Below are 133,737 nucleotides of genomic sequence, written 5' to 3'. Positions count from 1 at the left end.
CCTTTTGGAGTGGTAAAAATGCTCAATTTTCAACTTTTAGGGTGGTTCAGGAATAAAATCACATCTAATAAGTCTCAAGGTGTCAAAAGTTCGAAACCAAAATCTTTTCTTTTTTTTTAAAAAAAATTCAAGAAAAACCATAAATTTTAAAGTAAAAAAGTTTTTACCTAATAAAATTGTTTTAGTTTTTTTTTTATTATTATTGGATAAAAAAAAGCTTGAAAATGTAGTATACAAGGTATTTAAGTACAAATATTTTGGATAAAAAATAATAACTATACCTAATTAAGTATTAAGTACTAATTGTAAAATATATTACTATGATTACAGGAATATAAGTATAGATAAGTATAATATCATATATATTAGGTATAAAATTAAAGTACACTAAAAAAAATATTTTTGAACACAATAACGTTATGTATATTAAGTTATTACAATAATAACTTAGAAAATTTCATTAAATTGTATATTCATTTTGTTGTAAAATATTATTTTATCTTCTTGATACTTAAAATTGTAAAAACAAACGGTTTAAATAATTGAGTCATATAAAATCATTACATTCCAAAATTGTAAGATATTTTAAACTAAATTTTTTGAAGTATTTTACTGATCCAAAAATTAAACATAGAAAAACTACATTGATTTAAACCAAATTTGAAATCAATATTTGAATACATAGACAATTTTTTGGTTGTTTAAGTTAAGAGTTTAAGACTCTTGACTTATTAGTATTATCTATGAAATATCAAGGTTGAAAGCCTCCCAAAAAAATCTAGTAAAAAAATTCTTTTAAAGAGTATAGATTTTCTATGTATTACATAGTATTAATTATAGTATTAAAAATTGTCATCGAAAATAATACTATTAAGTTTTCGAAGTCAGAAGAATATAAATTTCTATCATTATTTGTTATAATATTCATTGATTTTAATACATTTTTAGTTTCATCCGTACCAAGTTATCTTAGAAGTTATAAAGAATAATCATGGTTAACGTTTTATTTGATTATAACGTTTTTGATAACGATAATTAAAATTTCACTGTCTTCAAATTCAAAATAAATAATATTTTGTAACATTTTCAATAAAATCAGAGATGTTTAAAAAATTAATTAAGCACCAAAAATATGAAGATGAACTTCAAAATCTATGAAAAACTATCAGAAATTTTCATTTTTTGATTAGCTTTTATGATTTTGTTTGTAAAATATTACAAAAATTTTTTAAAAGATATTGATCTAACTTTTAATCCATTTTTCACTATGTTCAAACTCTTATAAAAAAAAAACAGTCCTAATCAAATTCAGCCAGTCTGTTAAATGAATTTTATGAAATATTTAGTTGTTTTTCATTTTTTTTTTATGTTTTGCCGGTGTGAGTACTGTTTTGTGATCTTTCGGAAAAAAAAATATTATAATTGACATTAATATATTTAAAAAATACCATAATTTTTTTTCCGCTGTTTTTATTTTCAACTACGACAGTTAGATGCTTTCTACAGGTATATAATACGGTATGAATGTTAAAACGTCAAGTCGATACAGGCATGTTCGTGATCGATGTCGTAAAAATGCTAAAAACCGGTTGTGAACACAAAATTTAAAATTGGCCGGACAAAAAATATTGCAAAACCCATGTCAAATTTTCCTGCAAAGAGATGCCGGTGCCAATTTAAAGCACCGCGTGTGTTTAGTTTTTACTCCTAAGCGACGTTTACAGAAATATAATATAATATATGCAATTTATTTTATAATGTCGCGCGAGTGCAGAGTTCTTTATTAAAGATTGGTACGAAACATGTTTTTTTCAGCATTAATTTACAGACTTGTAGACGCGGTTTATTATCTGTATACAATCGCGAGTATAACCCCTCTCGCAGAATCCTGTTTTGTGAATCGAGAAAATCAGAGATTCAGGATTTAATCAGCAACGGAAACAGCCATGAATAATAAATGATAATCATAAAAAATATGTATGCATAATGTGTTTAATGTTTTTATTGGTTCTTAAGATACAACCCTTGACTTGTTATAGTTTGCAATAACAAAAATATAACGGTTATTTATTATTTTATTTATTTTTTTTTAATTGGATATAATATTATACGATTACGATAATAATATAGTCGTTCTACTATCGAAAACAAGGACATATTCTAATATAAATAATATTATATTCGTTTTCAACATCATATTAGTCAAAATTAGTCACAGTAAATGTCCCTCTGTAATAAAGAAATGAAAAAAAAAAATTCAATCAAAATGTTTAATGATACTTATATATGAGGTGAAGGAGCAATATTATATTTAATTTACAAGCTTAAAAATTAATACTATATGCTATTTTCTTTCTATATTTTGAAACTCAGTATAATTCAAATATTATCTCGATTACTATTACTAACTATAATTAACCAATGCTATATTAGTTAATCTATACTTGAGTGTTTTTCCAGTCATTTGCCTGTCCCTATAAGTTAAAGGCTAAATATGATGGAGGCATAGATGAGTATAAAATAAAATCCGTTTACCACATGGAATAAATTGAAGCCGTACACAGGGTTGTAAGGTGTATTATATTTAAATGATTTATTAAGTACCATACATAAAAACTAATAAACTGTTATAATACCATATTCATAAACAAAAAATAAAAATAATTAAAGTATATAATATACCTACTATGATATATTGATATTAAATATTATTAATTCATTTTTTATGACATATTATATTATATTTTTATAAATTTACTAAGATTTAAAAGTATATTATTATGATTGATGGACAAAGCAATTAAAAAATTATTAATAATTATAGTATAATAATATAATGTAATAATTATTTATTAAATCTTAAATTTAAAAAAATAACTATATAAATTTATAAATATAGTATCGGATACAACACATATTAGTCGATAAAAATTTAAATTTTTAAATTGTGTCCTTTAGATGTGCTATTAAATATTAACTCCACTCATCTCTTCAGTTATAACTATCTTTTTAAACCTTGAATTTTTTTTTATATAAGAAGAGTAAGGTCAGATTATTCCTATCCAGAGTTCTTCTTTATTTTTTGGATATATGTATTTAGTTTGTAATTATCTTTTTCAATTTCAGCACTAAATATGTAAATAATTTTTATTTACTATTCAAGTATTTTATATATTTTTATTATATAAATGTGAAAAAAGAAAACTTATTTAAAACAAATATAATATTAATATTTTATATTTTGTGTTTATATGCTATTTACGTGCAATGTATTTAAATTTTGTATTTTTAATAAAGAATTCATCTGAGTATAAATAATGTGTACCTACTTTTAATTTTTTTACATAAATCTATCAAATTTCTTTAAAATCTAAGAAATTATTTATTCATTACAAGTTTGTGCTCCCTTAGTCAAGTTAAATGAGTGTATTCAATGGCTTCATTCATACTCGTTCCAACAAAAGCGAAACTTTCTGACCATAATCTCAAAAATTTGACTTTGAGAAAGAAAACCATTGATTTGTTAAAATGACTTAAATTTATATTTATAATTTTTAATAAATTACTATTCATATTAATAACTTAAAATTGATTAAAATGATACATAATCAGTATGTATATTAAACATAATTTAGAGTAAGTACATTGTTGAAGATGCTTTACTTAGTAAAATAATTAAATATATATATTATATAATATACATTATACATATAACTATGTCCATTATTTATACTTAAAATATTAATTAATGCGTATCGTCTTAAAAGTCCAGTGATGTACGTAGAATTTTTCAAAGGTGTTAACAAAGGCGAAGGGTAAAATTAATTGAATCAAATATTCAAAAAGTTATAATTTTTAAACACATTTTATTGTAATGACTATTAATATTTATGGTTTATGGTAAATTCAATTAAAATATTTGCACATTTGTTATTTCATAATTATATAAAGTTTGATTATTAAAGAACATTATTGATAGAATAATATTATATATTCTTCTGTTGTAGACTCATAAATGAAATTCAGTCTTCCAATTGTCCTTGTAAATTATAATTGTAGAAGTTTATTTAGTTTTTACGTGGAAATACCAAGGTAGGTACATGTTTAATGCAATACCCATCATATGCAGGTAAACGATAATGTAAATAATACGATAATGGCATATGATAAGGTATAAGACTGCAGCATAACATGTGAAATAAAATGATAATTTACATTAAAATGAAGCTATGAATGAAGGGTGGGATAAGGTTGAGTTAGGTCCTTAAGATCCCCTCATCTACATGTATACGCCACAGGATAAATAAAAAAAAAAAATTGTATTGGTATACTTATTGTATAACTGGCCACCGCGCACCGGACGACGGTCAACAATTTATTACCTTGCCAAACAACTTTTGTACTTTAGCACAAAGTAAATTTGTAACATAATATTTTATCATTTTTCTTCAGATTAAATAAAAGTTGATAAACTCTATAATTGTTGGTAGGTAGTTAGTTACGGTCTCTGTGTACTCATACTAGTCATATTACGTTAAAATGAATGCTAGTATTATAAACCTTCGTATAGGTATTATATGGATAATATATATATATGAATAAATGGAATTTATTATTACGATTTAATCATAAATGGATACTGGATAATTTATCATCGCAAGTTGTTAGACCAAAATGTACATTTCAGTTACGTGTTGTAACTTTGCAAATTTTACCTCAATAATATTTCACATTCAATTTTAATGTTAGCTACATCTAAGTGTGTATATAGTTTTAAACATACAAAACAATATTTATATTTTAACTGTAATATAATATTACAAATTTTAATGTGACGATTACTTACAGGCTAGCAGGCTGTAGCATGCGATTACATAAGAATTAAATAGGTATGTAAAACCGTGCGTCATTTTTCAAAAGTGTAAAAAAATATGGAGGAAAAGATAATGTATTTTTTAACATTATATTAATTTTCATAACTATTATTCATTACTAATATTAATACTATATTAAAGTCAAGAGTACCATAGATCTTTGCAATGTTAATAATGATTATTAACTTTAAAGATCAAGGGCTACAATGAGTAACAGTCACTGACTAGGACATAATACACTAATGTGTTCGTATATTATATTATGGTCACTGGTCAATATTTACATTAAATTAAAATAGCGCAAATTACCATTCTATTATATTAATTATATAGTAAATACATATCACATTAATTGGTACTTGAAAATGATTTTACTTCAGTAGTTCAGTCGAGAAAAAACAATTTGGAACTACTGTCTTAGTTGGAGTAGATAAATTGCATAGCTCAAAAAAGTCATAGTTATATACTATGTAAATAGTATATATTGTATAATTGTATAATTTTATATATTTGAAATATATGTAAATTGTGGCCTGAGATATTCCGATTTCCGGTCGACTGTAAAATTTAAAAATAAGTATTAACACTATCTTTAATATTGATTAACGCGATGTATTGCTCAGTTAAAACTTGTAAATATTTTTTGAAATTGAATAACAAAATATTTGTATGGATAGTTTTAAAGATCACAATCATTTAAACATTTCAGAACCAATCATAAACTGACAGAAACTTCACAGCAATTTAAAAAGAAAATCCTTAAACGTAATTTACGTAGAATAAAAATTATTTAGGTAGGCATTTACAAAAGTATACTCGGACTGCGCAATTTACATAAACAATTTGAAATGGGACGCAATTCACCGACTTTGGACCCATCTTAGTACCCGACCGTATTATAACCTGCAAACTTATAAAAACGATTCAATCGTATTATGGTAATATTAGCAATAATAATATAGCTCTGGGCACGAAACATAAAAAACTAATCGAATCGATTGCTGTGAATTAATATCAAATTATTATTATGTTCCTATTGTGGCGTTTGCTGGCGGTGCTACGAACTTTAAATCGTAACTAGTAATATTATTATGGTATTTTTTTCTCGATTATTCGTCAACAATGGAATAACACTGCGCGTGCGCCAATACATAACAGACGACAGTGTTCTTTTTTTTTTTTGATTGTCAGTACAACAGGTATATAATATACCTGTAGTATTATATTCAACAGATATCAATATCGCGGTACACATAATATTTTATATTGTACCGAAATAATGAGTTAAGTGACCGATTCGCGCCGTTAGTCATCGTAGGTATAAAACATCGTGTATCACACCATAGCCTACTCGCTGTTGGTACTCAGCTGTGGCAAGGCGTAATGCACCTAAAATAAATCGTGAAAATTTAAAAAGTACCTAGAGTGGCGGTGAATTACCTTGAGCTTGAAATATTATAACGTGAAAACACGACGTCGGTTCATCGCGGTTCAAATGGCTCTACATTATGATATTATTCAGGCGTATTCTGCGCCTGTACCGATACCTTATAATAATATATGAATCCAAATTAATAATAATAATAGGTAGTACGTATGATATTATTATATTAACGGCAGCGCCTGTTTGTACAGTAAGTACACCCGCAGGCCACATACCGGTATATGTGTAATGTTGCAATTATTTATATTATATTATTATTGTTATATGTCAAATTGAGCGTCATGGTTATATAACTGGCTGCGTTTCCGACACTCAAGTCAAACGTGCAAATCATAATATTTCAGCCCCGAGCCGCGTACGATATATCGAATTATAATTTAGAATCATAATATAAGACAAAGTGGGTGTTCGGATAACAACGAACTCCATCCACAAGTTCGCAAATCTCCTTTCCTCCGAATCGGTCAGCGGAATAATTAGCGAGTTTAACGTATAAGATAAAATATTACATAATACGTGCACACTGCACACTGACCTCGAGTTTATACTTACAAAAATTGTTCGTGTAATTGTGGTAATTTTAGAGCTGACATAAGCGCCATAACATATTATATGATGATATATTATTATAACTAGGTAGCTGGTATTATATCTCGACTTCGTCAGGATAAAAATTAACAAACATGAAATATACGGTGCTGTACCTACCTCACTTTATGAATTATTTTAAACGAGATGGTTAATGTACTCGAATAATAACAGTATTTGGTATATTGTGGTTCAAACTGTTCTCTAAACTTTGGCGGTATTTCTAATCTCTGAAAACTTCGTCAAAATCGGTAGAGTAGTTTTTGAGTCTATAAAAGCTGCAAATAAGTATATTGAGGATATTGATTTTTTTTTGTACATTTGAATAACAAATAGTATATTAAACATTATTTTATTTGAAATAAAATTTAAACCAGTGATTTATGGTGGTATGTGGTATATAGTGTGGTGAGTCATCTATATAATTTTTTTTTTAAGTTTTTATATTTGTGTTACAGTTGATGACCCATAAGCAATAAACATAAAATGATTTAATATTCGTGAGGTAAAGTTTACGAATGAGCCAGTTGTGTAATTATTGCGGTAGGGGGGGGGGGTCGTATCATCCAAGACTTTCAAATTTAACTGGTTAGTTATATTTCTAATTAATTAAGGATTCAAATGATTTGACTGTTAAAATAATTTTTTTTAGCAAAATTAAAAATTATCTATAATATTAAAGTATAATAATTTATATAGGTACGATTTTTAAAATGTTATCGGTTTCAATATGGGTTTATACATTAGGTATTTATAACCAAAGATATGACAGATATATAATATAATCTTAAAATACAATTAATGGTTTACTATAATATTTCAACAATGTTTCTTGATAAAATAATATTATATCGTACAGATCCTATTTCATTATTATTATTATTATTATTATTATCATCATTAACTTAAAGTACTCGCGGCGGCGATACACTAACGTATTTTATCCTCGTATACGGTCACAATCGTTTATTTTCCACCGCACGTAACCGGTCGAATGGCTGGACCGGTTACCCGGACAAACGGAGTCGGACCGCAACGGATAAAGGACTTGGTAGCCGATAACCCCTTCCGCGAGGGGGTCTCGCTGGGGGGCACCGCCGTGCGTTGTACCCTCTCTCACTCCTCTCCGGCACGCCGCCCGCCATCGCATCGTATCTGTTGTTTAGCGTATTATTTTCATTCCCTTCCTTTTTGTCCGTTGTTATTTTCCCATTATTCTTCGCCGACCGCATCTTTTTTCTCCGTCTTCTTAAGTGCTTCCTCTCCCGCACTCCGTTTTCCCGACATGCACGCGTACTGCGACTATTTAAGATCAAAACGTCCGTCACACGGTACACAAATTGGACAGCAGTGGCTTGAAAGAGACGCTTGCTTGCAGTTTGTACTTTTGAAAACGTACTACGTACAAATCGCCGTCCGTCTTGAGCCCATCACGTTATTATTATCATCATGAAGGTAAGGTTATTGAACGCGCCACTAAATTTTAATAATAAATTAATGTAATGCAGCGATTAGATGAAATAGGCATCGAGCAAAAATAATTTTCAAGTTTAGCCGAATTACTACGTATATTATTTGAACGTGCGCGTTGTTTCTGTCATACAAACGTAAAACATATCAAATTTGAATGCAGAAAAATTAATTTTGTGTGAAACATTAGATTGAATTGAACTGTTATTAAACTTACAAACATTGTCTGTATTCTCTCTTATGATTTTACATTGTTTAATTTTTAAACTTAAACGATATGAGTATGTACAACATTAAAACGATAATAAATTCTTAAAAAAATACTCATAATAAGTAGTAACTTACTTAAAAATTAAAATTTCGTAAAAAAAGCTAACGAGCAAACACGATCAAATCACAAACAATTTATTCTGTTGAACACAAATTTTTATGTTGTACGTTAAGACGGAACAATATATGTAGGTTGTACGTCTTCTTAATAAAAATACTTGTCGAAACGGTGTAGTTTATAATATAACTAGAAGAAATAACAAATAATAACTCAAAAAATTAATTAATGCATGATGTTATATAATAAATTTCAAGTACATGAAATCAAATTTTTGTTTTGCTCTTTTCTATACGATTTCTAAAAAAAATAGTAATACACGGTTTATAATCTCATTTTTTATTTAACCCGGTTGTATAAATACACGTACAATACGGATAAAGTGACTAAATAATTACATAGATTAACTGACAAATATTTTTCTCTCATTTGCAGGTCTCTTACACAACCACCGTCCTGTTGTTAGCCGTCGTGGCAGCCGCTACGTCGACGGAAGTCCAAAAGTCCACCGCCGCTGCCGCTCCGTCGCCAGTACAATCACCAACGCCTTTCCCTGGCCAAGGAAGCGTTCCGTACCCGGCACAGAGCTATCAATTCACGTCTGACTACTCCGGACAGTTGGCTAAATCTTCGTTCGGACCTAAGGCCGCCTTACCATCGTCTGCTTTCGGTAAGTCAACATCGCACAAAAGCCAATATTTATTATTGTTATAATCTGCACGCCGTAACCAAATCAACGTAAGTTTCAATTTGGCGTGTTTAACTTAAATATTAAAGTGAAGTCACCTATTATCTATAAGCTCAAAGATAGAAACATTATCGTTGTTTACAATATTTTAATTTTTAAGTTAGTCATGAGTTTGAAAATATTAATATTTAAAAGAACACAGATGAAGTTCTTACCCCTAATTTTTACTTTAATTTATACCTAAGATAAACACACGAAATTAAAACTGCCGAACGTATATTTGGTGTGATATGCGTTAGATGCAACATACGCGTTTAAGACGTCCCCTTAAACAGCGATGAAACAAACATTCGTAATTATTAATCACTATTATATTTTATTTCATCGACATGAATACATGACGTACTTATATAATTTTTGAGGATAAAACAGTAATTTGTATTAAAATTTCATTATTTATTGGTATATAACGAGTCCAGTTCGCATATATTACATAATATATAACCATTGAAAAAAAAATATTATGTATTTTGTACTGATCTCGCCTCTACGTTTTTTAGCCGCTTACCAACCGCACCAGCAACAACAGCACTACAATTTTGGCCCATACCAACAGTACTATCCGGCTTCCGGATACCCCGCCGCCGGACCGTACCCGTCCGCGTACTCTACACAACCGTTGGCCGGCGCCGCTTACCCGACTCCGTACTCGGCTTACCCGTACCCGGCTCAACCGTACCACGGTAGCTCTTACTCGCCCAATCCGGCTGCCTTCCCGTCGTACTACGGAGGTCAATTCGGCGTCCCGTCCGCCGCTCAATACAACGGTCACTACTCGGCTGCCGCTCCATACAACGGTCACTACTCGGCCGCCTCGCCGACCGTCACTCCGTACTCATCGCTGCCTTCCGCTTACCAACAACAATCGCTACAGCACTCGCCGTCGTTCTATAACAGCGGTGCAGCCGGCCAACAGTACGGCCAGTCCCAACAGTACCTCTCCCAACAGCAGTACCCGTCCCAACAGTACCAATCTTTCTACGCAAACTCGCCGGCCGCCCCCGCCGCCGCCGCCACCACCTCTGATTCGGCCAAATCCTCAACTGAGAGGAAATAAAAACGATTATGATCATCATCACGGATACCCTGCCACAAGATTTTTGACTTATTATTTCACTACTTAGGATATATACGTGTATATTATATTATTATTTATTCTGCTTCACTTATTGCCATATTATATGATCAAATTAAGCATAATAATATACTTAACGTAATTATAAAAACTGTTTTATAGTCATTGTTATAATATTATAATACTGGTTCTGTACGGCATAGCTTGTCATTGCGATTTACTTCTCAAACTCAGTTAAATGTAAAGTGCAACGATTGTTTGTGCACAGTTATTTGCATTGTTTTGACCAAACATAAAATACGAAACTAAAATTATATTCAATCACAAAAACTAGTTTGTTTTCTACGGACTAACAACAACAATAATTTACGAATAAAAAAAATATATAGTTTTTTCGTGAGCCAACTTATTAATTTATGCATATGACACTCGGCATGAGATATTATTATAGAATTAATAGGTTGGTATGTGGATAGAATATAGGATAAAATAAAACAGAATAATAAACTAAATAAAACAAATGGATTAGAAAATGATAATAGGACATGTTCTTCAAACAAAGCTGTTAGAGTCAATATCAAGTTCCTCTGGCCATTTGATCACTATTGGTCCACAGACACGCAGTATTGCTACCCTTCCTTCAAATATTGTTCTTTGGCACTCCTCATTGATATGGCTTGTAGTCTGTGTGACTCAACGATACTAATAATATTTATGTGTTGAACGGTAAAAAGTAAGTAATAAAAAAGTAATTTATGGCACCATTGGCGTATTTACGGGGGGGTCCATGGGGTCCAGACCCCCCCCCCCCTTGGCTCCATAAATACGTATCTAAATGTCTAATTTATATAATATATCATTATATTCTGTGCAATTATAGTTAAAATATTAAATTTTAAGCAAAGAAAATATAATAATACTTAAAGAATACTATGTGTGTATGAGTTATTTAAACATTTTAAAACCATATTTTAAATCATAATTAGTGTGAAAATAAGCATTATAAACTTTTTTATTCTGCTGATTATCAACTCAGTTATTTATCTCACACATTTGAAAAATTTTAAATTTAATAATTTTACTCAATCACCAACTTAATGTTATATTAACCTAACAACTAATTTAATTATTTATTAAATATTTAATTTAACAAACTCGTGGTTGCTTATTAATATACTGCTGATCTTACATGTAGCAAAAAAACTTTTCGTCAGCGAAAAAAATCTTCAAGTCAGCAAGTGGAAATTCATATTCAATTCATTGTAGTCATTTTGGTATTTTACATATTTATAAAAAATTTAAAAAACATAACTATTGTTAAAATAATAAAATTCTTAAATACGATTGAATGTGATATCAATAAAATTATCGTATTTTTTACTAACAAGTTTTGGCCATTCAATACCTAATAATATTAAAATTAAATTCAAACTAATTATTTAATGTATCATGGTTCATATAAGAAAAAAATAATATACTCAAATAATAAGTTTAAAATAAAAATAATATACTTTAAATATATGAAGATTACCATCTGTCTTTTTAACTTGGATTTTAACCTAACCTGCGTTGTTTCGGTCACACAAACGTAAAACACATCAAATTTAAATTCAATTTAATTTTGTGTTAAAAATTAGAATAAATCGAGCTGTTATCTATATTCTAGTGGTATAGTGATATAGTGGCTAAATAATTATATCAACTGACAATACTTGTCCTCTTATTTGCAAATAACTTCCAAAATTCCATCATAATAATGACATTAACAATAGTAACAAATAATCGGCCTGCAGTGAAAGAAACGTCTACTTTTGGTAATAAGTCAACATCACACAAAAGACAATATTTATCATTGCTACTATTGTTCATGACACTATTAGAAAGACAAAAACTCAAAAATTTGGTTACACATAGTCACATAAGAATTAAAACAAAAATATTGCTAATATAATAATATTTCTTTCAGTGTGACAGAATAATATCAAGTAGTAGTATAGTGTTATATACTATTGTTTATCCGAGAATGAACTTAAGTACTACTTATACAGATATATTTTGTTATTTTTAATGAAAAATATATATATGTAAATTTCGAGTAAAGTTAACAATAAATAATTTAAATCTTATTGGCTGCAATAAAATTCAATAATAATTATAGATATAGTCCAATAATAATAGGTTACTTTCTTATTCTAATTACTTTCATTATTATTTATATTAACTTAAAATTTGAATTCTGGAAATTATAAACTATAGATTAGCTCAATTAAGCATATTGTTAAAAAAAAATAACTAGCATACAGGTGGTATGTATAGCTCCACAGACCGATCATATAATATTCTTAATGTTATTATCTCGATAATTAAACAACACCGACAAACATAAATAGATAAAATAAATTTAATAACTATTGTCAACGGACAACGAAACAACAGTATAATATCATTGAAAATAACTTGGATTTTGTGCTTATCTCTACGTAGAATAATATCATATTACAATGTTTTCATTTAATTGGAATTAACAGAACAGAACTATTATACATTGCTGTTTGAAATTATTTACATATAAAATAAAGTCTCATTGCGTATTGCATTTGTTAAAGCTCAATCATCGCAGTCAACATAATATCATAAATAATTTACTATAATATCAATATAAATCTGCACAGTTTCTAATAAATTGTTAATTAAAACACATGCATGATATGCAAAAAAATATATATATAATATGCACACTGTGTTTTTATACATATAATAGGTACCTACCTACAATATTATCAGTAGAACATAAAATCATTCGGTTGCACATTATGTAATATAATATGAATAAATATGATCAGTAATCATAGATTTTTCTATCACTTCACTATTCAAATCAAAATTAAATCTAAAGTCGTTTTAAAATTCTATGCATGATATCAGGATATATTTTTTTTCATCAATTATTTTTTTATATTCAAACCTAAATTAAAAAAAAAATGTATATAATATAAGCCCAAATAAAAGTATGTATTAAACGTCTTGTCGTTAAGTTGTTTACTATAAGTATAATAGTTTACATTTTATACATACAATCAATAGACATTAATAAATAATAATACGTCGTACATGGATAGTATTTACACCACTTTTCTTCTTTCACGTTGCCCCCGAAAGCATGTATTTTCCAATTTCCTAAACAAAAAAATAAAAATAAAACCACGTACAAAATTATTCGTGAAAAAAATTAAAAGCCAATTGTTGAACATTGCAGACCCGATGTCGACGTCGGTGGTGGCGGAAAGTCATCGATCCGTCGGAGGTCTTCGACCCTCCAACGCCACTGCCGCCGGCATCTAATCGTAACATGTATCCATATGTCATGTAACATATAGATATACAGATATACAGATATACAGATACAGATATATATTGGTACCTAGATCGGATTTATCATTTTATATACATTATTGTTACATACAAAGATATTACACTATTGGTAATCGTATCGATTCCGACATCATCGTAGCAAACTTGATGAGCCAGCTTGTAACTACTACTAGATGTAACAAAAACGGACCATATCATCGTAATTGAAAGGACCCTATACCGATAAATAATAATATACATATTATATATTTTTTGTGTGTAGATGGCCACTAGGTCTAATTGGAAGACCAATCCCCGAAAGAGAGAAATTTAGAGAAAAAAAATATTATATCTATTCTATAATATGTATAATATTTAACTATATTTTATAGTAACTATAATAAATCAAAATTTTTCATTTCGTAATTATGTTAATTTTATGAAATAGGAAAAAAATTACAATATCTATGGGAACCGAGAAAAAAATTCATTATGAATATTTTTCTCATAAAATGAACACGATAATTTAATATCGTATAATTATTATTATGTATTCATCATTTGGCTATCCATTCTAAAATACAAATATCAATGGATGTATATTATATATGCATTTGTTGACACAGAAAATTATTAATATGTTTATTATTTTATACGTATTTTGATATTATATACATTTTAAGTTTTTTTTTTAAATTTCTTTCTATTATGATATAGAAATAATAAATTTACTATGATTTTGTAAACAACTATAGAATTTTTTAATTTTTTTATTTTTTAGTACAATTATTTATTATTTAACATAAATATAAACAAAATAAAAATCATATTTAAAAGACCAGAGCTATTAGGATTTATAGATCAACTTTTTGGACTCTCTTAGTGGTAAATATACATTAATAAAGCGATGAATGTATTAGATATGTTTATTATTATTTTTTATAGTTTCTATCATCAAGACATCAAAATTTGCAGCAGTTAAAATCCTTCAATTTGCAACTTTGAGTGTGGTTTCTGGTAGAAAATTAAATCTAGTTGGTATCTATGAATAAGGGAGATAAAAGTAAAAAATTCAGAAATAATTGAGAAAAACTCAATTTTCTAGTTTTTGAGAAAATCGCTTTTGTTTTCGATTACTTCGGTATATTATAAGGATGGACTCCATCCCGTACGTATGTATAGATCAACTTCTTTATTATACTGTGCATATAGGCACGCGGGCTTTGATCAACTCGCAAAAGGATCGAGTTCGGAGTCGTGTGTATATACGTGCGAGCACTTACGAAACGAAACGATTTTGCGTGCATGCGACCGTGCTGGATGACCGCCGGCCGAGGAAGACGACGACGATGGCGAGACAACCGGTCCGCTGGACGTCTGCAGCTGTGCGCTTGGCCTTGATCTTGGCAACGGAGGAGACGGGTAAGACTGGTCACGACAACGAAGGCAGCCAGACGGAAAAGGTCATGAGCGACGACCACTACGTATGTAATAACATTATCTAGAATATAATTATTGTATGAAATACACGCGTGTCCAGTGGACAAAGGATAGCCACAGTCCTGCACAGTCCGGTCGCGACAGGATCGACGTGATTAAGAAATGATCGATCAAATCGATTGTATAGTGCACGCTAACGATACATCATGGAGACGGCTATAGATGTCACATAACAGTGGACTGTGAGTCCATCGATTTTTATGATCCAAAACCAAATCCTAAACATCGGTTGAAAAACGAAGCTACAACCTACCATCCGCCGAGTTTTAGAGAGTTTAAACTTGTAGAGAAAATGGTTGAGTGTTTTTCGTGTTTAAGTACAATGAAAACACACTAATTTTTATATTGCAATAAAACGATTACTTTTAATTAAAAATTTAGTAATGTTTTCATTGGTTTTTGTTTTTATTCTATTTCCTTTGGATAAACATTGATACCTATGTTGCATTTTTAAAATTTTTTCAATTTCTAATGTAGTCACTTTCCAAAAATAATAATTTTCAATTAATGACCACTGATTGGCAGCACTACTAGCAACAATTCATCAAAATTAAGTGAAAATTCTATGTCTTTGTATCATAAGAAAATAATAATACATTGAAAAATACGATCTCGATACAGTGTTTCTCATGCGGTTTGGGACAAGAATCATATACATTTTCAAAATTTTCTCACGTGATATAATTTGATTTTAATACAGTAGTCCAATGATCAGTGCCATAGATTCAATGTACTACAAAAACCATAACATGTTTTAACATAAATTCAACTTGTGTAAATATGTGATAAAAATTATACAAAATAAATTAAAAAAAAAAAATATATATATTTATATGTATAAATATATTCTAGATTACAACTAATAAAAAAACTAGTTATAAATGCACCAATAAATAATATAAATACGATATTTAAAATGTATAAAAACGAATGTACCTACCTATAATATATCATTGTGAAAAAAATACATACGTTTAATGGTTATCGCTCTGCTGTACATTAGGCTATGTTGAGTGGGTCACTATGTGAGTGTTTTAAATTTGAATTCAAAGATTGTATCATTGTATACCATTGTATACGAGAAATGATTTTGAGCAGAGACTACAGTCTATATCACTAAGCATATCTCATGATAAATTTTTTTAGTGAAATTATTAAAGTCATTTATTTGATTTTTAGTACAATGATAGGTTGATATAAAATTCTAGGAACTATCATATTATTAGTACTTAATTATTCTGATTATATTTATTTATACCATATTACATCAATTTCGATAATTTAAAATATAATAACGTAATATTTCTGAACATAAAGTAAAAATAGGTTTCATATCGTTCATAGGAAATAACTATCTTACAAAAAATTCAAAAATGTCATAACCTATAATAAAATTAATAATTATATAACATACATAAAAGTTTTAAGTTTCAACTAACATTTTTAAGTTATAATAAAATAATCAACTACGATATTTATCGATTTGATCGTATAAATAAGTAATTCCGTTCAAATTTGTATTTAAAATGTCTATACAAAATAATTGTCTATGAATATTTTTTAGATTTGGTAATTTCAGAAACTACTTATGAAGAGAAAAACCATTGTACCATTGATAAAACAACAAATATTTTTATTTGTTTCTTATAGAAAAATAATTTGTACATTGTTGAGATTTTGACAAATTTTGTCAAAATTTTAATTTTAAACACTATTATAAAAAAGTATTATGCTTATAATACTGTAATAATAATACTTCAAATTTGAAAAAAATATCATAATATAATCCCGTACTTAGAATAAGAATAGCTTGTATTAAATTTATTTCTAGCTTATTTTAAATTCAGAATGCAACAATTAATTTATAATATATAAAATCATAAATTAGCTCATAAAATTTTAAAATATTGGAGTGTGCGGACGCAAACATTATGGGTTCACTATATAAAATCTACAAAATAAAGTTGTAGTGACATCAGGGGGACATAAATCACTTAGGTTAGGTAAGTAAAATATTAATTTTACACTCGATTGTTCCTAAAATGAAAACATCAGATTACTCAATACATTTTTTAAATCCACAGACTGAAGTTCGTATATCTATATTATGTTGGACGTTAAGAATCGTAAAACAAGACTCTCTTTTTACTCGTAATCGGTGTCTAGAAATTGTTTGAATTTAATTTTAGTACCTACTATAAAGTATAAAGTATAATAGTATATACTTTATAGAAGCTACAACTTCGATTCATTTTACCTTTAAAGGTGTAACTAAAAAATAAAACTTTGTTTTTCAAGTCGTCGTGGTATTGTGAGAATACCAATACATATTGAACGTACAATGATTAATAGCCAACATAGGGCAATATTCTATTTTAGTATACGAATAAACAAGATTTTCAATATTAATTCAAAGAATACATTATCATTATAAATTTACTTTAATATGACAAAAACTCGAGGCATCAAAAGGCATTAAAAAATTATCGCATGGACATCAATAAACCATGAAGTTGGCAGTGTATACGTAACATAAGATACGATAAAATACGTTCGAAGGACCCGTATTTTCATGAATATATTTTTTCACTTGGGATAACTAGTTTTTTACAAATAAAAATTTAGATTTTAAATGTTGTAACTATTTAAATGTGGGTATAGCGCTATAGAAGAATTGTCTATACTTCTATGTTTTTTCTACTCAAATTCATTGAAATTAAACTAAAAACAATGTATTATGCGTATCGTATAGATTATAGCTTCATTAAAATAAAATAAAAAATAATAATATCTATAAATAAATGTGTTTTCATTTTTATTCAAAAAAAATATATTGACTGATTAGCATACTGTCGTCATTCAAATTAAATAAACGATATAATCTATAATTCTATACATATTACCAATGTTTTATTAAATATAATTCAGTTAAATTATTAACTTCTTACTATGATTCCTGAGCATAACTACACGTGTATTAAGTTACTATAATAACTAAAATCGTATATTAATTATTTTTACTTATTTACTATTCTAATAAATTATTTCTTATAATTCTAATATAACCTGGTGAAACCAAATGATCAGAGACGTCCACCTATACTTATAGCTATACATGATATTATATTTAAATATTTTAAGGACTGAAATGTACTACTATTTATTATATTTGAGAAAATTAAAGAATAGATTAGATATATTTCTATATAGGTTATATCAAATACTAAAATTAATTTGTTCTGTTCGGTGATTTTTAGATATTGGATAGAATTTAATTATAGAATTATACCAAAAATAAATTGATAGCTATTTTAAATAATAATAATTGTTCAAATTACTTTTTTTTAGAAATGATGAAATGATCTATCTTGAACAAAAAAGCATTGATTAGATAATCAATAATTTACTATTACTTTCAACCTTCGGCAATAAATTAAGTCCTTGACAATTAAAATACTAATATTAAAAGACCCCCCACAGGAAGTTATAATATATACTATGCATTATTACAGTTGTAGAAACAATTATTGAAACCCATCGATTATTATCTTAATTCATAGTATCATCAGTAGCATTTCATTTGTAAGAAAAAATTGTTAGATTATTTTAAATTTGTAAATTGACTCAAATGAAATTAACAAGTTAAAAAATACAATTATCGGTTTTCAAGTAAAATAGAATTGATTTGCATCAAAAAATTATTCGAAAGTAAACTTATTGCTAAGTCTATCGAATCCTTGTTTTAAACAAACGTAAATTTTATTAAAAGTAAAAAGAGTATTTATTTGAATACATAAAACTTAAAATATCATTAAACTAAAGTTGTTTTGTCTTTATCTTTTAAGTACCTGCGTTACATTACACATCAAAACTCTTAAGCTCAAGTTTAACTTCGTTAAGTAATTTAAAAATAAAAGCAAATTGACCTGTTATACCTTAATAGTAAAAATATCGTCATTGAATATTATTTTTTTTTAAGATTTTGAACGGAGTAATGAATGTATTTATTTTATAATGATGTGTGTTTTTTTTTTATTTATTTTTTTTTTATGTATGGAACAGTAAAAATGCTTCGATTTTTAAACTCAGCCCCATTTCTGTTAGGAAAATGAATCTAGTTGGTACTTTAGGGGGTCAAAAGTAACAGAAAACAGGAATATTTACGCAAAACTAGTATTTGACAAAATCAATAATTTTATTTTACTGTTACTCAAAAAATAAAAACTATAAATACTTGAAATTTTCACCAAATGTTTATGTTAGTGTTATCTATATACAGTTAAATTTTCAAAAATGAACTTTTTGACTTTTTTTGAATTATTTATAGACCACAGAAATTTTCGATTTTTATGAGAATTTTCATTTGAAGTGTCGATAAAAAAATGTTGGATGACCAAAAAAACTTGAAAATTTAATACAAGGTTCCTTATGAGTTGTTTTTAATGTAGTTCAAAAAATTTGTGTTTATATCTAAGAATAAAAAATGCAATTCGAAGTTTTCCATGAGATTTCCTTCAAGTAGCTATAGAGAGAACTCGAAGTATCATTATAGGAAAAATTTTATATTATTATTATTTATTATAATAAATTAAATATAATATGTATAGGCAAATTATTGACACTCATATTTAAACAATATCTCAGCAGAATTAAATAAACCTTAAATAATTAAAACCTATCACAATAACGAATTTGGGGCAGTTGACGAAATTAAATAGCTAATAAAGATTATAATATTTATTTTTTTATATTATATAGTTATAAACCGTTTTGTTCATTAATAGTTAAAATTAACTAGACTAAAATTCATGATATATCATGTAGTTGTGATGTTCATACTTTATGTTTAATTAAGTAATTTGCAAAACATTAATTTAATTTCAGTGTCTGAATTGATATGTTATAACTCGTTGGATTCTAAAATTGATAATGCCGTACTTATAAATTATGTATTTAAAAGTTTTAGCTACAGTAAAACTTTGCCAACAAAACATGTTCATATCAAACATATACCATATAATATATGATTTATAAAATTTGTTCATTAAAATAAATACTTGTATTTTAAAATATAATATAGTAAATGATACTCCTTTTTCCATACAATTCGTTAAATTAATTCGTTAATAGTATTGTACATATTTGAAGGTTTTATTGTTATACATGTAGTATTGTAGACATTAGAATAATATACTTCTAATTAAAACTAAGTACACTAACATTATTCATAAAAATTATATTTATTTTTATTTTTGTTAATTAATTCTTAGTGTTGTAGGAATCCCATTATTAAGAAGAGCGTATTAGAAATTAAAATGTAAAAAAATATTTTTAAAAAATTGAATTTTATTTTATCTGTAATTTATGTAAGTTACCTTCATTAAATCCTTAGTAAAATATTACTGTCATACTTTATTATAAAACTGACTCATACAGCATATTAAAGAGACTCTATCATGTAGGTCACTCGTCAGTTATTTGAAATTTCTTACTCCAGAATAGTAGCTTATAATTTTAAACAAAATTAAATTTATCAAAACATGTATCTGCAATATTCAATAATTAATATAATATGATTATTATACACGTTAGTACTGATACGACTGTACAAATATGTTAACAATGTTACTGTTATTTATTTATTATTGCTGTGTCTAGCATTCTAGCAATATGCATTATTAATTGATAATTAATTTGAAAGTTAATCAAACATCCTAACATAAAATTAATTTTAATAATTAATGCAATACTGTATTATACGAGATAGATATTAGTAAATAATAAATAAATTCAACAGATGTATTAAATATATAATAATATAATATTATTTATCTTTAGAGTGATTTTTAAATCGAAAAAATCATTATTTCAATCAGAAAACCAGAGCATTTTATTTCAGAAAAAAATTGTAAACAATTTATAATTTGAAAATGTTAAATGTTTCATGTGCCCATGTTAAAATAAATATAGTATACATAATATTGATTCAAACAAGAAGTACAATCAAACAAATGAAACAATGACATAAAAATGTCGCTAAAAAAAAAAAATAAATTTGTGTGAGTCAACAATAGATAACAAGGGTAATATATTTTAAAAAATCGTGATTTTAAAATTTTTTAAATGTATACATTAAAAAAAAAATATATAAATATATATCTTAAGTCTACACTAAATTGTTTTAAAAAACAACGTGATTAGTGTGCGATATAGCAGTATTATAATTACTGTTATTAAAATTATTATTATTATTATTATTATCATAGCACCAAATGATTCAACTGTAATAACTTCTATAGTTATAGTTTTTGCATTATTATAAAAATTACTACGATAAAAATATTCGATAATATAACACCAATATATAATTTTAACTACACTAAATTAAGTAGGCTACAAAACGATATATTTAACAGAAATAATATCGTGTACAAATAATAATTATTGTATAGTATTAAAATAAGTAGTAAATATTATGTATTAAAAGTATGTGTCGAAACAGATTTCGAGAATTCGGTTAGCCGAGTTTTGGTTAATTAAGTTGATTACACATTGTATAATACAATATTTGTGTAAGATATAAACTTACTAGCCCACCTTATTTAATTAATGATTAAAATGTATAAGGTAAGACGTTTCACAGCACTGTGCTCGATTTTTATACTGAAAATAAAATCTTAATAACATTAAGCGACAATTCACTGTAAGTGCCTTGTATAGAATTCTATCTTCTAAGATAAAATAGGTAATATTGTATCTGTTGAAGGACTTCAGGGATAGGGACGGTATAGATAAGGCCATAAATTTACAGTATGTACCTAAAGGGAGAAAAATATAAGGTTGTTATTATAATGTAATAATATAATATTTATATTAACATTTTAACAAGACCTGACTAGTTAATCACAAAAAAAATCATAATAATACTTTTGAGTAATAAATTAACAAGGGTGGTTATGTAACTTAAATGCTGGTATAACTTAATCAAAATTACATTCAAATAAACATAATTTATATATTTATATAAATATATAGTTATAGTTATAATATTCAAACGCTGAGGGGTTAGTGAACTACATAAGTTGTATTATTATTATTATTTTTTTTTTTAACAATTTTAAGTATTTACGTTATCTATGCATAATAATTGTTTTGTTAGTTTTATGTATAAATAAATATAAATCTATCTATTAATATTATGTGGGTTTACGTTTACATCAATATAAATATATATATTTATCAATATCTAATACATTTCTATATAGTGATACGATATACTTTAGAAACGTTAAGGCACACGTGTCAATACATTAAAAACGTACGAATAAATAAACAAATAAATAAATAACGCGGATCCGGTGCCAGAGGTCGGACATAAAATTATTAAACGAACGAATATTTCCGTCACTGCGTCGTCATCGAGAGGTGCGGTGATGGGTTATAGGTGCCTCGCGTAAGCCGTAAAGACGATAGATTTTTTTATTGACGATTTATTATTTTCTTGTGTGTATTATATAATATAGTAACGTTAAGACAGCGATAATAAACATAACGTATAGTCATACGATGGAGTGCGGGGATGGTGGTGGTTGTGTTGATTAAGTGCAGCCGTGTTTACATGAGCTTCTGCTTGGCGCATTCCGGGCAAATGATGTCTTCGGCGTCGGTGATAAAGCCCCTGCCGACCAGCGAGGTCTTGCAAGAGGCGCAAATGAAACAATCGTTGTGCCAGTGACGATCTTCGAATGAGATGAATCTAGTGCCGCCGATTCCTGTGGGGCAAAACGTGCATGAGATACAATATTATCATAATAACATTATCAATTATGTTTTTATATAATACTATATCGTGTTTTCGGAAAGTATACCGACGGTAAATTAAACGGGTGCAATATATAATATCATACTAATATAATAAGTGTTCGTTAGTAAGTGATCAATATAGACAGAAATAGTGAATTACGCCAACGAGAGCTTGAGTCCTATATTTTTTAACAGACTAGCGTTGCCCGTCCTTTCCACCAACCACGACTAATCAGATGGTTTAAAAATACTCTCATGCGATTTATTATTGGTTGATAACATTATAGTTTTGTTTAAATTTTTATATGATTTCTTTATATCTTAATCTGCATTATATGATCATTATATAATCTGCAATTGTTTTTACAAATAACGAGGACCTTATCTTTGTTTTTAATCTTTGCATGGTTGCAAACAATTTATTATCGTCTATACTTAATATTATATAGAAGTATAATATAAGTATTGTTTTACATATCTTTGCTTATACCTACGCTATTTTTGTATATTAATTATTTCTTGTGAGAAAAAAAAGAGAGGAGTCAAAAATATTTGTATATTTTTCTCCTATATTGCTTGGAACCATCATCTCAAAATACGTGACACAAGTTTCAATGGTTGCTTACCTGTAATTGGTTTTACACATGAAGTACATCTTTTGGCGAACAACTCTCCGAAACAATCTCCACAGTATGGTTTTTCGTCTCTGGACGTGAAACGCTGTCCAGCCAACGATGTGCTGCAATGGCTACATGTGAAGCATTCCCTGTGCCAAGGTTCGTTTTTATATGTAACGCCACCACTAGTAATAATCTGTAAAAACACAAATAACAGTGAAGTAGGTAATAAAAATATTATTACTGTAAAGAAACACACCCTATTTTAAAAGGATTTATAGAGGAAATTTTAATTAAATTTTAAAATTTTAAAATGTTCATCCACCAATTTTATTACTAGAATATAATAACTAATAAGCCAATGTTTTTTCCCCTCGATAGAAACATTAAAAACTACAATACAGTAATAATTAACGAAACAGTAAATATTTCAGGAAGAACTACTAAACCGATGTCAGAATAAAATAAAAATAAATTAAATGCATTCGCGTGCTGGTTTTTCAACATAATAGTAGATCTCGTGGTTGTCTTTAATATTTTTTTACACACAAATTTGAGTATAAAGTTATATCTATACTCGTATTACTTTAATTTAGTTTTTTTTTTTAATAAAATAAAATATAAGTCAATCGAGTCAATATAATTAATTTTACTACGTATCTTTCATTTTTTCTCACAATCGTTCGTTTTTAAGAGTAATAAAACAGAATATTTTTTGTTCAGTCAATAAACAACGCTACGTCATGGTTTGCTATATAGCCACAAATATAGTCAATCGTATTTTTTCGATACAATCCAGTGGTTTGGTACTTACTGGGATGGTAACAAATAAAAAATAAATAAATAGTAAGAAAAATTGAAAAACGCGAGAATTCATTAAGTCATAATGCAAGACTAGTGCCTTCCTATAAAGAAAAGAAAAAATATATTTTTACACTTAATTTATACGTATTCAAATTATTTTAGAATATTATACTTTATTATGTGACGGTTTTTGTGATATACAATCGAAATAAATTATAGTCGGGTCATAATATATTGATGTACATATGAACAAATAGGTTTTACATTGTGCATATTTTAGTATGATTGGAAAAAATGAATTTTTGGGCAAGTCCCTTTGTAGTACAAAGATCTTTCCTTCAATATAATTTGTTATTGTATCACACAGTACCTTGTCACACTTAACGCATCGAGTCGAGAACTTTTCTTCGTAGCAAGTGGCGCAGTAAACTTCCTGGTCCCTAGGTATAAAGCTCTTAGTGCCAATAGCCGACTTGCACACAACACAGCTGAAACATTTCTCGTGCCACTGTCTGGTCTTGTACTCCATCTTTTTTGTTCCTGAGGATAGAAAAAAATAATGCACATGAATAAAAATAAAATTTTTTTGACAAAACGTCAAAGACATTATTATATTATATCATAATAATATATTAAATCATATACGCCCTATTTTTAAAACCAGATTATTACCAAATAGCTAATATTACTGATATTACTATAAAGCAGGGGTCGCCAACCTTTTCAAACAAGTGAGCTATATTTGAAATTTTTAGTCCCAGGTGATCGACATCTAGGATAATTTAGTTTTATGAGCAATTTTATTTGGATTCATTTTATTTGTTGTAAATTCTAAATAAATTTGGAACGTAATAACGAAAATATACGGAACATATACGCGTTGCACACGTCTTGCACAAGACGACTAATTGACAGTCGAGTTATAACTAACAATAATTCTGACCATTTATTGTAGCCGAGGCATTTATTTTCAAATAAAAAAAAAAATTCTGACTATTACCGATTGACCGATAATGGTAAATTCCTAGAATACAATTTAGCAATCCACATTATCCGATTATTTATTACGCGATCGACCGATAATGGTAAAATTAATTTTTATAACGATCGACCTATATTCATAGAAAGATCGACCAGTCGATCGCGATCGACTGGTTGGCGACCCCTGCTATAAAGTATAACATAAGTCCCATTACACTGACAAAATTTTAACGGGATGCTATGTGTGCCGTTAATACAAGTAAATCCGTTTCTTAGCTGCGATTTATCTTATTTTTATTTTAAAATTACATGAAAAATTAATTGTTAGCGAGACTATTTTAAAAATAAATAAATTCATTAAACTTGAGGATAAAATATTATTTTAATTAAAAAAAATTTGTCTAACTCACGCGCACCATATAATTTAAAATATTTTTGTGATTTACATAATTGCATTTAACATTTAATGAATCAATTACAGAAAGTATCTTAATTTTATTTTAAAAATTATGATAAATTATCTAGCCTTGATAATATGGAAATATATAATGTTTTTTTTTATATACATAATATTTTGGACTGTATAGTCAAATTGATGAGTGATTTAAAAAAAAAACTCTGATTAATAAGGTATTTTTATATCGTAAGAAAAAATTCTAAAATCTTAAATAAAATTGATTTTATTATTTATCACAAAACAAATTTTGAATCAATGTTATTCGTTTGTTTGAAATAAATATAGTGCTTAATGCATATTATGCTTTACTCTCAATCCTGGTATAATAATGCATACCTATTGTTTAAGTTATTATGATACATCATATAGATCCTTCCTCCCCCTCCATGTAGATTGATCATGTTTATTATAACTACTTAATTTGTATATTGTATGCAATATTTTACGGCTGGTGAAAAAAAAAATCAATCCTTAAGATAGCGTTTAACGAGAATCGCCCACTACCAGGCTTGTTTTATAATCGTACTTGCAGCACCGCTGTTCGCGAAAACCCACGCAACGATGACGCTTAAACCAACAGGACGTGGAAACAATTCCGATTCGCGCTGTCGAAATTTTTTTTTCTTCCGCGGGTCCTTCGCTCCCACGGTGTCGCGGAGTGAAATGAATGGAGCGTATGTTATGCGATTGTCGTCCCACGGTCTGATAGATAGGTAATATATTTTTTTCACCAGTTATACTTCACCGATTAACACGACTTATTCTTCTGCACCACGGGACGACCACTAAACGTGATCTTGAATCCGTATACACGTAAATAGCAAAATACAATATTGAATACAGAGAGCAAATATCCTTCTTTAATTTCATCCCTCCCTCCCTCCCTCCACATGCCTCGAAGAAAATAATAGGCAACAAAAAATATTTACAACACTTGTTAAGATTTTATTATTATTATCAACATATTTTACACGAAAAACATATTATATATTTTTATTTTTTTATCAAAGTATCAATAAAGTATATCCACTATATTCACCGGATCGGGGTAAGGCACACTAAGATATTCTATGAAAATAAGTACCCAAGACGAAGAAGATCTAACTTATGAATTTATTGAAGAGGTAATCGATTTATGTAAAAGAAAAGAAAAATTGTCGTATAATTTGATTTAATAAATATTTTTAAAATACATATGTTTTTTTTAGTTTGTAAAAATAAAATAAATAATATGATAGGTATCAAATGTGAAATGCATATGTACTGAATTAATTTTATCAAATAATAATAATAATAATATACTTGAGGTTACTAAAATGTATGACAAGTGAAAACATGAGAGCTTCTTCTTTGAAATATTGTCCTGATTCTATACTACACGTAACAATACGCATAATGCATAATTTATAATTGATTTGCATATCAAATAAAATTGTTAAAACAACCACATCGCCTCAAATCTTTTACTTGTACGAGACTTTTTATCTTTCTTTCTCCTTCGCTCTCACTAAATAATCGCCTACAGGCCGTCATTGTAAACTAAATAATATTCAAACCCACGAATAGGTCAATCAATTAAGTCGCAATCATAGTTGTTACTCATCTCGACAGTAGTACACAGTCGTAAATGTTGCACTCTTCAATATTTTACCATCTCAGCCCACTTTTCAATACTTTTTTTTCCATCTTAGCCGCGACTGTTACCATTGTCAATTTCGCGATCTATAAAACTACCGAGTGTCGCGTCGGGCATGCACAATCATAATAATTGTTACGATTCACGGAAGGTCACAACAGTGTGCATATATGGACTAGTGTTTTTTTTCTTATTAATTTTCGAGCCTTTTCGACGAGAGTGAGAAAAACGTTATAATAATAACAGCAACATTCAGAACTATAAACTGATCAATATATAGTTAATATCTATATCTGCAGTTATTGTCGTCGTTTAGTACCAGTTATTTCCTTTTAGCAACATCTACGGGATCTAATTTCGCTGACTCGACCTTAGAGTTATGTTAAAATGCGGATCAAGGCCGTTGATAAAATATATATATCCTATACGGTCTGGCGAGCTTAACGAAGTACAAACATACGGAATGATCAGTTAAGTGTATTTATTGTCCCCCGGATATTATATACGATAATGATGGTCGCTGCGATTGTTACGTTTTTTCGACGGATATATGTAACGTAGGTACGAACGGAGACAATGGTAAGGACGCAAATTACGCCCACGGGACCAAAGACTCGCCGTTGAATCGAGATATTGAAAATCTGCAAGCCAAGGTTTTACGATCGTCATCTAAAAGGAAATTCAGTCGATTACAGTTGAAAATCGACACTCCTATATGGAGACGATTAATGTCTAAAATTAATTTGAGAAATGTTTTTTTTTATAAATAACGATCGAAATCACCGATGGAGCGGTTTAAGCAGCATTTTGTTTTCAAAAAAAAAATGTTTTATATAGGTATATTATATATACATACAACGCAAGTCGCAAATTATAATATACAATTTATATTCTAAGTATCCAACAGCAAAATATATACTATTATAGATTAATAATAAATAGGTAGAGTAACATAAAAATAACAATACATAATAATAGTCAATACCTAAAGTATAATTCTCATATTTTCTTATTATTATCTATACCTAACTACATTTAATATATTATTATACCCAGTGTATTTTTTTATACACGAAATCGCAATTATTGTTTAGAAACACATAGTGAAAAAGTAAAACAATTTTTTTATCTGGTTAAATCAGGTTGGTTTTAGTTTAATAATGATTATAAATACTACCTATTAAATACAAACAAAAATATACCTTCACTAATACCATAAGTTTCATATATTTAATGGCACATTAAACATTTCAGTCATTCGATATTTTTTTACTCATAAAAATATAATTTCTTAACGGTAATTTTCTGGTAGATTATGAAACCACCTATACATGGACATAGCTATAAAAACTTAATTTTAAGTTAGTGCCTAATAATACTAAAACTGATACAACTTTGAACGAAATTATAAAAAAAACAGTTACAGGCTACAGCTACGATTTACCAAAATGCAATGTTATACATTTTGAAATAGAAACCAACAATGTTAATTTTATAATTTGATGCAAAGTTTTATTTTTAAAATCTTTACATATATATAACAATAAATATCTATAAATGTAATAACTTTTATTTAAAAGAATTTAAAGTTTCGAAAAGTAAACTTAGTATATTACAAAATTAATGAGTTACTCTCGCTCCTTTAGTACTTTATAAAAGTTGTTGTATATCACATTATCACCACACCGTTTCTCAGTATTTTTAAATATAATAAAAATTAAATGTGTATTTAAAATTTAAATGAACATATACTACAAAACTTACAAGTTGATTTTGTACATTAAAAAAAAATACATATTATAATTTCAGTTTTGATAACTCGGAAAAAAGCACAAATGTCAATGAACGTTATAGTATTTATTTTAGTAAATAGAATCGTACATTTAAAGAGAGATTTACAGAATATAAATTGCATTATACTCGTATATTTTAAAATATTATTAGGTACCCAATCATGTAAAGCAAACAGATGGTTAAGACTATTTTAACCACCATATATGGTGATTTTCATACGTCATATTATAATAAGACACAAAAATAAATAATATTTTAGAGAGTTAAATATTAGTCATCGAAAGAGTATGTATTTATTAATCATGCAATATATAGCATAAAATTTATGGCCAAAAATAAAAATAATAATAATTTGTGTCAGGGATTAAAAATATAGCATCTCGATAATCCTGCTATACACTTTCTAACATGCTGCAGATTTTTCAACCAATTTAGTAAAAAAAAAATAAGACGATGAGAATAAATTATATTAAAAAAATAAAGGTAAAAAAAGCTATCTCGTAGTCGTGACACCAAAGGTCGTCAAGATCAGTTTTTGTTGGACTATCGATGACGGGGTAGCGAGAAGCTGCGTACGGGTTAATAGTGGAACGAGTAGGTATTTATATAGTGGTTCTACCTGGAGGGGTGGCTTTGGGGTCTCCCAATCTGCAGTCCCGTTTCAACGAGCATTCGAACGCCTTGTTTTTCGTTATAGACGCGGGACTCATCAGATATTCCGGTAGAAATGACGACAGAATGGCCACATCGTCGTCGCCCGGATCCTTTTTGGGAGTGCTGGTCTTCAGCGTGATGTTACCGAACTTGCTGGTCATTACGTCCACAGACATGTTTGCACTTGTACTGAACCAAAAGCGCGTGACAAACGACGACGGGCACCGAGTCCGGACGTAATAATATACTTGGTGTACCTATCTGTCCCCCCTCGAGCTCGCGCGCCCCACCGCCGATAGGATACCGGACGACCTTTCCGACCTGCCCACGGTATAAGTATACTATTATATTGATATAGGTACTACACCTCCGACCATAGCACGAAGATAATGATATTATTATTATTGTGTTATTATAATATTGGTATTGCCATCATCAGATATCGTTTTCAGTTGTGGGGTGGAGAGAGGGAGCGATCAAAAACCCATAAAGGATAAAAATTCGTATACGTCGGAACCAGGAACAGTGGTCGACATTATTAGAGGCGGTTCTACCTATAATATGACCAGAAATTAGTTACCATTCATCATGGTATATTATAACAATAAGTAGAGCCGTAGGACGTGATACCCGTATATTTTACTACCTCATTATACCTACCCAACGAGCATTATAGTACAATTTAACGTGAAATTAACATTGTGGCACCCAAGTTAATGTTTAGAAGTTAAACGCCCATCACCAAAATACGAAGATGAGGACATTTTCGAGGTAATGTCATTTAAAGCTTGAAAATATTGAACTAACGAAGAATTAACAATAGTTTAATATAATATATCAAACTATTGTGATCATAATATGATTAATAATACGGCATAAATTATATAAAAATAAATGTTTCTTTTGATCTTTGTCCTCTATAGACTCAAAAACTATAAGTTTTCAGTTACAGTTATAACAATATATTCTTTAAGATACGAGAGGGGGAAAAGTATAACTTTTTTTTACAACCTTATCACTATAGGGTGGCTAACACATAAAATATGTTTCTGCTTATAAATTCAAATTTATATATATTTTTCCGTTAATTAAAGATAGTAAAATAGTTATTATAATTGAATATGATTATCTATATCTATGTATAAATAAAAAATGAATGAGTAATATTACACCTTATCAGTATTTTGTAATAGATACAAAATAAAATATTTTATGAGTTTTTAATACCAACCAATATATAATATATTATAACATATCGTGTTCTTTTTTTCTACAAAAAATGTCTCTATCTCAAAATTATATGCATATGTTGTGGAATTTACTATATTACCCGTTGGATTAACGGAAACAATAAATTACACTGGAATAATCAAGCCGTATTAAGTAAAATGCGCCGGAATATCGCCCGTGATCACAACAACGACATACGTATAATAAATATTATGTACCTAAGACGGACGTCAAACCGCGTGGACTTATCATTTCGACCTTGGACACACGCGACTTATCGAGAAGAAAATACATAAAACGTTAATGATGCAGCAATATTGGACGATGATGTCACCTGCACCATTACAGTGCATATACAATATAAGAATGGTGTTTTTTTAATCAACGTACAGTGCCGTGTGTCGACGTGTATTTTTTCACTCTCTCAACGAATGCGGATCGAAAAACGTAGACAAACACAGCTCCCACTTGTGTTTTTTTTTAACGATTTGCTGTTGTTAGTTTCATGATTTTCTGTTGGCGCATCACTGCCGTTAGGACGTTGAAAAAGAGAGCATATAATAATTTTGAATTTTATTCGGTCTAAGGGGATAATTGTGTGAAATCTCGATAGTGGTACAAGATAAACACAAATTCGATATACGAAGAGAAAGTTTTGAAAGATATATTTACTGAACATCATTTTAATTTTTAAAAACGTGTAATGGACAATAGCACAGTGAAAATGCCACATTAAGTCTAAAATATAAAAAATAAATGTCTCATTTAACACACTGTAGAACATATAGTTTGAACATGAAGCGGTTTAACAGTATAAAAAATAATAATCGAAAGCACAAAAGCATATTGCCGTGAATTTGCATTTATCATCTAATCGAATAAGACACATGTCAAAAAGGATATGTTTCTAAAACGGTAAACATATCTGAACCACGGATGATTAGCACACTAGATTTTGAAATAATAGTATACAGCTTACACTATAATAAGACAAGTGTTGTGTGTGCAATAACGAAATAACAATATATATAAATTGATTTAAATAAATCAACATAATAATATAACCTAAGAGATTATTTATGAGTAATAATAGTAAAATATTATACTAACTAATATTTTTATAAAAAAAATTAACAAGAATCTACAATACGAGTATAATATGAAAGTAATAATCATGACAACAAAAATTAAGATAGACAAACACAGTGGGTAATATAAGGTTCTACAAGGTATTTTATACATAATATAAGAAAACTTGAACTACACGATTTCTGCAAAAAATGGTCAACAAAGTTTTGGAAAACATTCAATAGATTTCAATGGATTATTTATCAATTAGATCAATATATTATTTTGTTGTTCAAGAATTAATGAGGCAATGTGTGTTGAATGAAACATATCTTTTCATGTATAATACAAGGGATGGCTTGAGGAATACGATTGTATTAAAATATCTCGCGAGTATGCGCTTTTTCAAGTTATAAGCCAAAAAATTATAGTAGATATAATTATAATTGACAGCAAAATACAACTAAACATCATAACCACCCTGTGTCCAAATACAGCTTATACGCTGACTAAATATTTGGAATGAAAAATGTGGAAAACATTCAATATTATATATAATTTACTAGTGATTTTGAACATAGATTTAGTTAATCCAGTGCATTGTTTTTTTTTAATTAATTTTCATTTTAATATTACTATCTATTATAATGAGCCGATTAAAATGTTAAATACGATTTAGTGATAATATATTTTACGTATTTGACCTAGTCCCAACTTTGGAATTATTTTCATTTTAATAAAATACATTACCTGCACGGAATATATCTCCACAACCATCGCATCTAGCAGCAAATTGAGTATCGTAGCAGTTTCCGCAATAGATTTTTTCTACTTTTGATCCAAATTGTTTGTCCACCAACGATACGCGACATTTGCTGCACAAGAAACAAGCTTCGTGCCAATGTTTATCCTTGTACGACAAATCCTGAAAAAATACCGTAATATATAGTATTGTTATAGGTTATGTTATAGAGTTAATTATAGAGTTAACTTATGAAGCAAATTGATTCGCGAACGTACTTTAGAGTCGATCCCGATGGTCTTGTCACATTCGTCGCAAGGATTGGCGAATACAGATTCATAGCATTTGATGCAATATGGATGATCGTCTCTAAGCACATACCTCTGTCCTGTCAACGATTCATCACATTGCCAGCAACAGAAATGACCAGAATGCCAGTCCTTGTTCATAGCCTTGGTGTATTCTCCACTGAAAATTAACTAAAAAAAAAAAAACATAAATTTTATAATTTACAAAGAACAATTTAATATTAAGTCATGACTTTTTAAACAATTATCTATTCAATTATGCGAATTCGTGTATTTGTTTTTCATTAAAATGAATGCCACAATACATCAATATTCACACAAACGTATTATGTTTTATAAGAACCATCGGTTTCAAAAGGGAGTTTTTTTTTTTTAAATTAAAGATATCGTAAAAATATTTTTTATTTAAGACGCAATGATTTAACCATATAATATATATCAACACAATGTTTAACACAGATATATAATTTACCAGTTTGTCGTTTAATGAATTACTAGTGTTTAGTAGACCAAAATAATTTTTATATGATTAAAAATACTTTTTCGAGGATTTAATGTAATGGAATTTATTGAAGTATTTAAAATAGTATTCTAAAAATGATTTTTTCAAGCCTTAACACAATTGAATAAACATGCATCACGTTTGTTTAAATAAAATAATAAAATAAACTATAATTGAACTCTACGGTCTTTTAAAATTTTTAAAGAAATTTGTAACCCTCACGGGGTGTATTATGTTGTTTCATTTATTGGTTTTGTCGATTTCACCTAATCTTTTCGATAACTTTGAATTGAAGTTAATGAAGTCGTCGCACTTTCAATTCTTTTTTAGAGCTTTTTAGAAAATGTCAAAAGTTGAACAATTTGCTAAAAAAAAATAATCAAACCAACTAATAGGTATAGGCACCACGCCCGCGTAAAATGTTGTCTTTTCACGCGATCGTAGTATTACTCATACATTGGTCGAATCGTATGACCTTTAAATTCAAATGCGACAGTATCATCGAGGTCGTGGAGTTCAAAGAATCAATTTTTATTTTCTTATAAATCGTCAAAATAACCTATGTTGTCATAAACTAAATATGATACATTGATACTATAAACCTAAATCTAAAAACATTCTAACTACCCTCAATGACTCAATCCCGAGTGTTCTCTACCATTAGACTGGGTGTACAGATAACATACTTTCCCTCATTATTTTGTTTAATCAACAATAATAATATATATATTAATAAAAACGTTTTTTATCATTATACTAAGGCTGTTAAAATATATTTAATATATTAATATTATTAATATTGGCTAAATAGTGAATTACTAATTAAAAAATGAATCTATGTAATTACTAGGTGTCATAACTTTTTAATGTTATGAGGTTCCCTTATACACGTTATAGACGTCTGGAGTTGAATTTACAATAAAAATAAAATTCAACATGTAAAATCTATTTTCTCTTATTTGACTCAAAGTAAATGTTGTTTTAACAACAAGTAAATTATAAACTGACATCATCATTTCAAAGACTTTTATAAAATAATTTAACATAAGGATTTTTTTTACTATTTTAACTACACATTATTGAGTTATTAATTTAATTCAGTCAAACACTAATGTTAGCTTAGCTGTTCTAAGTACAAGACTTAAAATTTAAATTTAGTTACAATTTTTGTGAAAGTTAAATTAACAGATTTCTATGTTTGCAATATCAAAAATAATATTACAAGGCACTATCTGAAATAATTTATTAATCTTTTGATTACGTTTCTATTTTTTTTTTTAGTTCAGAAATACAATAAACCTGAATAGTAATATATTTAAAATGTATTAATCAAAATGTATTCAAATATTTACACATTGAATATAAATTGATAAATAATTATATTTAGTTCAAAAATCTATAAAGAATATATTTTTACTTACAAAACATCAAGATCTTCTCTAAAAATCGATATTTTTAACGGTTTTATTGAATATCACTTAAAATTTTTAAAAAATAACTTAAGTCGTGTTCTATTTGGGTACAATTTTAATGTTATAGAGGCACTACATAAAGCGTTTTAACCTTTTTTTCTACCAGAAAAAATGTTTTCCCAAGAATAAAAATTAGACATTCTTGTACAGCCATTCATTCTTTGTAACACTCAGAATCTAAAAAATCTATTACAAACTCATCGATCTTTAGGATGAAGAAAGCCAATTTTTATTCATAATTTTAATAAAACACTACAAGCAAATAAATAATATTTACCGTGTAACTTCAATGCATTGGTATTACCATATTTTTTTAAATTTTAAAATGGATTTTACCAAAGAAAGTAAATGCAGAAAAGCTATAACTAGAAAAGACAATGTATTGCTAATCAGTATTTAATCCACGTTTATTTGACCTTTACTGGAACATATCAGTAACTGATGAGTTTTAAATATGTGGTCAGTATAAATCTCATTTTTAAAAATAATCAGGAATGGCAATATACATAGAACATTTTCTATACAACTCAGACGTTATTCTGATTTTAATTCTTTTAAACGAAAAATTCTGTCGTATTGTGTTATGCATTTTTATATTACTTTTTACGATCGTGCGGAATATTAATAGCTAATTCCTATGCACCGTTTAATGCATCACGGTCTATTTCGAATATGAAATTCATGGACCGAAACCATTTTATATTTAAACAGAAAGCGTATATAATAAATGAAGAGAAAAATGTGAAAAAATGTATCTACTTTCCGTCAGCTTTACTACCGTCTTGTACAAGAGTGAATAACCCTTTAATAGTTTAATATATAGTCATCGGACTCACTAACATAAATTGCGACTAATACAGATGGCGAAAAAAACTATATATTTTATGTATATTGAAAATACATTATACTTAAATTCGGATACTTAATGATTTATTTTTTTTTTCACTAAAATTAATTAATAATTTATAAATACCATATAAAAATTGATGAATTGTTATGTTTTTCATAACTATATACACATTTGACGTTTTATATTAATTACTAAATAGGTAAATGTTATATGTATTTATAATTAACCGCAATAAAAGTTCCCATAAAAAGTAGCCGATAATAATATTGTTTGTGTCATTTGAAGTCATTTGTAAATCTGTTTAACTTGACTGTGTTTACAACTTGACATAAAAAAATTACGACTACCACAAGAAAACGATAATTATATACTAAATTATATACCTACGATTTTCAAAATTGGAGTGCAAATGTTTAAACAAGTTGTCAAATACTAATTTATTACAAAAATTGTTCTGACCTAATAAATTAATCTTGTTAAGGCACTAAATACTGATTTTCAACTTAGAAATGAATAAATTATTATCATATTTATATTCAAATCTCAATGAAAAATGTAAGTTAGAAATTAATTTTTAAATGCTTTAGAAATGAATGAATCTATTCAAATCTATTAAGTAGACCAACTTTATCCAATTCAACAATAATAATATGTAATATACTTAATATTTTATTGTCATGTAATTACATGCACAAAAACCGATGGAATAAAAAATTAATATTTTAATCAAGATGTAATATTGTTATAAAAGCGCTACTCATAAAAACGCCATAATTCAAATAATAAAGTAAATCGTTACGCGTAATACATAAAATAAATTAACAGAAGAATATCTAAAAAATATTATTATTTTAAAGTTATTAATGAAATATCATTAAAATACTTATATATTATACATATATATATATAAACATACTATAGTATGGTAATAATCAAAACAATTTTAGAACAAATTTAAATTACACGATACCTACTATTTTAATTAACCATGAATAAAGTTGAATCGTAAAAATTTGAAGTAATAAAAATTAATTTTTTGCGTGATAAACAAACTTGATTACTCGTGTTTGAATGAAACTAACTGTTATTAACTGTAATTATTACAAAAATCGCCTAATTAGTTTAAAGAAACAATAATCTATACTCGGACATCGTATTTTTATACAATATTTAGGAAAGACTACGTATGTATATTGTGATGTGACGTTTGGGTAAATATTTGTCAAATTAAAAAAAAAAAAAAAAAAAAAAAAAAAAAAAAAAAATAAAAAATAATTCTAAAACATTTCAACTAACGCTTTTAAATCAATTGAATAAGAAAAACAATTTATGAAGGTAATAGAATTTATTATTCTATCAAACACGTATAAAACTAATTTTATTATGTATGTTTAATTATTATACATAATTTAACTGGTTTCAAAAAAAAAAAACATTTTTAGAAAAAAGAGGTAGGTAATTCATATATGTATGGGATAAATAGTTGATTATTCAATACTATTACTAATTAATTTCAACTATTGATATAGGTAATTATATTATAATCAATTATAATTTGTCTAACGGATATTATTTACTATGTAACGTATTTATCATTAACGCATAAATTAATTATTATTAATTACACCTTGATTTATCTGATGTATTATCTTTTATTACAATATACATGACGATTTTTCTCAAATTTTTGTAGTAAAAATATTACCATTTAGTCGTTGTAACGATTATAACCGGCAAAAAATAAAAATTTTCAAAACTACGATAAAGTTTCTTTATCATAATAATATTATTAAAAGAAATTAGTTTATAATTCAAAATTATTATAAATCATACGTTTGTGTAATAACGAGTTATATTATAATAACAATAAGTTATCAATAATTTTTCTTACCAATAATATATTATCTAGACAAGAGGTATTTTCCGTTTGAACTTAAAAGAACAATGTAAAATGTTACGATAAACAAAATATCTAATAACATTTTTGCAAAAATGTAATAAAAGCATAAATTTATTAAGTTATGTTTTTTGTAATAGATGAATAAAAATTGTTTTTTTTTTTTTTAATTAGATTAAGGGATTCTCGGAAAATACCTCTTGTCATCGTGACCATTTTCTGATGGATACACGTTTTCTTTATCCAATTCTGTGATAGTAACTTCGCCTTGATCATTGCTCTCTCTCCTCTTATTTGACGAAGTAGTTTTTTTGCTTTTCCTGACTTTTCTCTCGGTAGTTGTGAACTGATATTCTACGTCAGCCATTTTAATGAAGTTTTCGAATTATAATTTTTAAATCGAAGTAAACAATTAAACGAAAACGTTTAAAACGAGACGAACTTGCAAATAAACTAAAAGATTAAGATCAAAAGAAAATGCGAGTTTCCCAATACGTCTAGGCTGTAGCAATCACACGTTCAGACTGCGAATATAGCGTTTCGGTTGGGACGGCGTGTGCAGTACACTGTCCTCTACGGTGGGAGAATGTTTCCACCCGAAAATCTATTTTTAAATAAAATCCAAATGAAAACTTCGGACAGGAAGTGTGGTTTATGACATTAATCTTACTAGATGATGTGTATCCCTCGTAGAATATCATAGAATAAAAATATTATCTCCCGATCAGAAACAAAAAAATCGTCTACTTCACATTTATAGCTAAAGCATAAATTAATCAGAAAGATGATTTTGTGATAAAAAATACAAAAATTAATACATCAGAATAATATGTAATTTATCAAAATTATCGTTATTAACACGAGTAAATAGGATGATAGAATAAAATACAATTACCTATAAAAATTAAATTTGATGGACGTTAACATGATTTTATTGATAAGCACAATAATACTAAGCACAGGGTTAAAATATAGGTACTTCAAAACCTAACTATAATTTTAAGAAGATAGGTTTGGTTAAAAAATATAAAGTGTATCACCAAACACGACAAGATTAGAACTCGTGCTTATTCTTTTAGAAATTGTCTAAACAATTATTGATACTTTAGTATATGTAATGAATAATGATACTCATATTAATATACTACAAAACACGAGTATACGAATTCGAAAAAAAAATATAATTCATATTTCTTATATCATACAAAAACATTTTGATATAATCAAAATGCAATAATTTTTTTAAATAAGAGAATACATATTAGTTTATATTATGTACAAATACAAATGTCTTTCATTCCATAAATACCTAATGCATGTATTTTTTTTTTTTTAAAAAAAGGTTAACTATGTATTCAAACTGTAAGTTAGCAAAAAATCAAGTGACGATCAATATAATATATATGATAATATATATGCATTCTATACCTAAAACTTTTTTTTTAACAACAATTATCAAAGGATGAGTGTTATGTATTGTATTTTGATTGTTGTCATTATAGTAATAGGCGTTAAAATAATATGTTGTAAGATATATAGTGATGTTTATGCTTGTTTAAATTGAGTCTGTACTGAACTCGAAAAATTACACTCGACAGTTGTCTTAACGCTATAACAAAACAACAAACACAAGTCACAAATTCACAACCATAACAATTAACAACTAACGTATAAATAATATGTTTATATTATATCTATACATAATGTTATTATTCTATATGATATTATCACAGTACGACGAACATACCAATTTGCATTTTTATCAAATATAAGATTCTTAATACTAAAAAACGAATAATAAATTGCACAGTACATTAGTTCCTTTTACACTATTTCTTAGCAAATGCTATTCAAATGAATTTTGGTGTAAATTTATTTTAAAATGAATATATTAAAAACACAAAAAGAGGCGTTGTGTTAAAGAGTCATATTGCTTTAATTTGAATTTATTCTTATTTTGTGTCACATTTAGATGAATTGGTGAATGTAAAACAATATGAATGGAAAAATAGTACAAAAGAAAATAGGAATTAATTATTATTACTTAAATTCAAGAAGTAATTATAGTTGAAGTCTATTTTGTTGTCTATACACGTGAACTGATTACAATATGACACTGCAAGATTTTAATAGTTTTTCTCTACCGGATATGTATCGTAATAACGTTATACAAAGAAAACAGTGGTATTCTTATGAAAATTCATTGAAAACGAAATCAATAAATTATCGAATGAAAAATCTGTCAACTGGATGATTTTTTTTACGTTTAAGTATAAAATACCTTTTATATATTAATGGAATACTACGAACAATACTGAATAAGTTTAATGATCAAAATTATTATTTAATGAAATATTTAAATATGACATAAACTATATTATGTAAATAAACGTTTCAAGTTATTTAAATTGATATATTACTTAAATAAATAATATTTATACACTCGCAATATTATATTACGTGGTTATGATATGTGCACATAATACAAATCTACGAAATGTTCTAAAAATATTCAATATACCTAATATATACCATACCCTTAACAATAATATTCAAAGTTTGAAATCTCAAACTGTTATGTTTATATAATAATTCTAATATAAATATTATAGATTGTTTTAAAAAAAAGGTTAAATACTTTTAAAGTAAATTATAGTAGTTGTTTTAAACTAAGTAACAAAAATCAATTTAATATCATAATAGCCGAAGTATTTGCTTTTAAAATCGTAAGATATGTCTAAATATGATAAAATAAATATAAAATGTATTATGGTTTAAAAATACTACAATACATTAAATGTAACTACTACAGCATTAAGAATACTTAAATATCATTATCCCGTGGCAGATATTAATATAATACTAGTTGAATTACCCATCACTGTCGAATTATAATAATTATAAAAAAAAATAGCTAAATAATTGTAAAAAGTATATTTACATATAATTATAAGAAGTGAATAGTTATATTAATGTTAAGTATTTATAATTAACGTAAAATGTAAAGTGTTTTAATATCTAAAGTTTTCACAATAGGTACTTGTAAATATTAAGCACAGTGCAAATATTTCACCCAAAAATTTTAACAAATTAAAATGTTAATTAATTTAGATATTAAATTATTTAGAAAACTCGCGTTGACGACAAAGACACATCAGTAGACATAGTGAAGATTATGAACATATTGTGTGTGTTTACTGCACAACAAGCGACACACGTCACTACGTTACTACACATGTAATTAAATATTTCCAAAAACTATTTAGTTAATACATTTTCGTAATTTCTCACATTATATGGCTCATTTGCACACCGAATACTCACACTAAAAAAAAAAAAAAAATCATGCAGTTCGGTCGAGTAGAACTTCAGATATAACTGCCCAATGAAATCGTCTCACGTTTTAAAAATATATTAAGTATTATAGATGACAGACACGTACGATAAAATACATTATACATGATAACTATTAAGAATTAATTAAAATAAAATATGAAGGATGACGCTGCATCTGTATAGTCAATTAGTAATAATTGATCGATTAAATTGCGTTTTGACTTCGTTGTGATTTGAGAGTATAAAACAAATATTATTTCTGCGCCAACCTGTTGTTTAATATATAATCTTAGAAAAACCATACATTTTTATACACATTACCTACACGGGTATAACAGGTGCTATATTTTATATTATTATACGATGATCAGTCATGGGATGAATTTCACTAACTTATGAGATGGTAATCAATTTGCGACGGTACAATATAATAATTATTCGTATAATCGTTATGCGCCTAACGGTTAATTTTGGATTCGGAGAGCTTTTAACCTAAATTTTCCCCTCTAAGAAACGCATTTACGTAAAAACGGGATAAAATAAAAATTACGTGCCAAATGTATATCGTTCATCAACAGACTATTATAATATATAATAAAGCGTTTATGTTTTTGCCAACATTCCGTCCGTCGTCCACCGTAAAACCTAAAATAAAATATTAAGTTATGGGTATTTAAATATCCACGGATGTGATTTTCAGCAGTCGACACCCACGGCCTCGAATCCTATTCACGGCCGAACATCCATCACCGCTAGAGTGTTAGGACATCCCCATATCAATCCGCATATGAGAATAACTATATATATCATATGGTTATAATTCAGCTTACAATAATTTACTTCAGTTAAAATTTATAGTTAGGTAAGTTTAAAACAAAATATTATTAATTGCTAAAAGAAATAATATTATCATGTTAGGTAGGCACTATCTAAATATAATACTTGAAAATACACACTTATGTATTATTCCTTAAGGTTGATGTATACTTTTTTATTTAAAATTGTTTAGATTTAAATCTATTTATTACCTTATAAATACGTAACAACGAATCGTTATGTTCTAATTTAAGTTATTTTTTCAATTCTTAAAATTTAATACTCAACAACAGATTTTGCAGACACTATACATATGTATATATTTATATTTATAATGTTAGATAAATATTGGCGTATTAATTGGTGGTGGAGGGGTTGATGGTGAACCACAACACAATTGGAAGTAGGACCTTGGTTTTTTTAGGTATCAATAATAATTATAGTTATATCATATATGTTATTATAATTATTATTGTATTTAAGACAATAAAATTATCAAATTAGCATTAAAAGGACACCACATCCCACAATTGTTTCCGTCTTACTATAGTACGTATGACATGGGAAAATATCGTTCAGAATTTCACGTTTAGCTTTGTTGTTTTTAATATTAGAATACATTTATATTTACCCTCTAACTTATAAATTACAACATTTTTTTTATTTAAAGTTCGGTTGACTATGATAAATAAATAAATGTTTAGGTAAATTATGTGTTTGTAAAATATTAAACTTTAAAACTATCGCATAGCTTGCTTAAGATTAAAATACTTATAAATATATATATATAAGTACTATTATGATAGGTAATGTTCTTAGTTCATAACTTATCAATTCATACAAATACAGATGTGATGTAGGTACTTACAACATACTCTAAAATAAAAATTAATATTAAGGTTAAAAACAAATTAAAGAATTTGATAACATTTTACCCTCCTTATCAAACATAGGTAGTTAAATACAAATAATTTATTTTCTCTAGGCTTTGTTAGAGCTTAAGGTACGTCATTGGTGGTGTGTATCATAACAATATTATAATGTATGCTGCAGAGACTATATCATAGCTGTAACAAAGCAATAATTTGTATGCTTGTGGTCGAGAAAATATTCATTCCCAAAAAAAAAAAATTTCAACATAATTATTATTATAGAATTCAGTAGAAATAAAATTATAATACAATATGAGCAACATGACTTTCTATTACACTTAAAACACGAACATACACATTAGCGCATCAGGGTTAACGAGATTATAATATTATGGTAACTCAGTAACTGTGATATTAAATACATACCTACATGACTGTAATATATAATATATGCCATTTGGATGATTGTACACGTATAAAAGTATACAATAAGACAATTTATAATGATCGTGCGAGCATCATGGGGATATTATTATTGACTCTAAGTCTTTAAATATGTGTTTGTCGATCGAAAACAATGACTGATAAATAATAATAAATATATATATATATATATTATATAAGCAATAAATACGTTGATAGGGTACATAATATATGATGGAATTCGCAACAATCGCAGTATACATAATATATTTTACAAATTGTCCGAAGATCATAATACAGAGTGATTCACTACTTTCAATTAATAATGAATTTATTCAAATTCTCGTGTCTATTAGCAAAACAAACTTTTATTTTTCAAATAATCTTTTATAAAAAATGATTAACTAAAATTTGATGTACTACTTCATTTAAAATTGAACGAGTTGTTTTTCAGTTATTAAAATGTTTATTTCATATAGAATAAAGATTTATAAATATGGTCTTATAAAAATATAAAATAGATATAAATAATAAGTATCCAATATAGGTAGTATTTATTATACTAGCCCGACTAGGAATATTTTTATGAATTATAAATATTGGTAGATAAATATAAAATATTAAAATTTTGAAATTACCATAACCATAATATTTTCGAAATTCATTACCATGGGCCAATTATTTTTAGTATAAGTTAAATAATACTCAAAAAATACTCGTTTGAATTTTGATTTTGATCCGTAAAAGTTTACATTCAAATTATCCGCAAAATAAATTGCAGTAGTTAAAAAAAAATTGTAATTTGAAAAACAAAAGTTTATACTTCCACAAAACGCTATTTAAGTAATTCGAAAAAATGTTAAGGATTTAAATGTATGGTTTTTAAGTATATTTAAAAATTTGAAAAACCAAATATTGAATAACTGCATTATTATTTTTTTCTAAAGAAGGGTCGAACTACTTGGAGAATCGCCCTGTATATAATATTTTGTTATACAGAGTTTTTGTGAGCTTAGACAACCTTGAAACATTTGACAGATCACAAATACACGATATTATATCATTATTATTATTAGCATATACTGTCTGTAGATTATCGATTGCAATGGTAATAGTTTTGGGTCACAGAGCGGTTGACGACGACTATTTAAATTTGAAAGCGTCGGTTATTTTGATCTGTGAGTGTTTATTTATCAGCTTAATATTGTTGAACGTTCAGAATCTAGTCATAGGTGCCTATATGTTGTTTCTTCGAACCATGATTAAATCATGTTTGATAGGTCGCAAATATTTTAAAATGAAAATGTAATTTGTTTTGATAAGCCTCAATGTGTAGTTCATCAGAACGCGTAGGTGTATCAAAACTCAAAAGACTATCTGGAGATATATATATATATATTCAAAATCGAATCTATAATTTTACCATACACAGTAAATCTACTCCAAAGTATTATCAGTTTTAAGATTGAAAAGGTATCAATTTTCGCATTTTTAAATATTCAATGAATAAAACGATAGTAATACGCATACATTTAGATTTCTTCTTTGCTGTTCTTTGAAACGTATAATATAGGCAGTGATTTGATGATTTTTAATAAAACTACTACCCATTACAAAGCACGGATTTTAAAAATATAGGTATATACACCAGTTTCTTTATTATTTATTGCTGTCAATGAAAACCGCACTTTTAAGTATTATTAAAAAAAAATTTATGAAATCATATTCATATCATACACGAGCGATGTTTGCCTAAAGTATCAACTGCGTAGTACATTATTATAATATAAAATTTAGCCTTTATTCGATTTATATATCAATTTAAAGGCGTATTATATTGTGCGCGTGGTAACAAAATGTAATTTTATTATAAAGTGTAGTGAAAAAGAAATAAGTTGATATTCATGCAGTGGATTAATTCTCCAACAGCCAACAGGTGATTTGACGTGGGCGCGACCGAGTAATAATCGTATTATTATTATTATTATTACGTACATCGACATCATATACGGTATTATTATAATGTCGTTTTACAAACGTTCTTTTAGTACATATACATATTACATGCAACTAATGTGCATGCCGTTGTATTATTATTGTGACGAATTGACGATTGTATTTTAACGAGCCGTCAAGAAACACCAATTGCGACAATGGTATAATTATCATTAATTAGTACCTAATTGTAATGAGTGCAGCGTCGGAAGAGAATAATAATGTAATTAATATAATAAAAAAAAGTTTTTTGTTAGAATAAACAAGGATAATAATATAATAATATTTACTATTATTATTCACAACTTCGGTACCACTGCTGTTTATACTACAATCTCATCTACCTATACTATACATTTTTATAATATCGTATTATATCTGTATCACCGTTAAACACTCGTGTTAACATAACATCATAAATATTTCGAAAAACACATTAAAAAAGTAAAACGTTATGCTGTGAGTTATAATAAATGTTATTTGTACATCATAATATAAGAGAAGTATAAAATAAGTGGAATTGCGAAGCTTGACAATTGTCAAAAAAATATTATTTTATTAGTATCTGATATGTATATAATGTATATAGAATATAGATACTATATATATATATATTATATATCTCAGAATATAGAAATCTATATCTACAATATAGATGTGTATAGCAAGTACAGGATGATTCTTTTATCGTACCTACATCAGGAAAAATCTAGGTAAATGTAAAAATATAGTTGTTTTTTAAGAAAATAATGACTATAATTAAATTTTCCCAAATAATAATATTAGTAGGTAATTTGTTCATGAAATTTAAAAAATGTATTGTACCTTTTCCCTAGAGCATTACTTGCATGTTTAGGAAAAAAGAATCATACTGTATATAATATTGCGACCAAGTATATACATTGCGGACTGCACTATTACACATTAAAAAAAATAAATAAATAATAGTCAATAAGTGATTATTATGTACAAGTACAGCCCCCTGGAAACGTGCCAGTTAGGGTAATATGGTCGCTCTAAATATTACGGCTTACCCACGTGATTTTTTTTACATTCATAACATCAATCGTCCACACGAAAACGTCGCGGTATGCGCACCATACCAGCTGCTAAGTCAGTATCGTAATATATTATCATTATAATATGTGTATACCATACAGCACACACCATCAGGCGTATGCCATGCAATTATTCTACGGTTAAGTTTTTCTATTTTGATTTTGCTACGATAACGCTGCTGCTAATGACTCAATATTTCAATATAATTTATTCGACGTCTCAGGGTTCTATACCTAGGCACAATATACGTATAATACTATACTTTAGTATTAAAAATACAGATTGATTAACCAAGCGCATTCTGACTCCCATTCTCATTTAATAAATAAATAAATTGAAAATTTAATTTGTAGAATTTTTAAATATACTTAAATATCATATTTTATAATTCTTGAGACTTTTTGTATTGCTGAATGAGTGTCTTGCAGAGATAATTATTTAGTGGATAATTTTTTCTGAAAACTTTGACTTATCAAAATCAAAGTTGAGTAGTTTTGAGTTATTTAACTTTGGATGTTTGGAAGATATGGGTAAGTACTATGGTAATTTGAATATTGTATTTTTTTAAAAGCTATTATTCTTAGTAAAAACATTTTAATATTTAACAGAGAAACCACTCAGTTAAATTTTTAAAAGAACATAAAAACTTTCAAAAAAATGATCAACTAAATATTTCTGTTAAAAAAGAAAGTACTCATATGAAAAACGGAAATTAGTGTCACCACGGGACTTTCCTTAATAGTACTACAAAACACATCAGTTATTTGAATAAAATCATTATCAAATAAAAATGAGGATGAACATTGAACATGTTCGATGAACCACTCTGTATAGAACGCACAAGCAATGTGCACCAAAGCTTTCAAGAAAAAATACGTCAGTTGCACGAGATTGGTCGTTTATCCAGAGATTAGTGATCATTTCATTTTTGCGTGTTATAGGCTATGATAGGCAAGTATTACTTTTGAGCTTAATACTATTTTTCGTTCTCGTCGCAATTTATGCTGTATGAAACGCAACGGTGTTACGCGCACATTACCCCATCGATTTCATTTTAGGTTACATTATACGGGAGAGTATCCATTTATAAATTGTTATTAGGTATAATATAATATTTATATATATTTGAACGAATAATACGTGCAGGTAACAATGAACAACGTCAAGCATTAAGACGACGCTTTAACGATACAATTCTGCAATAATATTAAAGGGTTCATTGTAGGTAATATGATAATAGATTATAAGATAATTTTTATTTGGATGATAAATTCGTCTATGACCAATTTTGCAAACGCGAATACGCGATACCATTTATAACAAAAAAAAAAAAAAATATATATATATATATAAATATCCGAAAAAAGTAAGTACCTATAATCTACATGATTTATACTTCCAAAATATTAGTTAACTATAATATTATGTAATTAATCCAAATATTTAAACACCCGTTCATGAGGTGTTTATACAACGTTTTTATTTTTAAAATACGATATAAACAAAAATATATTATGGTTCGCTGACCGCAGCTGTTAATATTATACTGCGTATACTTACCGTATATACCGTATATACCTACCGATATCTATATTAATGTTAGTTAACTTATTGAAATTTAAAATTCATATTCAAGTATTTAACTGTTATACAAATATGGGTAGTTTCTTATAAGTGATATTTTAATATTTTTAATTGTTCAATAGTTTTAATAGCTTATTACTTTGTAATAAAAACTATATTCAAAATATATTTGTGTTATTTTGGAATTTAAAAAAATACAAAGCAACTGTGCATAAAGTTTAAAAAAATAAACCGAATTCATGTAGCACTATCGATACATATCTAAATCTAAAATATAAAAATATAATAAATGTATATAAATATATACCTACATTAAATATAAGGGGATATGAGTATTTGACATATTCTGGGGATCGGCCAAAAATATCACTTATATTTAAAGAATAATAAAAAACGAGAGTTAATGCTTTAACTATAGGCATAGATTCCACAAATTTTAATCTCGTTGAGCCAGAAACACACCAAAATGGTTATACTTATAAAAGTTTATGTTTGTGTAACATAATATGTAACAAACGGAAAGTATTTTATTTATAATAAAAAAATCACCTTCGAACTTTTTTAATACGCACTACATGGAGAGTTAAAATACACGTAATTTAAAGGTGTTTTCCACATCACTCTATGTTTATTTACAAATAATAAAATTATTATAAAACCAAATTTCATCAAATACGTATTTGTCTGCTCATGGAAATATTTTACACATACCATTAAAAGTCTGCGGTTTTTTTAGTCAAAGTTTGAATTTACAAACGCAGTTCGGAATATAATAAATGCGATGCAAATAAACACATTCTTCAATAATCACACAGACGTCATATTTTTCGTTATAAAATAAAAATTTGATGGGATGAAAAAGTTACTCGATAAAAAAGTTTCACGACACAAAGATTTATCAAAATAACATTATCGAAACGCGTGGTCTTATAAACAATAACAGACGATGGGTTTGATCCCAAAACTAAATTCCCCACTAGAATAATATTAATATTATATTTTACCTATATATTCCACCATAAAAGGTACCTATATCTCTTATGTAACATTAAAAAAGCAATTCTTGTAGCTACGAAATTATTTGTTTACGCGGCGCTTAAATATTACATAATTTCATATTTTACTTGTTTATGATCGAATCGCTATTTAACTATTATATAATACTATAAGTAGTTGTTTTGACAGTCTTTAACGAAAACCTTTACAGTTTACACATATTATTTATGTCAACTCATTCTACATTGAGTGCTTATGGAATAGACAGAAAGTATCATTCTAACAATTTTAATAATATTACGTTTTATTGCAAAAGTTTTTTTTTTTACGATAACACATATTAAACAAACACCGTATACAATATTAAGTGTTGATTGATTCGGCGGAACGAAATTAATCTTTTATACTTAACGGACATTATATGTGCATTTCGATATATTTTACTTGTTGACAGCAATTTTGAATATAATAATTGTTTTGTTATTTTTATTATAGTATGCTCTACACACCATTTCTACATATTATAAGTATTTACCGTAACTAATTATTGTTGTTAAACAATTTTCGTAATAAATAATACATTATTTTGTGTCTCGTTATAATAGTAAAATTCAATTTTTTTTCGGGTTTATTATGGTTTATTTTTGGACCCATTCTTTGGCACACAGTTTTATTAATGCGGTCGAACCAAATGATACTGGAAACATAAACTAAAAATAACCGATCCTCCTCCCCCTACATTGAGTCGGTGAGACAATGTTTGGCAGAATATTTAGCATAGTGCCGTGTGCACTTGTGGTGACGAAATGGTTGATATTTTTCACTGTTTTCCTTTCATAAATTCAGCGAATAGATCATCGAAAAAACATATTATTTTAATCTTCTATTTTTAAAATTTATTACGTGTACTGATGATAACGCCCCTACATTAAGAAATTTGTAATTTACAATTATTTAAGCGCATGGTCAATTAAACGATGAAAAAAGGTAAAACTTATCTAAATATTTAAGTAAAATAAAAATTTATTGAAAGTATTATTAAAATGATATACATATTATTATAACGAATTGTTTATGATGATTTAAGTACATATTAAGAATATTGAATATTTTATACACCTTGCATCTAATACAGAAAAAAGGTACTTTCGAAATTCATATTTTTTAATCTCAATAATAATAACTTAATTATTAAGAAGATATTATAACGACATATTTACGAAGCTATTAATATGTTCTATAAGTTCAATACCTTTAAGTTTGGTGTGTATAAATTATCATAATATTAGTTTTTGATTGTATAAAACGCGTTTTACTGTACAAATGGATATTATCATTTTATCCTTGAATGCGATTTAAACTCAATGTTGGTCTCTTAAAATTACACCATATTATTATATATTTTAAAAAGGCGTGATAATTTAAATTGCATAAAATAGTCAAATAAGTTGAATTATACTGTCACCTATTATTCGATTTATTACTGTACGAAGCGTATTACAGACTTTTAACAGTAATGTGTAGACACCGTGAAAGAAATGTCATTATATCGTAACGTCCACGACGTGCTATGGAGGACTAATAAAATAAACAGTTAAAACCTAACCTTCCGATTAGTTATTAATTACTAACCTCAAAATTATTATCGTTGAAATATATAGATATACATATCAAAACGAAATTGTCCTTTTTAATTTTAGTCAAACATATGTTAATAATGATAATAGTGAAAACAAACGTACCTAATACTCGTTATTCTAGTCCATAGTTATGTACGTGTATGGTCCTTACACAATAGATATACATCATGCGACTCGTTATGTATACATAGCTCCATATTAAGTATAATATTTTTTACTCTATAATAAATTTAAAATACATTGCATAGCTATACTACTTAATATTTTCTGCAGCTAAGGCGTCACAATGAACGATGTAAATATCATATGGACATAATATGGCGTTGAACATACCTATAATTATTATAAAACGATATTTGAATATTTTAAGATGTATATACCATATGTCCGAATAGGTATTGGAAGAGAGTATATTTATTTGTCAATGTCATGCAATGTTCATCGTACAACAGACAGAGAGCGTTGATTTTCTGCAAATCCATCGAACAAAATGGCTGTGCAACGAGATAAAAAAAAAACCTGTCTATGGTCAACTTAAACGGGAACGAAAAAGACCAAATAAACGTAATATGTCTCAAACGCACTCTAAAGTCCCTCATAATCGAACTTAATGTCACAGACTTACAAACATATATAATATATTCTATTAATTCGCTTCTTACTAAAGCTTGTATTACTATTGATAATCTACAGGTTCCGTTATATTTTAAGTGACATTATAAATCGATCGTGTACAAAACAGATTTTATTGGTTTAATCATATGAACCACCCAAAACACATATATCTACCTCAAAATCAACGAGACGTTTATTAAATTTGACCAGAGCTATAATACAGACCTAACCTAACCTAACCTAATGTTACATGTTATATACTTATATTATTCAGAGTCGAAAAAATATTATTTTAACCTTTTCGTGAAAATACAAAATTTCAAAAATTGTATGCATCATTTAATGCATACTAGTATGGGACAGTGAATTTTAGCCCTCAATAAATTGGATACCATAATATTCAACGACAAGTTTTAATTGTATCCTCGTATTCATGTAATACCTACGCAAAGTAAAGATAGATGATTTAATTTAAAACGTATACATGTTTGCGCCTTTAGGTATGCATTACGACATAGTATACTAATGTATTAATCCTTAGCGCACTATTATGATAAACAATAATATACTCGCAGCCCACCGTTAATTGGAGCATATCTGCAGTGGTCGTCACGAGTCCAACAAATGATTGCGCGGGCGTGCACTTGGAACACTAATGGTCTACGATCAAGGGTGCCAAAGGCATTGATCTAGACGCGTAACGGCGAGTCTTTAAATATCCGTTTGTATTTCGTTCCATTAAATTCCTGCGCATATATATTATACTATATTTTGATGACTATGATAACGCACATACGCTTGACTTTGCAAATCTCCCCTTGGCGTATAAATTCAGAAACAGAGATTGGCAACAGTCTGAAGCACATGGCCAATTCACATATTATAGCCAATTATTTTATTACGATAATAATGCTCTTGCGCGAATAAAGTATTTAACACAGAAAAATCTCAAGTAAATAAATTATATCGATCGCCCGCACGTCTATGTGTATTATTACGCTGTCCGAATAAATTGGACGATATGTCGGTAAAAACAAATAAGTTAAAAATCACTACTTTTCAAAAAACTGAGTTAGAAATGCCTGATTTCTGTAATATTATAAATTGATTTTTTATTCTTCACACAGCTAATTTTAAGAGGAAGCCACAGCTCGCAGCAGACGAGTTTTCATTTTCTTACATAGTACAGTGCTTAGCAAATTGGCGTTTAGCAGAACCAATAAGTTAATTAGTTTAACCAATTTATTTACTTTAAATACTGAAGTTAACACAACACAAAATTTGTTCTGCTGAATTATTGTCCCTGATGTATGTTTATAAGATAGAGATAATAAATGCGGATTTAGTGTCCTTTCTGAGATGAGAGAAATAATAAATCAACCGTTTATATTTTTGTAATAGACAGATAAAATATGCGTGAAACATAGTATTTTCTTCTAAAATAATCAAAAGAGGGAAAACAATTGACTTAATCCTTTTTTACCGGAAGCCGTCCAATTTATTGCTAACAATTATTTGAACCTGTAAACGACGACGTCACGCGTCACAACTAAATTCATACGCATTAATCCATAATTCATATGATAATCAGATTTGTTATGACAATTCTAGAAAATTTATATCGGTCAATAAAATCATAAATTTTATTACCTCTTCTAACACGTTCTGTAATTATTAAGATTTACTGTTTTAAATTATGTATGAAGCCAAGATTCCAATTTTATTATTAAAATGATTATAGGTAGGTAAATTTTCATGTAAAACATCGCACACATATTATAGTAAATATTTATAAATTCATAAAAAAAATTCGAATAATAGTGTTCTATTTTATTATGTGAGCAACGCATACTAGTACAGATATAAAGAATTAATCGAAAAAAATGTTTTGTTTTAGAGCCGAAAGACAGTTTATAATTATGTGACGACATTTTGGTCTTTGGACACGATAAAATTTCGTTACAATTATATGTTTACGCCGTGTGCAAGTTTTATTTACAGTGTCTCAGCCTAGCCAAGGCCAACGCCACGCCGTCGCCGGCACCGCCACTCGGGCAATAGAAGTTGCATATTATGTGGTCCAGTCTGATCATCTGGCGCCCCGTGACTTGGATTAAAATGTGATTTATACAATGCTGAGACGTGAATTACCTCTAATCTCGTACATTTCGGCGTTCAAATGTCACGTCACGCGTATAGAATTATGTCTATGTCTTGGCAATGATCGGTTGCACGACCAACTACCGTGTGTGTGTGTATGCGTGTACGCACGATTGTGGTAATTAATAAACAAACATCTCTTGTGATGACGGTTCGTTTTGTTTCGTTAGTACATCACGCACTCGTCTACTTATTGACATATTATTATGATAGATGACAATTACCAAACCGTAGTGCAATGTGTTTTTCCAAGAAATCGTTACACGAGTGTTTATTAAGGTTTTTAATATTTTATTATCAACCAATAATAATTCAAAGTATTTTACAAGTGTTGGTGGCCCTAAGTCGATGCCTTTTCATTTTCGTAGTTGCATAATGATTACGAAACTATATAGTATAATAATAAATTTATAAAACAAAAAACTGCAACTATAGATTAATAGATTATATTTACATAAATCGATTTTTACCACTTTTTGAGAGCAATTTTAGAGCTAAGTTACATGCATCCTACAAATTGACTCTGTACCTAAATCTAGATCGGTTAATTGAATCTAAGGAAATAAAGTGCCTATGTACTCTAGGGAAGTACTCAAGTACCTATGTAGGTATGAGTCAATTAATTTTACTATGAATATATTAACAGCAGAAATTAGGAAAAATAAGCACATAATAATATAAGATATTTAATAACAAAAAAAAAATTTTGGGAAACTTTAGCAAACCTCCTCGTGGTATTCTAGTGGTAACACTATTAAGTATTAGGTTAAAGTTCGAGAATCAATTGATACGTCACTCTAATTATTGACTCGGGAACCACCAATTCGTCCACAAATAATTAATATGAAATCCAAAACTGATTATCCATAGAAAAAATGAATTTAAAACGATACAAATATATTAATAAATTATATTAAGTATTAATTTTCCAATATTAAAGAAACAAATTAACGGGTGATGTTCACAGGCGTGTTCTTTCCAAACACTGGATTTTAAAGCTCAACACGTGATCTTAATTAACTAAAATTTTTTATTTAAAAATTATACAACCAATGAGTATGACTTAAGATCATTTTACAATACCACGGAAAATTTCTATAACAAACAATCTATAATTATTAATCAATATATAGATATAAAAAAAAGTATAAAATCTAAGCTTATTGTAGGCTTGAACAAAATAAACTATTAATTATAACAAAACCGGGTTATAAAAAAAAAATTAACAATAAACCAGTTTCTAAAACCCTGAAAATCAATTTATTCATTAGAATATCGTAATTGAATATACTTCCGAGGACGCAAAAAAAACAAATTTTTAATTATTAATCAAATAATAAATAATAATTTTTTCAAGTCCAAAATAATTAAAATCATGATGATATTGTGTAATAAATGTGGCACAAAAGTATTCATTTTACTAAGCATATATCCTTATAAACAGTGACCCAACGGCGACTACCCACATGGAAATGTCAATTTATTATTATTACCTATACAATCAAGAGAGAATTATTTCATCTAATAGAAACACATTATTATTACATACATAATTAAAAAATAAAATATTTAGCATACAGATGATTAACCGGACGTTTTGACATAATATAAAATGAAATATTGCATTATTAGGTACCTCATTTTATTACTTAAATGGTTTTTTCATAATATAACCGAATTGAGTTTTAGACTACAATATGAATTAAAAATGTCTAGCCGTCATTGACTATTTTGATGAATAGATTTTGAGATACCTAACTATTAGTTAAAACTATATAGGTACTACATAGTAGCAACTGAATGAGTAATTCTGTAATGTTCAAAATCAATTATTTTTTAACGCTTTCGAAAATCTTAATAATGTCGACAAACAGCACACCATAATGCAAGGTTAATTGATATAAAGCTTATCCACAATTGATGTACATACTCTCTCTCTCTCTCTCTCTCTCTGTCTTTAATTCTTTGGCTCTCTCACTATTACTATGGATTTTTGTCACTGCAATTTTACGTCCGCCAGTCACTACACACGTACGAAACAAAAACGTATACGTTCCGTATAATTTGAATTGGGTTTACAAAATGTCAGGCGAAAGTAACGCGACACGAGTATTGAGACGGTTATTACAGACTATATGCGTCGCTGCAATTGACGGCGAGTCGTTGACCAATACATAATATGAATATAGGTACCTTATCGCAGTGTTTCCTAACATATTGTAGTCATTGAACATTTTCAAACACTTAAATATTTTACGGAATTCTGATTTTTTACATCTCAACGAAAAAAGGGCCAGATCTTATTCATCTTTCGAATCGTAGTTCAAATAGAAAATGTTGTTCACCAATCTATTTTTCCTGAATTCTTCATGAAATCTTTAGCGTTGGTTCACTGAACTTTTGACTCCGCGAAACAACAGTTGATAAGCACTAACCTAACATAACCTAACTTGTCGATATAATCGCATTTAGCTTAAATTTTTGAGCATATAGGTAGATGTCATGATTTCATTGTTGGTCAGACTCGTGATTAGTCTTATATATTTTTAATGAGACCCGATGCTCTATACAAATTTTTAAAAAAAATGTATTACTTTAAAAATGTATTATCAACAATGTTTTTGATAAATATTTTTCATAACAATTATACACAGAAAATAGAAAATAATAAACCTTATAGTAAAAAATATTTTAGTTAAATAAATTATAAGTTATTATTAAAATAGTAGTTTTTTAATTCATTTATGGAAGTTCCTAATATATCAATATTCCCATCGTGGCTTATAAATCTATGATGCCTTCTTTAATAAAAAAATATTCAGATGAAGAAAATTTAAATGTGTTTTTAAAATACTCTTTAATACAGGCTTAACACTTAATAATTGTGTGCACGGAAGTATAAAATCATATTTAAAATATACCTAAACTGTAAGTGCTTAATAAACCACAAAAAACTATCCCATTAGTTTGAAAGAACTAAAAAACAGCTTGAACTTGTCGATTCGTGATTTAAATATACATTTTCCAATTTGGCTACGAGTCCCAATATTGAAAATATTCAAGGACATCCTATAATCGCCACGGGTAACTATATACGAATGCTGTAGGTACCTGAAGCACCTATTCATTGAATTGTTTTCATCAATTGATTTAAGGGCAATACTGTAATTACGGCTGTATATAAAAAATTTGGACCTCTACCAATATTGATATGTTAACTTACTGTTAAGCATTTTAATAACTTAACCATATACCTACAAGTAATAATAGTATTATATAACACACATTTTAAGTGAGTAGAATTGGCTGGCAAGCCGTGAATCGTCGAGCACAACCTATTGGCGAGCAACGTTCGCTCAGACTGCTTAAAAATTCAACAACAGATAGCGCCAGAGTTCACGTAAAACATATTATTTTATTCTCATTTAATATCTGATTTAACAATTATTATTAATAAAACTGTCAATCAGTAATAATATGTTACACACAAGCGTACTGCTTAGTGGAATGGTTGATTCGAGGGAGAAGACTAGGCAGTAACTTAGGTACAATACCAAATCAACCAATATGTAGTTAACTGATAAGGTGATCCGCTGACCCGATGGCACAAGTCCAAAGACCATTGACGGTCGACTGGACACATGACTCTAAAATTAAAAACTGCCTAATTACAACCAACACAATTTTGGGAGATCAGGGGTTTAAATGTTTATTTATTTGACTTCACTACCCATTCTAAGCATTCTCATTTCATCATTAATTATTCTATATATATAGGGTATAGTTGATTTAACTCCAGTGATCGAAAACATGTGAACTCCACCCCGTCCAAGTAAAACACATCTTTAATAATATAAACAATCGAAATTTGTTAAAAATAAAAATTATGTTCTTATATTCAGTGTAGATATTATAGTTCCTTTTAAAATGAATACTTTTTAATTTGAATAGAAAAAATAAAAATTAAGTTGTTGGTCTGATGACTAATATAATATTTATTATCTAAGCCCTAAGCTATATATTATATTCATTAAATAATGATTTTTGTAGATAATTTGAATTTGAAATAACGTGTTATTAAATTAATACTCGTTTAAATGAAATATGTAAAAGTATCTAAAATATATTAAAAATATTATTATAATATACTTAGTGTTTTAAATATTTATCGAATTAATATTGTCGTAACAAATATATACGTACAAGAATATATCCCTTTGAATTTGTTACATACATTAAATCCGCGGGGATGTATATTATTTAATATAAATATAATGAATTAACTTCAAATGATTTGTAATATGTTTATTTTGAAATGCAGATGTTTTTATGATTTAATTTTGCAGTTTTTTAAAAATTTCGCAAAATATGAAAAATTCTATTGCAAGACGTATCGTAACAAAATCAGTTTCAAAAGACTCGAAAATAAATTGTTTAATTGTGATTATCTATGTATTTAACAACATAAATTGAACCTAACACAAAATAATGTTTAACAAATATAATGATTTGTTCGTTTTTTCAAATGATATAGGCAGTCATGTTATATCATTATATCAAAAAAAACATGAATTTATAAAAGAAAAAATATCTAAACGGTTATTATAAAGAAATATACTTAATAAGTATAATTACTACCTATGTATATATACTAAGATTAAAATTCTTCCAAGAACAATTATTTTACTATATTATAAATACAAAATATTTATTACTTTCCATTTATAACAAATATCTAATTAAATAAGTAAACTAAGTAAACTCGGTAATACACAGTTCTCCACAAAACCAAATTATCGAACTATTAGGTATACATACAAATTACATATATGAAGCTATGCTCACAATAAAAACACTACATATTATGTAGTATGTATCTGTACAAATAATAATAGGTAATGTAATAATTGTAAAAGCATTTTTATATTAATTGTTTGCCTACTTGGTCTTATTTCGGATCATCTACGGTTGCCACGCCAACCAATTCCGTAGACAATCTAGAATTTACTATATTATGTTATGTTATGAAATTAAAGTATAAATATTATATAAAAATACCTTACCTATAACAATGTCTGCACAATATAAATTGTATACAATATTTTGAAAATTAAGTTAATTTATTAACTACCTACATTTTTAACGAAGAGTTCCTACTGGCTACTACCTACCTACTAATTATTACTACAAGATGTATGTTGATGACATTTAAAATTATACAATACACCATTTTTAAATATAATATTATTGAGGACACAAATTTTATAGAGACGACATGTGTACATATTAATTATGATTATAGCAAAATACACGGTAAATGCTTAATATCATATTTATATTGTACAACTTTATATTATTAATTTAATATTGCTATGAACTCTTACTCAAGCACAGCCAATGGCTTGGAAGTGACAAGCTTTTGTAATGTCAATTTGTTTTCGTATAATTGTAAAGCTATTTTAATACGTGTCAATGCAAAAGTAATGAAGAACTATCTAACTGTATTTCATTGTTGTTATTATTTATTAGTATTAAAAAAAAAAAAAAAACAATCAATTTAATCATTGTACCTGTTATCGATAATGAACACACCAACTAATTCACACGCCGTAGAAATCTTATTTTATCCTACCAATACATCAAATGTACACAAAATAAGTGAACAATCACGGGGAATTATCTAATAATCGCATTATAATGTTTATCATCTTTATTTGGTTAGTGTTTAAGCTTTTAAGTAGGTAGATATTTCACGAAATCGCAACATTTCATACTTTAACGCTAACAAATATAATTTATTGTGTTATTGTTATACTATAATATATATTATATTAGATTATAATTCTTACCTCATCACAAGCCGAACACCTTGGTTTGAATTGTTGCGCATAGTGACGTTCACAATACAAATGATCTTCGTATAGACAATAAGTTAAGTCGACAAGTAGCTCTTGGCATTCGGTACAAGTGAAACACGTCGGATGCCATAAAACTGTATCGCCAAATTTAGACGCGAATACTCCTATTTCACCTGGTTCAACATTTTTCTTACATTTCGGACATTCCTAAACATAAATCGGAATTCTAATAAATTAAAATTTAATTTTTATAACATAGGTATAAATAGTTACAGTTTTTAGATTAAGTTAGTATGAGAACAATATAGGTAGCCAATTAAATTTTGAAACGATATTATAAATTTTATTGCTTGATTGTAAATATGATAAGACTTAATACTAAAATTTAAAATCCCTTATATTGATGTGCTTTGTGAATGGCAACTGACTGTCATTATTTTAATAACAAATTATAAAAAAACAAAACACTCACTTCTTACTTAGTCAGTTTAAATTCAATAAATCATTGTAAGTATACATAAAATCAATTTTGATCGCGAAGGTGACGGATAATTTAAATTCATAACAATTAATATCAATGTAATAACAAATAATTTTAAATTTTAAATAATTTGTGAATTCTCAAAATTTAAATACCATTAAACAAAAAAAAACTTTTAAAAAAATTGTTATACTTTAAACTATAATAGTATCAGATTTCATCCTATAGATTTAAATTGAACTTTATGTACATCGTTAAGTTATAATGATTTATAAACTATGGCTTAAATTAATCCACATTAAGTTGGTTCAAGATTAAAAATAATAGTTATAAAACATAAATGAGGATAAGTAGATGAAAGTTATCTATAAAAAAATATAAGATAAGTAAATCACTATGAATATTTTATAAAGTTACCTATTAATGTAATATTAAAAAATGAGTAATAATAATTGCTTTCAAAATTAATGACTCTAGGCAGAGCAAACAAATCTCGCTGTATTATATTCCGTAATTTAATATAAAAACAGTGTTTAAAATAAAGGCCTGCAATAGCAATTTTAACGTATACGTGTGCCTATATGTAGTATTCTTTGAATAAATTAAATTACCATATTTTACAAAACAATATTAAATAATACCATAATTAAGAGTTAAGATTAAGATACAATTCCAAAACTTATGATTTCTTATAAATACATAAACATTTAATATATTATTACAATATAAATCATATATATATATATATACGTTTTATCATAAATCAACTAACCACGTGGTAAGTACATTCTCTAGCATATCCGATGTCTAACGCTATCTCGTTTCTAGCATTTATGAAGTCTTCGTAACTCTGATGATGCCTTTGTTCCACGTGTTTACAATAAGTCAAGGCTAAGTCTTGTTTCGGTAGTTGCACGACCACCTGCTTGTCTCTGTACTTCTCGCCAGAAGTGCCCAGTTTAGGAACTTTGTTTGACGGTAAACTGTTAAAGTATTTCTCTACCTGTAAAATAACATAACAATTAAATTAACGACTATTATTGAATGAATATAAAAATCTTCTAACATACGATCGCACACACAGAAAATAATAACTCTAACAATATTGTAATGTAATATTATTTACCTTGTGACTAGGCAACCCAGGAGGAACCCATGAGTACCCTTGGCTGTAAGACCTCTCTTTCGACACTCTCTTGTCCGGGTCTTGCACAGGCTTGAAACCAAGCCGGTCGCGTACATTAACCCACTCCTCGTGCAGCACATCGTGCGAGTCTTTCGTGCATTTACAGCTACCACATGTTTTCCTAAAACGTGATAAAAACATTTACATTTAGGGAATAAAAAATCGCCGGTAAACCGCGTGTGTCGTTCGTGTGAGTCAACTGTTCACTAACGTACATGCTGTTTTTCTTACCGATTGTTGATTTATAATAATATATTACATTATGTCGTAGGCCGTTTGGGAAATTTTACTTTTTACAACAAAAAAAAAAAACAAGACCTTTTGTGACAAATACACCGTTTTGAGTTATTTAAATTTTTTTCCCGAACAGTCAAACGATTTTAAAGCTTATTAATATTTTATATACTTATATATATATATGATGACCTACAACGATATATCTATATATAGGCTTTTCGGAAAGAAACATAAAATGCTAAAAACTCAAAACGGGCAACCCAGTCGCAAAGGCCACAGTTCTTACGCATAAATACCAATTTTTCAGATGGCGTACGACATACAATGTATGAGTATGGGTCAACCGCATACTCATAAATATGATATAATATTATGTGAGTGTGTAATATATGGGTTCCAGCCGAATTACCTAATAATAAGTTCGCAAAGCTCTTCCTGCCCAAAGACTTTGCCGTAAAGTTCAAGTATTCGGACGCACGCGAACTTGAGCCCCGGCCAAGGGATTAGTGGCGAGTCCAGTCCGCTGTAAAGTGGACAACAGTGAGCTTTTAGGTCTAGCATATCCTTCGGCACCGGTCCTGCGGGAAATTATCTAACTCAAAACGCAGCACAACTACGCCACCACCTCTATTTAAGGCTTCGGCAACAGTATCTCGAGATAAAACTCGACAAACGTATAAATAAGCATCTCGTTATTGGGATAGAAAAAACAAATAATATGCGTTTCCGAACGTTTTCAGACGAACTTTTATAAAATAAAAAACAATACATTAATTTCCTAAAGGAGAAGGCACATTTTACGAGCGTGCTAACTTCTCAGTTCCTATTTTATAAAATTATAACTTAAAATTGAAATATTATAATTTAATACTGTCGTCATTTTGTCATTGGACTGAATTATTAAGAGCATGTCTAAAATATAAAGTACAACTACAGTTGGTGTATAAAAGCATAAAAAGGAAAACCGAGCTATGTATACAATATATTAATCATAAATGGTTAAGTGGTGCATTTATGTGTACCTAATAAACGTCTTATAAATATACATTTATGATTTTTTTCAGAAACTTCATTTAACATTATAAATGAATACGCATGCTAAATATTCAAATTTTAGTGAATACTTTTTTAAAAAATTATATACATACCTAATTAAAAATTCGAACAAGTATTTTTTTAGTTATTAAAATGTTTATATCAAGGGATTATCCTTAATAGTCTTCAAAACTGGTTTATAAAAATATATAATAGATTTAATGTCAGATACGAATTAAAAAAAAAAAAAATACTAAAATTCTCAAATTACCGTAGCACCAATAGCCACCGTATCTTTCAAATCCATTACCATGAACCTATTATTTTTAATATAGATACACAAAGTTAAATAACTCAAAAACTACTAGTTTGAATTTTGATTTTAACATATCAACATTTTCAGAAAAAATATCCGATGTATAATTTATTGTTAAAAGAGAGAGAGGGGGGTATCATTTGAAAAACAGAAGTTAGTATAATACACACATAACACATCTAAATATATTTCAGAATCAGATTTTAAATAACCGCGTTATAAGAGAACAAAATTAGGGTGACCGTGCTTGACGAATCACTCTGTTTACCTAATACGGTCGCAAGACAAAAACACGTCCAATACTATTATATTAAATTATTATACTCGTACACTGAAAATGACAAATACCTAATTGCAGACCAGTTAGCGTATCGTCGCGCCATCGCTGTGAATACGATAATTATTATGGAAACGCAGCAAAGAGACTCAACGATAAAACGATTTCCTGTTATTATACACACACAATGTAAGAGAGAATAAACAAAATACCATTTGTCTGTTGTACGGGAAATTGTCGAAATAGTTTAGACCATCTCCCAATGCAGTCCAACAATTTCCGCCGCGGGGATTCAGAAAAAAAGTCGACGGGACTTGTGCGAGGCACGACCTCATAATATTATTATTATTGTTTTATGAGTACGTCGTCGACGACACGATTAGGATATACTCGTATTAATGAAAACGGTGTAGTGACAATGATGATAGTAATATTATTAAACAGAGGTGGCGACGTCACTGAACAGACAAATTTATCGTTATTGCATTCGGCGGCGACAGGCTCTCATCTCAGATTGTTAATTGATTGCTTGTCGCAAATCATCAAAACACGACATTAAATTATCACATGTGTGTTGTGTATTTGTGTGTATCGTATACCCTAAACACTTGTCTGATTTGATGTAGTTGTGCGCCCGCACTCGTACAAAATGATAAACGACGAATATTAATAACCAAATCACCGCTACTGTAAAACACGAAGCAAAAGCGGTGACTTGAGTGTTTAGTTTTTTTATGATAGATATGTCCTAAAATTTATTCGTCATTTTCACCACAATCATCATTTGTAAAAATAGTAACACGATTCTTATTTATATTGCTTACGTGTTCTTGAGTAAAAATAAAAAATTTAATGAAATATTCGACCAGAATTATTTTTATAATATATATAATAATAATAATAGTCGAATAATAGTATATTCATTTTTTTTCTAGTGTTAAAACATTTTAAAACTTACCGGATCACCATCCCGATTTTTTATTCATTTGAAACAATTAATTTTTAATCATGTTTTACGATGACGTTGGTTGTACACATTCGTATAAATTTCATTTACTATTTATACAGACTATACATACATATTTACAAATTTAATATTGACCGGTCGTATATACATATTACAGTTTAGACTTTATAGAAACCAATAAATACTCATCGTAATCTCTCGTAAATACAAATAATATATAATAATAGTTTACGTGACACCCACCATGAAGATAATATGATTATCGTTAAAAAAAATAAACTACATATACACATTGCACTTGATAATAACTTTTACATAACATTCGAGTCTCCATAACTCGAATCTCAAAGGGAATAAATACAATTTTGAATTAAGTACTTTTCAAGTTATATAGGTACATCAAATACAACTCATAGATACTTCGAGGGACTACAAAAAATTCAAATTTTGAAGTTTTTTGAATTATTGAGATTTGGGTTATCACGACACTTAACTGTAAATGTCTAAGTGTATAATTAATACAAAGAACTAAGAAGTACACATAATGATATAGAAAAATATTTTTTAAAACGTAGGTAATAGCCAATAGTTAACTATTCAAATAATATGTAATGATATAACAGCGGCATAATAGTAATAATAGTGCACAATTAATTTATGTTTATGAAAATATCCAGTCGGAATAACGTGTTGTAATAATAATTATCATATTACACATCGATGTTTTGCCTACACCGTGTCAAAACCTATATAGTTGTCTTACAATGCCAAAACGTTATTAACCAAATATTAAGCAGGTGGGTGGTACCAAATGCTAAAATATATATGGTATAATGCTATAATAAAATTTCGACTATAATTTGTAAAGCTATTATAAGAGAACGCATTTGTTGATTTGAGTTTAGTAGAACTCATACGTAGTTAAACCTAACCTAACCTAAGTTTGATATAGGTCAATTTACTTTAATATTAAAGAAAATCACACAAAGTTGGTTCTATTGAATGAATATTTGCTATGATGTATTCGATTGTCAAATAGTTTATAAGCAGCTCAAATATTCCGAGATCATGTAGGCAATATTATATTAGAAAGAGTATTAAAAATACAAAATAAAAAATGTATAATATCTTTTGTACTTAATAAGGAGTAATATACATTATTATAGATATTCAAATAGTAATGGATTCTGATATTTTTAAAGTTCCAATATAAAACAGTTATCTTTTAAGCATTGTGGCGTATTGTTCTAGTTTCGAAAAGAGTGATTACATGTTTTTTTTTCAAGTGACGAGTATAAGACATTCGATAGACGAGACTTTATTACCACAGTCCACAGGGGAGCGTTAGCTGTCGATGGATAATGTGAAACGAGTTCGTATTTCATATTATACGTATATACATAATATTATATATTATATTATCATATACAATCGCAGCGATACACAGCAACATGGTGCCGGTTGGAAAATACCTACTCAATATTCGGGCAAATACATGAAAATCCTTTCTCGAGCCACGACCGAGTATAGAAAAAAAACTAGCGTGTAATCCGGTCAAGGTCCGGACCTGCGTTTATTTACCCTGGCAAGTTATTTTTTTTTATTTTACCAAAATATCATAATATATATATATAATAAATGAATATGTAACTACATCACATTATCGCTAATAATGTTATTATTGCATTAATATAACGACATATCATGTACGTGTATCACACTGTTGAATAATAGTAATAATAATGGGTAATAATTATTTTAATAATTATAACGACCACCGGAATACGAGTATACGGCCTGCAGTTCAGACATATAAATGAGTAAATGGACTCCTGCGGCGTAAAATATAAGTCCACCGGTCGTGGCGAAGTATTGAAAACGATATTATTTACTACGATTTAGTGGAGATCCATGACAATGTATAAAGTAAAAAAAATTAAAAATTTCGAAATAACGTCGGCGCTCGGCGTATACAGGCAATAATGCAGCTTATCGAGATATCACGTCGCGGCGTTGCAACACACTCAATATACGCGTGCGACTGAATACAACGGTTTTCAGTGTTTTCAGTTTTTCACGGCAAAAAATACTCGACCAACCGACTGAATAATAAGACGTATAACAATAATCGTAATGTGATTGAACGCCACACATCACGCGCCCGCGCTCTGCACGCTAATCGAAAACTGTCGCAAGTGGCCGCCAAACAAGAATACGATTTGAAAAACACTGTACGACACACGTTATAAGTACTATACACTTTTACTGTAATAATTAAATTGAGTAGGACATAGTACAGGCAATATTAAAATGTATAACATTTACATATAACCAGGTGGCGTCGGTGGAATTATTGGCCTGCAGGTAGCGCAAAATATTATTATAATACGGCAGTGGATCTATTTTTTTTTTCATAAGGTTACTACACAAAAATACATATCGAATCGAGTTCTACAAAAAAGTTAAATTGTTATTCGTTTCAAAAAAGCAAGTGTGGCAAAACTAAAATTATTATAGATATTTGCTTACTCAACAGTGATATTATTGTCACACAACTGTGTCAAGTACTCAAGTTAGGTATGGTAAATTGAAAAAATGTTTAGTGTTTTAAATTTATGGGATTATTGATTTAAAAAGATAATTGTTTTATAGAACTCGGCTCCGATTAAAATGATATTACTAATTACTATACGCGCGTACTCTTGAAATCACGGCCGTCGATTCTTCTGTTTGAGTCGTATCTCTATATTATATTGACACTATCGAACAGATGGTTACACTATACGGAAAACAACGAATTATATTAACAAACGATTGCGTTTAAATTATATTATATCATAAAAATTTTAAAAATTTTAAGAACAAATATCAACAGAATAAACTGATGCGAAAAAGTAATTGTGGCGAATGGAAAAATAACGGTTAGCGGAAAAATCAAAAAAGGTTTCCAAGCGTACACACACTGCAGTACGACTCGTCCGCGATTGACTGCTCGGCACAGCCGTTACGACTCACGAGGCGTCTCCGACACACACACGCAACGCTTATTGTCGTTGTCACACTGAACATCGTTCGTCTATTATTTATGATGATGGTAATAATAATGATAAAACAGTGTACACATTGCACACACACACACACTACGCGCAGATGATAACGTTTCGTCTTCGGGTGTATCTGTCTCTCTCACACATTCTTTCACTCTATCTCCCTCTCTATCTCTATCTGTACGAGACACTTACATAGTACATTAAAACTGTAGTATATCAATATTATATTAATATATCCGTCACCCGTGATTGTGTAAGTATATTATAATATACATCTAGACACTAACATCGTTATCGCGTTTCTTTAATATTATTACACTACAATATTAATTATAGGTAGATAACCTATCATAAAATTTTGTTTCCGTTGAATCATCGGGAAATTTTAAAAACTAAATTTAAAATCAAAAAACCATTAAATTTAAGTTACTAATTACTATTTATATAGTTATATAAACATATAGTCATATAGACATCATCTAACATTACGAACTGCTACTAAAAACCTATACACAAAATTATGAAAATATCAATACGTCATCCTCCGTATTTCTTTACAGTTTAACACTAGACTGTAACTTGTAAGTCAAGCCACTAAGATGAAGTAAATGAGCCACACATCTCCCCAAACCATTCAAATTCTCTCAATTAGTGTAATCTTCTATTACACTTCCAAGAAATCCTATAAAAAACTTGGTGTTCGTCAATTGCGCCAATTTTTCTTAACTACCTTAAATCTATTTTGCGCCGGCACCCGGCGGATTTATTACAAACTAAAAAGGTATACATTTTTTACGCCAGGAAAATATGATATAAAATAGATACTATAATATTTTTAGATATTTTATTTTAATTAAATAGACAAAAAAGTATATGATAAATGTATAAATTAACATTATAGGTAAATCACTATCAAAAACCGTAAAAAAATACTTGTTGAAAATTGAATTATTAAGTCATTTTTTTCGGTTTTTAATCGACGACGCTGTGGGGACCGCTTGCGCATTACTTCCTCGAAATTATTAAGTCTATGTTAATAAGTAATAACATATAAAATAAATTGTGATTTCAAAAACCGTAAAAATGTAAAATATTATTTTGCAATTTCAGTATCGCAGATGCAGAAAATTTATAATTTTTTTTGTACCTCAGTGCCGTCTGGCGCAATTGATAATTAACCTCTTTGAATCATATATTTTTTCCCCTTACCTGTGATTTCTGGCACAATTGACGTACTTCCAAAAAACGTTATATTAATGAATCAAAGACTTGTTCGAGTAAACATACAGGGCCGTATACAAAATCCAATTAAAAAAAAATCCTTATTGTATCACATACAAACATAACTCATAAGTAATAATTAATATAAAACGTTTTACGTTGGAGTACTTGTCACTGGTTAACACTGAATGGTATCTTATCATACCGCCAACACGTTAAATGGTATTAAACATATTATAATTAGGTAATAAATTTCTTACTTACAATTACAATATAAATTAGCTGTTTTACTTATCAAACTATATCTGCATAAAATTTACAGATAAATAAATGATCAAAAATATAATTAAAATAAAAAAAAATTAGTAGAAATGTTTATGGAATTTGCAGTGTTACCTATTCATATTGTGTATACAGTTTGTAAATAATTAGTACACGAATTTTTAGTAGACAATTATGTGGACTGAACTACAGTAATAACTATTAACTATCTACTATCATAAATTACATATTATCATGGTTATTTGTGAGTTTCCGATAACCTATCATAGATAATATATAATATATTTAAGATTATATAGTTTGGGAATCACTGGTATATAATATTTTAATACTGTCCTTCATAATCTATTTTTAAAATAGTTCTAAGAAAAATTTTAAATCCCAATGTACAACTCGCGGTATATTGCTGTCCACCGAATGACCAAAAATAAGAGCGCTTTTCCTCGAAAAGTTAGCAATCAAACGGTTAAATCTGCATGATCCCAAAAATGTTGCAAACAATTCAATTATAATATAATATACTCTGACACTCCGTTTATATAAAAATTATCGCATTCTGTTGTGGTTATCTACGAATTGTATTTAGTTCCGATCAACTAACCCCCACTCGACACAACATCAAGATTTACAACAATCATAGATGTATTTATCATCGTTTTTTATAATAAAATACAATATAAATATACTCCACAGAATTATTATTTTTTGCACATAGGTATATAATACTATGACATTACGTCGATACTATACGTACTATACCTACTAAATATATTATAATATTGTATAGACCAGTGATTCTCAACCTTTTTGTATTCACGTACCACCTACATAGTTTGAAAATTTTTACGTAACACCTGACCATTATTTTGCTTTTTTTTATTTTTTTGGTTATTAATAATGTATACGTATATGTTTTTTATAAAGGGAGACTTTCTTCGCGTACCACCTATGAGCTTGCCACGTACCACCGGTGGTACGCATACCACAGGTTGAGAACCGCTGGTATAGACTATAATATTATTAGTCTTGAATACGATAACAATATTTATTTTGTTTTTGTTGATTTTACAAAATGTTATTGTTTGAAAATCCGTGTAAAATATTACTTGCTACTATAATCATATCAAAATATATTATATATTTATCATACATATTGTACGTAAAATGTTTCCTAGTCTATAGGAGACATTTAGATACAGACTTAAAATATATACTTATATATAAATATTAAATAATAATATAATATTATCTATGTAACTGTATTGGCAAACGAGGTAAAAACTAAATAGGGTGTGGTCAATTCCCGTAGTTTATAAACACATCTATAAAATATAATATTATATGATCGTCGTATTCGTATATCGTGTGTCAAATCAGATAATTGATTATCGATTTGAAGAAAAAAGTAGGTGTTCAAACGGGAATATGCGAGTGTGTGACGCACAAAACATATAATATATTAACAAACACATCGATAAATATCACTGTATACAGGGCGAGTCACTAAATATATTCACCCTTATTTTTCCTTTAATAATGAATTCAATTAAATTATAATTTTTGAAATTTTTTGAATTACTTAAGCCTACTGAAGGACTTCTTAATAAGGAGTGTCCGGGAGATACAAACCTCTGTTTTATAATGATACATTATTTTGCGAATAATTAATTAGAAAATGATGACATATTTTAATCAAAACTTAAATGACGTTTGCCGATTATTTAAATGTTTATTTTTAAGATAATAGTCCTTAAAAAGAAATTCATCCCAATAGAACACTTCTTAAGTAATACAAAAAATCTCAAAGATTTGAAAAATTCTAAACATCATATTTTGAAAAGCTGGAATTTTGAAGAAATAAATGAGTGAGAATTATGTTTGGTGAATCACCCTGTGTAGTTGTCAAGTATACCTTATATTTTAAAAAAAATCATATACATCGGCTTGAAAAGGATATAGAAATATTAATTTTATAGATAAGATTTTCTAAGTATTTAATAGTTTCAACTTCTCTCTAAAAACTACACACTCTTCGGTTTTGATCTTCTATCAGTATTAATATTATCGGATATATTATTAATACCATGATGAACTTTACCGAGCGATCGATGCGAAAAACGCATTGACAGGATGTTTAGAAAAGTACTTTCCGACAACTAATGTAAATATTGCTACGGATCACCTTGACTAACTTCCTCTTCGCTGAACCACAATAGTATAGTTTTGTGAGAAGTATGAGCTTATTTACCACATGAAACATAACGCAATGACGTGATTAATACATTAGGTAGTACATTACTAATATTGTATTATATAACACCACCCATGCTTAAAAAAAATAAATCAATACAATCAAGGCACCAATATATTATTGTCTTAATAAATAATGGAATTTTAATGTAGATACTTTGTCCATTAAAAGTGATGAAATCATTAAAATATTTTCTACTGATGAAATAGGTATACGATTATAACTTATAATATATATAAATTCTAATATTAAATCTGATTGTATAAAATATTTTATTTTCGGTAAGGGATTGGAATGTATATTATTTTATAGTTCGAATAAATTCATTTAAAAAAACCTAAAATCTAAGTGCCCGTGATGCAAACCATATAATAGGTAGTTACAATATTTCAATATTTTAATTGCCTATCGGTACCGCATCAATATAATTTTATTCACAAAGGTGGCCTTTTTATGTTATATCATGAGAAATGGTATTCGAAATCTAACGAATATACTAAATACAATATATAAAATTGAATTTATTTATTTTATTGAATAATTGATTTATTTATTTAATTACTTCATTAATATATGGGTAGATAATATACTAGAATCTAGTAAAATTAGTTAGTAAACTAAAAAAAAAAAACTAAGAAAAATATACTAGAATCTATTGTTGACTCAATATAGATAGTCAAAATAAAAAATATATTTAAGCAAATTAACAATATAATATAAAATATACCTACCAATGAAATTAAAATCATTTAAGTGTGTTTTACTCAATCATATTATAATTTTATAAAAAATAGTAGTTTTTCTTATGAAAGATAAAGGATATTTTGAGTTAAAGTATTATTAGCACATGCGTATACTGTGATCGAACAGTACAGTGACACCATGGAATTATATAATAATATTATTAAAAAACAAAAAGATAAAATTAGAAAAAATGCGTCTGAACTCATATCTTCCGAATGAGTACCTAATTGCGTGTTTGAAATGTTTTATTGGTTGATTTGCGGTTTGCACGAATTTATTAAAATTAAAACGATGTTGTTTTTTACTCAACAGTAGTGTAGTATATAATACTAGAGAAGGTGAGAAACTAGTAGAAGGCGAGAAACGACCAACCAAAGACTACGCAGTGAGTTGTGCGGTTATTTATCACTATACCTATCGCAAATAACTAGCCGCCTTGATCCCCAAATGGCATACCGAACTAATGGAATTGTTTGCTATCGTCGTGTACGCTGACACCGCCTTTAATATCGTTATAGGCTAAAGTAGTAAAAAAATAAATAAATGAAAAAATTAAAACAAATAATCATAGTAAAAAAAAAAAAAAAATGGGCCTATTCACAGGACTTAGTTTAGTTAGGACTACACACTATTTATAGTACTTATACTCTTCTACGCATACAGAGTATTATAAATTCACATTTGTAAAATAATTTTAATAACTAAACTGGTAAGCGTAAAGATTTATTATTTTATTAAAACCATTACATTGCCTAAATTAAAAATGTACTTATCCATATAATAATTAAAAAAAATTAGGTATAAACAATTTTTCAAAATCATTTGTTCATTTAAATAATTAATAGATAATGTAATTCGTAAACATAGCATAATCACTAATCTTGGAAGTCAATGAGCCTTTGATATCCCTAGGGTCTTAAGTCATTGGAATAAGACCTTTTTTAATAATATTGTGATTGTGAAAATGGTATTATATTAGTTATATGAAATAATATTAGTAAAATATGTGGTTTAAAAATATTTTCATGAACAAATGTATGTTTACTTACCTAATTACCTACACCTAATTCATAATTGTATCTATAGATGAATCATTTGAATATCATAAAAATTGTGTTGCGACACTGAACTTTATAAGTTATTTTATGATTTACATTGATTTTTTATGCTTACGCGTAGCTGTTTTAAATATTATAAACAATAAATTATGTTAATAATTTTATTTGTTTGAATGTAAGAAATATAATAATACATAGAATAACAGACATAAGGCAATACAATTATGTTTTATAATCTGTGTTTGTTTATTTTTTATTAGTATTGAAAAGTAGGGAATTATAAATTTATTTAATTAATAATGATAACGTTTTAATTAAACAAATAAATTAAATAATATCAAACAAAATATAATGATAACATGGTTATATTATATTACAATCTGAATTGTAGGACTTGTGACAATAATAATTTCAAGCATCAGATACTATTTCTCTAGATTGAATAGGAATCAAAAATCTTAACAGATTATAAACTCATTTAAAATTAAATCGGTAAAAGAAATTTAAAAAAAAATTATATTTGGATACATCCCATACAACAGTAAATGTTTTAAGTTATTCTTTCATTGTGAATAATACGTATAAAACAGATATAAAAAGAGAATAGGTAATAATCATTAGTGTTAAATGCCACTCGTATAGACTGAAAGTAAGTTTATTTAGTGGTATATTTTTTCTTTTATTTTGAGTATAATGATTACTACAACAATCTTATTTATTTTTTAATTCAAAAAAGTAAAACATACATTTTAATAAATTTTGCGATAAGTACTAGGTGCGAAAAAAATACATTATAATGTGAAATATTAACTCGACAAAAAATATATAATATGGTGTAGCTGAATAGGTATATATTTTTTTAGCAATAATACTTATGTCTACCTACTAATGTCAAAATTCATCTAGGCATCTAGCATAAACGATTTTCAGAATTTATATTATTGCGTCCATTATAACTGAGAGTAGAGAAAACTGTAATATTAATTTGTCTAAAATTGAATTAGAATACAAATATATAATATTTATTTTATTTTTATTTTTAATTGGTGTAAATATTACTTTGTTAACAAAATATAATATTAACTAGATTCGAAAGTTTAAAAATAAATTCACGCATAAATTTTTTAAGATTTACTTAAACACAAGTATAGATTTCTGACAAGACAGTGTTTTTAAACTTATATTAGAACACCTATACACTTAACACTGAATATAATGTATGTATGTACAGATTATAATGTATATATAATCATCTGTGTATATATGTCCGCGGAATATATTATTAAAATGTAAAAAAAGTCTCGTGCCAGTTTTAAAATAAACATAAATCACAACAACATATAACATACAAAGACGCTTTTTAATTAAATCGTTTACACTAAGATTACATATGATCATATTATATTAAAATATTTACATTTAATAGGAATTAGTGTTCAGAGAGAGATTTTGATCTGTAAAATGTTTATAAAACGTAAGGATTGATGAGGTTTTAGTGACTAACTATATAATGTATGTTAATATGTGTTGTCGACTCACTAAACACATTTAGTAGCAAGTTAATCATCTGAAGAGCATTCTACGCGTTGTCAAGAATTATATAAACAAATATATTAACCAGCAGAAATAATACATACTGGATTGTCCGCTTTTAAAAACTTTCTACACAGATTTTAAACTGACCTTTTATTTTATTGCGACAACTAATAATATTATAATATACCTACCAAAGTATTACCTACTGTATAATATACGTGTGGTTTAAGTAAAATGAATTATTTTTTGTAATCATATTAAATATGATAAATTAACTATAAAAATAGTATTTTCACATACTAATTTTTACATTACTTAGTTAATTACATATTTTTCAAGTTATTTTAGTTATACTCTGACAATATGTGAATACAATATACTATTATGATGCGTATCGTTAGTGATATCTTGTTATTTAGATCGAAACGACAAAAATAAAACTACCAACTACCTGAATTCACTGCCCAAGTCATAGGTAACTTTAATATGTATATAAACATTTTAATCATGATGGTCATTTTTTCGAAAAAAATGAAATACAGTTTTAGTCCACTGTTTAGTATCAGAAAAAAAAATATATGAATAAATCTCGACCATTTTCATTGATCATCAAAATAAGAAATTGTAATACTTTTATATTGTACTCTTATTAATTTAAAAAGCTAACCATCATTTACTGGTTAAGAATAATATTCAATATTATTGTTATATATAGCTTATAATAAAATTTGGAATAAATTATTGCGATAAAATATTATTTTTTTTAATAATAATTTTAAAAACAAAAACATAATATACAAATTTATTATTGTCAACTTTTTAATTAACTATAAATTATTAATAATAGGAATGTTATAAACCCTTATACTTATGAATATATATCAACTAATTTGCGTTGTCATTTCATATTATACAAAAAATAAAATAAATAATTTTATAATTTAAAAAGCGTATATGATATAGTCTTAACATTTGAATTAAAATAGATATAATTTTAATAAAATTAAAAAAATGTGTGAAGGGAAACGGAAATAACTTTATTTTTTTTTAGAAAAAAGTGGAAGATAATACAATTTTTTTTAAAGGAAAATGATCTTTTCTTCGTAATTATCGTAATAAATGCAATTCCAATATAGTATTAATAATGAGTGATGCATTATTATACCTATGTACCTATTCATTTAACGGTAAAATATATCTCTGGACGCACTTACAATAATTATAATAAAAAAACGCATTTAATGCAATATAATAATACTATCATATAAATCGAATTATTTGAAAACCTAATAATAAATACAATTTTAGTGGTCTCGTGCCGACTGTAAGTGTAGTACATACCGACCGCCAATTTGACTCAATTTTTTTTACACGAACGAGATTTGGTCGTCACCTGCTGTGGTTTATAACGTTGTATGCACATGCATATAATTTTGCACGTACGTATACAAGTACTGGGGGAGAGGTTTTACGAAAAATGTATCACTGTAAAAGTTGAAAAAAGTCGCGACTGTTGACGGGCATCGAGTGTGCGGATGGCTTTTATACCTCGTCACGTGGGAGCAGCAGTACGCGGTGCGGCCCTGTCAAAACCACCAGGGGCGCTTTGCAAAACGTTTTGAAAACAAATATTTCCCCATCCCGCGCTGGAGTGAAAACTAATGCATTTCCTTTTTACAGTCAATCTATCATTTATTGTAATAATGGCGCAATATAACTGAGATCCAGAAAAAAAAATAATAAATACGGCGTAATATACACTGCAACAGCTCGACCCTGTCTTTTTGAAATATCGATCGTTTAATCTGAATGTCATTTTTTTTTCAATTTATTGAATTCATATCATGTTTCTTGGTATTTTTCATATATTTTTCCCACGGTTCGCTAATAATAATAATAATAATCAGTTTAACAATATAATAAATTGTTTTTGTCACGATCTATAGTAAGTACAATAAGATTTAAAATATATGTTTATTCCTTGTGAAGCACTTGTAATAATTATTTTCAATTGTATTTATTATAATGATATATTAAAAATACACGTAAAAATATCGAGTTTAAAGAGTCTTACTGTTATTTAAGGTGTTATTAAGTAGTGCATATATTTGTTAACATTATTTTTAAACAATTATAATAACATAATATTTATATTAAAGAATTAATTTTATTAAATATATAACAATTTTATAGTTGGTAATAGCTGTATTTAATATTTCGTTTAAGGATGAGTACCAGAAAAAAAATATACATGGATATTTTATTTGATATTGAATGTATATTATTACAAGCATTTATACAATTTTTATTTCAACTATTTTATATTATCTAATATAAAATAGTTGAAATTAATTAAAACTTATTCGATAAAACTACAATATACCTAGAGTCTCATCATTCTTAACGCAATACTAAACTAGTTATTGAATTGAAATCTTTTATATAAAATAATATATACTTAGCTTTACACTAAATACTCCATTAAGTTTGCCCTTGTACTTCTATCTTTTTAATTGATAGCCAAGTGGCGAGGAAATATAATGAGTACATAGTATTTTTTTGAGAAATGCGTCATTGACTATAGCGCAACGACCATTAGTATAAATATGTATAAACATAATATACTAATGAGAATATAATAGTTTTATACTAAAAAAAATTTGAATAAATATCTGCCTATAATAAATAATTTTTCGTTGCTCTAGTATTATTCATTAGAGTGGAAATTAAAAAAAAATAATCCAATAATCCTCGAATTTTATTTTTTAGATAAATCAATTATATTTTCTACTATATATATCAATAGTTGATAATTATTATAGTAGATAACCGTCAGTAAAAAACACTGTTAGTTTAATATAAAATATGCTTAGTCTCTGCAAATTTAACAGCGTAATAAAATATATAATACTAATATTATTTTTATACATTTTTTTTTATTATTTTAAAATGTATAGATTAAACTTCACTATATTAAATCTATATTTTGTCTACTGAACAATTTTAAGTTCATAAACTAAAATAAAATCAATATCTATAGATATATATAAAATAATATATATATAATATTATCTACCTATCGGTTAGTATACTAGTTTTATACTTTTATGTAAATCTATAATAATATACTTAGTGAAATATAATAATTAACTAAATTTATTGTTAATTATAAACTGTTTAATGTGTAATGCATATTATTCATGATAATATGTGCCTATCAGTATACACATTTAAATATATTAAAACTGAGTTATTAATATTTTGAAAGCTTTCTCACTAATTAAAGTTTAATTTTTGGATTATTAACATACAACGAAAGCATATTATTATAATTATAGCCGAATTAAGGATACTATTAAATTATATCCAAAAAAATCTCACAATGTCTTAAATTTAAAATTATTGTATAATTTTAAAGTAGATAAATGAAAATAATTTTAAATAATTTATTTATAAAAAATATAATTATGTACCTACCTAACTACATATATGAACTACAATACGGTAAGTACGACAAAATATTTTTTTTAATTTATCGTTGCTATTTTGATATTTAAGCTATTTAATATTACACTTTCCAATAACTTATAGAAAAGTAGAAACTTCATGAACAACATTTTAAAATATGAATCAATAAAATATAGGATACATTCCGTTTTAACGATAGTTAAATAATGTATAACTTTTACTGTGTGTTGAAAGCCGAATAGTAAATATCTATTTGGGTATGAGGACGACATTTTTATTACCCGAGTGTTAATGTTAACATGTTTTTTTTTTTTTTTTAATTGCACCTATTAAAAATCTCTAATGTGCTATCGTAAATAATATTTTCAAAAATGATAATTTTGTGATCGCACAATTTTAAAACATCAAAAGCAAAAACGTATAATCTGGGATAGACATCAAACCACTATCTACCGGGAATTATCAAACGAGCAATTTCAAAAGGAACTTGAAATCATAAAATTAAAAATAGTCGTTATAAAATCAAAACACAATCAAGTGGATCAAACAAGTGGTTAGAAAAGTCATAAAATTATAAAACTATAATAAAAGTATGTTGTATCTGAATAAAATTGGTCTGCACTCATCACCTCTAGATTGTCATTTCCAACATCAAAACCTTTCTAGTACGACAAACGACGATACGCGTCAGCAGATAAAAAATTGTTAGATTGATAAGACATGTACATCGACACTGATATTTTTAATTATCTATTTAATATATATATATAAGCCAATGTGTATATGGTTGTAAAGTTTTTAAGCTCAAGCATTTTTATATTCAGCAGATTTTGACCTAAATTTTAGAGATTATTAGAAGAGATATACTATAGGAACGTTTAGAGGGTAGTTTGAACCACGTCTGATAGGTGGCGTTACAAACATTTTTTTTGTATTAAAAATCATACGGTCATTTCGGTAAAACTGTACACTGCCAAAGTTAAAAAAAAAATTATCTAAATCTGTATAGTAAAATCATTAACCCATTTTACCAAGTTACTATGAATCATAATTCTAATTTATCTGTTTATAAATGGTAATATCTACCTATGTCGCTCAAAAACGTACTTCATAAAAAAAAAATCAATTATTCACAATTAACATTATGTTAACTATATAGCTATATGGTCTATATGTATGGCCTTGTTATAACATAATAGTTGAATTTTTTTTTTTGACGGATACAATTTAATCAATTAAATTTACCAGTAATGCCATAACCATAATATGAATAAGATTTACAATGAATTGTTACATAAATTTCTCCTTCATACTTAAATATCTACCAAATTTATAATAATATAATAAATATTTGTACAGTATAGATATTAGGTACCCATATAAAATCGTTGGTAGTTGACACTTTAAACGGTTTTGTTCAACAAGTGAAAGTAATTGAAATGAAAATGTATTACCATTATAATATTTTGCCACAATAAGTGACATAGATTTTATAAATTTTAAATGTTAGGTTTGCATTTTTAACATTATAAAAATATGTAAAATTTGTTTTATAATGTTTCTTATTTCTTTTTATGGTATTATTATGAAATTTACGAAAACAATTTAATGTATTATATCCGTAAAGCGTATGCTAACTATATATATTATTTGTAATCAGTTTCCACAATAATATGAAAAAAACTTATTAACGTAATAATTACACGATTCGTATACAAATACCTTACACGGTAAATCTTAATGTTAAGAGCTTCAATATGCAATTTCTTAAAATAATTTTACACCCACAAATGTGTTGTCCCTGTCTTACAATTTAACAGACACAATATACTAAATTTTATATCAAGAATAACCTATCGATTTGGTGATTCAAAACTTGTTAGTTTTATTAAATTTTTATCAGATTTGAAGTTTAAAATATTATTTTATAGAAAAAATTGTGTATTTTATTAAATAAATATTTTAATTTTTAATTCGAGTTGTAGATATAATTATGTAAAAAAATACAATTTTATTTTAAAATGCTCATATTTTGCTTTGGAGTTAAAACAACAATAAATACCTTCCTACGACGATTCCTCAGATAATATGAAACATCTAAAATAAACAACAGTTAATTTCCTTAAAATCAATACAAAAAAAAAAAAAAATGATTCTACTGAACAAAAATTTGCTGTTGTAATTTTTTAAAACAGAGATAATATACCATGCATATGGGTATAACGTCTTCTTTTAAAATTCTCACAACTGAATTATAAACATAACGTTATCATCGTCAAGCCTTAAGCATAGCTATAATATCAGAATATTACCTAGGTACCTAGGTTGTATTGTTATAAAAATTTAAGAAAAATATAGTAAGAAATGAATTACAACCATTATAGTATGATGTACCTATCTTGTTGCTCATACTTGTATTATGCAATATTTTATCGGTACGTTAGAAATTCGGAATTCGCAAAATGTATAATGCGTATATTTGAACTATATAATATTACATATATAATAGTACAAAAAGCTACGATTAAAATGATAATATTATTTTTGAAAACAGAAAATGTATGGTCGGAGGTGGTATGAAAAAATAATCATATGTCGACCGCTCGACATACAAAAGAAAATAATAAATCATACCATATTATAATATCTAATGTTTTCTCACAAAAAGTACGGTCAACTGCGCGTGACTTAAATTAATAATAATAGCGAAAAGCTTCGAGCGTGTGTTACAGCAGGTCTCCGGTGGAAAAGAAAGACATGAGGCATTTACGCTGCAATATATATTATTTTTATAAACATACATATATGTGTATATAATATACCATATATAAGTCGCATGCAATTAGGCGGGAATGATAAAATTATATAGACGGAGAAAGAACGACGGCAGAGTTAGTGGAATATAGTGAGAGGGAGAAAGAGGGCGGCTATAGAGAGTGAGTGAAAGAGCGGACAGTAGGTTAGGTGTGCGTTATTTTTTTCTGCTCACGAGTGCCAAATTTGTTCCGGTTTGCTCAATCCGGCCGAGCGAGTCGCCGAGCAATACCGAGTTCCTGCAGTATACGTGATTAAAAATTGCGTGGCGCAATTTGCGTCGCGTTGCGCCAGAAAAGCGGCGGAAAAACAGCCGGATCAAATTTATCATAGTTCGACGGTGCGGGACCCCGCGCGCATAAACGCACGCTTTACATGCCTGTCAGAAGCCATTAAATTGCTCGCGGAATTATCCGCACAACCCTCCCCCCCCCTCAAACGTTTTGATAATATTATCATATTCGCCAGAATTTCACCCTTGCCACGGGGTGCCCCGAGTCCTCTAAGAAAACAGTTTTATTATACATGCATTGTACAATGTACATAATATTATAATACCTATGCCCTATAATATATATATTACCTGCACTATTACCTGTCGTACACGCGTGCAGTGTGTGTGTGTATTTATATTATTCGTTCGAAGTCGCTGTCATGTGTACTCGAGAACGTTAGGAAACCTGACCTTCGGTTAAGGTCAAATTTCAATTTTTTTTATATTTTTGTTTTCACTCGACGTCCCGGTTATACGACGCCGTGTTTGTCATGTATAATAATATAATATTGAGTACACAACTCGTACGACACGGATATGCAAAACGACGTAATTCACAGAAATATATCTTATTATACACTCTTGTAACGAAAGCGCACTCGTGGGTGTGCTTATGTGTGTGTTGAGTGATTTGTAATTATTATACTTAACTTAAATGATAAAAATAATAATAATAATATTTACTGATATTTGTTTAATTATTATTAAAATTGGTGAAATAAAGTTATTATTATTATTTTAATATGAGCAGTTGAGTGGCTTATGGACATAAAACAAAGAATATCATTTTGTACTAGGAAAATATTTGATGTAGGTCGTTGCAGGAGAAAGAAAAACTGATAAACAGCGCAAGATCATAACTACAAAGTATTTTTGAAATCATAATTAAATTAGTTATGATAAAATATGATGAGAATTTAAAAAACAGATTTTTCAATTTATTTTTTCACTTGAATAATGTATTAGTTAGTAGCGACAAAATCTTATTCTTCAAATGAAAATGCACCTATAACATTTATTCTCAAATTCAAATTATATTACTATAGAGGGCTCTTCCACCGATTTTGGTAGCACTCCATAAGTGATCAAATATTTTAGATGTAAAATAAAATAGATAGGTACAATGCAGTTAAACATGTTTTAATATATACCGATATAACCAAGTCTCCTAAATGTTGAGTGGGTACAATACTACAATATGTCTATATAGTCATTCGATTAATTGTAAGTTTGGTACGCTGGTAGATACCATAAAGATAGGTCAGTTTGGTGTGCTAATTGGTAAATATTTATCTTCGGTGTTTTTAACATGTATATCGGGTTATTGATTACTCCGGTATCTACCATCATAATGAAATACTATACGTGCGATTTCTCGTAATAAAATCGACAAATATTTTTGAAATTCAATTTCAAGACTTGCAATATTTCCGCCTCCAGACGATTTTTCTAAACAATAATATTATATTATATACAATTTTTACAGACGACCGAATGACCTATACATATGTTTTATTATTACCTTAAAAAAATCCCACGCACTTTTATTATGCGCAAAAAGTCTTGGTATAAAAAAAAAAAAAACACTTTTTAGTGCTTTTGTAAATTTAATAATAACATTATTATATTACATACTATAATAGAACAAGGCAAACGGACCTTTATTAAAAACAAGTAGTTTGATAGAGTAAACACGTTTATGTGCATGCATTATGTATAATGTATATATACGCAGCGTCATAGAAATATAAAATTATAGCTACATAAATGCTGGTACGCAAAGGCTTGTTAAGAATTCCAAAACCATCTATAGAAAGGTTTTAATTTCAACGGACCGTGGGCATGTCAATTTACTAACGCGTGTACCTATATAACTAAAATCGATCCGAGTCGAAGGGTGTTATTATAGGTATACACATAAAAATGTATATTGTGTTGATCTAAGACGTCACGCCCTGTGCACGGCCGCGTGCACCCGGACAAGCGGCTCGGCGTCAAAATGACTATTTTTACAACCCTGCCAATGCAAACAACGTGGCCTATTGGCGCAGTCCAATTAATTAAGTTAAAGGTCAACGGTGTAATATATGCTTTCTTTTTAACCCACCCCTAAGGCCGTTCTAGTTTTATGATTAATCAACGCCCGGCGAGCTCGTCAGTTCAGAAACGACGCGACGATGACGGTGATTTATCGAAATAGCACTGCGCATAATCACGATAATAACAATACATAAGCATTCCAAATATAATATATATTATATACTTCATAGTACTGTGTATAATATTGTTTGCCGGCCAGCGTTCTATATGTATAAAAGCTACCATACAACAAAACCAATATAGAAGACCATGGCATTATATTAGTTTTGATTGACTGTACAACAGATTGAATAATATTTAATTAGAAATACACGAACACTGACTTTCTTTTTGTTTTGCATACATATACAATATTTAAGCCTTAGTATACTCTCAGTCCTTTTGACATTTCGGGTTATTCAGAAAATGGCGTCGGTGATTTAATTTTTCACGTCAAAAAGACCTTTTGCTGAAATTCCCTCCGGACTATATTATTACTGGCTACTGTTAAAATGTCAGAGTCAAAAGGTTACCTACGGGCACTTTTTTTTAATATTTGCTGAAGACAAATAAGCGTCGAGTTGGTCGGTTAATTAACTATTATATACCTGTTGACTGTTACTGCAATATCATTGGCATTTGTCGAAATATTATAATTAATTACGTAATATTGTAACAATAATTTGTTACTATTTAACGATGACCTATATTTATAAACACATAACAATATATTACTAGGGATAATACTCCACCTACCTTTTCATTTAATTATTTTTAGCAAGGATTTTTTTTTTTTGTAATTACTAATATTTTACAACCTTTTTAATACATTACATGGACTCGTAGTGAGTATTTCACACATCATTCTGATGATTGTCTATGTAGGTATAAAATGTATAGTTTGAGATAAAGTATTGTCAATTGTAACACTGCCGCTCTAATTAACCAAAACTACGCTTAAGAGGATGTCAGCGCACTATGTGTTTTCTCTCTCTGGCCTACACGCAACATAGACAAAACGCATTTACGCAAAATTATTTATTCTATGATTTTAAGTAATCTTAGAATAAAACACCCATTACAAAAAAGATATAGAATAATATTTTTGAGGAAATGACATATCTATTTGTCAAAATGTGGTCTCAAAACAATTTAAACATCGTTTAAATTTACAACATTATTTTGTTTATTTTTAAAGTCAAATAACAATAAAATATAAAATAATGTTGTTATATTGCAAAGATGAACGAAAAACGATCATAGTTAAAATAAAAATTGATTTAGGAAATCATAAAAATCAGTGAGTGTTTTATAAATTAATTGTAAAATACTTACAGACAAAAAATAGAGTCTACACTAATTTCACTTTTTAGAAAATATGGATTCATATAATTAATAGCAATAGCCAATAGGTAAATGTTTTAAGAAGTCCCTATCAGAATCCTAAACCAAAATATTTATTTTAGGAAATAACGTAGCTATTTATAAGGACTAAAAAAAATATATCACTTTCAAACTTACAAGCATAATTTTTAAGAACGTAAACAACGTAAAATTTGTTTCAAAAAATAACATGTTTAGTTGATAAATGTTATTTTCATTTCATAATTTACCCTTATTACTGAGCAACTATACTAATAATTAAAAAATAAATTAAAAAATATAGCGGATGTTTACAATATTTAACAGTAAAAAAAAATATGATTATAAAAAAATAATTGAAAACATTATTAACGTAATTTAAAGATACATAATTATATTGTGTTTCAAAAATATATATAGTTATACTAATGACTTTTTTGCTTTTATTTTAAAATTGTATTCACGTCCAAATGGAAGAAACGCGCACATAATTTAATATAAATGATAACGAAGTAATTATCAAAAAGAAAAATAACACAATTTTGTTTCATTACAAATAATTGTTAATCAAAATACCAGCTTCTAGTAAATAATTTTCGTTTAGTTTATAAAGTTCCGCACCAAAGTTATAAAAAATATGAGTGTACAATATTTATAAATTACGATAATTCTTTGTTTTTTTATACAAAATAACGACTACCTATTATGTAATTATTGTAATTATATAGTAGTTTATTATTATGTAAACAGAATTATTTTGGAAAAGAAATTAAACATATCTATTTTTATTAATAGGTATTTGTAATTGTTTATTATTGACCTTTTTTTATGACATTTTAGTTTTTACATTATACAATTTATATTAAACCTGAAGAAAAAATAATAACTATGAATAATAGTAATGCTAGTAATAGTTTAAGATTATCTATATATTAACTAAAATATTATATTATTAACTCTTTGATGTTCAAAATATCTTTACGTACCTACATGTTATACTTCTTGTATAATTTATTATGATATTATGCGCTATATACATTCATTAATCAGTCAACAGTTAAACATTTTAGGAAAGAAATATAACTTACACACGTTTCGGGTATCGAGAAAATACACATTAACATCACCACGAACAACAAACATATTATTATTATACGACATTTTGATACGTGTTGAAAAACACTCTTACTTAAGTATGTAAGTAATTCAATTTTCATAACGACAAAAATATATTATGTATAGTGTATACATATAACTTATAACTGCTAATGTATAAATTAAGATTTATAAAAAACACGTGTCAAAATATAACGACGACAAAATGTTAGATAGAAAAACTACATTATTATTTCGTTATAAATTATAACAGTTTAAGAAGTTATTCAACTTTTAATAAAAAAAAAAAAAGGCGAATAATAGAAAATTATATAGCTCTTTAATATTTAATATTCGACTAGGAATCAAATGAAAATTTTGATAGTTAAGTAATAGTTAGATTATTTAATAATGTACTTTTAAAGTTCATATAATATTTTATACTTATGATATATTAAAGTATAAAACCAAATACTTAGGGTCCTAACCCTAACATTTATTTATGTTTATTGGATTGATGTTTTACATTTAATCATTTTTGTTATTTATTGAGAGCTACAAGTTTGTAAAGTTAATTTTATTTTAAAATATGAATTTTAAATTTAAATTATTTGTAATATAATAACCAATTAGGAGGAATTAACACTAATTATACATATTAAAAATAAATTTATAGAATAGCAAATGTTTTTAACATTTTAAGACATAAATTCATTTTCACCGTTCCGATTCGATATTTATTTAAACATTTGTTATTTTTTAGTAAAATCAGTTAATCCTTTTTCCATATTATCTTAGATAAAAAATAGTACAATATTAACTGTTTAAACAGAATATTAACATGCCTACCTACCTATAATTATATTATTAACTAATTTATTAATATTTGTGTTTTATGTTCACGGTGGCTTAAATATGCATGCATTTATATTGCATAATACAGTATAAGTTACAATAGGCATGCAACTAATGTATTGCAGACATATAGCCAGGTTCTTTCAAATTTTGTGCAACAAAAATGGTGGGGATTGCATACGATTATACATAATCCATATAATTCTTGTTGCACGGAATTTGGAAGACCCTATAATCTATATGTATAATATATAAGTACCGTATGTGGCATAGGTACGCCTAACAAAAAACCAACACGTGTTATGATAAAGTTTAATTAAGCTACAGATTACAGTAGGTTTAATAATAGGTATATAAAACAATATTTTTAAAATAAAATGACTTTATATTTACGTGGAGTTTGAAATCAAACATACCTATGCTTAATCGTTCTTCAAGTCTGATACATCATATTAAAATAAATAAACATTATATTTACATTATTGGGTACTGTAAAAAAGAATCCTTTGCTATGACTAATCGTATTTTTTTAAAAAATATAAATAATATTTAATTTTATATTCCACGATATTATAGTAAGCATAATAAGCCCATAATATAAAAATAATATTAAGAGTTTGAAAAATTGGCACGTTCAGGTCCAACAGCTCGACGGTCCACAGTGGTGCTCTGCGTTATCCAGTATTCTACGCTTAATATATTATTTTATTCGTACGATTTTTCGTTGTTGTTCGTCACGTCAGTTCTTGGCCTTCCCGAACACCAGAACGAATAAAATTATACAGAAAGCATCGGACCGTATACATTGTGGATTTTATATGTCGATCGCAATATGTTTTTAAAGTTTCCCATAGAAATTATTATACGGGTGTAGCGTACCTGCGTACTTACACATATACTAACGATTATGTAAAGCTATAGATTATCGTTATAATATGCCCTTGAATTGATTACCGATTTTAGGTTGACAACTATTGCTGCGGATATTCTATATATTATGATTTAAATTATAAATAATATATTCAATAAAACACCTCATCATTACAATGTCATCAAGATCACTAACGGACAACCCAAAAATATGATTTGAACTAAAATGGTAAAATGGTAGTAAAATTGTTTATTCTTAATTATTTTTTTTAAAACTGGGAAAGATGCTTTTGACGATTTGATCTGTTATCTGGACCAGCATTTTTTAAACTTTTTATCCTCGGAACCCTTTTTATGTCTATTTTTATTGTGGAACCTCTACATTTTTTTTAGATTTTTAGTTATTTTTATTTAGCTTTCAATGATAATAGTTATTATAACTTAATAATTAGAGCCTCTACTTTGTTTCAATAGTTTAAATATTTAAAACATTTTTAGCCCACTAACCACTACTCACTACTACCTAACCTTTAGTTAGATTTTTTCAAAAATCACTGAAGTTTGGCGGATTACTGAAGGTATTTAGAGTTCCACGAACCATAGTTTAAGAAATGCTGATCTGGACAATATTCATTCAAGACAACTGTATGACTTTTCCCTTAGCACTTCACCGTTATATTATATATTCTACTTTTATTGTTATAATATTATACTTATAATATATAGATTATAAATAAATTTAAATTATACACACATAAAAATGTATCTTAATTATGAACGGGAATAAAGCATACATGTAGTATTTAAAATATTGTTATTAAATAACAATATACTATCCATTCGAATCAAAGTTACATACATGCGTTCACGTATGAATATATGCATGTAATGTGTATTATTAATAATATCACTAATAGAATAGATCAAAAGTAATGACTGTATAGTATGGAAATGTTGGCAGTTTAATTTAAAAGCAGTAATTAATGACTCTCGATAAACGATTGCCTACAAAGAAAGTTGATTGCGCGTTCAGTTGTATACGACGTGTGGCTATGATCAAACATGCAGAACATTAGGTATCATTAAGGAGTGAATTTTAATTATGGACACATACAATATTATGATCGCCGCCAAATCAACAACAATAACCAAAAACGAGTACGTTGGTATTAAAAAACCTTTTATCGGAATAATAAAGGTGTACCTACACAATGGAATGTGAGTCTTTTTACAACATTATCGCGTGAAACAATTTTCAGCGCGGAAAAGAAAAATTTAGCAAACACAATAAAAAAATTTAAATCGCGTAACAAACGATCGACTGTACGCATATATAATACAACAACAGCGGACAGCAACAAATTTCTCGCCACAATGAAAACTACACGGATCCGCGCTTGCGTATAGAGAATATTATATCGATGCTGCACAGAACCAGATTTATAGCTAGCGAGTATGAGGAAATGCCTCCCCCACCCCATTTTTATAGTACTAGCAGTAGGCAAAAATGTAATAATATAGGTACTAAATAAGTCGCCAATTTACTTTCTTTTTTTACAACGGTCGTTGAGAAAAATTATAGGATCTATCATATTAAATATCCATATAGTTTGAGAGCCGTCAAAGTTGCATAACTGCAGTGTTATATCAAAAACACATAGTGTAAAATATTATAACAATATATTTTCATGACTGTATATGTCGTCTGTATATACTATCTTAACAATTCAGTTGATCATTATCAACATTGTATTATTTGGTACTTATTAGTATTTAAATGTTAAGCACAAAATTTTGCTTACATATAAGCCAATTTTTAATAAATTCGTCTACAATTATAATGTATAATAAAAAAAATTAAAAATCAATTACCTACTGTATGTTCTGTTTATACTTATATAGGCTTAATATTACACCATTTAGATCTTAAGAGCAATGTTACAAAGTCAAGTTTATATTGTATTTATCGACACTAAAATTACAATAATTAAATAATACAAATAAAAATATATTGTAGAATTATTGTTGAATTTATTTTAGTTACGCATAATTATAATATATGTTTTTCATAGAAAAAAATGCAGATTTTTAAGGAATATTTGAACAAATCATTGAAAACAACAATATGCTGTGGATAAAATAAATCAAAATTTAAGTTAATCTATTGAATGAATCAAATAAACTAATCCCCGCTAAAATTTAATTTTTTTTAGAAAATACGATAAATACGATTTTTAACACTAGATAATGCAGTATAATTTTACTTCACCCATTAAAAAATATAATCATCGGATGGAGTAATTTTTCATATAGCGGTTGTCAACAAACCATTTACTCAGTGTTTTTTGTACATAGGAAATAGGCTTTTATCATGAACCTGAACAAATAATAATACATAGATTATGACTTATGATATTTGCAATGCAGAAGACGATGTGAAATTTATCTTAGTCGTTAAAAAAAAACCCATTTGCAAAATCTATGAAAAGATATCTGGAGACAAAGTATACCTATACATGAAAAAATAATAGATAAAAAAAATCTTCAGGTTAACAAATATCTAAAAATAAAATACCCCAGCAAATAATTATTCATACATTTCTGTTGGTTCAGCTATTATATTGTTTATTTTCAAAACATCGTGTTCTACTTGGAAGTCGAATTCGTTGAGGACGTACAAACCATAATGACATTGTTTTAAATTGTACTTAAGTTTTCATATTTTAAATATAAATCATGATAACGGCTGTGTTTTTATTAAATATACAAGAATGATTAACTATTATCGGTCATATTGTTAATGTAGGTACAACACTTAAAATATAGACTAGCTACAGTGTACATGTTATGCATTTGATTTGAATTTTCGGTTTTTTAGGATTTATACATTTACCCAAAATAAACGAACATAGTATAAGTATAATACGACAATATATCAATGTGTCTCGGTTTTAATGTATACCACAATTCACTGACTTATCAACATCGGTTTACCTCATTTTGTCAACTAATTCAACTAAGATGTGCCTAATCTAACCTGTGGTAGATATGGCACTATAGCACTCGGTATATTTTCGAACAAGGTTTAAACTATTCTACAACATTTTTTAATATTTCTAAGAATAATTTTTGAAACTTCCATCAAAATTAGTTGAATATTTTTAAGTCCAAAAACTAAAAGTATAAAAGCATTGCATTTTGTTTTACATTTGAAAAATAAACAATAAATTTAATATTATTTACTTTTAGGTACTTAAAAAATATATTTTATAGCAACGCATAGTGATAAATTATTTTTTTTTTAAATTGTACATCTGTAACCCATTACAACCTATCATAGAATATAAACAAATAATAATTTGATTTTCGTGAACTAAAACGAAAATTACGTGTAAGCCACTCTTATAAATCTAAAGAGTTAGAAATAATAAGCTAAAAACACCACCAATCCAAATCCAAGTCTTAAGAAATCTATTGATATAAATCATATTGAAATCGATCCAGCAGTTTCTAAGATTAGTGCATCTAAATATGAGTACAAACTCTTCAGTTTTATAATTTCAAATATTTCCACTGGCGTAACTGCAGCTACAGCGCGTTGACCCACATCTCCGGCGAGAAAACGCTGTGACGATGTGAAAACCGCTCAGACGCCGACCTTGGCATTCGAGTGCCCTGCCGCCGTCTCCCGTTTTCTTAGCAGTAGAGGATTACGTCGTCGGTGTCGCGTGTCCAATTCTAAAAACGTGTGTCGGAAAATGACCAGCTGCCGCGGTGGTGGTAGAGACTTACGACGTGGGGGACGTTCGAAAAATGTATAAAATCCCAGACCGGGACTTGCATGTTATCAGTGTTCAATAGTTCGGGTTTCGACTACTATTATTTAAAACGATAAAATATAATAATAATAATATATCGCATATATTATAATAACGTATTTTACTTCACATATTTCCATTGCGACAACAGTATACGATTGTGAAACCCATCATCATACACAATCACCGCATCTACATCATGAGGTCGTGTCAAGTGAGTAAACTTTTATCATGATTTACTATGTCAGTGCTCGGAACTCAATAAACTGTTTAAACTTAATACTCTGTTTATTAGTAGTTCCTATATATCATAATTTCAGATTTCAAAATTATTTTTGCATATTTTGTTTTTTTTATGTACAATTTGTATGCCCCATTGGACATTTAATAACTTTTGGAATGTTTTAAATAATTTATAAACAAAGTCAAATGTTTGAACAAAATCATCTAACAATAACATTTATATTTTTTCGATGTACGATTGTCTACATTTGGAAATTCGTTTAAAAAGTGTTTTCTCAAATAACATGCATTTCTTTGAATACTAACAAGAAAACATATTTTCTATTTTCACTGCTGTGATAAATGTAAAAAGAAAAACATTAAAAACATCATGTTTTACATATTTTTAAAACTTTCATTATTTCATATTATTTATAATAACATAGTTCAATCCAATTGAATATTTAACCTTTTTTAAGTGAACATGTTTGAATAATTGTTTTAAAGACTACTAAATCTTGAGCCCAGGCTATTATGCATAATATTATTTTGGTCTCTCGTTGTCTTTCGCTGTTAGTTTTTCGCGTCGTGTTTATATACTGATACCGTCGTATATCTGCGGTGTACGTGTGTGTTTTCTAGATTTTAGCAGCGCTGAGCGTAATGACGGCGTGCACCATGGCCATACCGATTTTCGTTGAAGGAGGACCCCGATCCCAAAGTTCAGAGTCTGCGGAAAATTACGTAAGTAGACTATCTTGTTACATATATTTGAATTATTGGAAACTCGATCCTATCTGTTTGTTATTAAGCATACATCATTATTACCAACTAATGTAAATTGATTGTTAATGTAACTGTAAAACCATATTTAAAAAATACCCACCCAAAACTGTTATAACTGTTTATCATAACTCATTTCTACAGACATCATAGCTTTCAAATATCTAAAAAACACGTAATTTTTAATTGGAGTATAATATGTCTTGTTTTAAGTGTTTAATATTTTGAATTATTTACACAGATGTTACCATTGATCTACCTCTTTTTCCGCTAAAACTAAACTTTTTTTAATCACAACAGCATAGTATCATTTATTTATGACGCAAAACTGTTATATTATTATTATATTCTCAACAAAACATCTACACACAAGAGACAGATTAACCTAATTTGGTAGTCTGGAGCTTTGACGGCATTTGCTACCCCAACAACTAATAAGTAATAACAATCCACCACCGACAATAGCTATAAGCACGTTAAATATTCTAGTTGATATCAATGTATTTTCTGCCAATAATGGCTATACTCAATTTGCATTTTTTCGCTCGCAATAACCGATTTAGTTTGTTGAATACGATATACTATCATTTTTTCACACGACATTCCATCGTATTGTTATAGTATCGGTTACACGCGGCAACGACCTGTACGACAGCTCGTTTTCGGTTAAATCGACTAAAAATTACATTACACGATCACCCAGCCGGGTAAATAACTCAAAAATATAACAACAACAATGTCATACACGATAACGTATAAATAGGTGCGCAGTATTCCTAACGGACCGGAACAGCTGGTAAAGTGCTATGGTTAAGCAACACCATCGTCGCATTATAAACCTACGTCAACTAATAGGTATTGCGGCAGTAATAATAATATTGTCTGGTCGGAAAATAATGATATTTATAATCGTATACCGGCCGTAACCGTCTTGAATACAATACGGTATATTGTACGAGCGATCTCGTTCGTTTCTTTCATTGTTATCGCTGTTATCACTATCTTCAACGGTCCAGTAAACACTCACACACCATCGACCATTCTGGTTATTTTACCAAACTGCGATAGTGGTGCGAGTGTGGAGTGCCTAATGTTTTTGTCCGATTTGTCTACCAACGTCTGATCACCCAACGATAAAAACGCAATTTAGAGGGGGACTTAGACTACAAAGATTTATTTTGTCCGTCCGTCGCCATGTTCGATAAGTGTGATAAATAATTATAATAATAACAATATATTATGCTGTAATAATTATAACAATGACGACGACGACATTTTTTATAATGTCGTGAAGATAACTCAAATAATCGACAACGACACTCGTGTGTTTATATGACAGGCACCCAAAGCGTACAAGTTCGATTACGCGGTTCACGATCCAGAAACGTACGACGTGAAGAGCCAATGGGAAGCACGAGAGGGTGACGTGGTCAAGGGAGCGTACAGTGTTCTGGAACCCGATGGCGCCATGAGGTTGGTTGAGTACACCGCCGACCCAGAAACAGGTTTCAACGCGGTGGTTAGCCGGTCCGATAGCGGAAACACAGGATACAGGAAGCCCAGCAACGACGCGTTCGACTTTTAAATCGGCGTCCGTAAAGCCGGCGACTCTCCACCGCCGCTGGGGCATCCGATATCCGGTGCGCGGCCAGTACCGACAACGACGACAATGATAACATATTATAAACGTAATACTATATTATCACAATAGCGTTATCATATTGCTACAACGAGCACCGTTGTCGTCGCTCGGTCATAATACATAATATAATACGATTATTAATATATTATATATACGTTATTTTCCATTCCTTCCCCAACATAGTACGCGTAGAATCTTATTTTACTAAAAAAAAATCATATAATTATATTTTTATACTTTATTATAATATAATAAATACTGCAGGTACGCGTGTGTTGTACTTGGACTACGCGTGGTGTGTATACCCATTTAATATGTATGTACATTTTAAATTACCTGCATTGTTAATCATTTGTATTGTTATTAGTATTATTTTATATTGGCTTGTTTTTATAATGAATAAAGTATACATATTTAAAAAATGTTAAGTCCGACAGTTGTTCGTATTTTCGCAAGTTAACCTTTATAATATTATTATATAGACGCAAAACCCATAATATACAGTAATCGCGCTTACATATGTTTATAATAAAGATATAGATTTAGGACATGTTAGTAATACATAAATATAATGCAAGTAAGACTTTTGACTGGAATTATAGAAACTAATATAATCTCACTATGGTTTATGACCATCGCGGTAAAATGTCATGATGCACCTCACAACTTTTTTAAATGCAAACATTAAATATCTAACAGCGTTTTCTCATCCTTTTTTGTATTATCCTTGGTTAATAATATGGTACAAACTGATTTTTTTTATTGTTATATCAAATAATAATTTTCTCGGTAAATTGTTGTTATAGTTGGTCATTCAAATACATAGTTTTTGAAAAACAAAAATGTATTAAAAATATAAAAAATGATCTTTTTTTAATATTATTGCTTATTAATATATATTTTTTTTTATGACATATCATTTTTAATTTCAAATTCTGAATTCTGATTTCTTAATATTATATTTTTAATAATTTTTAAAGTAATTAAATCAAATATTCATCAGTCATTTTGATATCTGTCCAGTAACTTTTAAGTATTTCCAACTTAAATGATAAAAATAAAAATATTCTCAAAACCATAATACTAGGTATCGAGAGAATAATTGGACAGTGATAATAGAATCATCCAGTATAAAATGAAGGTTTATTATAATTCAATATATAGTTGATTTTCAACATTCTTAAACATCACATCTTGTCATTTAACAACTTTCGTTTGTATGTATTTTAATTTATAACCATATAGTATTATAGTGTTGTTACTAAGTGTGTTCATATGACTTATACAATTGTGACGTGAAATACAGTTATACAGTTATTAGTAGACTGCAGTCTAAAAAAAAAAGTTGATATACCTACGTTATTTATCCACACATAGGTATAGGAACTTTTTACAATGTTCACTTAGAGACGTAACGATCGGTATAATATTATTGTACGGCGTACACTCGCTAAAACCACAGTAAGTTCTATACAAGACACAACTTCATGTCATATTAGTATATTATAATATTATATAATAAATTATACATTATAATGATATAGTATGAGGTTGACTGTTATAATTAAATTTAACTTTTTTAAGTTTTTTTGAAATAGTACGGTTGTGTACGATAAAAGGCGACGTACCGATTTTTTTCGGAATTTAACACAAAACCTCGATGAACTACATTCGATCAATACAACACTCCTGAAGGACGGATTGCAATGGTTTTATTATTGTTTTAAAATCGATCAAGCGCTTTGTTTTGTCTTCGTTGTCTTTATTCGACATCATATTAATTGCGTACATCTATGGCCTACATCACTCGTCGTCACGTATATAAAATAAACCGTGAAATAAAATAATAGCACAAACACAAATCTAAATTAAGAAATATCTGTTGTATTTTATATGTATACGTGGTTAATATAATTAGTAAGCCCAACACCACCAGAACGCATTTAAATTTCGAACTCGATGTTTACGATTTCAACCGTATACAAAGTCGCACATTATAGTATTGAAATCTAAATTACATGGCATCACGAGACGACGATGGAAGTTATATCTTATTTTTTATAAACTTAGTACTTAGAAATGTATTAACAATAATAAATTTATCAATTTCAAGCATTTAATAAAACACAAACAATTATATTCACTGTTAAGAAAACAAAAATTCAAGAAGTTTATTAATATGACTCGTTAGATGGATAGCTTTCACCCAAGCGTATTATTAGATGAGTTAAAACAATTCATAAGATTATTTATATGAAAAGTGGTACTAGCTATTATCATACTTGCTCTTAATCGAACTCCGGATACGCTACTAACCATTGTACAATATAAGTTATTATTCAAATTTGATATACCTACAATATTATAAATATGTTATCTGAACGTCAGAACCATTGACTTATTTAGGGTTAAAATGTTGTATAAGATACTACAGCTCTCCCCATTTCTGTTGATTTAAAATAAATTTTAGAGTTCCACTCCACACCTATGTGTACTATAATACATTTTAGATTTTATTTTAGGGCGTTTATTTTTTCTGTTTACGGCACTACGGAAGATGGTCAATCACAGAAATTGAATACTCAAAATACTATTACACACCCATTATTACTTTTTCACCAGTTCTTTTAAACATTAATTAGTAATATTTAAATATATTTATTTATAACATGAAAATAACTAAAAAAAAATGTCAGATACTATTTTAATGATAGAAAAGGGCTGGGAGGAGACTAAGCCATTTTCCTTAGTTATACACTACTGACTGACATAGATTTAGACTGTACAATAGTAATAGACATATGACTCTTATCGCAGTTTTTTATTTTGTATTAATCCACGAGTGCACTGTATATAACCATACGTGACGCATTTTATTTCTCTTCGTAATATTATATTATAATATAATGTTAAGTATAATATACTCGAGGTCGTATAATATTTTATAGCCATTTCGTCCATTCTCAGGTCATAAACTTCGCATAAAAATTCGAAACACTATAATATGTAGGGCTTGGTTCAATATCCGATTATAATATTAATAATATTATTAATATAGTGTACTTAGGTCAAAACTTACAATATATCCACTTTGCGCGGTATATAGTGTCTTGCAGCTATCCATTAAATGATTAAGATATTAATACATCGTCTACTTGCATCGAGACTGTAGAATGACAAGAACATGCCTATTTTAGCTAATACCGATTCGTATCTATATAGGTACCTATGTAAAATCTATCTCCAGTGTCCACCGTTCTTATATAATATATTATATGTAATATTAACACTTTATCGCATTGAGTACTATTGTAAATGTGTAAATTTATAATCAATACTAACTCGGTCCTACATACATACAACTATAGGTAGGATATAACCACCTCCTCTTCTCACAATCAAAAAAATTTAATGTTTCGGAAACATCCCCAAATAAATTTCGATAGTAAGTCAAGAAAAATGTTTGATTCATTGACGCAAACAGTTGGCATAACGAGTATACTGTAAAACTATCTTTCATATTTGGCTATTCTTGATATGAAAGTGATGTAAATTTAGATAAAATCATAAATAAATTATTTATTTAAAAGACAGAAATATAAAATTAAAATTAAATCAAAACTTGTTAATTAAAATATATAATGTTATACATATATATACATAGATAATACAATTTTTCATAAATCATTAAAAAAAATAAAATGTTAAATTGTTCTTAAAAATTAAAACAATTTTGACTCTGTTAAGGATGTAAAATTATACGTAAATAGTAATTTTAAGCCTAGTTATAAAATATAATTTTTACCATTTGTAAAACAGCTCTTAATAATTATACATCAACTTCATCCGCCTATTCACTTCATTTCCTATTGCACCAATGAATAAAATTAATAAAATCCGATATTATAAGCAGTAGATCATGCGACTAACATCTTTACGTTGATTTTATTATATTTCCCTAGGTCAATAGGTCAAACACGTTAATACGAAAGATAAAAACAGCTAAACGATACTTTTATATTAGTGTGAATTTATATGCTTGTATTTGTAGATAAATATACAGAAACTGAACTACTTATATGTTAAAATCTCGCGATCTTTTTGTGATCGTCTCGGACGGTCTCGGATTTACTTCCTATTAGATACACTTAACGTCTGAATCCGAAATCGTAATATAATAATTTTACTTTGCAACTCCAAATCAATGTATAATAGACCAGTTTTAGTCTTCGCACTTGGTGTATAGTTACTAACCGACAAGTTTCGAAATTAAATAAATAATCAACAATAAATCTATAACTACAGACTAGATACTAGAATAAATCAAGAATGCATTTATTATGTTATTGATTACCGCTGCACTTGCTAAAATGGTCAAAACTACAGTCTCTACTGGAACATATAGGGCTAAACAGGTAAAAAGGTATGAACTTAATTTAAATATTGCGTATAGAAATAATGTCGTCTAAAAACGTTCGAAGAATTCCGTTTGTGGAAAACGAATGAATGAAAGATTTGTGGAGGTCGTAACCGGAAGGAAGGATAGTGATCGGTCGTCTTACCTGTTGGCTGGCTAATATTATAATAACGTTATGTAATCGACACACCAAGATGTATACAACTCATATTGTCACATGACACAGGGGTGGCGATGAAAACGAAAAGTGACAATTATAATATACACGGCGGCGGCAGCGGTGACGAAGTTTTTGTAACAATATCACAATATACAATCAGTCTTGCAGCAGAGTTGTCAAAATCACGTCGCGGCGCACTATCACTATTAGAACTTCGCGACCTCAAATAATAGAATATAATGTTCCAAGATTTATATTATTGTGTAGGTTTGTACTTTATAACTTATAACAATAATAATAATAATAATATATTACTTCGGACATACGTGTAGCGGCGGTACCGGACTATTATATGATATTATTTACCGCGTCAGCTCGGCTCGGCCGACCACCGTCGTTTATTTTTGTACGCGCTCGCCGTCGACGCCGAGTGCCAACTGCAAACGCGACCAACATGAAATATAAAATAAAACAGCCTGCGCTGCCGCCGTCGTTGTCGTCGGCACAGGTTTTCTACATCTTGTTAGGTAAAGACGTGCATATTGTGCGTGTGTGGCTGTGCGTGTGCACATAGGTACGGGTAATCGCTGGGCGGCGAAAACAGTTCCGTAAACGGTTATTTACGAGACCGGATGCGACCGGAAGTGCGTGTATACCGCCTGGTCAGACCGGGGTGGGGGCGGGGCGCTTCCGGTGCAGTCCACGCGCGCGAATTCGCTCCGAGCCGTTTACGCGACACGTGGCTGACGGCCAACACACCAAACGATGGTAGCAATAATAATAACAATATTTTGCCTGAGGTAGGTACGTCACACCACATACGACAGTAATAATAATAATAATAATACATCGTATAACGTTAAATTATACATATTATTATATTATTATAAACAGAGGGACGCTGCGCACCTGCCAACGATTCGTGTCACTATTTCTGATATTTTTGTTATTTTAATTTTATTTTAATACAAACTCTCGGCAAGATATATTTTTAGGCTAACGAAATTATATTTTTGAATGTATGCAAAATTTACTGTACGTTATTCGAAGTTATAATATTATTATCCATGCGTACTTGGACGAGACACAAGCATCGTCAGTCTGCCAGTTGAGCATTTTACTAAAACGCCATAATCATAATTCATGACATTACACAATGTTATTATACCATTTACGTCAATTTTGGTTTAATGATACCTAGGTAACTGCCGAACTGCGGCCAAAACCCCATCTCAAAAATACGAAGAAATAATTAACAAAGATGTTTCAGAAATAATAATTAGACTATGACGTGTTTAAATGCATACATCATTTTATAATAACTAATAACATGACTGGTTTATACAATAAAGAGGTTAAGTAAAAGATAAAAATATTTTTTTCTAATTGTAACAGTATTCAATAATCTCAAATTGTTATACCTATTATATTTAAATAGAAAGTTATAACAATTATAACTATAACAACTCAGACTATTTGAAAATTGAAATATGGAAAAGAACTAACTAAAAGATTTTTACACGCTAAATTTACTATTTAACTCATATATAAAAAACAACAAATCCGAATTGGAAATGTTAAACGTATATTTAGAACACAAATATAACATCTAATAAAACAGAGAATACGAGAATGAGTGCATGTAGCGTCGAGAATATTATACAAGTCTAGTGTATTAAAGGAGGCGTTAAAATAAAAATCACCCTGCAACCCACAATATCTAATATTTTCAGCTCTAATACAACTAAACATAGGTATACGCACGATGTTGTATGGTAATAATATACGGTACTTATATAACAACGTGGTGAATACCACTTAATAGCTTATGAATTATATTGTATACGATACCTTAAATAGATAGGTATCTCTGTAGTTTATTTGTACAATGTATAATAATATATTTATATAACATAGTCGTGCTCGTGCAATATTATTTTACACTATAATAATACTACTACTACACTACCCACCTTGGAAGTTGGGCCTTGACTTTTAATTGTATGTAAATAAGTATAATAAAGAAGTCACCAAATTTGCATTAAACAAAACAAAAAATTGAATATTACCGTTAAAAAATATCAAAAAAGTAATTAATACAGGACTTTGAGGTGAAACTCTCCATAAATATCAAGTCGTAATATTTCAACCACCAATTCCCCTCTCATGACCGTACTTCAAATACTCCATAGACGACGTATCCCCCGTCGTAAACCATAATACTATGTAGTATATAATTTGGTAAAACGTATAATTATTATTTATTATTACTATAATAATTCTTGATAGTTTCTTTAATGAAAAAAAACACGATCGAAGATACGATTCACAGTCAGTCTCGTAGTATTCATTGATTGACGTTTGTTCAACGTCATTGCTATTGACCGTGGTCGTGGTTCAATTAAACCTGTCCGATTACAGTTTTGACAACTAATAGTTAATTTATTAATAACCAAACAATGCTGTATAAATTACAGACACATGGTGATTTCGTAAATCAATCCAGTCTTTTATTTATTTGATAGAATACAACATAATATTTTAAAAGGTTCGTGTTGATGGTAATTCAAAGTCTTGACTAAACAAGAAAATCGAAATGTTCCGCTGTCTAATGTTTGCGTAATTTAAAGGTAAATTATTTATCATAAATAGAAGTTACGTTTACATCCTTTTACGAAGTTCATAAACAATATACGATGTATGACATCATTTAACATGCAAGATGTAAATAATGAAATTGTTCATTTCACCGTCATATTAATTACTTGTATGATAATATTATGCATATTGTTATGTGTGATAAATTATAATAAACCAAATAGTCAGCACTCATAAGTTATAACATATAACGCCTAAATGTGGTCACGACAACACATACGATTTGCAAAAAACCAAATGATTAAAAGTTTTTCATTATTTTTAGAAGAAGAAAATTGGTAATTTTTAAATGTAGGTATACCAAAGATATCTAATACTAATTATATATTTTTCGTAATATTTAAAAGCGAGATTTAAACTACATAATTATATGATAATTTTACAATCAAAGTGTATTACATAAAAATTGCAATTATTCTAATTAACTTCAATGAAATTTACCCCAAGTGTATTCGGTCAGATAGCTGTTGGCCACTTATTGATAAAAACATAGAATTCACTATATTATCAAAATGGTTAAAACAATTACTGAAAATTATTTCTTACGTACTGATGTTGACATTTTAATCGATGTATGAGTTTTTATATAATATTATGATGTCATGAAATTAATGCAATATAGATTATTACGGCGATAATATTATTCACTATAATAGATTTAACAGTGATTTTTCGATAATTTGTATTAATTTTATATGATAAATGATAATAATAAAATTAAAAAATTAAATGAAAATATGATATTATTACCACTTTCTTCCACTATATTAATAATTGTATACAGCAAGTATACAAAAGTCGTGAAGTTACTTTGAAAAATCTAGCTATTAAAATGAAAGCTATATAATATTGATATAATTGTGTTTTTTGGGGTTACAATGATTTTTTAAATTTAGATAATCATTTAGACGGCAGAAAATAAATTAGCAAGTTTGATAGTATGAGATTTACTATTTGTAGGTAGTCTACTTTTAAATTATAACAGTATAACTTTATTTAGACATTGATGTAATACGGAACTAAAAAAACGAACGGACTCACACAGTCACTGAATATTACTTATTATTAACTAACCTCAGAATTCAAAACTATAATAATAGAACCATCACAGAACAATACTTAAATATAGGTTACAATTTTAACGAATGTTCTACAAATTAACTACCTACTTTATTAGTAAATTTCATTTTTATTTTTTTATTTTCCCATCAATATGTTAACCTGCTATTCTTAGCCATTTTGGACATACATAATTTTTCAGTTTTAATCTAATTAGTTTTTTGAGAGTTCATCATTGATGATGTGAATCAATAAAAGTAGTCAGCCTTGCCTGTCTATACTGTATGCCTGTATTTCACTTTTGAATCAATTTGATTTAATTTACCATTCGGTGGAACCCAATATATGTAGCCAGCATTTATATCTAGCTTCTAGTATCTACCATACATATATACACGTGGACTTGGTCGTATTTATGTTAAGCATATTTATTTTTTTTACCTCCACGGGTGTGGCGCGAATCCTGCACAGTTGTCGTGGCATTCCAAACACGGTCTTCCTTCGTACACCTCATCAGCTACAGCTCCCTGAAACGGAAACAAAACGGAACATGTAAAAAATAAAGTGGTACTATGTATAAAGTGAATCCAAGCATTTAATCATCCCCATTAAATTATTTATGACTTGAAAATGATTTTTGACTTTGAAACATGTATTTCACATTTAATAATTATATATCTAAGTATAATATTCCTAAGTACTAAAGTTTAGATAGACACCTAAACCTATTATCACAAATCTTAAATAAACTACTCGTTATAATAATAATTTAGATCCTAAAAAGACATTTACTTAACAGTTTAAATCCAAAAAAGTAGGACTCAGCTGAAAAAAGTTATTATAGTCACAGGACACTCAAATAACATACAAATTATAAATTTAAAAAACATAAAATAAACAAGATTTCGGCAGTATCCTATCCTGCAGGTATAATGAGAACCAGCGTTGACACTTTGGCACGTGATACTGCAGTGACGTCACCGCATTCGGTTGGACATTGACGACCGTATATGGGCATGGTTCGATCTCTTCGGTGGATATAGGTATACGTATTTGTAGTATAAAGTGAATGAGCGCATGAGAGAAATGAAATAGTGAGAGAGAGAGAAAGAGAGCGAGAACAATTTTGTTCAGGTTTGATGCAAGGACAACCTTTTACTCTAATGGCGATCCACCACGTCCGTGAAAATACGAGAATGAAATATATAATAATATACATTTTATTTGTACAGATATTATAAGTTTTAGGACAATTCTTTCAACGTATATTAGATAAGCAGTATACATTTAAATTTAAATTTAGAATCGTAAATAATAATTTTAATTATTTGGTTGTACTTAAAAAATATTGTTCGTAAAGACTTTAAGCTTTTTACTTTAATGTATATTATTACAAACAATAACATTTTTAAAGTATATTATTTATAGCATGAATCTATTCTTCAAACTACATTCTACAATAATTCGATATTAAGTAGGTATTCACTTTTAAGTTATTAACCACTAATAATATACCTACTATATGAAAAAATATGATGAATACAATTTTTTTTTTTTTTTGCAAAATTTATACAAAACGATTTTTAGAAAAATAAATTACTAGTATAAATTTGAATATAATATCCTACAAAATTCAATGTGTCATAAAATTTAACCTATCCATTACAGCAGGAATAACGGAATACTATAGTAATATAGTTTATTATTTGTTTATTTTATTGTATAATATATATATATATATTATATATATATATATATAATTTATTACAATATTTCAATGAATTTTTCTAATAAAAAATAGGTTTTTTTTTTTAATTTTTAAGAGTAATTTGTGTGAAAACTCAGCCATTTGAAAATTAATTTGGAAATATCGAGAAATTCAAGTTACAATAACCGTTAATAACGATGAAGAAATATTATTATTGACATATTAAGAGTATTATCATTATGTTTGTGTACAATATTATATTTTTTTATTTTCTTGTAATTAAAACTACACATCCAGTCTAATGCTGATCCGTCAAAGCGCTGCAGATATTACGCAGCGTCTCTCTAGTTGGTAGTCTCTATAAATACGTCTCATTTAGAAAAAGAAATTTATTTCAAGCACGTCATCGTCCAACGCTTAAAATTCGCGGAATTATAATTTTACTGAGTAACATTTTCACAGTGTCAGCGATTATTATTTGCTTATGGTTTTAATATTATGATTATTAATGGACAGTAAATAGTTGACGAGTATAATATAAATGTTTGTCTCGTTCCCATTTATTTTAAATTACTATTAAAATTATACATCGTCATCATAAAATATATATTATATGAATAATTTTATCCAAAATATGGTTTTTCATTAATATATAATATATATATTTTCAATATTTTCTTTAAAACAAAACATTTTTATTTCATTGATGAAGTATATCGTAATACTTTAAAAACCAATAGTAGTGTAATCATAAAAGAAATTATCTCGTGAAAAATTGGCTTTTCTTTTCGGACCCATGAAATGTAGAATTAACCTATCGAATCTTTCAGAAATATAATATAAGATCGATACAGGCGCACTTACGCATTACTGAATTTTATTTAAAATCTATAAATCGAGCTACTTCCGTTATAACGTTAGTCTTACACATAGCATACATAATACATAATGTGTTCGTTGGCGAGAAATAAACCATTACCTAGAGAGAAAAAAAATTATAATAATTTATTATATCTAAAGTAGGTATAATATATTGTAGGCATAGGAGTGAAAACAATAAAAGGTTTTCGGATAAAACGGTGAACTCTATATTATAAATTTTATACTATACACACACCCATTAGATTGTGTTCGTTCGAGACGTGAGTTTACGCAAATACACATGACTCATTGTCCATTGTTTTCAAAGAGGTATTTATATTATGTTCCCACTTATCAGAGAATCCGACTGGTGGTAATTTAGAAATAAGTTATAACTCATATTATGTATTTAAATATTTTAACTTGTCCACCGTTGCATGACTTAAAGCAAGCGACTAATATGCGCAGTCTAAGCAGATATTTTAAAATGAACCTTTTAAAACAAATGTCTTGACCGACCATTACTCATGAAATTATTTTATAAGCCCAACTCACTCGTTACTAAAGACCATATAATAAAACTATAAACATAATTTACAATATTATGGATAAATAAACTTAAAGAAGTATACCTATACTTATTTAAAATTTCTTTATAAACATTGCATCTGCATTACACGAGTCGACAAACTATACTCATAACCAAAAACCGTGAAAACCGTTCTGCAGTATATAGGGTTTTAGCATTCGGGTTTAGCTCTTTAATTAATAGATTACTGTAATGGACGTTTTTAATTTAAAATGTTAATTTAAAGATAAATAATTGCATGAGGAAAACGATTCTGGGTAAAGATGGTAACTGGTCAGTGGTTAGCCTTTATAGTTTATATTAAATATTTCTAAGGATATTTTATATCTTTATAATTTATTTACATTGATATTTAAATATACATTTATCTATTGATAATACGAACTAAAATATTGAACTAATTTTAGCCAAAAACACTACACAAAATATTATTATTGTTATTAAGAGAATGCCTTACTCCCATAAATTGTTAAGAAATTTTTTTGTGAGAACAAAAATACTCAGACTAGAGTCATAGTTAAAAACCACATTTATACACAATATAGAAGATAATATTTTGTTGTGTCATAGTTTTATTTTTTAGTACTATAAAGTATGAACATAATAAGTTATTTATGTTTGAGAAATAATGAATTTAAAAAAAAATAATAAGTTTTTTATTGATAATATAAAAAATAAAAACATTACTAAATAACAAATATTATCTAATATTGTACATAAATTTAATTGTTTAGTAGTTTCTTTCCTGCGAAACCATTTTTATAAATTATCTCATAATCACAAAACGACAAACAATGATACCGACACGAGATCATAAAAAGTTATAATTTCAATTTTAATAAGTTAAAAATAATAAGTTTATAATAAGTATAATATTGTGCTCTTATTTTTTATTCGATAGAAATTAATGTAGGTGTGTAAAACATATACAAATTCATAGACAGCCCCTATTTATCTCTGTACCTATAGGTAAAAACATTTATTCTAACCCCTCCCTTCCATGGGAAAATCCTTAATATACCACTATAAATAAATATTACAGAATGTTAAAAAAGTTGAATTTTTTTTTGCTAAAAAATTATACAAAGAAAATGATTCGTAACAGAGATGCTGGGTATATACCATATTAATACGATAATAAGCAACCAATTCGATATCATAATATAGGTTTAAGTCTTTTTTTAACTAATGTTTTTAAAAGTAGTAAAGATCCTTAACATTTTAAATAAAAATAATTAAGTAACCTATGAAGTTAAAGAGTCAAATCTGCATATACAAATATTACTTTTTATAGGTCCGTAGGTACCTAAATGAGAAAATTAATATGAGAACAAAAATATGGAAGTGCATTTAAATTAAATACCAACGAAATATTTCAGAATAATGTACATATTATTATTTTGTATTTTTATACTGTAATAAATTTTTTATTGTAGGAAGTATTACTAGAGGTACTAATAATCTTTTTAAACTTGTATATATTTTAAAGATCTGCCATAGAAATATATAGTTATAAATAAAATATAAAATTAATATGAAAAAAAAATGTATAATATTAGTTATTATACCTACTCGTTGGTTGTGTCTTAGATTATATTTTATTAAAGTTGATACATAAATGATCAACGACAAGACTAGATAAATAAAAAATAATCAGTTAATTTTCTACTTGAGTATGTAATAAACGCTTGCAGACATTTTTAATACATGTTTACTATAATAGTCGTGTAAACGGGTTCTACATACAAGTATTGAAGTATGAACCTACTATGTACAGATAGTTTACATTATATAGAATACCTACTACAACTGATAATAATTTGAAGGGTATCAGTAAAAGTGATTTAAAATAAAAAATAAAAAAAACATTTTGAACTATTTTTATTAATATTTATAATATTAAAAGTATTTATAACTATTTCTTGATGTATCCCATAATGATGATTTCTTATTAAAATAGGGAACTTATATTATATGTATTAAATTTGTGGTTTATGGTAATAAATAATCACTCACAATTTATAAAATATTAAGCACTATATTACTGTGATATGTATTTACAAGAATGAATATAACAAACAAATACCAATTACGCGTACAATATTACTGCGAACTGAATAACACGGTAAGTCGCGATACGTAGTCACTGACGGAATGAAAATTGAGCATCTGATCAGCTGGTATTTATAGGCTCCGCTTTGTTCTAGAACATCCCCGAGTATACTCTAGCGAGACCATCGTGGAATATTCTAGAACATGGGTTTTTCCTATTGTACGCTGTCGACATCGTAAATAATTTGGGCGGCTCGTTGTGTATTGTTCACGTCGCCACATCACCCCCCTACCAGTGATGGAGTCAGCAGGAACTTATTTGAAGACGTTCGGGGAAATGGACTCTTCTACCGGAACGCGTTTTCCTGTCTTTTGTTTCTGGTGTCGGTTCTTCTGTTTTTGGTTCCTTATTTGCGATAGATTCGGGTGTGGCATGTTTCATGTTTCTGGAGCTAACCTCCTCGTGTATGTCATCAGCAATTATGTAGGCTGGTTTCAGTCTATCAATAGTCACTGTTATCTTTTTCCCTTTCACATCAATGCAGAAGGTTTTCCGATTGCGACTTACAACTGGGTATGGGCCGTCGTACGGCATTTGTAGACAGTTTTTCGGTCCATCATGACGAATAAACACTTGTTTGGAGGTGGCGAGGTCCTTAAATATGAAATTTTTCTTTTCTCCGTGGCAGGTTCCATTTACCGGTTGTATCTGGCGAATCTGGTGTCGAAGATCCTTGATGAACTCTGCTGCGTTCTCAAACTTAGCGTCATCTGATCTTGTTGAGAGAAATTCACCAGGTAGACGAAGTGGTTCTCCGAATACAAGTTCTGCGGATGTGGACTTCAGATCCTCGCGCCAAGCTGCTCGTATGCCTAATAAGACTGTTGGGAGTATTTCAGTCCACCGTTTGTTCTGGTGACATTTGATAGCGGCCTTAAGCTGTCGATGGCTTCGTTCTACCATACCGTTTGCTGAAGGGTGGTAGGCCGTAGTCCTAAGGTGATTTGTACCAGTCAAATATCCTAGATACTTGAAAAGGTTTGATTCGAATTGTCTCCCTTGATCAGTCGTTATAATAAGAGGTGTACCAAATCTTGAAATCCAATGTGTATAAAATGCTCGGGCGACAGTCTCTGCTTCTTGGTTCTCCAAAGGTATCACTTCCGGCCATCGAGTAAATCTATCGATACACGTAAGGCAGTAGCGGAATCCTTCTGAATATGGCATAATGATGAGGTCTAAATGTACATGTTCGAATCTTTGTGATGGTTGAGGGAATGAACCAAGTGGTGCGTTGTGTTACCAACTTGGTAGTGGCTTTTATGCCTGGATGTGAAAGACGATGGACAGTATTAAAAGCAGCACGTCGAAAAGATTTTGTAATGAAAGGTCGGGCGGTTGGTGTCATGGTGTCACAAAACACAGGAACATCCATGCCGGGCATTTGAATTTGCTTAAGCTGTAGTCCAGTGTCACTCCGTAAATACGTTTTTAATTCGTCGTCTTCTTGTTGAGATTTAGCCAGGGCAGTATAATCCAGTGTATCCGAAAGAACTTCCACTCGAGAGAGAGCGTCGGCCACGATGTTCTGTTTACCTGGCACATATCTTATGTCTGTAGTAAACTGTGAGATATAATCTAGGTGACGAAATTGGCGTGGTGAGCACTTTTCAAGTTTCTGCTGAAAGGCGAAAGTGATGGGTTGTGGTCAGTGAAAATGGTAAAATTGCGAGTTTCTACCATGTGTCGAAAATGTTTGACAGCAAGATAGATAGCAAGGAGTTCACGATCGTAGGCTCCGTATTTAGATTCAGTTACTGAAAGTTTTTTTTGAAAAGAATGCGAGAGGCTGCCATCCCGTGTTGACGAATTGTTGGAGAGTCGCGCCCACTGCGGTGTCAGAAGCATCACTTACAATGGCCAATGGTGCATTGTCGCGAGGATGAGCAAGTAACGTGGCTGAGGCAAGTTTTTCTTTACAATTTTCGAAAGCAGCAGTAGCTTCAGGTGTCCAGTTGATAGGAGTTTTGCCTTTGAGATTGGGAACCAGTAAGACGTTCAATGGTGCTTGTGCTTCTGAAGCTCGGGTATAAAACGTCGATAGAAGTTTATCATACCCAGGAACTGTCGTAACCCTTTTGCTGATGTCGGTTTCTTGTATTTCAAGATGTCGTCGATTCTGTCAGGTAAAGGACGTGTGCCATCTGTGGAAATAAGGTAACCTAGGAATTTGACTTCTTTTTGTCCGAAAACGCACTTGGAAGGGTTGATTACTAGAGAGTTCACGTAACCGATTGAAAATGATCTGTAAGTGCTTGATATGTTCTTCTTCAGAAGTAGAAGCTACCAGTATATCATCGATATAACTGAAACAAAACTCAAGTCCACGGAGTACTTCGTCAATAAAACGTTGGAACGTCTGAGCTGCGTTTCTGAGTCCGAAAGACATAAAAGGAAACTCGAAAAGTCCAAATGGTGTTATTATGGCCGTTTTATTGATATCTTCCTCTGCTACAGGAATTTGATTATAGGCTCTTACCAGATCGATGTTGAGAAAATGTTTTTTCCGTGAAGGAAGTGTGTGAAATCCTGGATGTGACGAACTGGGTAGCGGTCTGGGATAGTTCGAGTATTAAGTGCACGATAATCTCCACAGAGTTGCCATGCGTCCGTAGTGTTCTTTGAAACCAGGTGGAGTGGTGAAGACCAAGGGCTTTTAGAAGGTCGAGCTATACCCAAATTTAGCATAGTCTCAAACTCCTTTTTGGCTCCCTTGAGTTTGTCAGGGGCTAGACGCCTTGGTTTACACGCGACGGGAGATCCTGGTGTCGTCTGGATGTAATGTTTGGTGTTGTGTTTGATGTCCTTGATTACTCCAACAGGTCGGGTTATCTCAGGATACTCCTGTAATAAGTCATGGTACCTTGTTGTCCGACAACTGTTTTGATGGATTGTATGTCGCATTTCGCAGCTTGACCCTGTACAGTGAGTTGCGTGAGACCGTCCAAGAGACGTTGATTACGTATATCTACCAGAAGATTATAATGGTTTAAAAAATCCACACCAATGATAGGCTTGGATACATCCGCGACCACAAATCTCCAAGTGAAAACTCGACGAAGTCCGAAATCAAGAGCAAGTGTAATAGTTCCGTACGTACAATGGCAATGGTCGTCCGTTGGCTGCTGATAGGGAGTAGTCCGATTTATCTCGTTGACCTTGAACCACACTGCGTGGGTATACACATAAATCGGCTCCAGTGTCAATAAGAAATTGTATTCGTGAGACACGATCGGTTAGAAATAGGCGGCGTGGAAATGGCATTGGCTCACTGGCCGCCATCAGTGATTGCCTTTCTAGTTTTCCGACTTATATGTACATGGCTTTACACATTTCTGGGAGTTGGATCCAAAACGCCAGTGATACCAACAGATTCCATTGACACCGTGTGAATTACGACTTCGTGATCGAGATCTTGAACGATGGGCACTAGGATCGGGGCTTCGCCCACGTGCAGGACGGGTGTTGATCTCAGCGATTTCTTTTCTCAGCGCGCGTGATTTCCTGATTAATCCCTAGCGCTAGCTGTGAAAGCTTAAGATTTAACGTAGCTTCCAGAGTATTACTCACAGTTGATTCCGCGATCTGAGGTAGCATAGGACCAGACGCGTCTGCAATATTATCTGCGTGTGCTGCGAGGTCCTCGAGTTTGCAGTCCTTGACGATCGCCAGCGCTACCTGAATACTTTTCGGTAGTCGGCCCATCCACAGCGTTTTTAACAGTGTTTCAGGAATGGAGGTGTCAGCTAGGCTTTGAAGATGGCGTAAAAATTGCGATGGTTTTCTATCACCCATTTCGACCCGTTCCAATAGTTGGCGAGTTTTTTCTTCTTGGGATGCGCTGAGACGTTTGACCAATTCTTGTTTAATTTTTACGTACCTGTTTTCCGATGGTGGTGCCATTATGATATCTTTCACTTCAACCGCATATTTGGGTGGTAATGCGCCGACAACATACCCAAATTTCGTACTGTCGATCTTGATACCTGCGCTGGCAAAACTTCCCTCGACCATGGCGAACCAAAGTTCGGGATCCGACGAAATGAACTCGGGAATTTTCACCGCGACTCTGGCTACTGACGATTCATTGTTTTCCATCACGTCGAGGTCACCAATTTGTGGTTTATGGTAATAAATAATCACTCACAATTTATAAAATATTAAGCACTATATTACTGTGATATGTATTTACAAGAATGAAATATAACAAACAAATACCAATTACGCGTACAATATTACTGCGAACTGAATAACACGGTAAGTCGCGATACGTAGTCACTGACGGAATGAAAATTGAGCATCTGATCAGCTGGTATTTATAGGCTCCGCTTTGTTCTAGAACATCCCCGAGTATACTCTAGCGAGACCATCGTGGAATATTCTAGAACATGGGTTTTTCCTATTGTACGCTGTCGACATCGTAAATAATTTGGGCGGCTCGTTGTGTAATGTTCACGTCGCCACAAATTAAATCAGGTAACCTAAGGGTAGGTCAACACTAAGCACTGCACACTGTATATTATTATAGAGTTTTACGATTACAATAAATTACACTTATAGGTTAATGTGTTAAATACATATTATATAGTATATTATTATAGTATTTAAAATATTTAAAACATCAAATGCAATAATAAGAGTAAAATATAGTGTATTTATAAAAATATGCACCCTAAAGAAGTAGCTTATGACCACTATCCCGAATCATTAAAAAAAAATAAGTATCAAAACCAACAATAAATAAAAATACATTCTATTAGCCACTTTCGGTTAACAGTTTAATATTATTTTAATACTTATAATACCATCTATCATATTTTAAGTGCGCTTAAACACTTGATATAGAAATAGAAGAGCGTAAAAAGACACGAAGTATTTGTAAAGATAACTGAACACAATACGTTCATAATAATCATTCGCGTATCTTGAAGAGTGAACTCCAAAGCACGTTATGATACACAATAGTTATGTTACATCAAATAACAGTTTTTCGGACATTTTTTAGCAAATAATAAGTTCATAGTAAAATACAATAATATATTTATTATACTATTATGTATACATAATATATGACGTCATTAACAGCGCGAGCTTTGAAAGCATATACATAATAATAAATAAAAATATATACATATTATAATATACAGCGGGATTTATCTACTATGCATTTTTTCTTTAATAATAAAGTAATAAAAAATCTATTTTTGCAATTTTAAATATATATTTTAAAACCATATTTTCAAATTCTTGAAATTGTTTTACTATTTAAGAAGTGAATGACACCGTAGGTAACCTGTTAAGATACAACATTTATAGTTTGTAAAAAAAGTTCAAGTTTAATACACAGAATCTATTTTAAAGAGCTTATATATTAATATACTTTTACATTTTGTAAAACAACTTTTAAGAACTATTTACAACAACTGAGAATTAACTGAAGAAAGATTCATTGAAATTGTCAATTAGGAAAATCAAATTATCCATAATTTACAATAAAAAAAAGAAGATTATCATTTGAAAAATAGAAATTTTTTATCATCACAAGGCACTCTTTAATAAGTACTAAAAAAAATTAGAATTTTAAAATATGATCTATAAATATATTAAACAATTCCAAGAACTTGAATGAATTAACTTCTAAATAAAATAAAGGATGAGCACACAGCACACTTAATGAATCACTCTGTATAAAAATTTATCAATGAATTTTTAGTTATTATCACGTGGTGGCACATAGACTGCAAAGCGTATCTTTATGATTTTGAACTTAAAATAATAATTTAAATGATCAATAATATCAAATCCGCCGGATTCATAATATTATAATATTATGTATACTCGTGTAACAATATTGTCGTATACTATTCGTAGTAGAGCAATTAATATGAGTTGATAAAAAAAAATACCTACAATACGTCATAGCATTACTCAAAGTTTTAGTGGATTTCTCGGGTAAACACGTAGGTATCATCGACCATCGTATATAGTATAACGTCTACATACGTTTACACGTATATACGTTTGCAATACACGTCACAAAACGACCACGGAGATCGTCAACCGGCTCGTGAATTCGTTTCGATTTCTCAGCGTACACACACTCACACACAGGTTTGAAGTACAACTCATCCGTTCAAGGTCAGACGCCCACCACACTGACGACGCGTGTATTTTGATAATAACTTTATACATTATAATGTGCGAGGTGCAATGCCGATACGGTCCGACAGACGGTCTGGTCAGCGGCGGCGTCAGGAGATCGCGCGTGTCCACCCCTCCCACCAGGACATAGACACACACACTAGTGCGCGTCCGGCCTTAACCCGAAAAATCTCATTATATTATATACCATGTACGTGCGCGTTTCATAATAAATAGTATATATGGGTAGTATAATAATTGTCACACGTACTTGTAACTGCAGTTACAGAATTATCAGATATATGCTCAAATATATGTCATAGTAGTGAATATAAGTATATTAAAGCATCCCCAGTTGATTTGAAAAGTGGAAACGGTTCGATGATATCATATATTGACATGCTACGTATATAATACTAATATTATCGTTGTTTACAAGCAGACAATATTTTAGGTTTAGTAAAATGCTATAATATATGTATCGGATTTTAGTACTACAGTATACATGAGTGGTGTATTTTAGACTAGTTTATGAAAAAATGCAATTTATCACGCCCCTACAAGAAAAGAAAACGGACAGGTGAAGGAAGAAAATCTTACCTTGTCTGACATATTTTTTGGATGGCACAACAACTGTGGCAGCAAACACACGATACGGCACGCGCGAAACACAGTCTTGGGCAAAAAGTACGAAAATCGCTCGAGACACGCGCTATTTATAGGTGGCTCGTTCCGTCTTATTTTTTTACCACTGTTTCCCAACACCCCTTAGAATCTACCACTGTAGTTAGGGTACTGATCGGGGTAGTGGATATACTATATAGGTACATATAACTCGTGTAGATACCCCTCTACTAATATAATATCACCGTTGTACAAAACTCTCGTGGAGACGGATATGGTACCGTTCGTTTCGTTAAGTTTTAATGTCCCGTTCGTGTTCGCGAATTTTTGCTTTGCGCCGAGGTCGGTCTTATCGGAGTGCGATATTCCGCGCTGGTACATCGCGCGCGTCAACATCGTTTATTTCATTATATTATTATAAAAAGAAAGGCATAATAAATAGCACTTTATAACGAATTTGGCGAAATCGTAAAATGGGCGTGTCAACGCAAGTGTTATATTTCTCACGTGAACGCGAATTTTGCGAAGAGGAAAAAAAAGCGACACAAAAGTCGAACACGCTCAGCACGCTACACCGTTCGCAATTGTAAATGTATCGAAAATGTATATAAATATATAATATGATATACGCTGTTGTAATAATAATATATTTTTTTATCGTGAACAGCTGTTGTACAGTTGTAACTTGTAGGCTGCAGGTATATAATATATATTATAAAAATGCGGCATAATATTACTATTATCATACACACGTCAACGGTACCCACGCGCCACTTCGAAGGCGTGCGTGGCTATATAAACCGAGGACCCCTACGAATCGTCGTCATTATCGTACCGTTTACAATGTTATATTTTATTATTATAAGTTATAACTACTATTATATCGCACACACGCTTACGTGACTTTGGTTCGGTGACGTAATGTTGGTGGGGTTGTAGGTGGGCATGTGCCCCCGTCTAATTTTAAAAGAATCCCGACTAATAAGTTGCCTGCAGTGAGACCAGCCTAAATTACTATAGGTATCAGGTTTTTTAATGAACCAAATATTATTTTTTTAATTTTTTAACTGTTTATAAGGTTCTATAATTAGATGTTTAATTTTTTTTTTTTTTTTATAAGCTAATTTGATATTAGATTTATATACAATATAGTTATAGATCTATAGATGAGCTTTGACGCAGGAATTTATGTATAAGTACCCACCGTGTTACATCGTTTTCCTTCAATAAGTTAAATGAGAAAACGGGAAATCACGGTGGGCCATCACTACACTGTTTATATAGAGACGCGCTGTATAACGTCACGTTACACCCAACACGGACCACGTTTGAACGTGCGAAGGCTGCTGTATACCTATAATAATATTATAATAAACACGTTCGGTCGACGGTTATATTATAGCCGTATATAGGAACACATTTATACCCCTGAATATAGGTATATATATGTATGTATATATGGCCGTGTGGGGGAACGAGAATCCTCGGAAAGTGTTTACATCACGCGGGTATACACGCCACGGCGGCCAAGACTATATGAACAAAAATTTTTTTTCACTTTCCGGGTGTCGTGAAGAATGTAACTACGCCACTCGAACCATTTGCCGCCGATACAACGATATTACAATAACATTAATATACTTAACGATGACGTTTAACTACGATTTTATTGTACAGTTTCCTTCGTAAATATACACAGGAAAGAACCCGCGAAATCGACAAAACGTATCTACTATGCGTCCTATGCACCATATGCGTGCTGGTTTTGTTATAAGGTATATATTAGGGAGAGGAGAGACGATGTGTTCGGTGATTCGGACAGCGTGTCCGGCGGATTATATATTATTATTGTTAGATAGATATATAATATGTAAGAGCTCCGTGCGTTACCGGTCGTTCAGTTCACTGACCACCACTCGAGTAGAGTTCAATACCGGACGTGAAGAACTGCTATACAAATTGTACAATATAATAATGTCGACTCACGTGAAAGATCGTTAAAAAAACAATCATTTGTTCCTAAACATAACAAAAATAAATCGCAGAACCATATATCTACATCTATTATAACGAGTTTTCTTTTATAGGTAAATTGTTTGTGCTAGTTACGTAGTTATAGGCGTAAGTACCTACAAAATGTACGCGTAGGTATTCCTGAATTCGAAAGGCCTGCCTCATTAATATCGCGTGTTCAGTAAGTAGCATAAAATTATATTATAGGTACCTACCTATAGGACCTGTGTACTGAAGTCGCGATAATAACAAACATAATAAGTACCTGCCTGGATTTACTAGTAAATTAATAGGTAGAAGACATCGAGTCATTGACTATACAGTTTTTTAATCGAGTTATCATAACATAGTGACCACGGTGGACTTATAATAATTATTCTACTCGGTTGGTCGCTAATCCTATATCCGTAGTACAATTATTGTCGCTTGTACATCGCGGTCGTCATCGTCGGTCGGGGTAGTGGAAACATAGCGAGCATATACATTTTAAAGGTACACTTACCCCTTCAGCAAACTGTTCCTTGGGCGTCCTGCAGTTCATGACGTCGTAATGGTAGTCCATCGTAGAAATAGAAAAAAAAGGTTCGACCGAAAAGACTTTTCCGGAGTGAAAAGGAATACGGTACCTGTCAAAAGTCCGGTAACCGCGATGGTATATATGGTTTATAACAATCGAACGACAAAAATGACGGATAGAAAACGAAGAGCGACGACGACACGAACCGGTTGCACAACGCGACGACCACCGTCCCACGACGACCGGCCGACTGTTTGCGCCGGGCCGAACACGACGCGCGCGCGCGCACACCGTGTGCACCTTTCGCGGCCGATCGCTCGCGCACGCACGCACAATGCACTCACACCGTAACTACACCGGTTTGTCTGGTTTGCGAGCAGCAACCACTACACCGTGATACTAAAGTTAAGTACGATAAATAGTAACGTACTAGACGCGCGCAACGTCTATTGCAGACCATAGTCGTAATTGTTATCATTGGGGAGCGGAGATAGTAAAATATACATAATAATGCTTTAAATAAAATGTAATTGGGAACTCAAAATATCGGACAATAATATTAAAATTTGTCATAAATCGTCAACAAATTTTAAATTAAGACTTTAAATTCCACAAACTATTGGTATACAAGAATACACTCAACAATATTATATAAAATATAAACGATAGAAAACTATAAACACATTATTAAACGGAATCGACTAAAATAATTATTAGCTATAATATCAGAAGTCAATAATAGTAAATTAACAGTAATTTAGTTTCGTATCAACGTTCTTTTCGAAGAATTATTTATTTTTACACATTAAGTTTAATACGGCGTATTTATTATCTGACTTTTACGAATGATACAATTGTTCCTGTTCAACTCGTATTTCATGTACGTAATCCACAGATATATAAAGTATAATTTTATACCTAATCTCATGGTAGTAGTCATTGTTTTTAAACAGACCATATATATTTTAAAACAGTGTTCAGAACATAGAAAAATATAATAAGAAAATTTTCAAAATTCACTTATGGTCAAAAATAGCTCATTACCACAATAAAATGTCTAAATATTTATTGAGAACTACTAAAAATATATGATAAGTGATAATTGATAAGAAACAAATTCGGGAAAATATTTTAGTATACAAATTGAAAATATTATGAAATACATTTTTGGTAGATAATACGCAAAATAATGTACAAGCATTCAAGAAATAAAGCATTTTCCTTTAAAATTTATATTGAAATATTTGAAATCATATCATGAGATTAACTATCTCTACAGTTTACAGTCATGTAAGCTGTTTAAATGGTTATTGATTTTAGTTATAATAAAACTTGCGTTTAAAAAAATATAATATAACGAAATAAAAAAAAAATTAAATAAACAGTTTTTATATTTATTATATATATATATAAGAGCACAGACAGTGATCAATTATTATATACCTACTACTGCAGCACAAACAGAAAAGCGAAAAACAGACTAGTCCGTTAGAGTTACTATAGTAAGTAGTTGAAAGTAAATAATATTAGTATATTGCGTAAGTACAACACTACACATATTTTTATTACAATATGCCGTATTGAATTCGTTAATAATATTATCATTTGACGATGGTCCAGGTGTTAGGGGCTAGGGCCTCGAGTCTCGACGTAAATTTACGCAGTAATTATTACAGAAGAGGGAAATAAAATTCGTAAACTTAAACGTCTTAAACACACATATATAATAATAATAATAATGATATGTAATAACATATTATATTACTATGCCAAGTAGTTAATTGTGATTTACGACGCGGCTGTCGTCGTTGTAGTCGACAGTAGCAGCAAAGAATGACAAAAGCATATATTTTTTGTTTTTTACATTTTTTCTCGACCACAGAAAAAAAAACTATTCCTTTAATAATTTTATTCCCGACCTTCGTCATGGTGTGTTTATAACGCACGACGATCGTATATAGTTGGTATTCAACGATTAAATGATTTCAAAATTAACACCCGTAATGTGTACTGTTTTTCGACTTCTTCTATGGCAATTAAAATCGTGTCAATTAGATATAATATTACACTCGCACCGATTCACGCACTGTACATTGAATATAAATATTTTTACCAAGTTTTTTCTATGAACTAAAAAAAAAAAAATAAAAATATCTAGTGTTTTTATTATACAATTGTGTATAATGTATATTATGCTTTTTTGTAAATTTTATTTACAAATTAATATTTATAGCCATATTCTTAGTACCTATGTCATAATCATATAGAAATGCTATGTAAATATTTGTTTTACCAAAAACAAAATTAGTCGAGAATATTATTTATAATTCCAAACCGTTCAGGAGTATAAATAATAGACAAAATAAAGAAATTAAGAAATTATATTTCATATGCATACAGAAGAAGACATTCTGTTGCAAGTTCAATATTTCTGCCAAAATATTATACTATTCCAATTAATTTTAACTTTTACAATTAAAATTTAAAACTTCCAACTACGACATGCCAAATAGTTCTAATAATAATAATAATCTGTAATAAATCTAAAAATATAAAATACAATAATTACTGTATATGTCATACTGTTATAGGTACGTGAAAAATTATGACTGTTATGAGTCATGACTCATGACTAATGCAAAAAAAACTGTTATTTCTTATTCACAAAATGCAATATTTGTAAATATTATTATAAACACAAAAAAAAATTATTTTATATACGAAATTTTTGATTTCTTTATTCTTATATTTTTATGTTGATCTTATAAACTTTTATAAGCAATATAAATAAGTAGGTATATCGGTTTATTAATTAGAGGGAATTTGAAGAGTAACAAATTATGTACAAATTACAAAACAGAGAGTTTCACACACTTAGCGAAATATGTATTTGTTATCACTTATCAATATTATACATTTACCTATTCATAATATTAATAAACCTATCATTTGGTCTTTTTGCCTGGATGAAAGTCAAGATTAACGATGAGTGGAAATGGTTGTGTTTTGTCTATTAATCTTTGATTTTCTACGTAAACATCGATAATGTAAAAAAAAAAATAATAATAACTTAAACACATAAACACATAAATAGATAAATAAGTATATTATATTAAAGTAGAAGCCTCTTATTAAGAACACTATTGGACCAATATGAAATGTGTTTGTTTTTTGCGTCGAGTAACTTAATGACCATACTTTCATAAGAATAATGTTGTTCAAAGCCGAAACAATAACCACCTTTTTACGTACACACACTGAAGCTGAAGTGTAAGTAAAATAGTTAAGAGCTTAGTATAGGCACTGTACTTATAATATAAAACAGTAAGAATAAACGAAATTAATTGAATAGACGGAATTCAGTATCAATACGTAACGATAAGATTATGTATAGTACCGCGTTAGTATACAGTAGTACTTTAACTCTAATTGTTTCAAATAACCGATTTATTGTTTCAATAATCCGATTGATTTTCAATGTTTTAATATACGACCGGTTGGTCCCCCCAGACATTTTCAATAACGTAATTGTATCAATATTATCCGTGTTCCTAATAAGCGACTTCTACTACCGTAAGTATATTCAAATAATAACGTTAACTGATAACGAAATAATGGCATTTGAAATTATCATTTTCATCATAAATCCAAAAAAAATTATAAAGTATAGCGTTAAATGAAAGTTATCGTTGCTATATTTTTTTAAAATAAATTAGGTGCATCATAATTTCAAAAGAAGTCATAGTATATTATTAATACTTTTTTCACTTCTAAATTATTTTAATATTTTACTAAATTAATATATGCATTTAAGCTTCCATATTTAAAATATGAAAAAACTAATTATCATGTTTGGTACAAGAATTAGAAAAATGTACAAAATATTACATCAACTTTCGAATTATATACAAAAAAAAAATCTAAACTTCGTCTTCGAAATATTCACCTAGGTCATTGATTTTAATGAATTTTTTATTCCCTTATATTTCTGTACTAGTAAACTATTTGTTCCTTGTAGATGTAAACAAAATATTACTAAGTTAGTGTTAAATACTAACAACAGTCTACAACTATAACAATATGCTATATTTAAATTGGAAGTTATAATACATCTTAACCTAATAATTTTACACACTTATATTTATTGTGGTGTTAAAAATAGGTATTTTTCATTATTGGCCAATACATGACCGGAACCACCTAATCTCAATTGGTTATCAGTTCAAACAATCTCATAACTAAAATAACGGAGAGAATGATTGCAGCCGACAACATAATGATATAACATTAATTTTATTATCGTCGAAACTCAAAAATTTACAAGTGGATACCATGTTATATTTTAACGCGTCAGTGACGTCGCCAACGCGCCTTATCACAGCATCATATACATCTTCATTACCCTTCTGCAGTTCAAAAAAAACGTTTTCAATGTACGATGGGAGGCAACAGACGCCACTTGGTGATCTAACAGCGGAAAGATAATAATCGCCGACGAGCCTCGCATAACTCGCGTTAGAAGAAGCACATGATATTGTACGTATTATATAATTATAATCGTTAGTCGCGTATCGCTTTAGTGACGGTGCATTAAAGACTTTTATTTTTGCATCAACCAAGTCGCTTGACGTATGGTATATTATATAGTATACACAGAATGATTATTTTACCGTAAGACATGCAATACAATCATCTCAGGGAATAGATTTTATTATTAGATTCTGAACGAAGTGATGAATGTATTGATTTTATAATGATGTAAGAGTTTTTTTTTTTGTTTTTGTGTCTGTGTACAGCATACCTAGTCGAAATAATGCTTCAATTTCTGACTTCGGGGGTGGTTTCCGATGGAAAAATGAATATCCTTGATACATTTTAAAGATTAAAAGTAAACATTTTCCAACATTTTTCAAAAAAATCGAGAAAAACAAAAAAAAATGACGGAAAAACCGGAATTTTTACGCAAAACCAGTTTCGACCAAATCAATTTTTTTATATGGTTGTAACTCATACACTATAATCACTTTAAATATTTAACATTTTCACCACATGTTTACATTATCATTATTAATACATGGCTAAACATGGCATTTTTTTTTATTGAATATAAAATACAAAATTAAACATTTGTCAATCGTTAAAAGTATGTTTTTTTAAATTAAAATTTCCTTTTCCTTCTTTTTTGATATATTGCCGGATTCGAGATAAAATAATCACCCTGTGATACAATATACATACATATGGTGGTGGCGGCAACGGTGCAGCAGTTGTCATGAGTTGATATAAATGTCCTACGCTAAATTTAACTTGTTTCGCTAAATGTATAATATTATGCTATACACATAATATAATACCCACATAAAATAACTACCGCCGAAAAAACGAGACGCATTGTGCGCAGTAATATTGTTGTTGTTGTTGTCGGGAGGCAGTAGAAGAATCTATTAGTATATTTAGACACAACGGTCATTAATCAACACCGCTACCGGCCGTAGTTTTGTGGATTAAAAAATCAATTTTAAGAAACCAACATTGTCTACATCACTCGTACTTTCATTATATTCTGAAAAGGAATCTACACGATGCACAATGCATTATTATTGGCAATTCTACATAATATGATATTATGATCAAAATACAGTATTAAATTATAGCTTTCTCACGAAAGTACTCTTGGTTTTTTTTTTTATTATTATCTAAGGATATGCTACAAATCCTTTACGTGGATTTCCAAAGAAGAATTGTTGTATACGTTTTAAAACTAGACTAGCAAATGCATGTAAATGACAGATCGAAAATTGGATCTTCTGCGCTTCCTTGCGCGATACCAAGCCATGAGAGAAGTTCCACTGTTTTAGAATGTTGCATAGGGATAATTAGAATCGGCACATTCTCAAGTTAAACAACATAGTTTATGTCTAGAATTCAGATTATAATAACATTGGTAATAGTATAAACAAATTATATTCAATGACACTTTACTTTCTTCTCTTCCCGATTGCTATTCCCTATTTCACTAAGAATTGTAATATCTGCAGTGTTATTATTTTTTTGCCATATAAATTACACTTTCATACAATAAAATAAAATTCTAAAAATAAATATTTCAATACTTTTTTTCATAGGTATATAATATTAAATCAGAATATTACTGTCCTTATAATTTCTATTTTTGTTTTGAACTTTGGTTACATGTTATAACCTACGCGGTTATACGGAATTTATATCAATGGTGGAGCAATTATGTATAAGAGAGTGCATGACCTTTTTTTTGTATATTGTACATATTATTATATATAATTTTTAATTAGTATTTGTTGCTGAAACTATATATGCTAAGTGGAATTTTTATTAAATATCTATATATAATTATAGATTGAGAATATAATTATACTTATATTTAATGTGTATAATGTAATGTCTATGTATAATGCAAAGCTTAAAAATATTGAGAAACTAATTGTAAAGTGGTTTCATAATTAAAAAGCAGAAATGTATATTCAAATTAATTATATGAAAACTAAATTGTTAATGGGGAGGAAGGAGGGTTGTGAAGATATATAAAAAGTATAAGGAGATACATTTTTTAAGTTTAAATACGATTAAATAATAATACAAGCAAGTATATTTAATTATTTTTTCCTGGCGTGTAATTTTAAAAATGCACAATATGTTATGTTATTTTGCCTTCTCCTCTTTAATCAAGTCCTAATTACTCTGCTGTAATCAACCAACACGTTAAATCTTAAATGATGTACCTTGCACACAATTCCTAGAAAAATGAATTTCAGCAGAATCGTTAATATAAACCCATTGAATGACATTATCCATCACATGAGCAAAGATCATGTGTATAAATATCGTGGACACAGTTCGTAATTCAAGTCGTATTTATAATGTTTTTTATAATATCAAATATGTATATATAGTGACATGTGCACATTTAATAGTAATACACTCTAAAATCGTATAATTTAATTTTAAAAGATTTAAAATTCAAAACAATTAAACATTTTTCTATATAACTTACAACCGCATTATAATATCTTGATATTAATGCATTGATATAATATATTAATTTTAATAAATATAATATAATATAGGTAATAGTATAATATAATAATTATAATATCTTAATTTTTGTAGATTCAGTAGTACAACACATAATATTATATTAACGTTAAGTTTATTATAAATTAAAGATGATGGTAAAGTTTATAAATGCCACTAGATGAGTGAAACAGCATCGCCGTACTCGTATATTATAATTATTATTGTTATAATATATATTATATATATTATTATGTTTAGTAGTTGTAATAGCGGTAGAAATCTGACAATCTATAGTACTGCGGTTCCTCTTGGTAGTGGTTTAGACCCTGAAAATAATTATTCTACACAGATGTGATGATTCTATTCTGTTGTTTTTATCATACTTTGGATCCGTGTTGAGCTCTCTGCTTGCGCTGGAACTCGTTATTTATGTAGAAATCTTTTGGCGACGGGGCAAGTACAACAGGGCGCTCCTCCCAAACTTCTGTAACATAATAATACAATACAATTGTTATAACTTATAAGTAAAGAAAATTATTTACAATAACCGATGTCCGATAGTATACAAGCTATAAAATGACATGGATTTTAATAATATATTATTAATTATTATTATTACTATTATATTAATAAAATATTATAATGCATACTATAATATAATAATATTAACTAACTAGTTAAATTATGCGATGAGATATGAACCTATAGAAAAATAAATAGGACAATTAACGGTTGCTGTTAATAATTCAAGCAAACACATTGGTAACGCGTAACCTCGGTATCCCATTTAAGGAGAAAATCGTAATGACGCATTGAAAGTAAAAGTATGTGTGATTTATACAATAATGTATGACTTTTCGAGCGAATATTTAATACATTTATTACATCACAGGATAAAAATGTAAAATGTAGTGATATTTTAAGTGATTAACACACTCACCTTGAATATCATCTTCGTCGTCTTCTTCTGGTATTTCATTTTCTTCGAACGGAATTGTTTCATGTCCATAGTTTTGTCCATAGTTTTGTCCATAATTTTGTCCATAATTTTGGCCATAATTTTGACCATAACTTTGTGCGGGACGTCTAAAAATATACAATTATGCTTAACCTATGCTTTTACTAATAAGTAAATCAACAATTATTTATAATAAATTAATATCATACTATAAAAATTATATTTTGTGATTAAAAAAATATATAATTTACACTTTCTTCTCTCCTGCTCCTAGTTTAAAACATGTAATAATAATATGTTATTAAAACATTTCAATAGACGAAAAAATTAATTTTTCATTTAAAAATAAACATTTTCGTGATTTCTAAAGAATGACAAACGTAATTCTTTTAGTTTTAGTTTTTTATTATTTATTAAAACACGTTATATTCTTTTATTGAGTATTGTTATACTTATAATATCACTGTAGAGCTCTATAGTTGCATTGTACAAGGTCTGTGAACATAAAGCGTTATAGAATATATATTGTTGTTGAAAAAAAAAATTGAGAATTTCTGCAATATATGACCATGAAACACTTGCAGTGTATGTATCACGCAATTCACAATAACCGTGTGCAGTTAGCTGTACGCTATATTTTCTACATAATTTATTATAATGTAAATTTTTTTAAACATATCTGTACGAATTTATCGAAGAAGGACGTCCCTTAGTAATGTTGCAGTTGTCTATTGTAGTTAAATAATATGACCACCCGGGGCCTGTCCTCGGCAATTCATAATACCCACCGATATAGATTCTATACTTTACATTGTATGAAAAAAATACAACTGTACGATTATAACGCATGCAACTATAACGTTCAACTCTTAGCAATTTAATTTGATATTAATAAAATAATAATATATTAAACATTTATTATTGTTCCATGAATTATTGTCAGTTTATCATTGCAACAACGTTTAAGAATACAATGCATTAATATTTAATTGTATTGAAGAAAGAAAACTATGGTATTAATTGAGAATATTGAGAATAATATTAAAACTAATACATGCAAAACTTCCAACAATATTTTGTTTCGAAATCTAATCGAAATGTTAACTTTCAAATTTAAATAGCATAAAATCGACATAAAATTAAAATATCGATAATCAGATAATATTTTAATTTGTTCCCTTTTATAGTAATATTAATCATAACACTTGCGGTATAGATGCAAATTATAATAAATTCAAATAAATTGTTATCATTAATTATTGGTTACATGCCTGGGTTTGTCTCGAGCCTTATTTGCTTCCAGGAGGGACATCAACGCCAGCAATTCTTCGGGATCGAAAGGCAAGTCACGTTTGGCACGTCCGCTGTCCAAATAAGAACCATATACTCTAGAACCACTTTTAACCAAATCATTATATAGGTACATCAAAATTACTTTAAACCATTAATAATATCAAACATTTCAATTGGAAAAATGGAAGTGTTTTATAGAAAGGTGTTTATACTCTGGTATAAATAATGTGTTGTATAACAATTGGGACTAATGAAATTTTCATGAATTCTCTCTCATTCCAGTTATATTGAACGGCTCATAAATATTCGATGACGACGTTCAATGCATAATTCAACTGTGTTATTAAGCTATTACTATATATATTCGATTTCTTACCTCCTCTTAACCGGGGTGCCGAAATGGTAAGCGTTCCTTTTATAACGGTCATCAGCGTCTAGTGATTGAAGTCCGTAGGAATCTTAAACAATAAAGTTTGTCCCATAAATATAATAAATATTATTTAGTACACTTCATTAAAATGCAATATATTTGGAAATTGTAAAATATTAATTTATATTTGAATTGAAATAACAAGAAAACATAAAAATAATATAATTATTAAAATATAAATTTATTATAATGTGTATAGTAGAAAACTTACTCAAATAATACTTTCCAAACTAATACTGAAGAAACTTAATTAAAAATTACTCTAACAAAATAATATGTCAGATACTCAGATGAAATGAAACCTTCTAAATTGGCATTTATTGAATTTAAATCATTACTTTTACCCAAACCAAAAATATAGTGTTTATATTATTATTATAATAGTTACTTCTCGGGAAATATTTTTTAAGTTATAACTTATTATTATATTAGTTAAACTGGTATTAAATTATAACTTAATTATGAAAGCAGAACTTATTGGTTATCTGTAGGTACACAATTTGCATAGGCATTATTCTTGTTTTTCACACACGTTTTTTAATATGAACTTTACTTATCTCTTATCTCGGCTTATATGGTTTTTTTGAATGCTATTATTATTTTCTCCCAAGTTTTAAGTGAATAATATATATATATAAGTATATATTATTTTTATACCTATAAATTTTTTGTTGAGCAATAATAAGTGATTGATATTTACTTTCATTCATGTGAATTATATTCAGGTATATACTATATACATAAGATACATTATACATATACATTTAAACCTAAAACAACAAAGACAGTAAACATATTATAATATGATGTTATAATCTTTGCTTGGATTTTAATTGTAAATTTTAAAATAATAATTATGTTCACTTCCTTTGTATAAATTTATAGAATTTATGACAATTCTTGCATCATATACCGTAACATTCAAGAGTATATTAAGGTTAAATTATAATATAATAATAACACTGTATGAGTAGTATTGAGTAATTTTATTAAACGTTTAAATTATCTATCAATGATATGAGTATATGACCACAATATGTCATCATATTTTTCAGTTGTATTGTGACACAGTTTTAAAAACTGCAGGTGACTATTATCGTTCACATACTGTTTTTGGCGAAAGTCGATAGTAGTATTCGTTATTTAATTAAATATTTTTTCTAAATTTAAAAACTATAATCGATGCTTATACATAACAATTTTAACAAAAATAATTTTACTTTATACGATGTTATCAGGGAGTTCATCGATATAGTAATTAATAATATTAACAGAGCCGTGATTATAGGTTATGAATTATCTTACGGTATGCCTATAAGGTGTCCCAAAAAACAGCTGATAGACAAAACAAATAAATATTTATATATTGATATCTAAATCAGGACTGCAAGTAAAAACGGCAATTATAAAAACTATTTTAATTTGTTATATTTACCTAGAAAGTAACTTAAAAATCATAACTATTATCTTTAATATTATATTCTTCAAACAGTTAAAATGATATATTATAGAGAAATTCGAGTCTAAAGAAAAACAGCCAATAATATTTTTAAATTTTTCAAACTAGAAATTAGCGGAATGATATAAACAAATACAAAATACAAAATCAAATTATTATGATAATACAATGTAATAATATAAATAAGTACATTTTTTGTAACACGGCGCCTTGCTTATGCAATTTTAATACGACGAACCTGCTAAATTAAAATTATCTATCTAAGATAATTCAAAAACTATGATTAACATCTTGTAATAAATAAATATTACAACTATAATAATATTATATATTTTAAATAATATAAATTAATAGTTATAAGTAAATATTTAAATAACAATTAAAAAAATACATTTATCTGATGACTGTTCAAATTACACGTCTGAAAAGTTATATATTTAATAAATAAATAACTTAAATCGAAAAATGTATTTTTATTATATGTTACGTAATTAAAAAGTAAATAATTGTATCGTATTAAAACTACATGAAATATTTTTTAAATAGAAATCATGAAAATAATTTAATAGTTTTAAATAACTGAACTGTTTTTAAATGATTTTTATCCCAAGACAAATTAAATACATTTTAATTGAATTAATCTTAATACTGCAAGATTATTTAAAATTTAAAATATTTTAATATGACTTTAATCACTGTTAATAAACTATATAATATTATATAAATTTAATTATTACGAGTTACAATATACGTAATTATTATAGTATTTACTCTTAAGTTACGCCAACTAAAAATTACATTATGTAGCCTCTTTATTAACTTGTTGGATGTTTACTACACGATTATAATTTAAATGAATTTGTTTAATAATTTAAATACACACAAAGTTGTAAACTTTAATGATATTTGGTTAACTATAAATTTGTAAAGTTTTAACATAGACTAAAATTATATCGTATAATTAATGGTATGCATATCATATTAAAATATTAATTTATTTATCATAGAATTTAATACTGTGATCAAAAATTTCAATAAATATATAATATAACCTATATTTAACATCATTAAATTCAATAATATTCCATTCAAAAAATTTGTGATTTATATTTATAATAAAATTATATTTTTTAACTAAATTACAAGTTTTTTAATTAAAGATTCATAAAACAATTAATGTATTAAATAAAACACAATAGGTACCATACTAACCTATAGAAAATAAAATATTTTTATGATAATTGATAAACAATAGCAACAATATCATAATAAATACAGATAATAATTCACAAAAAAAAGTTTCCGTAAATATTTATTTTCCATTTTGAGTAAAAAGTTTCTTTTATAGAGTTTAGGTACTGTATTCGAGTAGATTATTTTCATTTAAATATAAAAAAAAAGTTTTTTAATTATTTGTTTGTGCAACTGAACAAATATTTTATAATGACCTTATCTTTTTATTTCCCATCATTCAAATCGATCATGATATGTGCGCATGTCAACTGACAGCAATATTACTTTAATCTATAACTCTAAAATGTTGTACCTTTAATATGCTTATGTTAAAGTGTTAATTCTGTATGTTATAACATACATAATGATATATTGAAGAATATATTATTTTAATAACTAACTACAAATTATTAAACGTAAATTTTTTACTATAAATTTGAAATATTTTAGACATAAGTTCTGCTATATGTCTATATAGTACATAACTGTTTTACAATTGAAACTCTGAAGTAGTACAGCATATGGTCGTTATGTTAGGGAAAAATATAAAGGATAAAATAAAAGATCTACGAAAATTAGTTTTAATAAGTTTTGGTTTTTGTTGATCAATATATCAGCACTAAGAGTGATAATGTATTAACGAAAACGTTCTATACTGACTCGGGGTGATTATGTAATTAATTTGGTCAATTAAATTGACCAATATATTTTAATAACAAAATATATTAGGTGAACAGATTTAAAAATCTTAGTAAGTTCACTCTCAATTCCCCACTCAGTGTATAATGTGTAATATTGCATGATGATGAAAATGTATTTTGAAGAAATTATTACTACTAGACAAGTACTACTAATACTGATTCTGAATAAATATAAGTTAAAACCATAGTATAAATGACAATTATTTAATCTGTATCCCTCGCAAAAAATAAATATATAAATAAACAAATACTGAAAAATTGAAAAATTGAAAAATAACAAAAATCGTATATTAATCAACTAGATTAACCAACTCCTATAATTATATTTAATGATTCTTTTGAATAATTTATCTTATAATCAAAAAGTGCCGGAATAATGCATTGAATAAATAATATTTAAAGTTTTTTAAACACAATTTTTGAACAAAACTAATAATTAAATCCATGTTTAATATAATTAAGTATAAATTAATAATACTCGTTAAGATAAAAATTAAAGTTGTAAGTTCTCTTAACATATTAGGTTAGAAAATTCAAAAAATAAATTCATTATAATTTACTATTAAATATTAAATAAATACAAGAATCGTGAATCTTTTAAATAAATATATTTTAAACAAGCGATATAATTTTATAAAATTTATTATTTATTAGTGTTAACTGATTTACAAAGTATTCAGGATTTTCTGAAAACTTTTATTTCGGTCGTAAAAATTTCAAAAAAAGTTTGCTTAATAAAATAATAAATTATATTATGTTGAAAACGATTTCCTTCGTGAGCATCATTGGCTCGGTGAGTGGTCTACTAGAGTTTACGATAAACACATTTTATGGATAATGTGCTTTATCGAGATTACATTTTGTCGCATTAGTGTACATAGCATTTTAATGTAATATGCGTTGTTCTCATTACATTTTACTAACAATCTTTTAAAATGTTTTATTTGGAATTTACAAGGTGAATATTAACTATTAAGTATTGATTAAATTTTAATAATCTTTAAAATATTTTAAATTTGACTAAATAAAATATTTTGTGATTCTTAACAAACAACTGGAAAACATTATCCATTGGCTTTAGTAAATATACCGTGAAATTTTTACGCTTGGATGACTATAAAACATTTAAAAAGTGGTTGGTGATAAAATAATTAAAAAAATTAATTAAATAGTTTGATTTTTATTATTTAAAGGAAAATTCATCTAAAATATAAATTATATACAATTTACTTTTTTAATTTAATTATTTACTGAACATATTTTTTTTGGCCTTAATTATACGGCGAGTTTTCAATATAAATCACGAAATAGTAAACTAATATATTTTTGATGTATTTTTAGGAAAGATCAAAACATTTTATAAAATAATGCAATAATAGCGCATTTTTGTATTTTAACTATGTTTAATTATAAAATTTAAAGAAAAAAATATTTTCTGTTTTCTTAAATTACTCCTATCATGAAGATACTAAATTAAAAGTCGAATAGTTTTTAATTGAATAAAACACGGTTTAAATTTTAACATATTATTGTGTACCAAGTACCCAACTTATTAGACTACATCTATACCTGTTTTTTAAAATAAGTATAAAAACAGCTTTCTAATAGCAGAAAGTTATAATTCTGAAGAAGTACATAACATTAAAATTCAATTATATGTACGATTAAAAAAGGAGAAAAATGTATAATTAATAATTCTCATTGAAAATTTATCTCCAATCGATGGTTTATATTAATACCTGTAAACACTTTAATGACGCATAATCTATTTTCTATGTATAAAATATATAAAAATATAATATAAAGTTTTACTATATTCAATGAAAATAATTTTATATTTATTGAAATAAGATCATAAATTTATTTCAAATAACCATTTAATTTGTCTACACACTTGAAGATTTCACTAGTGTTGTGTGTGCCACAAACTAATAATTTTGGGTTTTTACTGCTTTCTTTTATGTTCATCAATTGCATTTCATTAAATTTGCACTCAGCTAGTTTTCTCACACCAAGGAGTGATATAAGAATTTTAAAAACTATAGTAAAATACATTAAATACTTTGATAAAAAATAATATCAGTATATTATGATTAATCTACATTTGAAAAGTAAGTACGATAAATATTTTATTATCATGTACATTTGCCAGTGGTCTTAGCAACAATCTATTATTTATTACGATTGTAACACGCGATATTATATTTTAGACGCACTACATTTTATGTTATGTGTACGATACATGCGATACTAATATAATATCAACGAAAGAGATTATGATGGTGGTTATAATATTATTAATAATAAAAGCGAACAAATTGCTTAGTACCTGGGTTGTAAAAAAGATCGGCGATCTTTTCGTGTCTGGCCGCCTGGGGATAGTGTTCAAGGGCGTTGTTCACTTCAGGTACCGGTTCTGGGTCGTGGTGATCAGGTGCCTCTGAAAAACGGAAGCAACAATGCATATAAATAAACATACATATATATTATATTGCATAGCTACGTTAACAATCGATACTTCCGGCGGTACGATGCACGATTGTTGGGGTAGGTATAATATATGTAATATGTATTATTGTAATTATTGCTATTGTTGTCACTTACGTCTCTTTTCAGCTCTAGCATAGTTTCTGGTGTCTGCCTGTCTGTTTTGCTGGTTACCGAACTGGAGTACTTCCTGAGTCTTCTTGGCTATACAGAACAAAAGCGAATACATGTGCTCAATAATTATCACCGACATATACATACAATACATACATATATACGCACAACGTTACAGTGACAGGAATTTTTAAAAGGGGATTGGATGGTTGACATTTTTTTTTTTTTTTTTTTGAAACGATAATAAATTGTAATTGGGTGTAAGATATTATTGTGAAACGGAAACTCGACAAGGTTCCTATAATATTATTATAGGTAAAACACGCGACACCATAATCGAATAAGTGGTCGCGTGCGTGCTTGGGTTCGTGAGAGAGGGTGCCGGACGGTTCAGCTGGTGGTCGTCGAAACTCACCTTTATTCTTAGCCATGTTTTTTTGGATCTTAGCCGCGTCCGCTTTACCGGGGGTGGGTGAGCCGAACGCCATATGCGTGACGGCCACCACCACCGTGATCGACAACACGAACGAAGTTAACAACTTCATGACGTGACGTAAGTTCGACCGTGTTTATTTGCAGTGCAGTAACGCAGTGTGCTTACTTTTCGGTGTGTAGACAGTCGCGTTCTGTCGGTGGTTTCGGCGGCGCGATGACAACACACACACACAGACTACTACTGGCGGCGTCGGTGGTGGCGGCGCGTTCCTAGACGGTGGTGGCGACGATATCCGCGGCTTCCACGGACATTGCGGACGACGAAGAGGAGCAGTTTTTTTTCAACTGTCGAGTACATGGGGAGTAGGTGTTTTCCGCCCGATCAATATTTCCGAGTGTGCGTCCCGGTGACCCCTCATACTCATCCACCCACGAGAAAACGCCCGGGCCGCCACCTGTCGCGCGCGCGTGGGGTACTGCGATTTCATACCACCCACATTCTCCTTCACCGAATCATAGCCATCTCCCTCCTCAATCACCACCATCATCATCAGCTCTTCAACCATTACCACCCTATTGTAAAATTTATAGTCTCCCGCCACCGAGCGGAACAATACAGTTTATTTTGATCCACAGTCAGGGGAACATAGAAGTATAAACTCCTGTAAAATACATATAATGAGTACAGGTAAAATAGCTCCTTTCAAATTCTCAAGAATACTGTGCATAATATAATAGTTTCTTCAAAAGTAAAAAAAATTGATTACGTAAATGTTCATTTTTAAATTAGCAGTCATCATCGTTATTATTTTTAAAGTATGATAGAGATAAACCATTAAAACATCATACTTGTATTCATAAAGTTTACAAAAATAATCGAAAACAATAGTTATGGATAATATTTCATAAACTTTTACTAACCCATATTTTTCATTTATAAATCGTAATAATATATATATAGAATTAATTTCATAAATAAAAATTATATGACAAATATAAGTAGTAACAAGAAATTTAAAAGTGTGTATACGCGTTGAAAATATTATAGGAACTGTCACTGTGCCATAGTTATTTCCGACGAGGAGTACGACGTAATAGCATGATTTTATTAATGAAAAAATTATTAATACTGTACATAATAATAATTAATGTTGAAGCTCATTCAGAGATTAGTCTTTAAATAAATTATTCTTTACAAATATTCACCATTTAAATTGAATCTTAAGAAAAAATGTGTTTAAAAC

General features: G+C 28.5%; 5 protein-coding genes and 1 long non-coding RNA gene across 12 annotated transcripts; 2 read left to right on the top strand and 4 right to left on the bottom strand.

Annotated features, from left to right (window-relative positions):
- The first annotated feature begins 8,194 nt into the window (after window positions 1–8,194).
- Window positions 8,195–10,727, top strand: LOC114125132 (eyes absent homolog 1-like). The gene is made up of 3 exons (XM_027988647.2): window positions 8,195–8,361; window positions 9,140–9,374; window positions 9,953–10,727. Exons 1-3 carry the CDS (start codon window positions 8,356–8,358, stop codon window positions 10,507–10,509), a joined length of 798 nt encoding a protein of 265 aa, XP_027844448.2. The 5' UTR covers window positions 8,195–8,355; the 3' UTR covers window positions 10,510–10,727.
- Window positions 10,728–20,781: 10,054 nt separating this feature from the next.
- LOC114125128 (four and a half LIM domains protein 2) lies at window positions 20,782–116,585 on the bottom strand. Of its 6 annotated transcripts, none has more exons than XM_050204604.1 (10): window positions 116,316–116,585; window positions 102,206–102,291; window positions 61,155–61,335; window positions 60,801–61,031; window positions 59,539–59,754; window positions 33,443–33,643; window positions 33,173–33,347; window positions 24,973–25,142; window positions 23,808–23,994; window positions 20,782–23,150 (listed from the first exon to the last, which is right to left on the bottom strand). In XM_050204604.1, exons 1-10 carry the CDS (start codon window positions 116,373–116,375, stop codon window positions 22,993–22,995), a joined length of 1,665 nt encoding a protein of 554 aa, XP_050060561.1. In that variant the 5' UTR covers window positions 116,376–116,585; the 3' UTR covers window positions 20,782–22,992. The 6 variants fall into 6 exon arrangements, with proteins under 6 accessions (XP_050060561.1, XP_050060562.1, XP_050060559.1 ...); XM_050204605.1 differs by lacking the exon at window positions 116,316–116,585 and adding an exon at window positions 113,777–113,803; XM_050204602.1 differs by lacking the exons at window positions 102,206–102,291; window positions 116,316–116,585 and adding exons at window positions 61,861–62,029; window positions 98,033–98,289.
- LOC126551418 (uncharacterized) lies at window positions 25,321–30,083 on the bottom strand. The gene is made up of 2 exons (XR_007605316.1): window positions 26,567–30,083; window positions 25,321–26,488 (listed from the first exon to the last, which is right to left on the bottom strand). It is a non-coding gene; the product is annotated as an uncharacterized LOC126551418 (long non-coding RNA).
- LOC114125133 (cuticle protein 19-like) lies at window positions 90,836–93,898 on the top strand. Its single transcript, XM_027988648.2, has 3 exons — window positions 90,836–91,037; window positions 91,688–91,789; window positions 93,168–93,898. The coding sequence occupies exons 1-3, from the start codon at window positions 91,023–91,025 to the stop codon at window positions 93,411–93,413; spliced, it is 363 nt and encodes a 120-aa protein (XP_027844449.1). The 5' UTR covers window positions 90,836–91,022; the 3' UTR covers window positions 93,414–93,898.
- Window positions 106,993–108,277, bottom strand: LOC126551415 (uncharacterized). Its single transcript, XM_050204609.1, has one exon. It carries the CDS (start codon window positions 108,200–108,202, stop codon window positions 107,279–107,281), a length of 924 nt encoding a protein of 307 aa, XP_050060566.1. The 5' UTR covers window positions 108,203–108,277; the 3' UTR covers window positions 106,993–107,278.
- Window positions 116,586–123,497: 6,912 nt separating the features above from the next.
- LOC114126673 (uncharacterized) lies at window positions 123,498–132,794 on the bottom strand. 2 transcript variants are annotated; one of them, XM_027990674.2, is made up of 8 exons: window positions 132,474–132,794; window positions 132,062–132,148; window positions 131,787–131,897; window positions 126,011–126,092; window positions 125,613–125,705; window positions 124,324–124,469; window positions 123,767–123,867; window positions 123,498–123,724 (listed from the first exon to the last, which is right to left on the bottom strand). In XM_027990674.2, the coding sequence occupies exons 1-8, from the start codon at window positions 132,601–132,603 to the stop codon at window positions 123,638–123,640; spliced, it is 837 nt and encodes a 278-aa protein (XP_027846475.2). In that variant the 5' UTR covers window positions 132,604–132,794; the 3' UTR covers window positions 123,498–123,637. The 2 variants fall into 2 exon arrangements, with proteins under 2 accessions (XP_027846475.2, XP_027846474.2); XM_027990673.2 differs by having other exon boundaries at window positions 125,613–125,738; window positions 132,474–132,789.
- Between the last annotated feature and the right edge of the window lie 943 nt (window positions 132,795–133,737).

The sequence above is a fragment of the Aphis gossypii genome, chromosome 3, assembly GCF_020184175.1.
Source record: "Aphis gossypii isolate Hap1 chromosome 3, ASM2018417v2, whole genome shotgun sequence".
NCBI classification, from domain to species: Eukaryota; Metazoa; Arthropoda; class Insecta; order Hemiptera; family Aphididae; genus Aphis; species Aphis gossypii.
Note: the sequence above shows the minus strand (reverse complement) of the source record. Positions and strands in the feature narration are given on the sequence as shown.

Coding starts and splice junctions, on each gene's coding strand:
- LOC114125132 (XM_027988647.2), top strand. Junction 9,375..9,952: donor CTTACCATCGTCTGCTTTCG/GTAAGTCAACAT, acceptor TACGTTTTTTAG/CCGCTTACCAACCGCACCAG.
- LOC114125128 (XM_050204602.1), bottom strand. CDS start 62,012: ATGCTAGACCTAAAAGCTCACTGTTGTCCACTTTACAGCGGACTGGAC. Junction 61,336..61,860: donor CTTTGCGAACTTATTATTAG/GTAATTCGGCTG, acceptor ATCACGTTTTAG/GAAAACATGTGGTAGCTGTA. Junction 61,032..61,154: donor CTGGGTTGCCTAGTCACAAG/GTAAATAATATT, acceptor GTTATTTTACAG/GTAGAGAAATACTTTAACAG.
- LOC114125133 (XM_027988648.2), top strand. Junction 91,790..93,167: donor CAGAGTCTGCGGAAAATTAC/GTAAGTAGACTA, acceptor TTTATATGACAG/GCACCCAAAGCGTACAAGTT.
- LOC126551415 (XM_050204609.1), bottom strand. CDS start 108,202: ATGCCATATTCAGAAGGATTCCGCTACTGCCTTACGTGTATCGATAGA.
- LOC114126673 (XM_027990673.2), bottom strand. CDS start 132,603: ATGAAGTTGTTAACTTCGTTCGTGTTGTCGATCACGGTGGTGGTGGCC. Junction 132,149..132,473: donor AAACATGGCTAAGAATAAAG/GTGAGTTTCGAC, acceptor TGTTCTGTATAG/CCAAGAAGACTCAGGAAGTA. Junction 124,470..125,612: donor AAGGCTCGAGACAAACCCAG/GCATGTAACCAA, acceptor GTATATTTTTAG/ACGTCCCGCACAAAGTTATG.